Below are 125,049 nucleotides of genomic sequence, written 5' to 3'. Positions count from 1 at the left end.
TGATACCTGTCTTTGAAAAAGCAAGGGCTTTAATTGCTGTTCATTTGTATTAAATTGTATGTTTTGTTCTGCAAGTGTAGCTTGCAGAATGGCTCATTTTTCATATTTTTCTGCAGTTGTGTAGGCTGTTTGCTGGGCTTTGAGATTTTTAGCCTGATTTCCCAAGCAAATGAGGCTTATGTGAACATGCTCTCTTTGTCAAATGCTTCTACCTGTCAAAGCTGAAGGAAGCTTCAGCTTTGAAACAGTTGGTCAAGTTCATCAAGATCCCAGAAATAATTAAGTTCCTTCTAGTTTCATGGAAACTAACTTCTGCGTAGAGGAAAGAGAATGAAATTAGTGCCCCCATTGAAAAAAGGCCAGGAGAATGAATCAGTTAATTCATCATTTATACTTTTTGTTCAACAGCTTCTTGACTGTTCAAACAGCACGTGCAAAGCTCTGGAATAATTGCAACATGTACTGTTATCGCTGGGAATATAACAGAGGATGTGATGGGGGTGAGCTAGGGCTATCCCACTGAGGAGGGATGGAGATAAGTGGTGAAAAAATATGTCTGCAGGAAACCCGCTTCATTAGTTCAGCTGCTCATGGAAAAACTGGCATGTCCACATGAATTTTGGATTAATTTGGCACAGGATTTTTTGGCATAGTTTTAGTTTATGATTTCTGTGGTTTGTATGAGTACTTGTGCTCATTGATAGGCACGTTTCTTTGGAATTGCATTTAACAGTCCTAGCTGTATCTTCATGACACTTTTGTTTTGGAACAGTGCAAGGCAACACAGTGGAATAATGTTTACTTTAGTAACTTGAGCCAGTTAAGTTTTTTACAACTGTACCACTGAGAGTCATTATCTAATCTATCCAGCTCTGAAGTTTGCATGAGACTTGTGGCTAGCTGAACACCAGCTAGAATAATTAGGCACCATAAATCACGTTTTTATTTATTTTTTCAGTTTTTACTTCTGTAGCAGATGCATTGCCCATAGATTAACAATGTGAAACTGAACAAAAATCTTTGCTCTTTGCCTTAGCTCATGGGACCTTTTCCAACTGTATCCTAGTTAGAAATCTGACCTTGTGAAGTCCCAAATTTGGCAGAAGGAAGGTGCTGCTGGAAATATTCTTCTCCAGTTTCTCAATCATTTATTCATGAAGACAAAGTTACACACTGAGTAGTATTTGGCCAAATCATTTGCTTCAAGAGTCAGGTTTATGATCCTTTTCCAACAATTGCAGACTTGAGGGTATCTGGTAGATAGCTCTTACCAGATGTAGCTATGCAATTTCTGTCAGAGGGCCCAGGCTGTCTTTCCTAGCTTTCAAAAACTATGAGAAGCTAAGTAAGAGTCACAGATTATTTACTTAGTGCCAACAACTTGGTAATGCAAACCTTAATATTGAAAGGTCAGGTATTTAATTTCCTAATAAAGAACATTTTGTGTGAGAAACTAACCTGGATGGACGTTAAGTTGCAAATCTGATTGGCAGTGTTCACAAAATTGCTGCCAAAAATTCTTAGGGGAAGTTGTAAATTGATATCCCAAATCAATTAGAGCACAGCACCGTATTATAATTCTTACCCATCTTTTCTTCTGCTTGAGCAACAATATCTTTGGGAGATATCTCTTGATGACGTTTCAGAGGTCATGTTTTAACTGCAACATTAGGGGTTAGAGCTTTTGTGTTTGTCTGTTTGTCTCTTTGTTTCAACATTGCCGGACCAGATTTTTTTTTTGCATTCCTATAAATAATCTGCAAGGGTAGAATACCATAGAACTGTACATCATTCTGCTTCTTGCTGGAACTTTTGTAAGGCTCCTGATTAAAAAAACCCAGAATTTCAGGTTTGTGGGAGTTTTGATCTATTCTTTCAAAATCTGTTTTCATTCCAGATTGACATACAAGCAGAGAAAAGGCACACACGCACACAGGGAGGTGCAGGTGCATGTGCACACACACACTCTTGGAACACCCCATTAAGTGAAATTTCAACAAAGGGTTGAGTTTTCCAGCTGAAAGATTTTATATTGATAAAATCAAGATGGTTCATTTAAATGTCAATATTATGTTAAAATATAATATGAAGTAAAAGGCTTGAGATTAAAAGTTTTTTTCTGAAATGAAAGACCTTGCATATGCTCTTAATTTCACCCCCTTCCCCAGTGGCATTTCAATGAAATCATTATGCTTCTGCAAAGTACCTACATCTGAATGAAATGGCAACATTCCACTGGAAAATTTACATCCAGCTGTTTGAAGCTTTCTTCCACTGTTTGTTTAATTGTGAACACATTTTGTTCACATCATGACAATTAGAGATAGCTTATCTGTCTGGCATCTTAATTAGCAGATTACTAATCTAGGACTTCAATCTTTCTGGTTACTGATAGCCTTTGTTTTCTAATTCTTCAGTTCCTCTTTTCATTCATATATGCTATGGTTTTCATATATTCTATGTCTTCATTAAGCATAGGCTCTTTAATCATATCTGTTTTAATACTAAGGTTATGGCTAAGGTGGAAGAGAAAATCCAAATAGGTTTGGAGTGGATCATGCCTTAAATGTGCAAAGAATCAGTTTATAACAAGGATCAGATAATTTAGGATTAAGAGGTAATCTCACATAAAATATTTACTGGTTTTGAGAAAAATCATTGCAGAGTTCTACTCAGAAAAAGCAAATATTTTTATATCCTGAACACACACAAGGAATGTATATAAACAATGGCACTAAGATATGTTAAATAGACATGGTCTTAAAACAGAATTATTTCCCATGCTATATATAACTATACTATATCTCATATATATACTTACATAATATGCTGTTACTGTACTTGTTTTCCCAGTAACTGAGACCTTCATGATCTTTAATGTATTTACCTTTCTATGGCCCTCATGCCAAAGTTTCCAGCAGCTTTCAATTTTAATTGCCAAAGGGGTTTCACATCAGTGCAGTGGGAGAAGTTTCTCCTGTGTAGGTAGTTTGTTGAAAACTTTAGGGCTTACGGGATAAAATTTACCCTATACGTGTCAGTTAGTTATATTGCTGTCGGCAAATTTGTTGTCACAACAGGTGATAGTTCTTCCCTTTGATAGGAAACTCTTGATAACCTGTGAATTGTTTGTACATTACTGATTTATCACCATTACTTAAGGTCTCATGTTGCGCTGTAGTCAGGTTCGTGTGCAGCTGTCCTTTTTTGCAAATGGCAGACTGATAGGATCACATGGAAATGCTTTCAGCAGAAAGAATTGCCCATTGGATTTAGTAGAAAGCCTCTGACACATCCAAACTGATCAGCTGTGCTCCTTTCATGCAGGGAATGGATGAAGCTATAGCTTATACTGTTGCAATTATACCACAGGAAAAAACAAAAATAGTTGAATTTTGGAAGTTTGTTCAAGATTTGTCGCTCCTGGTAACACTGAAACATGAGACTCTTAGGTGGTGGGCAGGAGTATCTGATGTTTGAATAAAGCTTAGAAATTTTAAACATGTGCTTGTGAAACTAAAGCACAAATAGAACTGATTTGATTCTAAATGATTTAGCTCTAAAAAGTCGTGTTTCGGTTCTTGACAGATGCTTTTCATACCATCTCTTTGTTGACATGGAACCATGTTTGTTCCTCATGTCCTGAAACTGTTTTTCCAAACTGAGTAAATCACTACTTTGGTAGAAGGTATGTGTTTCTTTTGTGTTTTGAAAACCAAAAGCCTGGACTAAGAGTTCCAGTTGTAATGTTACTACATCACAACCATGTATTCATTCCTCACCCTCAAAAAGAGTTTGTCCAATGATAGGAACTTCTGTATCCCACTATGTTAATTGCATACATGAATCACAGAAATGTGATGGCATTTGAGGCTCTCCAAAAATTTTAGATTACTTTTTAAACATCTCACAGCCTGAATCCTCGATTCTGTATGGGTAGATGTCTGTGCTCTGGGAAGTTTTGCTGACGTCAGTGACTGGTACTTCCTTTGCATGGGGATGCTGCCAAAAGCAGGGCGACAAATAAAATAATGTCAAGAAGAATAATAACTCTAACTATATACTTGATCCCACAGGAGTCTTCATTCCTGTGCTCAATACAGTAATATCGTCAGAAAGGTGGCTATCAAGATAAAGTGTACAGAAAACTTCAGGGCCGGAACACTTTCTAGGAATGAACAGAAAATCATCAGGGTATCTGAGGTAAATGTCAGTGCTGGTACAGAGAAATGTATTTGCCATTAAGCTCTGCTGACATTTTGTCTTTTAAGATCCTTTTTACAGTTGCTTCTTGTCTGGACAAATGTCTGTCATTTGGGACTCGTGTTTTCCAAGATGGCCATTTTGCTCAAGCTGACTTTGCTTTTAAACTCCTCACTTTGAAGTTGCTTTTTCTAACTGAGGTGAAGAATGAAATTGAGAAAACACATTGATTTTTCCATATGACAAAACATTTCTGAAGGCTGCTAGACTGAAGGAGATTAATGCTTCCAGGATTTGAACAGTGACTTACATTTGGCAGAAAGAGTATGTTGGTACCAAAGATATTCCTCCTGACGATCTTGTGCAAATCTTCCTATGTTCTGCCAGACCATGTCCGAAAAACCTGTTCACATGTACTGATGTGTTCTGTTTCCTTATAGCTCCAAATGTTAGCGGGACTTTCCTACAGAGCAACAAGAGTTTTACATATATCCCATTGTCTTTCACAATATAAAATCCACAATACAACCGATTTGCTTGGCTGTTTGTTAGTCACAGGAGCCATGCACGGCCTGGCTCAGATGTCGTTCTGGCTCTCAGGATCTCCGTGGTAAACGCTGTGGGGCCTCGCAAAACCCTGTCCTCTTTGCTTGCCATGCTGCTCCTTTTGCATGGAGCTTCTGGGAGGTGAGGAGGAGAGTGCAGAAGGACGTCCCGTGTGGGACAGCAACTCCAGACCCCTGGGGGAAGAGAGGCTGGTCCCAGTGTGAGGGAGCTGAGGGAAAGGCAAGGAAGGGAGAGGAAGGACCGGTGGCAGGCAGGACAGAGGAAAGGGTAACAACTGAAGCAGCACCTGAGGGGGGAAAGGAGGAGCACACAGAGGGTGTAGCCACAGGGTGTAGCCTGCCATAGCCAAGTTTCAAGAAGAAAACACCTCCACGCCAAAACCCCCCTGTGTAAACTACTGCAGATCCATTAACCCTTTCTCATTTCTTCAAATCCCTTTTAGCATCAAATTCACTTCCAGCATTTGTTGAAGGTTGCTGTAAATTTGAAGGTGTCAAGCCCTTCTGAAGATGCGTAGCGTGCTTGTGAATGTGGCTCCACGTGACAGAATGTTATTTCAGTTTTACACCCCCAAATCTATAGGAAATTGGATGCTGCGACTACAGAACGTTACGGTGAGAAACGGAAGCCATCAGACCTGAGATTTATGGTATCTGTTCACCACAGGATCCTGATTCACTCTTAAATGCCACCTGTCTTGTGTACCAAGTCAGTCAGAGGTACAATGGGAGGAAGGAAAAAAAGAAAGGTCTGTGATTGTGCAGTGGCACCCTGTCGTGATGTATTACTTGCGCTGCGGAGCAAGTGAAGGCTGCGTGGGTAATTTTAAAGCTGACATTTCCTGTCTTTCAGCTGCTTTACTTAGCTGAAGTACGACTTTTCCCAGGGCTGCATGGGCCCTCAGCGCGGCCGTACCTGTGTGAACACGGGGAAGCTGCGCCCACCTGACTGCAGGTGCTGGGCGTGCGAAGCTCCGGAGGTGTTAGGGAACCACAGCCTGACTGACGCTCGCGGTTTAACAGCTTTGTTTTCCGTTTCAGCCACGAGCTTTGGGAAGAAACCCCACGGAACAGAACCACGGAAAGTGAGGAGCTCTTCCCTTGACGAATATCAGCGCTCTCTCCCCAAACCCGGAGGGCGCCAGGACTGCCCGCACCGCCGGCCGCTGAGGTGAGGGGAGGGGCGGGGCGGGGCGGGGCGGAGCGTCTCCAGCCCGCTGCGGGCGGGGGCGGGCGCGCGCCCCAGCCGGCGAGCCCCGCCGCTTCGACCGCCGCCGCCGCCGCTCCGACGCGGGCGGGCGGGCGGGCGCGCGCGCAGGGCGGTGGCGGCGGGGGGAGGAGTCACGCGCCCCGGCACGCTCCGCTGGCCCGCCCCCCCCCTTCCCCGCCCCGCCCCGCCGCCCCCGCCCGGCCCCGCGCGGCGCTCCCGTCTCGCAGCCGCGGCGCCTGCCAGCGCCTCTCCTGCGTGCGCTCCACTTGGTACGGCCCACCCCGGGGATCATGGCGATTGATGGTAAGTAGGCCAATAACGGGCTCCTCTCGCCCCGAATCGCTCCCCTCCCCCAGCCCCCTCCTCTCCCTCTCCTCCCCCGGGCACGGGGAGGGGGGCGGCTCGGGGGATGGGGGGGGGGAGAGGGCTGCCACCGCGGCGTGAGGCGGGGGCGCGCCGAAGCCGAGCGGCACCCCCGCCCGGCGGTGCCCGGAGCCGGGCTGAGGAGGGCGGCGGGGGGACGCCTCTTCTTTCCTCCCTCCCCCCCAACCCGGGCCGGTCCCGCGGCGGGGGCTGCCGCGGAGGGGCTGTTCCGTGCGTGGGGGAGAGGTGAGTGTCGCTGCTGCCTCCTCCCGTCTCCGTGCCTGGGAGCCGGGCAGGGGTAAACAATCCCTGGCGCGGTGGCCGGCATCCTTCCTCCTCCTCCTCCTCCGCCGCCGCCGCCGCCGCCGCCTGCCCCAAGGCTGCCGGGTGTGCGCCTGTGGGCGCCGCGGAGGGGACCTGAGGAGGACGAAGGCATCCTCTCGGTGCCGTGAGCCGCCCTTGCTCTGGTGGGGAGGCGGGGGCGGGCGGGCTCCCCCCGGGGCCGGCTGAGGGGCCGGGGCTGTGCCGCCTCTGCCCGCCGCCGGGTCCGAGACCGCCGGAGCGAGGGGGTGTCTCGGAACAGCCCGCACCCTGGTTGTACATGTCAGCTGCTGAACGTGCGCAGCCTTATCCATCCTCCCCGGAGAGACTTTGCCAACTGCTTTACAAGTAATCGTCCCTCCCGGCCCTGAAGTCTCTGAAAACTGATTCCCCAGGCGAGGGAGGTTCCCTGCGCTCTGCCGGTGGCCCGGCTGCTGAGAGCTAACAGGCTGCACAGAAGCCTGCGTCCGCAGATCTTTCTAGTCATCACTTAACAACAACAACAACAACAGAGGAGTGAGATGTACTAGACACTTGTTGGGTTTGTTTGGAGATGATCATCTTAAAAGGCAGGGTTTCCGAGCTTTTTTTCGAGACCTTCCCTCGATTCTGAGAGTAACTTTACACCTCGTTAAAAATACTTTAAAAAAATAATAGATCCCAGAACTTTATTTCCAGCAAAAGAAGGTCCTAAGGTATGCTGCTTCCTCGATCCTGGTGTTTCTTTCTGAAAGCATCTGTTGCTATAACTTAAAGAATTAAGGAAAACAGTGAGGGGCAAACCCCAAACTGTTCTTGTTTGTTTTGCATGTGGGATGCTTCTGTGCTGTCGGTTTCCTCAAATTAGTAATTCAGGCCTCTGTAAGAAGTTGCACTGCGCAAGCAAAGCTGCGTGTTCACCCTGTCTTGGAAGCTGTGCACACCAGGAGTCTAAGCTGGCCAGCTTTAAGTTGGCTAGGTTTTTTTCTGCTGAAGAGCCCTCTTAATATTATCAAGAAGATAGCAAAAATTTCTGCTGGGTCTGGACTTTTTACGTAACTCAAGCTTGGGAAAAAAAAATACATCCGTCCTTCAAAATCTGTCTCTGTTTTCATTTTAGGCTGCATTATCCCAGAAATCTGTGAGAATTTGTTAGATCTGAAAATACTCACATAATGTGAAGTTCATGTTTAATATTTTCAGGGGATTTAGGGCATTACTTCTTAAAGCAAATACTCATGAATGAATTAAGCAGTCTAGCCTTTGAAAAGAATGCAACACTTCTCATTAGGGCCAGACTTTAGAAATAGCCCATCTTGTGGATACTTCTGTGAAATTGCCAAAATGGGACTGAAGCTCTTGAGAAAATTGGGTGCATAGTTTACAGTTAAATGTGAGGCAGCATAAAGGAAAAATCCAATCATGAAAGTGATCTGCTAGGTTTTGATTTAGTACTCTTCCCAAAGACAGAAAATGCAGTCTATTTTTCTGCTGTAATCTGTAGCCGGTGTGCAGCATCCTCTTTGTTTTCAACTGAATAGCTGAATGCTGTAGATTTGTTAGTAGGTGTTACAATTTTTATTCCTCATCTTGGTGTTCTCTCCCTCCTGTTTATGCAACAGTACCTTGCCTTGACTGTTTAGCAGTACTATTTCCTGGCCAGCAGTGTTTAAAAATATGAGTTTGATTTGGGCGAATACTAATTCTTGAAGTCAGGATCAAACCACAGGGCTTCCTGTCTAAAGTGTCAAAATACAGAATTTACATTGTGTCCATGTAAATTTGTAAATGTATTTAAGTAAACAGAGAAAATACTTTGCTCTGTTTTAAAGACACTGCAGTTGTCCAGGTTTTTTTTGGTAAAGGCATGGGAAATAAGCAAGATTGAAAATTTCTGATTGAAGAATAAATATAAAATAGCTCAAAACTCCTTCAAAGCAGGACATATACAGTTATATGTGAAGAGTGCACAAAATTAAAAGAGCTCAAATTAAAATAGGATTTGTTAGCTGCAAGAAATTAAGTGCTTTTGGTTGTTCTTAAAAAATCTGTAAGTATGCTGACAAAGAAACACTGGAAGCAGTACCAGTTTATGTTGATTCTAACACTAAAACCCCCAATTTTTTTTAAAGTGGGGCTTTTGTATCAAGTGTTATAGAGAACCAGGGAGCCATTGGCCATGGTGAATGACCATTGTCATTTTGTTCAGTGACAATGCTTTGTTACTTTTTGCATTATGATCACTGACGGACTTTTAGAAGACAAGTATCCTTCATGTGACCAGGTTCAAAGCCGTAATTTAGTGATTGCAGGAACAGTTACATCTTTTTCTTTATAAAGTTAATGTCATGGTAAAACATGTTCTTTTTTATATCTTTATAAAGACATCAGATATATAGTTAGCATAGGTCGGGCAATCTTGGATTTGCTAGGAAACAGCAGAGGGCAACCCAATTGGAAAACTTTTGGCTCAAATGAGTTGAGAGACTTGTATTTACAGTTATTTCAGTATATTTCTCTTCCAAAACAAAATCAGTCCTAGTATTAAGTAGGAGCTCTATTTTATGATGCAAGGTTTTTTTATTGCTTAATATTTCCACTTTTTCATAGGGAAAGGTTAAATTAATCTAATGCAGAGAGTATCAGAATGGGGAGGATTGCAAATATGGTAGAGAGTAAGGCCAAACCGAAAGCAGTAGTAAGCCCAGACTGGCAGGCAGTCTGAGATTTAAGATTCTCTCACCTGCAGGTGCCCAGGCCTCGGGTCTTGTGATGGTTTGCTGGGATTGGGAAGAGAGAGTGTTGAGGACTCACTTCTGAGCATCCTTCAGCATTGCCATGGTAATGTTTCTCATGGCAGCATTAATTTGATTTCTTTAAGCTGCTTTTCCTTTTTTGAGCAATAGCAAAACTTTGGCACCTGCCTTAAGAGTTCTGTTGAGTTGAGGTCTGGGTGAGGAGCTAGCAGCAGAAATCACATTGTGTTGCATGAAGGAGGGAAAAAAAATGTAAAGGTTGCAGTGGGATGCTTTGTAACCTAAGGCAGAATTGCACATCTTGCATATCCTTATGAATTTACTTTTACCAGGTTCTTGGGCTGCACTTGAACGTGCTTTAACATGGTATAGGCTATACAAAAGTGTACATCTCTCAAGGAGGGGAATACATTTAGAGATGAACCTTTTCAGATGGAGTTAATTCTTTTTGAATTTAAACTCTTTCCTATGGTTTTCATTGTGAGGAGTTTGATGTTAAGAACTGAGAAGTAGTATTAAAGACAATAATGAGCCGTACAGATAAAAGGAATCTACTAGAGAAGAAAGAATTACAGGGTGGTGCTGTCATCTAATAAGTTATTGCTAGAGTAATGAGACTAATGAACATGGCTTCCCATATTTTTCCCCTGTGATTCTACTAGTGTAACACTTGCTGTTCCGGATGTAGTATGCCAAGGTCCTCATCGTGTATGTAGGCTTGTGAATACCTCCTGAGTGTCTCTGAAGTGTCCTGAGCTCTCTGATGTTTCTGACAAGATTGTCCTCCCTCTCTTTCCTCATCTGCCAGCTGTTTGGTTGGGAGCAGGCAGCTGCAGCTGTGTGTGCTGTGCGTGGATTTCTCAGCTGTTTGGCTGTCCCTGTGTTTGGTGGGGTCTGTGTTTATGTCGTATTTGACTGCTGATTTTTTATGAAACATAGAATCCTAAAAGTATTAAGTTCTTAAAACTTTCTGTCAATTTTGGCTTAAATTAGCCAGTGAATTTGTAAGCAATAGAAGGATGGGGCAGGAAACAAACTGTTTCATTATATAACCCTCATTTCCTTGGGAAACAAAGACAAAAATTATGAAATGAACCTACTTTTTTTCTATGGATATAAGAAGAGAGAGGATTTAGAACACTGCTTCATATACGTTACATGAAAACTATGCCTAGTTGCAAATTGCCACAAACCAGAACAGAAAACAAAAGAGCAATGAGCTGCTTACAGTGCTTAGGTAGGAGTATCATACACATGGCTCATAGGTTGAATCTGGCCCAGGGAACAGTTTTATCTTAACTTCCAAGTTACCTGGGATATTCAGGTGTCGCTGCAGTGTGTACTAGAAGGGTGTAAGATGACACAGAGATCCTTAAGTTAGCACTGATCTGAATTGGCCATAGTGCTTGTGAATCCAAGCTGGTGCAGCCAGGGCAGGGGTTGAGCAGCAGCAGAAGTGTTAAATAAAGCCTAAACATAAGAAGCCGTATTTTGTACTTAGGCCCACTTTTAAACACTTTTATTAAATGTGGGGTGGATCAAATGTCAGGTTATCAGATTTGATCAGCCACACAGAATCTGTTTAATGCTGTCTTATGCTCATTCACTGTCTGTAGTGGAAACTATTCAGCAAATGTTACCCAGTATTAATTTTTTTATTGTCATTGTGAGGATGATTCCCTGCATTATTTGCTGATGGCAGTAAAACCTTATGCTGTATGCAAAATTACCAATTTCCGGGTTGGATTTGTGTTACACCATCATCACTGTGGTGTTATGGATCTATTGAAATAGACAGCTGTTAGGTCTCTCTTGCCTTTTAGGTAAGAGTGGGCTACCTTTTTAAAAAAAAAAAAAAAAAATCTAACCTCTAATGCTCTACAGACTTCTTTTTGACAAGCTCGCCATGGGCCAAGATGAAACTATCATGCTGCATATAAGAACAGTTGATGCATTCAGAGTGAAATTCTTCTTGAATTCTGTTCATTTTTAGTGCTTAGCACTTTTGCAAACTGGAACTCTTGGCGTTCAAGATGGGCATGCAGGAAAGCAAACACACAGTCGCTACCTGATTAAAAATGTTGGCTTATATTACTGCCTATCAAAATACAGGGGATCTGTAAGAGAGGAGAGTCTTGCTGTCTTCTAGAGAACTTTCAACTGTTTTAACCATTAGGTCATATTTTCTCTTCACCTTATTCCCAGCCTGATTCAATTACACTTCCTGCAGCTTTTGTAGTGAATGGTGCGAGGGATCCACAGCTGATACTTTCAGGCTTTTCCTGAATATTGTCAGGCTTTGAACTGCATAAGGCAAAGGTCCTATGTTGTATATAAAAGTAAATGTGCACCTGGAGATTGAAGTGGATTTCAAGTCAGCATTTAATCCTTGCACTTCCTAATTTTTGAGTATTTAACTTTTGAAGGTGGGAGATGTTTTCTGATTTCTGTGTAAACCTGTCTCTAGAGTGAGATGGAGAAACTTCGGGATGGTTTTGAAAGTTAATTGTAAGACAGCAAATGAGTGTTGAGTTTGTGAACTAATAGGTTACATTCTGCAGAGGAGCATATTCTTTGATGTGAAAAGTGGTAGGTTCCGTATGATTGACACACATCTTACAGGTATTTTTGTTTTGTAGTCTGAAATAAGCAGGTTTTTTAAGTGGTGCTAGCAGAGAAGACAGTGTGTACATAGGAGTTTGTATTATAAAATCAGAACATTGATTTCTAACTTTTACTCCTGAAAACTTCTGATCTTGAACACATCTGCTGCTAGTTTAATCTGATACTTATTTCTTTTATTAGTGGGTTAGACAGTAAATAATTGTTCTTTATTCACCTGCTTACGTCCACCATCTGCTGTGTCTTTTTTCCAGGTCCAAGAGTCTTAGTCTATTAAATCACTCCTCAAATGGAAACTGTTTGTGTTTTAACCATTTTATTGACTTTTTTTTGCCTTTCTCTGTGACTTCTGTGGTTCTGTTTTATTCTTTGAGTTGGTGGGACAGAGAGGAGACCAAAGCTGCAGAAAATATACAAGATATGGGTGCATAATAAGGATATAAAATAGCAAATTTGAGGTTTTTTTTTTAACTTGCTGTCTCTGTCCTAATAAATTCAATATTGTTTGCTTTTTAGTTTGCTTTTTCACTACTTCCAAGCATTCAACTTTAAACATTTCATTTTTTACATATGCAATATTGTTTGTAGACTAAAATGGTAAAAAGGGTACTAAAGGAATGCAGAGGTGATTTTACACCATGGGTGAGGATGGACTAATGGGTGTACGTAACCTGTTTAGGAAAAACATCATACTGATGCCAGCTGTAGAGTTGCTGTTCTGTGAAAGTCTTTTCAGCTTTGTTTATTTTCCTTTGCAGTTAGCTGTGTGTTCCTCTAAAACCAGATTCTTCCTTAAATTCAGTTCATGGTATGAGGCAATTTTTCAAGGACTGGATTTGTTGGTATATGTGAGCCAGAACACTTTCATTATAGTTGCCTTTTAGAATAAATTTGTAGTATGTTATATGAAACAGATTAGCTTAAGAATGGGTTTCCTAACTATCTTGTATTTGAAGCAAAAGCATTAGTATTTCCACATGCTTCAGACATGTTAACATTAACAGTGTGTTAGGCTTTATCACTTGTATCCCATTTTACGTTTCTGCACTGTGACACCACTATTTTATGCATTTGCTGCACAGCACTGTTGTTTCCTTCTCGTTTGACAATCCTGCATGCTCGAGGCAGCTGGCCAGCCTTACCTGTGATCTGTAGATTGACAATGACTATCTGACCTGGGGTTACGGAGCAGGAGTGAAGGAGCTCTGCTGAAATGCACGTCCCTTGCCATTGCTGTGCGTGAGCAGCAGCTACTCCTCTGTAATTTGGCAAGGTGGGCTCTCAAGGGCTGTAATGGATGCTGTGCCCCTCACCCTGTTCCTGCTACTCAGCCTGCATGGTATTGTCATTCTGCACTGGAATTCCATGGACTTGTTGAGGGAAAAAATAGTTGTCTAATGTTGAATAAAATATTAAGTGAATGTTTGTTGAATGTAGTCCAAACTTAGCAAAATGCTAATTAAAATACAATCCTCAGCAGGAAAGTAGTTTATCATATAAAGAGTATGTCCCAAAACTTACACCCAATGACAAAGACTTCGTGATACGATGTAATGTTCTGCTGCAGCTACTAACGTGGATTTGTTGCTGAATTGAAGAATAACGTATCTTATACAGCCTAAGTTGCACCATGGTATTGATACTGGAACTGAGACTGTGTGACATGTTTGTTGAAGGGATGGAATGGATGGACCCTTGCCGAGTTTGTGGGTGATGCCAGATAAGGGAGCAGTTAATAAGCTGGAGGGCAGGGCTGCTACCTGGCAGGTGCTCAGCAAGCTGAAAGAATGGGCTGAAGGGAACTGCATGAACTTCAACAAGGACAAATGAAAAGTCCAAGTCCATGCAGCACTACAAGCTGCGGACAGACTGGCCAGGAGCAACTCTGTGTGAAAGAACCTGAGGGTCCTGGTGAACAGCCTGTTGAACATGGACCAGCCATGTGCCTCTGACCCGTATCCAGCTGTGTTAACCCAGTATGAGAGAGACTGACAAACTGGAGAGACTCCAGCAGAGTGCCGCTGAGGTGGTGGGGGACTGGAGTGCATGGCACGTGAGGAGAGGCTTGGGAGATATGTTCGTGTAGTCTGGCGAAGCCTGAAGGGGGGCCTCTTACTGCAGCCTTTCATTGTGTAAGGGGCTCTAAGAAATGGAGATGGGTTCTTCAGGTGCACAGAGAAAGCCCATGAGGCAATGGGTGTGAGCTACATCAAGGGAGATCCTGACAGGCTATAAGAAAGAAGTGCTCACTGTGAAAGGGGTGACACCTTCCCTGCCTTCCCCTTTGAACCAGTAGTGCCTGGAGAGGTGTCGTGGTTTAACCCCAGCCAGCGACTAAGCACCATGCAGCCGCTCACTCACTTCCCCCCACCCAGTGGGATGGGGGAGAAAATCGGGAAAAGAAGTAAAACTCCTGGGTTGAGATAAGAACGGTTTAATAGAACAGAAAAGAAGAAACTAATAATGATAACACTAATAAAATGACAACAGTAGTAATAAAAGGATTGAAATGTACAAATGATGCGCTGGGCAATTGCTCACCACCAGCCGACCGACACCCAGCCAGTCCCCGAGCGGCGATTCACTGCCCCCCTCTTCCCAGTTCCTAAACTAGATGGGACGTCACATGGTATGGAATACACTGTTGGCCAGTTTGGGTCAGGTGCCCTGGCTGGGCATGAGAAGCTGAAAAATCCTTGACTATAGTCTAAACGCTACTGAGCAACAACTGAAAACATCAGTGTTATCAACATTCTTCACATACTGAACTCAAAACATAGCACCGTACCAGGTACTAGGAAGACAGTTAACTCTATCCCAGCTGAAACCAGGACAAGAGGTCATGGAATCTCCATCCTTGCAGAATGTAATTGGTTGAGGCCCAGAGGAACCTCCTGTAAAGGTGATCCTGTTCTGAAGTCTCTCAGAGCACCAGAGGTTGTTCCCAACCTAAATCACTCTATGATAATTGCTATGTTAAATTTCCTAGACAATTATTTTCAGCACCTAGTAGTGGAGTTTCAGCTAAAGTCCAAACATAGTAGAACTTTGAGTTTTGAATTGTACTAGTTTTAGAAAGACATAAAATTTAATCAATACAGAGTTCAGGTAGTGCTTTATCTTCTTTGATGTACAACATTTCATCTTTTTGGTGTGATAGTCATCTTGGTAAATAGAGACTTGGTATACAAAATCTCTATCCTAAATTGAGAAAATTAAACTTCATCAGGTGTTTCAGCTGCCTCTAAAACATATGGGCATTCTGTTTGTGCTAAATGTTTGAATGATTTAGATTTTAGGGCCACGAGGTGGTGGTCCTTGCAGAAGAAAATTTAAATGTTTTGTTGAATGTGCAGTTCTAAAATTACTTCATCTTTCATTATTTCTCATTTTACTTCCATTGTCTGAAATTATGGAAAGCTTTATGTCCCCAGATGGGTTTTTTGTATTCTCAGATTTCATTTTGCACGAAGTATTATGTAGTTTTATATGCAAACTCACTTTAAACTGTTAAATAGGAGATCATGTTCATAGTCAAGATGAAATAGAATTAATATTAATTTATATCTAAATCAAACTTAAATTATATTTAACTGTAAGAGTATGGTGACCTACCACTATATTAAAATCAATTACTTTAACATCCAAAGACTGTAAAATTTAAGCAGGTCATACCACCGAACCTTTGGGATTTGTGGGTTAACCAACACAAAACTAGTCTTTCAGACTGAAGTGCTAAATTAGCAATTGACATCTTGCCATCATGCAGAATGTTTTCATATTTTCAGTTTAATTTCTTCCAATGACTAGGTTATTCAAAGCTGAGAGACTTCTTGGGAGTTGGAAAGACAGAAAACTTGTGTTCCTTTGTTGATCTGTGAGTAAAAGCAAGGTGTCAATAGTGTATTAGTTCCACAGTTTTGAAGAGCACTAGAGAAAAGAAGAATCTGCCCAGGTGACTTGAGGATAATTTTTCATGTGTTTAATAAATTGGTTAATTTAAAATATGAAAGATGCTTGCTTCAACTTTATTTTCAAAACACGTAGGTAATTTGATGTATTTTTATTTAAGTTGATTTCCATCCAAAAGCAGTTTGGAAGAAGAGTAGTAGATTAATCACCTATTAAGTAAGAAATATAATTCAGCATTTTCTAACAAAATAAAAAGGAAAAAATAATCATCCTGAATGAATGCACGTTAAATTGTATAAATTTACTATGTAGCCTTGTGGTCAATAAAAAGTAACATGAGGATTAATGTAAAGGCATTATTTAGTGGAGCACCATCGTATTTTAGCTTCTACATGATTGAAAAAAGATAGCTTTCTTTAGAAAACAGTAGGTAGCAATGCAAAATCCAAACTTAAAACTAGTATTTTATGATGAGATTTCAAGCTGGTTGATTTAACTGAGGACAGTATATAATTAAAATCTAATGCTGCTCACTGTTCTTCTCTCGGTCATTTCTAGGTGGATCTTTATTTTTAACTAACTGTCTAGCATCTGTGTAATGAAAAATTCTTTTATTTTTTTCAGTAATTTTTATTCTTCTTCACTGCTGAATTTAAGTCTATTGGGGGAAGAAAATCTAAGGAGAAGAGTTTCAGTCACTCTTTTGTAGCCTGAAGATGATTGCAGTGACTTTAAAGAAGATGGTAATCTTCTCCCAAAGTTTGTTATTTTAAAAAGCCTTGTTGTCATAAAACCAGATTATTTTTTTTTACATAACATTTTGTTATGTTTTCCTTCCAAAATGTTTTCTGAATGAAAACGATATTGGCCAGCTTCTAGAATGCACTGAAAAGAAGTAGTTATTTTATTGCTATTATAGCTGGGTTTTGTAATGGTGATAACTATACAAAACTCATGGAATCATCAGACTCATTGATACTTGATTTCCCATTCAAGAGTATCTTTGAGGCTTGTATTTCATATTACTGAATATGAAAAAAAAGTATGTTGACATAAAATGAAGATTCTTTTTAACTTCATACCTCACAGACATTTAATTTTATTTTAGAAGAGTTATGTTTTACTCCATTTTTTGATTCCTTTTATCCTTTTTTTCCTCTTAATATATGCATTTCCTACAGTTATTTCTTTTAAATGTAAATTTAACTACAAATACAGGTATCTTCTTAAAGCTTTTACACCATCTGTTAGTGTTATCAATTATGAGTTTTAAATATCAGTTTATATTATATCATAATATCCTTTATTATATGGCTTAATTCCTTTATTATGGAATGAAGGAGAGTAGTAAGTGCTATATAATGTATTTCCACATTCTTGAGATGGAAAGAATTTTGTTATCAGAGTCTAGTGAAGTCTTTGGAGGATGGTAGTGATTAATGCTTATGGAATAGATGTTTTGTGAATTTTTGGAGCTGTCTGTTTTGTATTTTCATGAGGTTGCAGGGAACTAGGTATGAAGACCTAGGCAGTTCCCTTCAGTTCTGTATTCATATACATGCAGTCTTTTGTTGTCAGTGGAAAAAGGCCTAGTGGGCGTTAGGGTATGGTTAAGATAGGCCATGACTTGGTGTAGCTTGGAATGTTAAGTTTTGACCACAGGACCTGTCATTCCAAACTACATTAATTTAAAAGTGAAGAGGATCATGAATGCTGTAAATGCATTCAGTATAAAGTAATCATAATAAAAAAATCAACTCTTCCAATAATTTCTAGATACCATTAAAAGAATCTCTTCAACAGTTTGTACCTGCTTGTTCCTCCTTCTGCAAGGCTTAACAGTAGCTTGTTTCATGTCCTGTCCCTGTATCACACCTTCCTCTTTCAACATGGTTGACTGAATGTATTCTCCTTCCTTTGTGGATTCCTTCATTGTCCTCACTAGGTATATTATGTGTTGATGTTTTGTTTACTCCTGTAATTCTAACACTAAAATGTTTTTTATTAAAAATACCAGGTAAACCCAGCCTTTAGTAACAGGCTTTCTCTCTCTTTTTTTTTTACCATGGAAGATAATAACAACATTATTTTGGAATTCTATTATGTTACAAATATTTTTGATATTTTGAGAATTCTTCTGTAGATGCTAGTTCCCTCAGAACAGGAAATAATGTTTTATACTTGGGAAATATTAGTGTGGCTTCAGTTAGTTTGCTTGTGTTTGCGTAAGAATTCTATGTAAGACTTTTCAAACTGCACCATCATTAGTAGTATTAAGCCAAAGGTACATTTATTGTTTCTTCCAAAGAATATCATACATAAATTGAAAAATTGTTGAATCAAGCTTTTGCATTTTTATTAAATGACATGGTTTTACAGCTTTTTCTTTTACACTGTTTATAAGCCTTTTTAAGAAGCCAAATACATTTTATTTGTTAATATTTTCTAATGATTTATTTCCACATAGGTGGAGAACGAACTTGCGGTGTACATGAGCTAATCTGCATTAGAAAAGGTAAGCAATGTTTTGTGACAGTGAACTTCTGAGCTTGTGAATAGTACTGGTGAGAAATCTGCTACCTAATGTTACAATCTTGGGTTTTCTGGATCTTAGCATTGCATCTTTGTGTTGCAAAATCTTTTGATGCTGATGCTGTCAATGAAAAAAAGAAATAAAATGTGAAGTTCCAAAATAAAATTTGAATTTTCTCAAGAAGGAAAAATGTGCTCTTCCGATATTCACTGAGTTACATGGAAGTTGTTAATGTTGTTCAGCTGTGATAGGAAGCCACAAAAACTTTGATCTTTGCCTTGTTCAGATATTTGTAAGATGATTTTATTTTTAGTAGTAATAGAAAGTTGTGAGGGTATTTGAAACAACTGATGTAATGGACTGGCAATCTCTGCCTATGTTTTCAGTTGAGACCCTAATGACTCAAACTTCTTTGAAAACAACTGTATTAGTAATGAAACCAGTAATTAATAGAGCCTGAAACAGAGCTGTGCGCAAGAGAGGACTTTTATAGGTTTAAAGCTGAGTTACAATGACAGAAGTTGAAGTTTGACAGTACAGCTCAGCTGATACAATGACTAGATATAGTTCTGTTTTCTTGTCCCTTTTGCCAGCCCTATGCTTCTTTCTGTGGCATTGCTATTGAACCTCTGTGTTCTGATGTGAAAGCTAATCTTAACCTAAAAAACCTGAAAAGTTTCTTCAAGGATTAGTTCCTTGCATTGACTCACCGTTAGGTCAGAAGAGTCTCAGTGCTTTCAAACGGAAAGGAGTAAGAAAGTGTGGTGGGAGAGGAGGAGGGCTGCAAGACTCTTGACAACTAAGTGTTAGACTGGCTCAATAGTATTGCCAAACCATGTCGTGCTTGGTGGCAAGAAATTTTGTTTGGCTTCTGAATAGAGCTTAGTTTCTATTGCATTCACTTAAAGGTTTTAGTAAAATGAGGGTTTTTTTAAACATTTACTTACTATCTCCTAACCTCAGAATTAAGTCTACCAGTTAAGGTGAAAAATAGCTTTATCATCACAAGTCATCTTTTCCAAATATCTATTAAAAGAATAATTGGGTGTTGTATGTGGTTTGACAGTACTGTAATTAAAAACAATTTTCTGCTTTTTTAAACTGTAAATTGTTTCATTCTTGCTTTTTTAATTACTTCGTTTTCACTTGGGGATGTACTTTTTCCTTTTTATGTTTTGGGGAGGGGGTTTTGTTTTCTTGGTTTTTTTTAAAACTTCTTTATTGCTATCTCTGTTTTTCTGTTGGTGTATAAGTTGGTACACACAGTGTTCTGTATTCCTTCTGTAATATGCTCTGTTTTTCTTTCTGAATTATGAAACTCATTGGAAGTTCAGGAAGCCTACTGATAGAGTTTCAAAATCTATTAATCTTGCTAATCTCTATTTATTTCAGGGTACTGTAGTAATTTTAAGAAAAACATTTTTTCTACGTTCTTGGAGGCAGTGCTGTATGTTTTTTAATGTTATTGCTGGGAAGCTAAATTGAAAAGACGTGCATTGTTTTTTAAGGTTCTATGTTATGTTTGAACACTAGATTCTAGGCTCCATTTGCCATTGATATGATATTATAAACATTTATTTTTTTTTAGAAACAGTTGCATGGAACCTGTGTTTTAGCATTGGTGGTTATAAATTAGCTTAGGGATAAGCATGATTAAAAGAGAAGTATCCTCTTAGTGCCGTTTATACCTGCCACATGTTGGGTTCCTTTTCTCTTCATATGAGTTTCTATGTGTATTCTAACCTTGTGTGCCCCTACGCCCAGCCATGTCACTGACAAATTTCTCCTTATAGTGTGTGGAGCCGGGTGCATTCTTGTCTGTCCTCTCTCCCTGTTTGAGGTGTACATATAAAGCAGAAGATGCTTGCCATCATACTTCAAGTCTTCCAGTCGTGTAGTGTTTTGATTACTTTATCTAAGACTTTACATCATCTGATACGCATTCAAGATGTTTTTATTGTCTGACCAATGGCCGGGCTCCAAAGGATTACTTTATTTGCCAGTTGTCCAGGCCTGCTTGTTTGCCAGGATCAGAGTGCATGCTCAAGATCTGTATTGACCTCCTCAGAATAGGAAGGCCTTTCTAAGCAGAGAATTCCTGGCTACCAGCAGTCTGGAGCTAGTCAAATCAGACCTTCCAGCTCTGTCTTTAGTGCCACTGGGTACTCATTTCAAGCTTATATAGGATCAAGTTGAAAAGTTTCATGGCATAGAGGTCTTCCTCTTCACCATCTCTTGGCTGCGCTGTGAAAAGCCAAGCATTTTTTGGTCTGTGAGCTCACGGTGGAAGTTTGATAGACAAATTAAGTATTCACATTGACACGTGGATAATTCCCTGTAGTCCTGCCTGGTGCTAGGCAAGATTGCACTGTCCCCCTCTCCTTTTTCACTGGTGTCTGTGCGACTGTGGCACCAGGAGAGTACACCCCGGCACTCCCATAATTCATTCATTTTTACCAGATGCTATCTATGAGGCTTTGAGAGTTGGTGCAGTGTTTGACAAAATGGTTCTGCATTTGCTGTTTGCCTGAAAGCTTCCCATGCTTTCTGCCAGGCGATGGTAGGTAACTCTGCCAGGTGACTGTAGTTAGAGTGCCTGTGTGGAACCTCTGAAAGAAAGATTAGTAGTAAATAGCCAGCATAAGTAACTAGAATTCTTAGAGATGTCCAGTGCACATTTGTGCTTTGCTTCTCTGTCCATCTTTCTCATAGTCTCTCCAAGTACGTTGTTGTTGAGAAGCAACTAATATGATAAACAGTGATGTTCCATCTTATTTGTCCTCTACTGAATACGGAAAAGGGAAAAGCAAGCAAGCAAGCTTGTGTCTTCTATGAATAATGCACAGGAAAACTTTCCGGTTTCAAGTGATGGAGTGTAGTTAGAATTTATATGGGGATTATATGACTTGAAGAACACCTGTTGCTGGTGATTAATTTTTCTTTCTGGTTAGCAAAATAACACATTCCTAAATTGTCTTGTTCTTGCCTGCCCATTCATTTTTTCTAGGAAAATAGGAACCTTGGTGTATCAGATGATGAAATGTGGAAATGGACCAGAAAGGTCTGCAAGGCTATGTGTGACCACACCATTTAGCTTGAATTATTTAATGAAAACTTCTTATCTATGTATGAAGGCATAACTGTAAAAAAAAAAAACGACAACAAAAAACCAAACCAAAGCTTAAAAAGGAAATATCTGCTCTGAGCATATTCAGTTGTTAAAATGAAAATAATCTGAAACCTCACTTTTCATTTTTTGTGAGGTTTTGCATTTCTCAAATTAGCCAAAACAATGGAAGGGTGTTTTTACATTCATTATCTTCAATTTTTTTATGTACTCTAGGCTGCCGTACTGGGACTGCAAAGAGTTGCATTTTCATTTAAAAGCATCATTAAAACTTCTTTGATGTTAACAATGCTTCCACTGAAATAAATACAACTAATTTGGTTTGTAGATTTATTTTTAGCTTTCTAAGACTCAAAGATTTGCAAGTACCAGTTGTAATGCTTATTGAATATCTGAGATTATCTGAATTCTAGTGTAAATATGATACCAATACAGTATCAATACAGAACTCAGATTTGCTAACCAAAGGTGTAGCAATTGTCTAGCACAGGGCCTGCCCCCACGTCACATAATGTTGTTACAGCTTCATAGTTGCCCAAGATAGAATGTGGTGGGTCCACTTCTAGTCTGCACAAGAAGGATTAAAGTACTTTTATAGTGTTTTGCTTGTTCAGTTTCCTTTTAGCAGATTCATACATTTTTGAGAAGAATCTGCAAAGAGCTGGTCAGGAGTAAGAAGACTGATAGGCTTTTCTGGAAAGCCTTAGGAACTAATTTGTATGTATTTTTAAATAGAGGCTTTTTCTATATGCGTACTTATAGGGGGTGTGTGTCCTGAAAACGTGCATATTTTTGTGGCCATTATGTAACATCTAATAGCTGCAAAATAGAGACCAAGTCACTTTCCAGCTATAGAAAAGAACTTTAAAATATGATTAGTTATTACAGAAGTTCAGTAATACAGGACTGAAATTTGTGTCTCCTGTGTTTAACATAGCTAAGTGATTGAACTGTTTGTGTGATTTTGTATTTACACTTTGTCAAATTCTGGAAATTGGAAAAAGGAAGAAGGTATTTTTGCTTTTGGTATAAATTAACTTCTTGTTTACTTCTGTTATTTAATGCAAGTTTATTTTATGTACACACACATATTCAAATTCATCTTGTCTGACAATACAAATTGAAGGCTTGGCTAAGGAAAGAAGAGTCATGCATAGTTTAGTTAGTAGTGACTAAATCATTTCATTCAGTCACTTAGGGGTTTTGACAACAGAAGAAGGTGACAGGATTTTTCTGAAATTACTCAGTTAAAGGTTTCCCTTTTTGCTGGCTACTTTCCTAACATGTTTTTGAGAGAGTTGTGAGAGTTACATTAAATTGTTCCTTTGGTTATTTGCTATGGACATAAAAGAATCTAGGGAACCTGACATCAGACTTCAGAAAAATATTTCTTTTTTTGGCTGTGTAATGCACTGTAGCTAGGCTGCTAGTCTAACTGGGAATTGACTGTTGTTAGATGTACTAATGTTTTAATTAAGGCTGTTTTGAGGTTCTGTTTATACAGCCGAGACAGACTTGTGATGAGTGTTCATGATATTGAGCTGTAACTGAAGAAAAACCCTCTTTAATATATTCTGATATGTGTAATATTCACTGTGCGACATGGAGGTGACATTAAAGCAGAAAATGTATGGCCATATTATTTTTAGGTCTCTTTCACCTTTCATTGTTCATTTGTGTATTTTTGAAGTAATGCAAAGTGATAGTTCTAACTCAGCAATGTATTTTGTATTTAATTCATGGAAATGTAGACTGAGTATCTGAGTAAGGTCTGAGTTGTACAGATTTTTAAAAATTATTTTTTAAGCCTTTTTTTCTTTTCCAAATGTTCTTTTCTTTCTATTGTTGTGGCAGTCTTGCAAACAAAGGAAATTATTCAGCAAACTGCCTTTGTGACTAATAATGGAAAAGAAGTGCTCTTTAATATGCAAAAGAAAGAAGTTGCAAAAAGAGCAACGTCTTTGGCTGACAATGAAAAATGTCACTTGTAATAATAATTTTGAAAAGATAAGAAGGTATGAATTTTTGTTTTGTCAGAAGTATATTTTAACTAGAACTATGTCCTCTTTAATGTTCTGGTCAACTATCCTTATCCATTTGCATGTATCTGAATGTTAAGTTGCCAACTGCATTTAATTCAAATGGAAAAAAATCATATTTATTCATGAATTTCATTTTACAAGTAGAAACATTATTTTACTGAAAGTCAACTGTGTCTGATATTCAAGTTATATTACAGTTTTTATGGTAATCTACACTAAGTGCCTCTGAAAAAGAAACAAAATATTTTTTCCCCTTTCTGCTGTCATCCAGTTGGTAGAACTTCTTATTCTTCAAGAGAAAGGTGATACCACAGATGGTAGCAAATTTCTTTAAATTAGGTAACCCCACTTTAATGTAAAACATTATAAATATAAATTGTTTCTACTCATTTAAGAGTTCACATGTGGACAGTACAAAGTGCAGTGAATTTCCTCTTTTTACAGAGATAGAAATAAAACCTCTTCATTAAAAAGTATTCACAATTAAAGCTACTTTTGTAATATACACAGAAAATAGGAATTAATCTGTTCATAACTGTGCACTAGTTAATTTTTAATAGACAAATATGTATTTTTTTCCAGGCTAGAAGAAATTTTGTGTCCTTTATCCCATGAATGCTAAATTTAATAGATCTGGGAGATATTATAAAAGTATGACTACATATTAAAAAAAATGAAAGTAATAATTTTAGAATTAACAACACTGGGATATATACTAAATTTTGCACTCTGTTGGAAAGCTAATCTGTATTCATACATTTTGGACTAGAGAAAATTTAATACGAAGTAAGTATTTTTCTTTGAGATTGTTCATGTCTGTACAGGAAGCAAAGTTATGTTTCTGTGTGTTCTCCTGTGTTTGGAGTCTTCTGGGAAGCAGCAGCTACTGGGATCACTTACTTGCAACTATCAGAGTACCTTTTCTTCTGTAGCAAGTTTTGTATGTAAGAACTTTGCTATATCCAAACCCTGGCATTTCTTCACTTAAAATGTTCATATAATCATTTTTTACTGCACAGTACTTTGCTATGTATCCTAGTTAATCACTGTGCTGTTCAGAAATCTGCATCCTGGCTTGTTTCACACTTTATTATTAATTGTAGCGGCTGATAGGAAAAATGTGGTTTTAAGAGATTTTTATTACATAGATTTTTTTTCCCCAGTAGTGGAGAGCTACTTTGTAGTAGCTAGGAACTTTCAAACCACAAGTCTCTAGACCCCTGCAGGTCTTTAATACTTTTGCACTGGGAGGATTATTTGAGAGTGCCATTAAAAATCTATAATCACAGCTGTTTTCTTACCCACTGTGTTGAGAATACAGTCTTGTAATATGCTATGTAATTGCAGCAGATTATTGGGATTTGGAGGTAATGAAAATGATTCCATGATCTATGTCTATTCCAAGTAGCAATGAGATGCTTCCTTTGCTGTTTCTTTTCAGAGATTTCTGTTGTGAGATACTACTTAATAGGAGATGAATTCCATGTTAGAGAGAAAAGGCATTGAGGGACTGGTAAATCAGCAGGGGTGGCAGGCTGACAACTTCCTCAGCCCATAAGGGTTTAGGAATTAAAAGATTTCTGTCAAAAGTTTAAATCTCCATCTCAGACTATGGCTTCTGTTATTCCTAAATTCTTTCTTCCATCAGTGATATTTTGGAGCCCAGGGTCCTCTTTTTCCTATAATTAAATTTATCTCCAAAAGACAGTTTCAGTATGGTATTTTAAAAGAAAGGGAAAGGAATCCTGTAAATGACTATCTGCAGAGGCAGTACTAGTGTTGCTAGAAGTATTTTTGTGCAGTTATGTATGTGATTAGTTAACTTGCTGAACCAAGCCCTTTTTAACACAAACTATAATTTATGAAATATGTTGAACTCTTATTTGATGTAAATATTTAGTCAAATAATTTAATTGCTCATAATAAAATTAAATAAATTATTTTTTTAAATTAAAATACATTATAGACTTTTAATTAAAATACTTTCCTGTGTGAAGGAAGTCCTGGAATCTAGATGTTAAAATGTATTTTTTCTTATTAGTCCCTGTAATTAGATATTAAGAAAACGAGGGGGAAAAGAAGTTCTGGTTTATCTCTGTAGCAGTGCAGATTATCCTTCAGCCAGTATGAAGTGACATAAACCAAATGGTGAAAAAAGTTGATATCATTCCTGATAACTTTCCACTGCAATAAAAGTGGTGGTGGAGTTAGACCAGTGTAGCCGTTGTGATACGGTAATTGCAGTAAATTTTTTTTATGTAAACAAGGACATATATTTTTTACTTAATGTTAGGTGTATGTCATTTTTTAATAAATTAACCTTTAAATGGCATTGTGTATCACTTCAGATAATGTAAGTTTTCTGTTTTCACCAGTATTACTTTGAAAGGTTTATAAATAGAATTTTTAAAGGGCATTGTTGTTCCAAATAGAAAGTTAAGTAAGCACTTCCATCCCAATTTCATTCTGTCAGTCTTTCAAAACTTCTGAAAGGTTCATGTTATTCAAAATTGTTAATAATTTTCTTATTTAGGAAATGCAATGCTCTCTTCAGTTCTGCATTGAAATTCAATTGTCATTCAAGGTTTATGTTCATTTAAAATTACATGTCACTCAGGGTAATATATTCAATATAGAAATTTGAAGTGTTGAAATACAGGTAGCTCGTTGCACATGCTTGTAATTTGTACTGGAGAACATGTAAACTTGCTGTATAACAAAGTGCAAGATGCAGGAGAAAAACATGTAGGAAGGAACATCATAAGACTAGCAGTATAACGTGTATTTAACATAATACACTGACAAACATGGCCGTTAACAGTGGGCTAAGTTAAGAAGTCTGTGCTGGAGAAGAAAGGCAGAATACAAGTTTTAATTGAAGGGGACAGCATCTTTATACAGGAAAGTTTCAGTTTTAATGTTACCTAAATGTAGCTAAAAATTTAAAAACATTAATAGATGAGAATTAATTGCATGTATTAAGTTGAGCTAAAACACTTCTGATGCTTGTTTTGGCAAAATATAAAAGATATGGGTAAATTTGTAGAAAGGAATTACATAGTTCTGGTGTTTTATATGAGAGAAAGAAGAAAGATGAATACAGAATAAAACAGGAAGCATAGGAAATACATTTGGAATTTTGTTTTTTGCACATTTAATAAAATGTTTAGAGGGAATTCTGAGTTCATTGTCTGTCATTGATTTTTAGCAGAAACATCAGCTAGTCAATTTTTATGGCAAAGTTGCTTCTGTTTTTTCTATGGAAAAGCATTCTAATAGTAATGTCAGCTGCCACATAGAGTTTATCTTGTTTGTAAAATAGTGTAGCTAGTCAAGAATTCAATTTTTTAAGTCTTCTAACACAACACTGGATAAAATATTGCCCCCTGTAGGTGTAGCATTTTGTCTAGGTAAACTAGGTTCTATTCACTTGTGATTGCTTCTTCAACTACTCCAGCAAACAGGAAGACAATAATTCTGCTAAATTATTGTGGAACTTTGTGTATTGAGTTTACCTTGTCAAAGAAAAACTGTTTAGAAAGAGCACAAAATCATAGGTAGCCTTCAAATTCAGTTACTTTTAGAGAAGAGACTATCCTATATAATTAGTCATAAAAGAAAAAAATATTTACATGTAAACTGACACATACAAAAGTACAGTTCTTATTCCTGTTGAGTAATCAGTCAGACCAAAGTATTTTACTTCTGAGCTGACTCTGAGGTATGGAGGGTTTTATTTGTTTTTTTCCATTATGACATGAGTTGTCTGTGAGAAATAAATATGTGCTTTTTGGAGATAAATAATTTAAGCATGGAGAAAAGGCAATCAAGGCATGAATCTTATTTTTTGGTTCAGTAACCTGTTTAGCTTTCTGAAAATATGTTAATTTCTTGTGCAAGTCAGAAAGTTGGTATGAAGTGACAAGCACCAGTGAATAGCATTTGGATAAAATACTTTTGAGCTGGACAGCACAGGTTATTTTCATGTAATGTCAAGATGTAATGGTGTAAAAATTAGTAACAATAAATAACTCGTCTTCAGGACTAAATACAAAACAACAGTCCTCTTTATTTAAAAGAATTTTAAAGGCTAAAATATTTTAGATCAAGTTGTAAAAAAAATAAAACAGGTTATAAATAAAAACAAGCTTACATTTTTCATTTCAAATGTTTTTGTGCTAGGATCTTAAAGTTAATTGAGGTTCTTTGGATCATACCCCTAGTTAATTTGTGCACAGAACAGATAGTATTGCTTTGTAAATGAATAATTAAAACATCACTAAGGTAACTATGTGGCTTTTTACATTACTAGCTAAGTGAGCAGTATGATGTGGAGTGTGAGAGCTCCAAAAATAATTGACTGGATATTAAATATAATTGGGGGTTTAGATACATATTAAAAACATTAAATGCTTTTTAATATGTCTGAGGATTTTTGTTGTTTTGGTGATACTTATTTAAAGATGCCATTATTTTCTGAAGAGTTTGAAACATCTTTTGGAAAAGAAAAATTGTTTAATAATAAGGAAGTTATTTGAGAAAGAGATCCTAATTTGATATTTAAGATGAAGAGATGGTAAGTTTATGTGTTCTAATAATTCTAATTCTAGTGATAATAATAATAAAAGTGAATTAGTGATGTTAATGTAATACTTCTGTAATAAGTATAACTTTCTATGCCGTTTCCATAGCCAGCAATTCAATTAGTCATAACTTTGTAGCAAGACATTTGTTCTTTTAGTATTTCTAAAAGTGTGTTGTATTAGTATGAATTTCAAACATTCATTGTTGTTTTTCTTAAGAACTGAGGATAATTATGAAGTTTATAAAAGTAGGATGTTTGAATTTGAAATATGACTATGAGAAAATATTGCCTTTCTACTGGTTTGTGATTGTAGAAGAAACCACTGGGAACCTCTGAGAGTTTTTAAACTGCTTTTAATGGTACAATTAATGTCCAAACCAATAAGAATTTATGACAGTGTGTTTTGAATCAAAATAATTCTGGTGCTGAATGTGACACAGATGTATTTTACATGCAAAAAAGAACTTTTTTTTTTTTTTCTGTCTACGAAATATAACTGCTTGGCATTTCAGCTGTGAGAAACTAATTGAAGGATTAATGTGATGTATAAAACCTTTATTCATAGATGGGAATCTGTACACATTTACATGTGGAAAATTGAAGTACAATTTTATTTGGTTTTTTTCTGGCTTTACAATGGTAATACATTAAAGGATTTTAACTTGATAAGATACTTAATCTGTGAACAAGCATTCTAAGATTCTTTACATGGATGCAAATTGATACGGGAATATAATTTTCAAGCCCTATGTTCACACTTAATTACATAAATAAATAAGCAGTCTTGCTGCAGCTAAAGTTTCATTCTTTTTGTAAGGTATCAGCCAATGTTTTTTTTCACTCCAGAAAGATGTCATCAGATACTGTGTTTCCATAGAGAACTATACAGTTTGCATACAGTGCCTTTTTTAACTAATTAGTATCCAGGAAGTACTTGAGAAAAAACCAAAAGCATTGTGTTTTCAAGTTACTTTTAGGTTGTGGTTAACTTCTTAAGCACATATTTTGATGGATCAAAGCAGCTTTGACTACTGAACAATATAAGCATAAGTAAAAAAACCCAAAACAACGGTTTCAGAAGATCAAATGGGAAATACTTGCCCTTGGCCAGCACTACTTTTCTCTGAAGATGTTGTACAGTTAATCTATCCTATTAAAAGAAAACATTCACTGTCCTTTATTGTGAATCATAGAATGATTGGAATTCAGTTCAGTCTCCGGCTCAAAGCAGTGTTACACTGAATTCAGGCAAAGTTGCTTAGGACAGCCTGCTCCAATAGCAAAGCAATTATCCTCATAGATAAATTTCTGTGGTCCCATTATCTTTACCTGTCTAGTCTTCCTAATCTGTCTTATTTTTCTGCCTTCTCTTAAGTTCCCAACTTGTTCTGTGCACTCTATCCCAATGTTGCACCTTCTTCATAACTCGTACTTCCCGTTTCATCATTATCTTGTGCCTAACTGCCATCTTCCATTTCACTCTCACTTCTGTTGGTCCCTGTGTGTGGTGAATTGCATTTCTTCTTCCTGCCTTTTCTGCCACTGCCTCTGTGTTTGATAGGTGTTAGAACTGGAAGTTATTGAAAAATGAAGATTTTCTGCTCTTGGCCGGTCTCTAGTCTCATTTGGGTCAGGATCAATAATTCAAAGAAAACTTGATGTTGTTCCAATAGCCCCAGACATTCTCAGTTATCCATATGCAGTCTTGGGAGGGAGCATGCTTACTGCCAGCAGAACCTTAGGAAATTTCATCTGTTAAACTTTGAGGTCAAAAATGAATATACAGAAACTGAGGGTTTTGTCAAATCTCAGACCTTTCCCATGTTTAGGAAGATTGCATGAAAATGGTAAATGGATGCCTGACAAATGATAAATGAACACTTGACATGCCAAATTTTCCTTGCTCTTAATCAGGGAACACTAGGGCTTTTAAAAAAAAAAATAAAATAAGTCACCACTATAGCAGTAATTTTTTTTCCTTCACCTCATTCTTGGTCATGGCTTCACTATTTTGGGGGGAACTTAAACAAAAACCCTTCAGTGTGAGGCAGAGTTGCCATATACTTCAGCTGTAACAAGTGATTTTAATGAAATGATGAGCAACTCCAAGCAGACTTTTGAAGGGAATATCAGGTAATCTTAGTAGGATGTGCAACCAAGGTCTTTCGTGAACAAAGGGATTTTTTTTTTTTCCCTATTTGTTCATGATAATGAAAATATTTTTTTAAAAGTTTTAGCTTCCTTTCCTCTCTGGCCCAGAACAGAATTCCACTTTTATCACGTTGTTGCTCTGCTTGATGCAGCAGGACATCTCATCCTAAAGAACTGATGAGGAACTCTGTAACTCTACGGGTCTTTGCATTTCTGTTGTACTATCTGAAATTGAAAATACCACATGCCTGCTCCTCCCTGTTGCCCTGTTTGTTTTATTTTGGCCCTATTGAGCAGTTATACTGTGTTCTTGTATTTCTTGTTCTTTCTTGGACTTTAGTGGGTTGGAAGGTGGAGGTTAGATTTTGAAGGTTTCCAAGTATTTCTAGCTTTGCCTTCAGTTCTTCAGAAGACAGTGTTCCCAACTTAACTCAGTTGACAGTTGCTCAATTTTTTCCTAGCTTTTCTGGTATGATCTAATAAAACAAGAAAAAATTTTACTCAAGTTTGATATTGACTAAATAGAGGTTCTAGTGTAATGGGGGTTTCTGTTTTATCGTTTTGGGAGTTCTTTGGTTGCCATTCCGGTATTTTTTTAGTAGTATTGTCAGGATGGGTGGTTCAAAGTTGTTGGCAGGTTCCTTTTCATGTGAAAATTTTCAGGGTTCTAGGCACAATGTTACATGATCTCTTCTAGTCAGAGGTAAAAAGTGAAGCAAAAATAATTTTCACAGTTTCAGATAGGTCTGGATGTCCAGCTCAAAGTAGACGTGCAAATCTGATCAATTCCTTTTAGATGGTGTAAGGTGCATTGTTTTTGATCTTTTTTTTCCAGTTTTTAAAACACACCTGTATAATTATTTAAGAACAGGACCACAAATGTTCCTTGTCATCCTGCAAAACAAACTGAGGAGGTTGTGGAGCTGTGTGTGTTTCTCAGTCAGCACTTTTACATAGATGTATGAGCCCAGATTTACAAAGGACATATGTAGACTCAAAGAGTAATTTAATTTGGAAGGCTCCTGGGAAAGTAATTCCCAGTTCAGCCCCCTGTTCAAAGCAGGGCTAACAATAAAGTTGGATTTTATAACTGATCTAGGCAGTCTGTTCCAGTGAAAAACCCCTCTTATTCTGTAATTTTTTTCCCCTCATCTCCAACTGGATTTTTTGTTGTTGCTACTGTGAACTGTTGACTCTTGTCCTTTTGTATTGCATATCTTGAGAATGCAACATCTGTTGCCAACTTTTCTTTAATCCCACTCCTTTTACATAGTGAAAGATCTTGCCACACAGCATTATACTCCTAAAGTGAAGTGCCAAGATCTTGGCAAATGGAATTCATAAATCTGATAAATCTTCATAAATCTTTTATAAATAGAAAAAAATCAACCCCCAAGAGTGGTATTTATGGTAGTGAGTAGAGGGACACTTAGAATCTAGCAAAAGCAGCTGAAAGAAAGGGATATGTGAAATCCTAGCTTTCATACAGATGAATGCAGCCGTGTTCAATCCTGAAAGATGCATGTCTGTGTGTTTAGGCCACAAAAACCACTTGGAGTGTTAAGGTGTCTGTTACCTCAAGGTCCTACTCTCCCTCTTTAGAATGCAGGTTTGAGACATAACTGATATAAGAGGCTATAATGTTTATTGGTTGATCAGCACACTACTAATAAACCAATTAACAGATTATTTAACTAATAAACATACGACTATGAATCACTTAGTAGTTCTATAATACTTTACACCATTGTTAATTGCATGCAGTTATTGAGTTCTATCACTTTTTTCTTATAAATTGCACCTAAATATTATTGAATTATAGTTCTTTAACCTCCCACACTACTTAGCAACAAATTTGCAATTCTGTTGCCCTTTAACGTATCACATCAAGTCTTTTGGATGTGTAGACCCAATGGAGAGTCCAGTGGGTTGCCCAAGGGTCTTCCCTCTGACATCCTGGCAACCTTGATTAATGAAGCATGTGAGCTTCATTATAGTCTGTGGGCATCTGCACTCCTCCTGTCAAAAGATCTGCCCTCTCTTGTTCTTGAACTGCTTTTATAACTTGTTCATTATTTCTTATGTTTCTAGGCCCTCTTTTTTGCTGCCTTTCTGTATCCCTTTCTCTGCCCAGGCTCCTCTCAGATAAACAAGCTGCCTCTTAATTACTCTTTCCCCATTGGTCCAATTTGCTACATCTATTCCCAGATTTCATATTTCTAAAACCGTTTCCACTCTTGGCCTTAAATGGTATTACTGATGTTGTTACTTGGGTAGTGATGGACTTGCAAGATTCTACCTCTGCAAAAGATGCCCAGTACTCCCTTTCAGTTATCTGCTTAATAGCAATTACATATTCTTTATTTTATGCACTTTCTAAGACATATCAGTCTACTTCAGCCTTTTTCCTCTACCTGGTTTTGATTAAGTATGCTTTATCTCTATTTCACTTAGCTCTTTCTTGGTTAATATGCAAGTAGCACATGTACCAGGGCAAGGAACATACCATTATTTGCTTTTTCTCATTCTGTTTTTTCGCTCACACAGCATACTACTTGTCAGAGAGCAGCAAGGGCCAGCTGGTCCCTAAGGAAAAAGGAGCCGGGAGCTGAGCAGAACATGGCTGGCAGAGGCAATGGCATCACCAGCAAGGGCTCAGTCCCTCCCCAGCAGCACTGTCTTAGACTTGGCCCTGGGTCCAGGTAGCCAAACATCCAGCCCCTTCCAGGAGAGGGGAATGCTCTTAGCTCCCTTCCAGTGCTCCAGCGCTGTCTCAGATGTTCCATCAAAAATCATCGGCCTTGGCATCTGCTGATAATCTCCCCATTTTCTTTGGAGACCCTGTCTTGTTTTGGGGTCCAGTACTCCAGCAGAACCTCTTGCTCAAAACGTCAGTCATCCCTTAGATTAGGACCAGATACTTTTCTATTCTTTGAAAAGATGATTAAACATTAACTCAAATTTAAATGGTGGTTTTTTGGTTATATTTGCATATATATTTGGAAATTTAGTAGTATTTATTAATGATGAATTCTGATAAATATTATAACTTTTAGGAGTTAAACTTTTACAAGACTTTTTAAAACGTGTTTCTCTCTGTTTCTTTTAGTATCTCCTGAAGCAATTGGATTCCTGTCTGCTGTCGGGGTGTTCATTATTCTCATGTTGCTACTTTTCCTATATATTAATAAGAAGATGTGTTTCGAAAATGTTAGTGGTTTCCCAGATCTCGATTCAGGATACACTACAAGAAAGAATTCACAAGATAAACTTTGTAAGTATCTGAAATACAGTGTACTAAACTTAATTATAAGAATGCACATTTTTACAACGATGTGTAGAAATACACAAATAATTGCTTGACTCAAGTGATGAAAACTCACAATGTTGACTTTTACCGTGACTGTGCAGTATGTGGAAAGGGAGAAACCTTTGTATTCACAAGCCACAGAAATTCAACAGCTATGTATAACGGAAGAGTTGACATTTGCTTATGGGAAGATATTTCTCTTGCACTATGAGAATATTCTTTAATATACCTTAAACGTTCCATAATTGTGTATAATTAAATCTTCTCAAGTAAATTTATGAATGGGATTATTGGATTTTCACTCAGCCTGTTAAAATCCTTCACTGACCTGTTGGAGAAGGTCTTGCATGTACTCACCTGGAAAATAATTTTAAAGAAGTAAAACATTAGAAACTAAAGACATCTTATCTCTGACTAACAAATTATTTCTATACTTTTTTAATAGAAGAAGATATGTGAAAGGATAATGTGAAATTAAAAAAATAGACCTTGAAAAAGATATTGAGGGTTGCTAAAATAACCCCTTTCTACTTTTGGGCTGTGGAAATTGAATGGGCTTTGTTAGTTAGCTGACTTGAGAGGAAGAGGCAGGCACCAGAGAACAGAATGGGAAATTTGGGAGATTTTCTTCCCTTCTACCTCTTTGAAAGGTGCAGCTAAATTTTTATTTTCAATTTCTTTGGAGACAGAAAAAGTTCTCCTCGCTGGAAATTAAGTCTGTCATCTTAACTTTCTTTTGCCACAAAAGAAGTCTTAATGTTTCAAAATATCTTACCTTATGTAAAAGACAACAAATATTTTGGGCTGAAGAAGTCTCCATGATGCGTGGTTTTGTGCAGCTATTATGTTAAAAGCTTGTTTTAGTGTGACATTGATGAAAGGACATAATTTAAATGTCTCACAACTTCTTCTTTGCAGGTTAGAATAAAAAAACATATTTCCACCTCACACAGTTGTCTTATTTTTGAAAAGAATGAATTTTATTATGGCTAGTTGATGCTGCAGTTGATGAAAGACTATGGTTTTGCTGGTTGATTGTGGCTTCATTTCAAGATATTTACTTAGCTGCTTTCTTACTATTTTCAATGCATATTGAATGGAAAGAGCAAAGCTGCAACTTCCCCTGGTAAATGTATTGAGTTTGAGGTAGCAAAAGCAAATAGCTCTCAAATTGAACTTGGAGAAATGGAGTTGATCTGTTTGTGAAGCAGAGGACCTTTTGGTATTAAAAGCTGTTGCTGCATAGGTTGGACAAATGGCGTTTTTCAGAAACCTCCACCAGAATCTGAGCCTTCCCTCTGTGTCTTCACTGGTTGACACGCTTAGTAGTGCTGTGGATGATCTGACCAGTGCTGTTGGAGAGGTTGGCTACAGTGTAGCTGATTCAGTGACAGAACAAGTAACAAGCATGATAAATGGCCTTCGTGCAGAAGATGAAAGCTGCAAAATACAGAATGATAAACCCCTGGAAGGGAGAGAGGAACATACACCATCATTAACTCATTCTCAGGAAATTAATATGAAAGCAAAAAGAGGTATTGCAGAACAGAGAGAGACTCATTCTAATTTGTTAGATTTTGTAAAAAAAGATACAAGTCAAGATGGAGTATCCGACCGTGTTGTTGACAAAAACCAGTGCCGGTTAAAAGGCACAGATAGTAATAATTATTCAAGTGATACAGAAGTACCTCAGGATTTGAAGACTGTAGGAGGACCTTTTAAAAGGGAAGGAGTAGGAGGAAATGAGTGTTTTGTTAATGATAAGTTCTTTAAGGATAGTAACCTGAAAAGTAATAAATTTACAATGGAGCAGTCTATTGACGAACTGCACACAGGCAATTGTCTTGTATCAGCTAAATCTGGGAATCGCTTGCATAAAAAAATCAAACCACGGTCACCTGGAGGTGACTTTAAGGATTCTGAAGAAGTGCACGGTATGAACATTCCCCAAGATTTAGAAACAAAACTTGTTGAAGTACAGAAGCAAAAATTATCAGATTCCAGCTTGAAGAAGATGCACAATGACCACTCCAATTGCATTAATGAAATAAAAGAAAAGAAATCTGAAGCCTTTTTTGACAGAAAAGGAAAATTCATATCAAAGGATGAAGAATATGTGTCGACTACAATTGCAAAAATGGGTAAAAAGAAAAACTCAAAGAAATCAGAAAGAGAGCTATGTAATAGGAAGACAGCAGGAAAAGGTGAGGAGTGCATCAGCAAACTCCATTCTTCAACCTTTCCTGAAACTTGTGATACTTCCTACTTTTTTCACCTAATTTACATATTTAATAATAGCATTTCCTGTGGATGTCTGTGTTGTCAGTGCTTCATTCTCTAATTATGTTGATATTTCTTGGAAGTTAATTACTTTTTAAAGTATTACCTAAAGGAACAGATTAATAAATGCCTTTCCTATGTTCTAACTTTTCTTTTTTCTATATACAGTTTTTCTTACCTTGTCTGCAGTGCCTTGTGTGGTTTCTGTTAAAAATGATGAATTAATTAATACTGGAAATTAACACTTGTTCTGTAAAAGTGTTTTTTATTTTATGTATTTTAAAAGCATTGCATAAAATGTGATAAGATGATAAAGAAAAAAAATAACTTCGGCTACATTTACATTATAGTAGATCTTCAGAATGTATTTCTGGGATATGTAAGGTAATTCCAAGACACAAAACTCAATGAGAAGTGGCAATTAAGTGATTTTAAGTATAGAAAGAACTAAAGTTGTAGTCTTACAAAGAAAACCTATGTATTTTTTATATGGATGCTATGTGTGCTGTCCTTAGCATCCAGTCTTAAACAATGTGACAGTGAAATTGCAATAATAGTTTGTGAGTAAGAATTAAAACCTTGCATTTTTACACAACTGTTTTGCAGGCTGTGTAGCGAATTTTTAGAAAGCAACATGGGCTTTTCTGGAGATGCTGTTTCTGTAGAGAAATGAATGATTTCATAATAGAAATAGATTTGGTTTTTTTTCAGTGTGTGTGTTTTCCCGTGTCTGAAAATTTCAGGTTTTTTTTTTTGTTGGGTTTTGGTGTTTTTTTGTTTTGTTTCAGTTTGGTTTTTTTATTTTATTTAGGAAGTGGTTTCTGTGTTTGTATGGTAAACCGTGATCTTATCTGTTATTTCTTCATGTAATACAATATTTGTGAAGTATGTTCTCTATCAAAAATGGCATTTTAGGTCCCATAATAAGCAAATTAGTAGCTTTCAATAGTTAATAATTACATATGACCTGTGTTAGCCAAATAGAAGAAAGTTTTTAATAAGAACATGAATTCTCGTAGGCAAGTTTCCAACTAAGATATAAAAATCCAAAGAGAAGTGGCAAGTAGAGGCATAAAACCCTGAGGATTTTTTTTAATGTGCAGGAAGCTATTTTTCCCCAAGAAACTGAAACAGATTTGTATTGTTCATTTTAAAAATGTTTGCATGGGTAGCTTGTGTTTTAACTTTAATGAGGTTTTAAAGTCCTCTGAAGAGGTCTTGTTTCGTGACTTGTATTAATAGTATACATCCTCGTTCTTTTTCTTTTATGCTAGGAACTGGAGAAAAAATATCTGGTATTGCTGAGAACTTCTGGATGCTTACAAATGTCAGTGTATTATTAGAGGCATAACTTTCAGCACTTCTTTCAAACATGTTGCTACCATGTTTTATAGTATTCCATTCTTTATATAGACTGATTAATGAGCTTAGTTTCACATTTGTGAATACATTTCTTGTAATGATAAATGATGTATCTAATACTGATATCTGGCACTATATTTTAGTCCTGGTATGCCCTACTTTAATTATAGTTCTGGAAATCTGTAAAAGTTTCCTAGGCGGCAGGTTTCAACCTGTTGGGTGCCATATGAGATACAAAATTTTACTCTGTGTACCAGCAAAGGAGGCTTCTTTTTCTGGGCAGCCTCTTGCAGTGAATCTGCTGGCCAGAATATATCCTGCTTGGTATGATATTTTCAATAAGTGATCAGTGAAATAGTTGAACTTGCTTTGTAGCCATCCATACAATGGGAAGAACCATATCTGTTAGACTTGAATTAAATTTGATAGCCTAGATTTGAAAGATCTCGTTGCTCATTAGCACTCTTTTTAAGGCACCAGTTTTCCTATAAATACTAAACTAAGATTACGTACACATGACATGTAGAGCTGGCAGCACCATCTGCAGTTAAGGTTTCCTGACATTTTCCATTTCAAGACCTTATTTTCAGTTTCCTAAAACTGAGTGCCAGATTTGAAATACTTGGGATGAAATTTGGCATGCTTTCTATCTGAGATGGTTTGGGGTTGTTTTTTTGTTTGTTTGTTTGGTTTGGGTTTTTTTGTTGTTGTTTGGGGTTTTTTTTAAGCTATAGTTTTAAAATCTTTAGCTGTTTCCTGGAATAGAGTATGGGAAAAACATGCTGGTTATCTGTGCAAAAAATAGGTAGATTTCACATCTGCTTCACTAATATGCTTCAGCACCTTTGTATATTGGAGTATGTAGTGGAAATGTCGGAGAGCACTTTTCCCATGTCAGATATGCCCATGTTCTTCTATGAAAAAACATGTAAGTTTGACCAAGCTGTAAATCTTCAGAAACTCTGCCTTTTGAAAAGGCATGGTAAACACTTTTTATAATTTGCTAAATTCACTAACTATCCCATTTGCACTCATATGCTTCATTGTAGGGGTTTAAGAACAGAGCAGGTCTTCTCCTGCTTTTGATACTTACGGTTACTGAAGAACACTGGAAGTTTGAACAGAAGAATTGAGAATAAACGTGACTTATGTGAGGAATATGACACAATGCAAGTGGTAGACTGGGATTTGAAGTAGGATGAGTGACAGCTATGGAGAGAACTGATAACATTATATGAAGGTGGAGAAACTAAGGGTGAAAGACTGAGCTTACATCAGTAGTTGGTTAGGTGCAAGTAAAAAGAGTTTGGGATTGAATAGATAAAGAGAATGAAGAGGAAATCCCCATAAGAGACCACAAGTGGGTGCTTGGAGCAGGAACCTGGAATATGGGGCCAGGAGACAGGAACTTAGGATTTTCTACTCATATAAATGTAACTTTGCAAAAGATGTCTTATCTAAACTTGCGGCATAGGCTTTTTGTATGAGTACCAGGGAGAAATAGACCTCTATGGGAAGTGATTTTACTCATCTGCTCTAGAGGCTTACCTAAAAGAGGGAAGGAAGTAGGAAGAAGCAAACACTTGACTGTAAAAGAGGGCCTAGGTGGCTGGAATAGGTTGAGTTACTTTAATTTTAAATGGCTGAATTTTGGGTAAGCCAAAACCCTCCTTTAGTTGGAATACCTAGGCAGAGGAGTGAGACTGGTGCATGAAGACAGACTAATGGGAATGGAAATGCAGAACTAGAGCTAAGGACAGGGGACTAGGAGGAGGACATAAAAGCAGGGAGGGGAGAAGCGGTTGAATGTGGCTAGATAGCGTGTTAGACAATATTCCCTTGCAGAATCAAGAGCTGAAAAACAGCATTATGGGCATCTTGTAGCTCTGCTGGTAATGGAAATCCATTGGCAAATCATATACCATAGGCTTGCTCACAGAGTAGTGGTAATGCTGACCTTTACTGAGTTTACATGAATTCTTTTAATGCCTATTAGAGTTTGAAATCTGCAGAACCTCTGCATGGCATGTTAAATTTGGACAGAATCCATGTGAGTTTTGGAAAAGGGAGGAGGAAGCTTTCTTTTTACCGAAATAGAAATGCAGCTGAATCTTTGACTTGTGGGAGGAAGTCATACTTGAGATATAGTTGGAAAAAGTTGGCCACAGTATTGGACATTATAGAAGAACTGGTATAAAAGAATTAACTAGATAGATTCTTCTGCACAATTTTTGCTGTTGCCAGATGTCTGCAGTGAGAATCTGCATTAATTTCAGTTATTGAACAAGTGGCTGTTTATTGTAAGTTAAATAAAATTGTGCATGCAAACATCTTTCACTAGCTTTTTCCCCATTTGTTATTGTGAGTTTAAGCACTACTGGCATAAATATCTTAAGACGATTTTGTTGTAGGTTTCTCTTTGTAAATCAGTTTCATTTCTATGTTACACTGCATGTTCACAGCAAAAATCAGCTGGGAATGGAGGATCAGGAGCTGCCTTTTTGATATGTTACATATCCAAATGTAATATTGCAGCAGTGTTGGACTTACTTTACATAAATTATTTTAAGCATTTTCTTACTTAATGAAGGGTTTGAAGAACTTCAGTGTGTGCTGCCTTACATAAATTGATCCATTTTCTGTTGAATAAGTTTTAGAATGGTTTTGGGGGGCTTAATGATCTTCCAGTTTTTCTAGAAAATAAAATAGCTCTCACCAATTACAAAATCACATAATACTTATAATTACAAGGAGATGATATTTTTAAAATATTACAGAAGTTTTAATTGAAATAGGTTAAATATCTTCAGTGATAACCTCTTACGGTTATTTTGTTGTATTCTATTTTGAGCTGTAGTCGATTTGCTTTATTTTATTCAAACAGACAACTCTTATATGAGTAAAGACCAGCATGGTTCATCATCTGAGAGTGAAGATGAAGCACTGGGTAAATATCATGAGGCCTTGTCTAGAACCCAGAGTTCCAGGCTGCCAGTGGTGGATGGCAGACAGCAAAAAAACTATATATGGGAAACCAGACAAAAATATAGTCCCCTGTCTGCTGAATATGATGGATACAGTAGTGAAGCCTCAATAGATGAAGGTAAGAGTGATTTAAAAGCATTCCTTTTATTCCAAATTTCAGAATTATGTTCTGGATAAGTTAAGTCCTAGACAAAGACAGCTGGACTTGCAAATAGTCAATGTCTGCAAGAAATATCCAGATATCTTTTATATTTGTGCATGCTCAAAAAAAAATGGCACAGGCTTGTGACCATTCTTCCAGAAATACTGCAAATGATACAATATCTTATTATATTAAGTTTCATACAGTTTTATCATTAGTAATTTTATTTTGGGGGGAATTTAAACTGTTTTGATTTAGGAAAGAAACATGGCAACTCTTGATAAATACTGTGGTATTATAAATACAAAGAGCTGTTGTTCCTCTACTGATAAGCTGTCATAGCAGCAAAGTAAATGGAATTGGTTATTGGTTAATGGTGCATATGGTCATTGCAGTGTGCATTACTGGAATGTTCTGTACCTTTTCTTCTCTTGAAATCACAGAAAGAATACATTACAAAGTTTAGATTAATATAATTTTTCCATGGCATTAAAAGTTGGATGTAAACGATGGATATTCTCTTTTGTGGTATACATTTCTTGATTTTAAGTTAGGGTGACAACCTGACACAGAGGCTGAGAATTCTGCTGTCAATTTTGTCAATATGATTTTTGTGCTTGAAAATAGCTGTATGTGAGAACTGTGTCCATAGCCATTTTCTAGCACGAAAAATGAGCTTTTGTTGAAGTTACATAAAAGTCAGATTCTAATATAGATGCTGTGATATAGTAACATATTTATTGATCTCCCTCTAATATGTTAAAATGCAAAGGTTTTCTAGTGATTGATACTGTCTAAAAAAAGTGGATACATGTAATTAAAAGATATCTGTCCTTAAATGTTCTGTACAGTCAAGAATTGCTTGAAAAAAATGTAAATTTTCTACTATGTGATGTAATTCAAATATAGAAAAGTCTGTTTGCCACTGAAATTTGAAATTAGTGCATGCTGATTCATGATTCCAAGTTAAGACAAAAGGACATGAAAGCCATAATTGAAGTAAGTTGCAGAGTAAGAGGATTCTTTTCTGGTCATCAGAAATTTTTATTCTTTCCTTTGCTGTTAAATTCTAGGAAGGCTGGGAGTCTGAGTTGAGCAAATAGGGAAGGAGATGCAGAGGTCAGGTCAGGTGGTAAGAACCCACCTTTGGGCACTGTGATGGAGGACAACAAGGAAGAGGGATAGTGAAAGTATCATGTTTGATTTTTATATCTACTTAGATCTATCAACAGCGTTGGGGGGGGAGATATAAAAGATTAGATACAAATTTTTTTGTACGGCTTATGTGACTGTTGGGAAAGATTGGTGATGTATATTAACAGAAGATGGAAAACTCAACTGTATTTATTAGCAAATAATACCAGATACAAATTATGCAAGATGACAACTTTCAGATACCCAGAATAATGTATTTGTCTCTTTTCAAACTATTGAGGCTGGTTGTTGAAACAGTCATAGAATAACTCATGTTGGAACATGTGACATTCCTCTTTCTATTTCACAGTTGTTCAGGTTTTTTTATCCTACCTAGTTCATCTTCTCAGTGAAAAGTTCTCAGTTCATGTGAGCTTTTTACTTTGCCCCTATAAGACTTAAGCTCCAAAGGCATTGTGCTAGCCTGTATCCAGGTTTTTTGTTTTGGTTTTTTTAAATATTTGTCTTCCTTATCATCTTATCAGATCATCAAAATTCATAGTCACTGACTTTTATGCTCTTCTGGGGTATGAGAACTCCAGCCTGGAAATCTGTATTATGGTTAGAATCTAAGACAAAAGAACCCTGTTGGCAAGTCCAAGTACTGCATCAGGAAAGTTACAATTGTTTTCCCCCCTCCTCCTTTTCAGTTTTTTCTTCTGTTGCTAAAGATATCTGTCACCAGCTGCTATCCTTTCTCAATGCTCTTGCCATTCAGGAAGCTGACTGGATGTAAACCCCATTTTTATATATGCACACACATATTCACTCTAAAATTAGTATGCAAATTGAATTTATTATAATGAAAGAACATTCAGGGTTTGGAAAAAACCTTTTAAACCAAAAGCTATCAAAACATTCTAACTTAGAAAATTGTAAATTTTTAACAACATATTTCAACTTGCAAAAAAAGCTCTAATACTGTCAGTATTTTGCTTTTGTTGCTGCTTGTGAGAGCATTCTCTTCCTACATTTTAAAAGGAGAGGAGAATCAGCAATGTTATTTATTTGATAGCCTGCAGTCATTCTATCATTTTCGGCAAAATGCTTGCAAATTAGAGTGATGATTTTGTCTCATTTTTGCAATCCATTAGTCTCAACAAAATTATGTTCAATACTATTAAAAAGAGTTTTGTGATACTGGACATAGCAACAGATTAGCAACCTAGTATTTTTCACTTTTCAGTGACCTGAAGGTGGCACACTAGAATAATTAGTGTTACTTCTTTTTATGTTCTTCCTAAATTATTTCAAACATAAAAGAAAGAATCTTTGCATAATGATAAAAATGTGTTAGAATAGCATAAAAGGCAGAGTATGCCTCGTTATGTTATGATCATTACAGAGGCAAAGCTGCCCAACCTAGAACTTTGATGAAAAGAGAAGGTGGAAACCTCATGAAGAAAGCCTGCAGGCAGAAATAAACCAGAAACTGGCTGTCACTACCAAACAGTTCATGTGTGTTCAGAGAAATAGTTCATTGAACAGATGTGGTTAAAAATCTCTGATTCCAAGTGGAGAGCATCAACATTCTAGGTGTTTCAGTAAAGTTTTTAAAAATTCAAGTTCCTTAAACTTGCAAAATAAATCTGTAGAAGACTTGATGCCTTATGAACCCTGAAATTTTTCATTAAATACTTGGTTTTTATGACTTTTGAATTATTTTTATAAGAAGGGTAAAGGCAAATGATAGGACCATTTCTTGATTCTTTGTAGTGGATGGGGGAGCAAGCAATGTGTTCCTATGCACTTTATTTAATACGAAAACAAATTGTCAATATATCTGACTTTGTGTGCTTCTGTTTCCTCATATATACTTTATCATTTCTACTTTTAAGACTTAAACATTTCAGCTGTACTTCCAGCTTCAGGCACCAATCAGTCCGTATGTTGAGCAGGGCTTGATAGTGTTACAGTGAAGAGATGAGACGACAGAAGTCATTTTTGTCTCATCTCTGTTTCCCCCTTCTCATTGCTTGTAAATCAGTCTCTGATGATATCGTTAAAAATTCCATCAGAGGTAGCTTAATACAAACAAAGAAAATGATATTTCATTTTCGGAAAATTCTGTGTTAATTTCTCCTCAGCAGTTAATCTCTATCACATGTTGTATCTTGCAACACATCTTGCTGTGTGTTTTCAAAGGATTCAATAAACAGTTTTACTAATAACTCTTTACACTTCAGTCTTCACTTCTTATATTTGTTTGTTTAGATATGTGTGCATTCTTAAGTGCACACACAAAATTTAATGAGACAAAAATATAATCTCGTCTTTATTAATACACCGTGTAAGCTTTAGTTACATTGCTAAAAACATGTATAATATTAATGTTTACAATACTAAGACCATCAAAATGTCTGAGGGTATTTTAAGGTTCACTTATTATCAATTATGTAATTAGTTTATTACATCTATTTTCTGGCTGCATGCCTCTAAAAATGTTTTATTCTGAAGCCTGAAAATGTGTGTGGTATGTTTTCACATCATTCTTTTCTCCTCTAGATGGCCATATTAATCTTTCTTTTCAGCATATTTATATAGAACTGACATGGCATTTTGTATAATGTTTTTAATAGTTAAATGAAGAAAACAATATATTTTGTGAGTTTTGTTGGTGTATTCTAGTGATAGAATGTTCTACTAGTACTTTAGTTCATTCTATGAAATTTATGTTTTTAAATTTTAGTTCACAAATACCTGCTTATGACCAGTGTCTGATCCACTTTATATGTTTGTGTAGTGCATTTGATGCACTTCGATTTTGATGAGTTATAGTGTATATTTTAAATGAAAAAAAAAAAAAAACAAATTGTGCTTAGATGCAAGTATTTCTACAGACTCCAAGCTATTATAAATATATAACTTTTGCAGTGAGCTCCTCATGGACAGGCTTAATTCCAGAGTATCTCTAAAGGAAAACCTAATTAATTGGAAAATCAAGATGATGACAAATGTCATTATCAGAAGTAAAATGGTACGGAATGGCAAAGTAAGTGGTACAGATGGCAAAGTAAAATGGTACAGAAGATAGGTTTACACCTGAAATTTCCAATTCTTGCACAAATGACCCAAAACTCTTAATCACAGCAAAGACAAACCTGTATAACTACAGTATTTCTTGATATATATGTGTGGACTTAAGCCAGTCTCTGTGCTTAGGCCCAGAGTTCTAGGGTCAGCTCAAAGTTTGAAATTTTTGCCAGTAATATTCTTTGTGTTCTTTCTCATGTTATCCAGTAAAGTATGGATACTTCCTGAAGTGACCTTTTTTCCTTCTTGATACATATCCTGATAAAACTTCCTTTTCATTTTTTATAGTGTGCATCCTACTTCTTGTATTATTCCCTACCATTTCAAATGCTGTTACTACCCTGTTGAATATGTACTATTGCCTTTATGTGCTCCAATTATTTGTAATATTTTGGAAGAGGGGATTAATACAGGCTGTGATATTACACATCTGTTTCAGAAAATAAAGAACAAAAAATAAGGAAAAAACCCCCACAAAAATAACACTGTAAGATATTTCTGCTAATAAGGAGAGTATGAGTTGAACTAGTGGTCTAAACAAGGAAGTGTACAAACTTTAAATTTAAAATGGGCATTATTCTTTGTACTTTGGTAATTGGAAATATTTTTTAGTATCTATATTGTTGTGATCTTACATGGACCATACGTTCTTAGTAACTTCAATTTCAAAAAAATGTACAATATGATATTAAAGTAGCCTCTGTCTCCAATAGTGAGTACTTTCTGAACTTTAAAAACTCAAACATTATACAGGCAAGTTATGTCTTTGTTATCTCTATAAGCTTCACAGGCAAGTACAATATATTTTTTTTAAGGAAGCAGTCCCATAAATTCATAAAAATGGAAGTTTTTAAACTTAGAAATGTTAGGGTAAATATATTGAAATTACAGTTTTGCAGGCAGATGTCAAAAGCTGTAGGTTCTTCTTTGCTTTTGAAATCAAAATTCCCTGAATCCCTTGAGATGAGAAGGGTAGAAGAGGGGAAGAAAACAGTCTTTTTATAGTTAATTTGTGATGTTCTTAAAGCACGTGTTGCCCAAATCACCTCTTTAACAGCTGTGCAAAATCAGGAAGCAAGCAAGGGGGATTGATCCCAATTCTGAGGCAAAGTGGCATCATGATGGAAGAAAGTAGTAAGCTTGCTTGCTTACTTAGCATACTTAGATGTACTTTATTTAGCTATAGTTTACCAGATCAGTACAACCACAGGTTCCATCTCCAGCCTATTTTAAAGTCTTTTTCTAACTTCTCAATTGATAAAGCCCCACAGCTGAAGACATGTTTGTTCAGAGGCTCCGTTTCTGAGATTGGCCCAAGTGCCTTACATTTCACAAGGTTTTTTGGAAACATATGGAAGCACTAAAAGACTGCAGTGAGAAAACATAAGTTCTCTTAAATGAGAATCTGCTGCTCTAGCAGGCATATGCTACTGGATTTTATCCATCTTTTCCATATTGTGAAGGTAGAGTATGATGTTATTTTTGTAGTTTATCTTCTCCACTTTTATTCTTCTCTAGGCTTTCGGCACTTTATGTTGATGTGTCTGTTGGACATATGTTTGCCTTGCTCCTCAGTGTCAATCTTTGCACGTGAAGGCGACTGTTCTTCTGGAATCTCTTGGATCTGATTCTGTATGCAGCTTTTTGCCTTTTCTTTCTCTTTTGTTAGTTTTCATGTCTTGGGAAAAGCCTTTTCACTGGACTACTTGAAGTGTAAAGAGAGATTTTCTTTCAGCATCTTCCCAACATAAGCACCTTAAAACTGGTATACAGGTGAAGCTCCCCAGTTTGTTAAAGCAACTTGAGGGTAGTTTTCCTTGGTAAATACCTTCTGTAAAGCAGGATCTTACTTCTTCAGACTTGTCAAGCTAAGGTGAAAGCCAGTGGACAGGCTAAGAGAGGAACAATGGATCACTCAGTGAATCCCATGATAACCATATGTTTTCCAGTTTAGTTTCTATCATTATTCCTTTAATATAAGCAGATCTATTTTCAAGTCAAGTGTGAATGAAGACTTACTGTTTCAAGGGTATAGAGTGAGAGCCTCGGTATGGTTGTATTGCGTTCAGCAAAATAAAGCCACAAAGTTCTCTCAAAATCGATCTATCTATCTGTACATTTCAGATGCTAAGAATTACAGGCCAAGAAGATGGCTTATGTGGGATAAGAGCTATGAACTAGTGTTCAGGCTGGAAGACTGGAAGTTCAGTTGAATACTAGATCATAACTTAAAATAGTTATTTGTCTTCTTTTTCCTCTAATGTGCTTTAAAGAAATGAATTAGAAATACAATGGAAAGAGTATTTAGGAAGAAGGTGGCCACCCGTTTTTCTCTGATGTGTTTTTATCAGATCACGTGAGATTTCTCTGGCATAACACCTATTGGAAGAAAATACTCTTTTTGGCCAGCAGCTTTGGATAGACCTAGTGTTTCAAATAGTACATGCATCAAGATACTTTGAAAGGGTCTTCAGTAAAGACACTTAAGACAAGTCTTAAGTAATCTTCAGAGCAATATTTCCCAAATGTTTCAGAGTGTATTTTGAAGGCTGAGTCATGTTACAGCTATGAGATATTCCAGATATTTATACTCATGTATCTCAGCTGATAGTACCTGTGTACTATCAGTTGATATAATTCTTGATGCACTTAGAATTTTGGGGGGAGAGAAAAGGGGGAATTTTTAATTACAACATTTCTTTAGTTGATCCAGCTTCCTTATGCTTATGTTCTACTATGTGGGCATCTACTCTTGACACTTTAAGAGTAATTAAAAATCTTCATGTAGTACAGGAGAAAGTGCAATGATGCAATACTAATGATACAAAGTTCTGATCCCTGATTATATGTATCTGCCTCCTATTTATTGGTAAATTGGAGTGACTCTTCATTGGCTCCAAGCCCTTAAAAATTGGAGAAAGGAATTTTTTTGTGGTTTTAAAGCCTCTGGGGAGTGTGGCAGTGCATTCCATAGCAATATTAAGGGAATGTTTTAGGGATAGTTTTGTGTAATACAAAAGATACTTTTGTAATTCAAGGATCTGCAGAATAGTGTCCAGACCTAACTTGATTTTTGTTGCTTTCTACTTAATTTCTCTGATGCTGTGGGGTTTTTTTGTTTTGTTTTGTTGGTTTTTTTTTTTAAAGAGTTTAAAAGTAGCTTCCTAGGGCATTATGACAGTCCTCTATTGTTCTTCTATAATAGTGGAAGACAGTCAGTTTTGTTAAGTATTTGAAATTATGATGCATGTTTCCCAAAAATATAGTCAACTGAGCATTGCAGAGGCTAAGGTGATTTAAAGATTAACATTTGCTCTGTATTTTATTCAGTTTTACAGAATTCAGATCTTTTTTACTTCCCAAGAAGGTGTTATCCTTTGTATTCTGAAAAGTTCCCAATAGCAAGGAACTTTTTGTGTAAGTAATTAATGTATTAGGCTGTGATTGTGTTGTGGTTATGGTTCTTTACCTGCATGAATGGCAGACAAGCATAGTGTTTACGAAGTCTGGAGACCTGGAATGGACAGAATTCACAGATAGGGGTAGAAAATACATGTGTAATTCAATATTATGCTTGTAATTTTCTTGAGGACTATTACGGAAGTGGCAAGATGTAAACATGGGATTTAAATGCAAAGGAGATCTGTGTCTGAGTTTAAATGCAGTTTGGAACAGAATGGATTTACATTGAGAACTTTTGAGTTTAAAAGCCAGCCAGATGATATCAAAGTTGTGCACAATCTTGTCAACCAAAGGACACACATGAAAGTGCTTGATAGAACGAATTTGAATAATTCTGAAATCATGGATTTATCCCATGATTAGCAGCAGAGATGCTGGAAAAAGAGTTAAGGCATGCATGTCATCTGCTGCTGAGAGAAGAAAACTAGTAACAATACTCAAAGTCAGTGATAATGATAAGTTTTTCAACAGGAAAATCCCTTTTCCAGCTAGACCAACTCCAAAGAGAAGGAAAAACTGTTCTCCAATGGGAAAGGGCTTTTTTTCCTGATGCACTCAAGTGAGCAAAGCAATCTCACAAATTGGGTTTCTCCTGCCAGCATTTTGAAGTCTTTGAAGAAATACCCTTTGCATTGATGTGAAGGCTTTGAAGAAAGTCACCCTTAGCAATGTGATGTCTCTGAAGTGTTGTAAATCATACATTAATAATTACAGGAAAGTTTCCAATTTATTGTAAACTTACTGTTTGAATAAGTCTCTCTTCTGTTTGAATCTGGAATTTATGAAAGGATCAAGATCTGTCATTAACTGGGAAAAGTTCACATAGATACTTGTGGCTGAAATAGTTCCTTGTGGCATTGTATTTGATATAGATGTTCTACATTAATAAAATGTAGAACTGATTTGTTATATAAACACAAGAGGTAGTACTATATCAGCAGAAAAGATTGCTTCCTTGATGAACCTAGTGCTTTTGGTGATTCTGAGAGTTCACATTGAAGACTGGGTATTTCTTGTACTAATATGATCTAAAAGCTATTGGGTATGGGCATTCTTTTTTCTTGGTATTATGGTAATATCTAGTGATACAGGGGAGCAGTTTATTTGATCTTTATGCATGTATACCGTGAGACATGTCTTGTTCTGAAAGACTCCCACAGAATAGACAGAAGAAGGTACAGTTTTCATTAATCTTAGCCCTAATTGCAGAGATCCCATGGCTCTATCATGGAATGAGTGACTAAGAAACAGGATTGAACAGTAGACTGGAAATATCTGTGTAGACATTTATTGGGTGCATTGGAAAAAGGAATTTTACGCTGCGTAGACCCAGTACTCAACCTGCTGAGAATAGTCATGCTACTTGGTCAGCAGAATGGAGTGGTACTTGTTACATAAATACAAGAACTGAAAACCCTATTACAACTTTACATAAAATTATTACAAGAGAACAGTTTATTAGTTCTTGCTCCATAGCGCCTGTGGATAAATGGATCATTCTTCTTATGCTTAAAGGTTAAAAACAAAAGATTTTTATCTCTAGTCTGAGACTAATGCTTGCCTCCCGGTTGTGCTTTTTTCCCCTAGGTTAAAGACCGGTTGCCATTAGGACTGGTTTTTACAATCTGATCACATTATGTTTTAACCATCTCTTTGCTAAAAGAAGAACAACAGGTTATTTTTGTAACTGAACTCTTATTCTTTTGTTACCTAGTCAGTGTAGATTATTTTCCTTATCTATTTGTATCAATTTCATAGACATGCTATAGCTATATCATAGGTGTTCTCTTGGAATTATTTAATGAATATTTTGTCTTTGAACAAGATGAACAGTGTTACCATTTTTATCTAATAACAGGTATTTTATTGTTAGGATGACTATTCTCATAGCTATTTTAATCATGTATATTATTTATTGGGACTGTATTGTATCTGAATAAACAAGAAATTGTGTCTATAGCTTCTGTGGGGGCAAAGATCTGTATTATTTTTTTTCTTGTTAAAATAAGCTCTGACATACTACTTAGAACACTTTTGTGTTATAAAGTTATCCTAACTTTTAGGAATTATTGGAATATTTTCCTTGGGGAAAAGGGAAGGCATGATATACTATACAACTTGAAGTCCTTTGTTTTGTTTGTTTTGTGTTCTTTTGGTTTGGGGCAGGGGTTTTGGGGGGGCTGGGGGGGGGGCTTTGTTTGTAATTACCTTTCATCCACTGTATTTACAAGTAAGCTGGAAATAGATCTGTAGCTAGTGTAATTGCCACGCTTCTGGTCATTTCAGTATGGCTGAAGGTTATCTGCTGTGATGGCATCATGGTCTCATGAAGCACATAGGAAAACTCAAAGGGAAAATTATTTTATTATGGAAATTCTGATTCCGGTCCTTAGAGAGAAGCTAGCAGACATGCTTAACTGGGTATAAGATTTTCTGTGTGTAGTCACCTATGCCCAATTCAATTAAAGCTTGATCTTTAAATTTGTAAATAGGAAATCCTGCTACATTCACCTTCCACACCACTTAATATTCTGCCAGCATGTGGGTTTATGTATATATTTGTACATTTTGCTTAAAAAAAATAAATAAAAAATTACCCAGCTCCCTATTTGAAACCTTTGCTCTCAGTCTTGTTGAACCATTCTGAATTTTGTCCTTAAAAGTGTTTCTTAAAAGATTTTCAGTTATCATTATTTTCTATTTGTTTTAATTTTTAAAGAAGATTTATGACATTCCTTTGCAAATATATCAATTTGTCAGATAAAGGTTAAAAATTAGATACATTTTATTCATGTTAAAGTCACACCCAGCTTATTTAAAGGCAGCTTTGACTTAGAGTTGCAAGCCTGAGGATATTGATTTGAATTATGCATGACTGTCTGGTATGCAGTTCCATTAGCCTGCTGGATGGATAATGTAAACATGTTCAGAATTTTAAGTATCCTATATGAGCGGCAGGTTAAAAATAGAGCTGATAAGAGCATGTGTATCTGAAAAATCCAAATCTTGGAGAATGCAACTACAAAAGGTTCATCCCTTCAAGAGGCTGACTTCAGGTGTGATTTTCTTTTCTTTGAAAATGCTCAGCCCGAACAAATGCCGCTTATGTATATGACTTGAACAGGTGACACGATTGCTGTTGTTTACTGCAAAGAGTTGACATCTGTACCAGAAAACACAATTGTAACTGAAAGGTCAGGGCCAACTCTGCATCTTTTGGCAAAACAGAGGGGCAGCGTCTGTTCTTGTTTAAATTGGTCGAGATTAACACTAGTTATTAGACTAATTTCTTCATATCTTCAAGGAATCTTGTTTTGAATGTTATTTGATTTTCCTCGAACTTTCTGTGGCTTCCAGTATATCATAGTTTCTCTTTTTATTGTATCTGATCTGTTGTTTGGTTTTCCCTGTATTTTAGCAGTCTGTAGTTTGGTAGTCCATGTAATGACTTCTGGAACTTTTGTTTTTAAATCCTTAGCACTAAAAACACTGTGTTAGTAAGATTTAAAACAGATAGTATCTTTAGAATTTTGTCCAAGTTCCTGTGAATTTTAATAGAAAAAAAGACAACTCTGAAATGAAAAGTGCAATGCCATATATCTTACATTTTATTAAGATTTATTATACTTCAAAGTGTTTCTGTTGCATATGTAGCATTTGTGGCAATTTGATGAGTTGAGTGAAAATCAAAAAAACTATTGCCCTTATTTTCAAGATCTGATGGATACAAACCAAAAAACTAGTCTAATTTTGCATTAATTTATAACTACCTTCTCAAAATTGTTTTACTTGGAGTCCTTCATATTTGGCTATGTTAAATTCTGTACATAATGCCAGAATGGAACTATCTTTAGATTATGAGAATAACAAGAGAGAATAATGATGTATTTTCCTCGGACTTTACAGTGTTTATTTGCTTACGTCTTAGTATAGAAATAATCACATGAAAATTTGCAAGTAAATGTATGATTTAAAAGCTCTTCTTGAAGATGAAGCTGATGTACTACTATGTTACCTTTTTTTGTTTTCCTGTCAAATCTTGGATCATGAATTGTATGTCCGCACAAAATTTGGCCAATAGCTAACTCTTGAGTAGATCTGGTAAAATTTGAAAAGGTGTTTTGAGTTGATAGTCATTTTCCCTTGTAACCGAGGAATAATTAATCTTTTAAGAGACTAGCATCTAATGCTCTCCTTCAGAGAAATTCATCATCCTGTTTGATAATGGCTGTTATCTTTGACTGTTTTCAGAGCAAAATTCCTTTCACTGGCAATGTGAACCACTGCTCTGAATCATCTGCTTTCCTTGTGCCATTTCCTTCCTGTTAACAAGAAGGGGCTTTAAAAGAAGAAAATCTTTGGAAATAAAACCTGTAGTTGTTATTAGTGCTAAAGGCAATCTGTTGGCCTCAGAGGTGTAGGGAACAACAGTGAGAATTTCCAGACAACTGTGAGATTCTGCAAAGGAAAAACTTAACCCTTTTTACGAAGGTTGGTAACAATGGTAGTTATTTCTTAAAAAATACTAGTTTGCGCTTGAATTCTAGTCAGAGAGGAATGGGGGATCTCTTGTGTGCTTTTGTGCACAGTGCAGATAATCCAGGAGAATATTACACAGAGGAGAAACGATAGCATGTGTAACAGTGAATGTAATGGCAGGAGTACAGAGCCATTGTGTAAATATCTCCACTGCTCCAGATGCTTATTTTTTTGAGAGTGATTCCAACATTAAACTACAGAACTAGTAATATTTTGATAATACAGATGACTAACCATAAATACCACTATGTAGCAGTCAACTGAGAGTTCCTTTTCATTGTTCTCCAGCTTTCAGTTACTTTTAAAATAAATTTCCAGGAAAAAAAGAAAAAGTGAGGTTTAATTCCAGTAAAAACATTATATGGAAGTTTTTCATCCCCAAAAGAAAGTATCATAACCTGAGACAGTTCAAAGCTAAATTTCAAAGTTGAAAGAAATGCATCTTATGAAATCCATGCACATGTAAATCTAACCTACAGTGACACTGTTAGAAAAATGAAAATATTTAATGTCTTTAGTTCATATGTGCTTGGGCAAAACTTACCAGAATTATACAGTTATTTCATAATGTTAATACAAACAAGGGTAAGAGTTGGGGTTTTATGCTTCAGTGTCTGTAGCTCAGACATTATGCTTCAACATCTCTGTATTTTAAAGCAAGGCTGAGCTTGTGGACATGAGCAAGTCAGGTAAATTTTTTGTCAAGTGTTTTGCTGTAATATTTAGGGAATTTTAGATAATGGAGGAAAAGGGGCAAAAGCAGCATTTGCCTACCCATTCTTCTCTGGCTCTCTAGCTATTAGTTGCCTTTGTGGCACTCATTTATGTGACTGATGTCTTTCAAATGATTTAATGCTTGAAAGTTGGGAGACGGTTCTGAATGAGTCTATATTGAGTTCATATTACAATAATTTATTTTTTCTTCTGGTTATTCCCCTTTACTTCTCATACATTAATTCAGATTATGTTAGTATCAGCACTTGGTTTTTGAATCCTATGTAAATTTTGCTCTCTGAGTGGGAGAGAGTCTTTTATTTTTAAGAAGAGGTCAGAATACAGAAACATAATGGAAAAATCAGTTTCCTAACTGCCCTCTTCTTGACTGATTAGTACAAATTATTCCCAGCTTGTTGGAATGCAATTTGCATTTGAAAATGCCCATAATAAATTGGTATAAAGAGGCCTAACAATTTCTGTTTAAGGGAGTTTTATTTACGCTAGTTAATGCATAATCTTGGAGTTGCATACAATGTTTCTGCAACTCCTTTCTGAAATGCTTGCTGAAATCTGCTGCGTTTTACATCTCCAGTGGATATGTTCATCTAGAAACACTTAAACTCTGTCAACTCAAAATAAACGGCAGACTCAGAATGATTCTCTGTGCTCCAGTTTTCATTTTAATACTGTTTCAGGGCTGATCAGATTAAATTGTTTTATATCTGCACCTTTTTTCATTTTGTTTTCCTTGAGCAAAAGTACTAGATTTCAGGTAGAAAAGAACCTGCTTGTTGATTTCATTACAAATGTTAGTATATGGCATACCTCAGTTTTTTTGGGGGTTGTTGGGGGGTATTGGGAAGAGGAACACTTCCAAGGGGTTAGATATTCATCCTGTATAGATGGCTCAGATTCCGACTGTGTCAGTTTTTCTGGTGTTTGATAAGGCACACAAAGCAGTTGTGGGAGAAAGCATATCACTTGTATCCATGGTAACTCGAAAGATACTTTGGAACTCAAAAGGATAGAATAAGCCAGAGTAATAGGTCTCATTATAAGGGCAAAATACATAAAAGGTTCAGGCATATGCTTTTAATTAGCTGCCAAAAATAGCTAGAATCAGAGACGATGCAATGAAACAATAATTCTTAGTGTTAGAAATGAGCAACATTTGAAATCTAAAGATATGCTCAACTGAAAGGCTTTTATCTTACCATCTTATGGGTATTCAGTCTGTGAATACTAATAGATATGCTATGGTTTCTTAATCATGCTTAGGACATGAGAGCGCACACTGATAAAAGCTAGTGCAAGTCTCATGACTACAAGTTTCAGAAGTTCCATAGTGATGTTAATTCTCATAGCTGTGATGCAGCTTCTTATGAATAGCATGTGCAAAGCGTTTGCTTATGTTTTACAAGTGCACTGCTGGAAAAATAAATGTAATGAGTGCTTCTATGTAGGGATAATTAAAAAAATGATTGACAATGCAGATTAGTTTGAGATTGAAGATACAGTATTTTTCAGAATAAGTCACTTTAATTAATTTTAAAATAGGAAGGTAAGCAATGGGGGAAAATGTGAAAACGTAATACGAAACTTGAATGGATGGACTAGAATTGAATCCTGGAGAATGAAAATAGAACAATGTATGAAATACAAGGTATAGGATATTTGAATAACCATTTTAATAGAAATATTTTAATACAGTGAATAATTTTAAAGTTTTCTATTTGAACAGCAGTGTTTGTAAGGAATCCATCTTGTATTGCAGTGCAATTCTCCACATTATTTCCTCTGTTGCTATAGAAACTAATTCTAGTGCAGCTGTGATCGCTTATCAAAATTCTAATGTTTCAATACCCATTTCTTATTTTGAGTTATTTAAATAGCCTTGTCTTACTTTGAATCAAACTGCACATTTCATCACTGCTGAATTGTTGACTGGTCAAAATGTTAATGCAAAGTGATAGCAAATGCTGGTTTGTTTTTTTTTTTTTCTTTCTGCCATTTAAGCTATCATACTTATTGTTAAAGTTTGAATAACAAGCAAATTAAGGCTTTTTCACTTGATAAATTATAAAGGTCAATATTTGCTGTCTAAGATCAGCATTTTGTAATGGATATTACTTCCTCAATGCAATCTTAATTATATTTAATATTTCATAAACCTTAAATTGTTCCTGTTACTGATATGTGGCCATAGGGTGCCTATATGTATATATGTGTTTACATATATGTCTATGTATGTGTGTAAACAATTTTTAGGGTGTTTTTAACTTAAAAGTCTGTATCTTGGCATATTCATTTTATCAAAGTAAAAATTTCAGTGATACTACATTATCTAAAACTAGTCAGCCACAAGGTATACTGCTGTAGAATCTCACCAGTTAACAAAGTATTCTGAATCTCTTTTGCTCCTTGTATGATTTGTTTCTTTGAGGTTGGGTTTGGGGTGAGGGTTTTTTTGGTGGTGGTGGTGATTTGGGTTTTTTTGGTTGTTTTTTTCTTTGTTTTTAACAGTGAGAGTACTGTGCTGGTAGATATATGTATTTAATGCAGGATGCAGCAATGGAACTGGTACATGCAGAGGAGCTGTGCTTGCCTCTGAATTGTTGAACTGCTGCATTACAGAAGCAGCTTTATAGATACTTGAGATACCTGTATTCGAGATGATCCCCATCCTTGATTATTATATATTGAATTGAGTTTTTCAATATATTTTGTAGAATCAGTGAATAACAGGTTGAAAAGGACCTGTGGAGGTCATCTAGTCTGATCTCCTGATTGAAGGAGAGCTAACTTCAAAGTTAGACCAGGTTGCTCAGGGCCCTAGCCAGGACAGCTTTTAAAACCTTCAAGGCTGTCAATTATACAGACTCTGTGGGTAACCTCTTCCAGTCTATAGCCACCATAATTTCAAAGTTTTTTCCTTATATTTAATCAGAATTTCCTTTGTTGCAATGTGCACGTATATTAGTTATATATCTGTTTTATATATAGCTTAATAAAGTAGTTTATTAATAAAGTAGTTTAAACTCTTAGTGCTGAGATTTGAAGAAATTAGCATTCTGGTTACGACCCATGTTAAACATTCTGCTGAGTATGTTTTCAGTTATAATGTTAAGATCTAAAAACTTTGCTGACACCAAATTATGAGAAAGAGTAGATGGTTATAGGTCTGGAGATATATGTTGTAAACTTTCTAATGTTGTAGCAAAGCTGCTGAAATGTTCCAGTAGTACTTTTCAAGATAATCACTGACTTTCTAATGAGTGTACACTAATTTCATGTAGAGTGAAATAAATAATTTTCAATTTTGAAATTATCATACAAACATTTTGCAGCTGTAGCTGTCAGACTTTGATTACTAATTAACTGCTGTGCACCACCTTTAAGTCTCTTATTCAACAAGGAGCATCAAACAGTAATTTCAAATGAGATACATAAATTTTTGCTAGTATAAGAAAAGTCCATGAGAAACAAATTTTGATGGATATACATGTTTTACTCTGTCACAACGGCTAGTAAGTTTAATATTGTAGGTATAACACCATGTTCATGACAACACAATTTCCAGTAGTGTTTTGGGAAGTTAAATGGGTTGAGAATGGTATGCTGCACTCTGATCCTTGATTGTTCAGCGCTATTGTTTCTTTGGATGGATGATATGGAAGACCAGTTCCTCTCCTACTGTTTGTTGAGGGCTGAAGCATCATTCTGTAGACCTTATGAGCCCTCTGTAACCCATATATAGCTTGGCCACTGTTCTCATCCTCATAAGCTCTTGCATAGCTCTTAAAACTGGTGCTGTGGCTGAATGAAAATATCTTCACCAGCCAGACTCATGTTCATCTGGTCCTGTCAAAATGCAGAAAATTACCTGTTTTGTGAATTATACGACAGCCATGGACACATAGCAACAACTACATCATATATTACATATAAACCTTGTAAAGCATCTCGTCTGTGACAGTGGGTTGTCTCAGAAGTGCCACAAAGAAGTGCAAGAAATTTAGTTTTGAGTAATTGTGTTTCTTTATGCCTGGAGGAACTTGTCTGAGGCCTTGCTGGAGTGAGTGGAACAGACTGACATGCTCCCTGCTGCTTAATCTGTGCCTGTTCTGTGAATTCATAGTCCTCTTACTGGGTGTGTGAAGGAAAGATACCTTGGATTTTGAAGCATATCCATTTCCTGTGATTTCACACTGTCTATTTTGCCTTTCTTTTTCTGGACAGTTGGCCCCCACAGTGGTACTAGTTCCATTATTCCTAAGCATACTTTCTACAGGCATTAATATCTAAAATGTTTTGGAGTTCTTAAGCATATATAGACAATTTTCTTCTATTGTTGACCTATTAGGTACTCCTGCAAACTGAGATTGTCTTTGATTTTTTCTGGTTTCTAGCTGCTTTTTATTTGGTAAAGTCATGAGAGCTGTTTCAAAAGTTAAAAAAATCTGAATTTTCTAGAATCCTTTTTACAGGAATACTCTAATATACTGTAGGAAATACCGTCCATTTTACTAAAGCAAGTCACTGAACCAGTTTGTCAAGGAAAAAAGGAGAAAAAGTGCCCGAATAGATAAGAGAAATCAAGGTCCTTTGGAATCTTAGGATCTGAATAAATAATTACCATTGTCTCCCCACTCAAAAGGAAAAATAATAATAAATCTAAAATATAAATATAAATGCTTATTCTGGGAAGTGTCTTGCCTCTCCTGGAATGTAACTAGCTGCGTTCTCTAGGTTGTGCAGATTTTCACCTACAAATATGGTTATTTCCCACCTATCAGACATCACTGATTTCTCTTTTATCTCTCTGCTCTGTTGACATTGCTTTTTTCTCAGATCTGAACCACTTTTTTTGCATATCATGTGTTGTTTTATTTTCCCTATTCCTTCACCTTTCTTCCTCTGTCACTTTTGCTTTGTTATTTTAGCTGTTCGTAATTTTTCATTCCTGTCTGCATCTTGTCTGTTCTTTATTCCTCTCTTTGCTCTTTTCCTAGTTTTCTATACAGATGTACTAAACTTCTCTCCCTTTATTTCTTTCCTTTGTTCATTTACCAACAACCTATCACTTTTTTCTGAATCATTACACCTACTTTCTCCTTTTGCCCCCCCCTTTTTTTTTAACCTTCCCTTTACATTTTTCCCCCACCCTAATATTGTATTTTTTGTTTTCTCTTCCTTCTCTTCCACTACAGAGCTGATGATAATGGAAAATTCTGTGGGGGTATATCTCTTAAGAAGCTAGTGGCTTGGAGGTTTCCATGTTGGTGGTGGTACACACTGCAGGTGAATTTTAGATTAATAATAATAATTTACAAGGCTTGAAGTAAAACAAACAAAAAAACAAACTGAAGAAATGGCTAGGGTACTAGTCTTAAAAGATTTGGTTTCAGTTCCTCGCTTCATGGGAAGCTTTCTGTGATTATGAGCACTTCTGAGCTAGATTCACAGCAATCTTTATTGCCTCTTATTTAAACCTGTACTTTAGTTCTCCATCTGTAAAATGCCAAACATGTTAACTTATACTATTGTGGTAGTACTATTATTCACCATAATATATATTTCACTTATATATATTAACAGTTACAAGATACCCAAACTGGGATCATATAGGTATCTTAAGTAGATGGGCAGAAAATTTAAACTCATGCCCTACTGAAGTGGTTCATGCAGAACCATTGTAGTACTGCTCTGTGTTAGTGACTTGCTCCAACACAGTATCCTTTGCACTCAAAATTGCTGTGAAAATAAGGCAAAGGAATCAAAGCAAGCTTTTGTGTTCCTGTTCTGGAAGCAGTTCGTGATGGAAAATATCTTTCCTGGTTCATTTTCACCAGTTAAGGTAGTAATAAACAGAGAGCTAAAATACTAGGGAATTTTACACAGTTTTTTGAAAACAAATTACAAAATGCAGCTACCAAGGCGAAGCTGTTTTTAAGAAACCATGGACTTACTGCATTTTAAGTGCAGAAGGAGTTCTCACCAAAGGAAGTAGTTGTATCTTACTTAAAAGTATGGAAAAAGAATGATGGAATTCTGATCGTTAAGGAACACATTTAAGTGTAGTATATACTGCTGAATGGATCTTGATTATATCATCTAATGAATAATTATTGAGATCTTAAAGGGATGTTCTGTATCACTTAGAAAACTTTGTTGGTTTTTTTTTTTTTGTCAAATAAAAATGAACGTGCCTGAAATGAGCTGCAAAAATACTAAAATGTTCAAGAAAATGATACACGTAACACATTGATCTTGCTTTCTAATCACGCTTTCTTTCCTCATTTGAGACCAAATAGAATGAGAGCAGGAACATTACAGGAATATTAGCTGTGTGTTACAATACTTTACTGGGAATTGATTTTAGACCTCTGTGGGATCTTTTTCACCTTTTCAGCACTTTATTCTGCTACTCAATTTCTGTGCTTAATACTGTAGCTGTATTTGTACTATAATTTAAAGTGAAAATTATATTCAAATGAAGTATAGCAATGACAGGAAAATATTGTCTAAGCCCATATCCAGCTGCTACGGTCCAGAGGTATGAAGGGATGCTACTAAGCACAAACTGGGGAGAAATGGGGATTTTTAGGGGCCTGAGATGGTTTACAGGGTGGAGTTTTCAAAGCTTTTAGCTGTTAAGCATCTGTAAATGCTGGTGAGATAGCCAAATTTGGGTGAATTTTCACAGAGATGATAAAAGGCATTTCCTTGTCACCAAGACACTCTTTAAGATTTCAAAGCTAGTTGTCAATCACCTTCAGCAAGCAGGACTTGTAGTGTATTTTAAAAGAGGGGGGGTGGGGTGGGGAAGATTCTATGAATTCATTTAACTTACTATCATTTTGGAAGTGGTATTTTTGTAACAATTTTGATAACTTGGAAAAAATGAACAGTAAACAGAGGTACAAAGGAATACCTGTTCATTTATAAATGTAGCCAACATAGTGATCTGAAAAGTAGTGTAAAGGAAAGTTGGCTGCTTATAAAAACAGTAAAAGTGAAACCAGCATCTAAATGGAATAGAAAATAAGTTTTTCTACCTAAGAACTTGAATGAACATACTTAGTACAAATGCTTTACCTGAGGAAATATAATTATGGAGGGGAAGGCAAACAGTTTTAAAATTTCACTTCTTAAAGATCACTGCTTCCAAAAAGTTATAAAGCTGGGTGTAGTCTCGGAAAAGAAGTTTCTGGTCTCCTTTTAAAAGTAAAATAAATTAAAAAAAAAAATTCTGGAAAGCTTGATTTATTGATATTTGCATCAATAAGATATTAAAATATTGAACCAATAGGTTTAAGCAGTATTTAGATGTATTTTGGACAGCTGGAAAGTATAAATACAGAACTAGGTAGCAGAACTCCTTCCTATTCAAATTAATAGAAATACTGTATAAGGAATCAGAGAATGATACTTGAAAGAAAATTAATTCAAGAGATGCTAATGTATAATTTTCATTGAAAGGCGACCAAAATATTTGGGAAGGAAACAAAAGAATGTCTTTGACAGTTAGTTCACTATAATGCTTTAATAATGTATTTGTAGTTTAAATGTTCTAATTTGGGCTAATTTTGGAAAGAGAAAGCTTGGAATTTTTCACCAGTGCAGCGCTTTTCTGTATTGCTCTGTAAAACAGACCATAAATTCTTACAAATCAGAAGTGCTCTAATAAGCAGAGAAAAGAGCAAATTTCTTTTGTCAGCAAACAAAACCAAGCTGTAGTTCTGCAGGCTTATGATGTAAACAGACAAAAAAAAAAAAAAATTACTGTGTGAGTATCGGTAACTTCAGTTGGTCTTAGACCTTTCCTGAGGAAGAAAATTGAAGCTTTAAGGACTGGACATGAAAGATAATTCATTAATTTTGGATTAGTTCTATTAAACAAGAGAATCTTTTTATTACATGAATTACCAGTAGACTTAGCCTTGGAAGGTGAGGAAAATGCAGTGCTGAGAACTTCATGTGACATCAGATGTAAATGGCAGCAACACTGTTTTGATTTCCAGAAGTCTGGGATTAAGCTAATAGTGTATGGAATTTTCTAAATATTAGGAAAGAGAACTATTTTTTACTGAAAAAAAAAAACCCAGATACAATTACTTATTTTGTTTACTGGTGAATTGCATAATGTAGAAAATAGTTCAACTGTGAATAAAAGTCTAAAATGTGGCAAATGCAAAAAGAAAGCTGATAAAAGATATTTTTTTTCTGTTGTCCGTAATGACCCCATACCATTGCTATATTTCTCTTTTTTCATTAAGCAAGACTTGTGCCATAACTCTTTTGAAAAGACATAGAATAATGCCAAGATAATTTGTTTTATTGTGAAATAATATGGGTTTTTTCCTTACAAAGATGCATGTAAGCTTTTCATTTTAAAGGAAGGAGAGCCCTGAGGTTTCATTCAATATTTAATGTTTGTATTTTATACTCCTCGTAATGTGGGGTAATTCAGTCAACAGAATATTTTTGGATGGTAGAAAAGTTCAAACATGAAAATTCCATTTGGACTGTCTGTGCTGCATATGAGAAATCTCTAAGGGTTTTTAATCATTCAGAATAAGAAAGGTTTCTTTAATTTTTAAACATGTATTTCATTTTATGTTTTATTTAAATTGTCTTAACATTTACATAGAAACCCTTGAAGGCTTGAAAACTTGAAATTTACGTTAGATTAAAAAAATAAATAATTATGAAGCATAGTGTATGTGGAGATATATTAGAGGAATAAAAGGTACCATTTGAGTATGAAGATATTCTGATAATTACAAAATATGACTTGCAAAAATTATTAATTTATATAGTGATTATTTGTTTTAAAGGAACTGGAAACCAAATTCCCAAAGAAGTTTTGCGGTAATGCTGCCTCTCACAATAGAATGAATATTTAAAGAAGTAATATATATGAGAAACTACAAGTTGCAGAAGTGTAGTTAATTACTGCTTATGAGACAGGGGAATTAAAATCACAAGGATAGTTTCTTTTCCCTTGTGTTAAGAGATGGATGTTCTTGGAATTACTCAGGAAATATGGGCTAAAGAAAGCTAGGGTTGTGCTGCTGCTGACAACCTTTGGGAAAATTAATTAAGATAGCAAAGTCTAAACATTGTAAACATGGAAAGGAACATCACCAGCTTCGTGGTGAAATGTTGTACAGCCTAGCATAAGGGTCCACAAGGGACCAGGACAGAGAAGAGAAATGAGAAGCATTGGAAGTAGAAAGTTCACGTAGTAACTGAAAACCTAAAGAAAAAGCATTTCTTATAGTAAGCTCATGTATCTTTAAACTGTGATTCCACTCAGAAAAATGACTGAAGAAGTTTGTGTATTTTCTCATAGTTATCAATTGTATGTTCAGGAATGCTCATTTTGGCCTAAGTTGCTGTGTCAGGTTTTACTGACAGTCCCTTGAGGTTGATGGCAAGATATGTATCATCTCCCTTTGGCTTTCAGTCAGTCCCCTGTACGGGGATTTATGAAAACAAATTAACCTTCATTGTATAACAAACGGTACTAAGAAGAAGGTATTTATTTACTTCTGACTTAAAGGTGCTAATGACAGTTTACACGCTGTAATTTCCTGAGTGTACCAGCAAAATGCTAATCTGCTTGCGTTTGTCAGGTATTTCACTTACAATTCTGGTTTCTTCAACTGTTGAGCAAGGACTTTATTATTACCACTATGTGAGTGTTTTCCTAGCCCACTAGAGAAGGATGCAAATTTTAATTAAAGCAGTTAACCCTTAAAAGATTGATTATTCAAATCTGCCTATTGACAGCAATACACTGTATACTCAGTTTAGAGTTTACTAAATATTTGTTACTAAACAACTTAGTTTCACTCATGTTGTGAGAATACAAAGTTATTTCACATACTTTGGGTGGAAAACTGGATGTGGGATCTTTCTTTCTATTTGTCTTTCCTCCATTCTGGCATTTTCTGGCTGGAAGGAACCTCAAGCCAAACCCAATTTGGTTTCTCTGTGACTATTTATTTCTTCCAGGTCTGGGATATATGTTGGCTTGGTTTTTTACCCTGTCTAGTCCAAACTGGTATGGTAATTTAATATGATTAATTTCACTGGGGGAATTGGCAAAATTTATTTTCTATCTGGTTTGAGAGCAGAAAGTTTCTTGGGAAACTTGCCTAGAAACGATGCAACAATTAATTTTAGATTTTCACTGTAACCATTTGCTTGTTAAGAGTAACTATTTAGCAGAAGTTATAAGCCACATTCAGTGGTCTTTGGAATGTATTCTTTGGCTTTGTCACAATATACAAGTATGCACAAGTGTAACTGTGTCTAAGTTTACACCTTAAATGAAAGGTATGAGGTATGTTAGAGACAGTGGTTTTACATGTAAATGTGCAAACACTTCAGAACGTGCTTTCCTTTCAGCTCCAAACTTTTTTCTCCAATACGATCAGTGATAGGCCTGCATGCATTAGCAGTGTTTTTTTATTTTAAGCTTTGATACTTATGCAAAATTTTGTTGATGGATTGATTGTTGGAGATAGTTGTTACTTCTGTGTAATTTTTAAGGAAAATACCCAGTATCAGGTATTTAGTGTTGCTGTATTCACTTCTGTCTGTGATATCATTTGTCTTTGATATCATCAGTCATTAGAATGTCTTAATGTAATTCAAATTTGCAGTATTTTCAGAGACCTATAATATGAAATCATCATTTTATTGCATCATTTACTGTGGGGAGGGGGAAATTAATTTAAAATGAGACATTTTCACTTTAAAAATTAATTTGAAAACTTTGATATCTTTTTATGTAGAGAAACCTTCTGTTCAAAACCAGTTTATACCTGTTTAGACAGAGGTGTCCTTAGAGTTTTAAACTTGGATATTTGTTTTCAGAATTTACACACTTTTTCTCTTTGGTAAACTAAACTTTCAAAAATAGTTAAAACCTGCCTCAGTGTTTCAGTATTTTCTGAGATTTTTGAGTCACAGCTGGTTAATATGGATTTTCTTTTCTTCACTTCTTCCCCGCCTACATTAAAAGTACCTTTTCTGTCACACAGCCTGTGCAGTTTTCCCATAGGGACATCTAATGCAGTTCATCAAAGTGAAAAAAATGAGTCACACAGTCATTTATTTACTCATGTAAGACAATAACGGTGTTGGTAGTTACCTGGATAGACTTTCATTTTGTTAGATTGTGGAAAAGCTGGGAGTTAAAAAGTCTTTGCAGACTTGACTACAAGTGAAAAGAAAGAAATTAAGTCATAGCTACATGTTGGTTACCGTGTCATTTAATGCTGTTTGTTGCCTTTTAGCAACAATTAGCAAAAATGTTGTTGCTCTAAATTTGCTAGAATATTTATTTATATAAATTATGAAAAGGAAGTCCTGTTTTCATGGCATAGAGAGTCAAAGGATATTTATTATTTTATTATGATTAAAATATCAGGTTAGATTCTTAAATTATATCTATTTTCATGGGCACAAGTTATCTAATATTTAACAAAAAAAAAAGAAGTGCTTTCCCGTATCTCTCTGTGTTTTGCAAATAAAGCTTTCTTAATATTCCTGCATGGTGATTTCATGATTCTAACTGTTGCACTTAACTCTGTTTTGTATGTAAGGTTTTATGTGTATCTGCTAGACTGATGACTATGTTTCGAGTATAGGATTCCCTGCCTGCTCTGTTTTCCTTTCCAGTCCTGTGGGACTGGAGTTTCAAGAGTTAGTGGCACTGGGATAACTAACAGCAGAAGACCTTTTGCAGGAGTGCTGTCACAGTAATTTGGAATCACTGTGAATGGTAGGCTGGCTGTGATGGGTTTATCAGAGAAGAGAGGATTCCTGACGGTGGTATCATCTGGTCGGAGTGTTTTACTTACTCATTTCTCTTAGCTAAAGCTAAGAGGAGTTCCATTAGGAGCCCAGTGAAATAGAGAAGAGCCCTGCATTCCCCAGTTACCTTTGAGGCCTATATTTATTTGTGAAGTAGATATGCTCCATAATGAGCTGTCCTTCAGTTGCCCAGCTTTGGGGATCTGCAATGCATGTTGGCTCCCCTCTAGACAACGTGTCTGGGTTTGCCTCCCATGGACAGTGTGCACCAAAGCCACGGTACTTTGGGCTTATGTGAAGTCCCAGATGCTGTGAAATTATCCAGCATGCCACAGTCAGATACAGCCCAGACTTCCAAAGGAAAGGAGAACAAAAGGGAGCCTTTCGCTAAGACTATTTGTTTCCCAAGAGAGCCACATTACTGTGTTTTCAGCCTTGTTCCATAAGGGGTAACTCTTACGCATACTCTGTTTATGTGATACGTTGAACAACTGGTAATTGCCTCTGAAGCAGTTAAAAGGTTGATGTACTTGGTGAGAATTTAGGACACAGGCAGGGCAATCCTGTATACAAAAATTTGATGATGAAACTAAAATGTACCACCAAGATTGGGTTTTTTCTTAGATGAATCTGAAATCAAAGCTTATATTGTTCTAATGTTAATACTTTCCTTAACTTCCTTGTTTGGTGGTTTTTTCTATGAGTGAAAGTGGTATGTCTGACACCAGAAAACATAGTTGCTTTGAAATTTTTGTGTATAAGTTAATTCTATGTGTGAGGGGCATCGAAATCTTCATGAAAATCTCTACAGAAGATGTAAACAAAATGTGATACAAGTTTTTACCTATCCTTGGTATTCCTTTCATTTCAGCTACTGCACACCTTGCTGTCTTTTCCCAATTCTAGTCAGCTGTGTAATGCTGCGTAATAAATGTAAACTTTTTGAATTAACTTTCTATATCCATAAACTTGCATCAGGTTTATTTTCTGAGGAGATATATAACCACATTTCTATCTATCTGTCTAGTGTGAGAAGCAAAGATGGTCAGCATCAAGTATTCATCCCGAGCACAAGAGTTCTCATGATCCTTTTTCCACTGTCTTTAGTGACTGAATCTAGTGTCTAACTTTTAGCCACCGGATACGTACCCTTTAGCTGTCCTTAACAAGTAATTAGAATCTGAGACACTGCTTCACTTGCTAAATTCACTGGTGAGCAGAGTTCGCTTGTGTGAAAAGGCTTGTGTCTGCCTTTAATAGTACCTTATTTGTCTTCAGACTTTAATTAATATCTCGCTGGGTGAGCAACTGTATGGGAGGTAATCAGAGGTTTGATATCGTGGCTTTAGGGAGTGCATTTTGTTTCCTTAATTGGTCTACATTCCACCTGCACAGAATCTGATTTAAGGTATCCAAAGGTTTTTGCAAGGTAAGCATCCCTGAAATTCAAGCCTAGAATTTTTGTCATGTCATATTTGTGCTATATTCATTTATATATGGTTTACACAATCCATTGTGACTATATACTTAATACTTTGCTTTTATCTAAATCTCATCTGAGAGATCATTCATTTCCATTTTTAACAAGTATTTTTCAGTAGTATTTGTTATCTAATTTGAAATGTAATGTAAAAAAAAGACATTTACAGATTTTTTTAAATATTCTGTACAGATATTTAGACTTACCATTTTCCACAGAACTGTTTCAACAGTAAATAATCAGAAAATAAGTAAAGAATTTTCACTTATTCTCAGCAAACTGCATTCAGAGGATGAGAAGAACACCTCCACTAGATGAACTGCAGCCGCCTCCATACCAGGATGATAGTGGTTCTCCTCATCTTTCATGCACGCCTTCTGAAGTCGGAGACAGTAAATGTGAATTTTCCCAGTGTAGCAACAGTCCAAGATGTTCATATAAATGCCCAAGTGAGGGAAGCACGGGACATGAAATAGAAAGCTTTCATAACAAAGGATACGAAGAGGATGTACCAAGTGATAGCACAGCTGTCCTTAGTCCAGAGGTAAATGAAAACAGTTGAGTGTTCTGAAGTGTCATGCAGTGCAACCTTTTGAGACCTTTTTTTATCTTAAGACCAATGCACAGTTACATGTACACTAACATTGAAGCTCATTCATTTTTTGAAATATTAGTTCATCAGAAAGCATTACAATAGGATTTCAGATTTTTCTTTATAGTTATCTTTATGGCATCTAGACTTTCAAACAAGCTCCTAGTAAGAGTGAATTATTTTTTAAACCAGTCAGAGAACTTCATCACACAATAAAGACTGTAGTCAAAATTCTTTTTCTTCCACATAATTTTTCAAGCAACCCAAATAAAGAAAAAGAATCTGTTAACGCTTTTCAAACTGAACACCCCATAATGTAAAACATCCTTTAAGAAAAAAAATTACTACAAAGAATTTTTTAAAATTGTTGATGGTAGTATAGAGATTTCGTCCACTTAATTTCCCATTTTCTGCTATAAACTGTAATGATATCTGTTTATTTTTACTATGAAGAAATCATCTTTTCTGACATGTATTTCCTTGAAGTGTCTTTAACAACCGCTTACTGCACTGACATCTATGGGTAAGTCTGCATTAGTGATGTCATGTGCAGAAGAGGCTCCGTTTGGTACAACTTTGTCCTTTGTTTCTACCTGAAGTTTTGAAGTGCATATTAGGGCTCAGTCCTGATGTGCCAACAGCTGTTTCTGTCTTGGTAGACCTCTTGGTAATTTGATGTTACATAGCTGGGGTGTTGGTGCCACATCTGGAAGGCCCAGCTGCAAGGTCCTCTGGTAGCTAGCTGTCTACGTGTACCTGATGATCAGCTAGGACCACAATCTTTATGGACTTCACTGCTAGTAAAGACATAGTGTGTACATATGGTCCTCAAACCCTATCAGATTGCAGCAAATCTAATCCTAGTTCTTCCCCTTTTGTGTCACACCAGTCATTAAGGTAAGCATGCTCAATAAGAACTGAGAATACTGCCAGCTTTTTTTATAGCCACTCAACAACTTGAAGAATGAAGCTTTCAGAGGAATGAATTCCAATAGCTATGTAGCAACCAGTTTAAAATAAGAACATAACGTTTTTTAATGCAAAACTCTTTATTGTGGCATCTATTCATTTACATGAACAAACGTATCTTTGATAATATGAAAATACACAGGAAATACATTTGGTTTACATACTTGGAATAACTTACTATATGAACACTAGGTTGACCTGTACTTGTAAATACTTTGTGTTTCAGTATCACTATCAAACTAGCTGTTGTAGCAATATGGAGGATCAATATCTTGTTCAAAATTTGAAGTGATGATAAACAATCTTAAAATTAAGTTTAAAATACAGTTTAGGACTGGTGCTGTTTACAGAAAGTTCAGAAGGTGTGTTCAAAACAGATGCATCTTACACAGTTCTACTAAAATTACATTAATAAAGCCATGATAATTTTTGGCACATTCATGGAACCCTTGTGGACTGCAACAAGAGCTGCATGTGCAAGCAGGTGTTGTGATTCCTGTATTCTTTGCTGGCATCCACCGTGCTCTCAATCACTAGCCGGCTCTTAAAGCACTGTAATATGTTACCTTAAAAATGTGTGTATTTTCACACTGAAATAAGATAGTTCTATCTTGTAACAAATATATATACATTTTAACATGTGAGGCACAGAAGAAGAGGCCTAATTTAATCTGAGCTCTGTCTGATTGACTCCTGGCTTTTGGTGGTATTGGCTAGGTAAAGTCTTTTGATTTCTTCTTGGCTGCTAGTCAGCCATCTCCTCAGGCTTTCGGTGTTTAATTACCTTGTTTATGAAATGAACAAAAAAGATCATAGTCCCTTCATATTGCTTAGAGAAACTATATATTTCCACGCTAGATTTAATAATAGAGTACAATAAATAAATAAATAAATAAATAGCTTTTTTTCTTCTTCTTCAGGATATGTCAGCTCGAGGATCGTCTTCACAGCTTCCTAAACCTTTTGATCCTGAGCCAGTAGCTAAATATGGCACACTGGATGTGACTTTTGACTATGACTCACAGGAACAGAAGCTTTTGGTGACAGTGACAGCTGTCACAGACATTCCCACATACAGCAGGACAGGTGGAAGCTCGTGGCAAGTACACCTAGTTCTTCTCCCTATAAAGAAGCAAAGAGCAAAAACCAGCATCCAGCGGGGACCGTGCCCTGTCTTCACAGAGACATTCAAATTTAATCACGTTGAGTCTGAGATGATTGGGAATTATGCAGTTCGCTTTAGACTGTACAGCGTACGTCGCATGAAAAAAGAGAGGGTTGTGGGAGAAAAGATTTTTTACTTAACAAAATTGAATCTTCAAGGGAAGATGTCAGTGCCAGTGATACTGGAACCTTCTTACAGTCTGTCTGTGAGTATTAAATGAGGCAGAATAAGAATACGGTGATATACAGTGTCCTGAATTTTGTAAGAATAGTGTGTATATTTATAGAGTCATCATATCCACTCGACTTGTTTTCAACAGTCATAGCGCCGTATTAGCACAATGATAATTTCCTTAGAGCTTCTGTAAGTACGTTCACTTTCCACCTGCAAAAGCTGCCCATATTTTTCCTTCTAATGACTTAGAAATTTCCAGTCTATAAATAGGGATATAGTGGTGAATATATGTATATATGTATACATACAAATACATATATATGTATTTAATAGTATAATCTTTACTCTGCTACCCACAACATTTCAATTAAAAAAAGAAAAAGGAGGGGGGAAAAAAAAGCTATACTAGTGAGTGTCCTTCATCTGTTGCAATTAAATCTTGGTTGCAAAAGGTATTTTCCTTTCAAGAAAGAAAGATAGGAAAGAAGAATTTTGAGAGCACAAAGCCATTATTAGTAACTTTAGATTAGAACCTTGTAAATAGTTGATTTCTGGTTCAGTCTGAAGTGAAAAATAGCGTGAAAAGTAGTTCAAACTGAAAAGGATTTTTGTTTGCTGAAAAAAACTCCTACCTATCTGATGAACAGAATTTTTTGTCCCCCAAAATAATTTAACCTTAATATTTTTAATAAAGCAAAGCAACAGTAATTAAGGGTAAACTTAGGTATCACTATCAAAAAACACAAGAGATCACTATGTGGGCAGTGATCAGCATCTCCTTTTTCTTTTTCATAAGAATTTAAGTATGCTTTTGTCCAGAAAGAGAATGTTTGTGATGTTGTGGTCAAGGCTTCCTAGACTAGGAGTGCTTGAATGTTCATTGCTTAAGAGCTGCATATGTGCTAAATAATGGGCTTATGGGGGAAAGAGAAGGTGTTTTAGCAAGGGCATCCTTATTTGCACATTCTATGTATTCTGTGGGTTTTTTAGACTATCAATAAAAAAAAAAAGAGGAGGAGAAGGGAAAGAAAGGAAAAGGTTTTTTTCAGGTGAAACAATGCCGTTAATTTGTTCTACATTTTCAAAAAAAGTTTGGATCAATTGAATTGGCATTTCTGTTGAACATGAATATTACAAAAGACACTCAAAATGCCATTGTATTTAATGACTAAAAATATTAATTAGAATTCGTAAAAGCTGAGACTAAAACTTCAATCTGATGGAGGATCAACAGATAATAGAACAGCTTTTTTACAATTCCTTAAGAAGTACAGATCAGTCTATTCCAAGGATGAAGTGGTTTACCTACATAGTATGAACTTCCCTAACACAGAGTTTGCTAGTTTCACAGCTGGGAAAAAAAGCACCCCATGAAACAAAACACTGAATATTCTAAATGTTACTGGCTAAATTTGTGTGTGTTTTCGGTAGGTTCTTGTATAAAATTTACCAAAGTCAGTGAAATGTGCCAATGAATGGACCAGGCTTTTTATTAACTGGTATATCCCATATGTGCACTGGTTATTTTTCTGTCTTATTTTCTTGAGTTTTTGTGGCAGGGAGAGTAAAAACAAATTCCAGAAAGCATCAAAGATAAGAAGATTGTTATTTATTTTCTATGATGGTAAGGGATGCCATGTCTACATTTTTCTCTCCTCATTTTTTGGGAGAAGGAACAAGAATAAGGAATATTGGTAGGAAGTGAAAGGATCTTCCAGAGTTTGTTGCTGTAATGGGATTTAGGTAGATTTATCTTACCCCTACCTGTTGCTGGAAAGGAACCTTCATAGTCTTGATTGCTTGAATGAGGATCCATGGTTTTTTGGAACTATGCAAATCAGGGTTTAAACCTTTGGAAATTCATTGACATCTGAGTTTACAGATATTTTTCTATTGTTATTTATAGCCTATATGATTTCTTTTTTTCAGCGAGCAGATTTATTACAGGATTTAACATATAGTTATTTTGCAAGAGTATTAAATTTTACCGAGTTTTTAGGATGTATGACTGGAAGTGGGGGGCATCCTGGGTCACTTGAGTTGAAGCCCTTATTATTGCAGACAGCCAGGTCATCCTGATCACAAATTTGCAAATTTTCATCTGAAAATATCAGGTTGTTTCACTTCCAACCTGAATTTCTTCAAGGCCAATTTATTACCATTTGTTCTTATACCAGCATGGTCCTTGAACTTAATTAGTTCTTACACTTCTCAGGTGTTTGCCTCTGGGTCTATCTGTACACACTGGTTGTATTGCTTCTCAACTGTCCTTTTGCTAGAATAAGCCAACAACAATCTTTATGCCCAATTAATCATAAATGCCAGGCAGGAGTTATTTAACAGGAGAAGGTAAGCGTTGTTTCAATTTGGAGATATCCAGTTGTTCAGGGATATTTCTAATTATAAAATCCATGATGAGGTACATTGTAAATTCTGAGTTAAATTTGTCTTGTTCAGTTGCAGAGTGTTTTGTTGCTGACAAGTGTTTATATTTGACAGCTTTTTTATGAAAATATTTCTTGGACACATGACAGTTGTCCTATTTTTTCCACTGCTTCTCATTATATGGACTTTATATATTAAGTACACCTTCTGTCACTGAAACTTCATAATCCATTAAAACACCTTGCCAGTCTCTTCTGCAGAAACATATTTTATTTGTTTCTGTCTGAGACTGATATTACATGAATGTATTTCATTAGCTAGTCATCTGCTTTCTGATTGTGTAAGAACAGTTTGTGTCCTGTGAAGTTTAGTATATTTTCAGTTATACCTTAAAACTATCAGGGAATCTGGTTAAAGGTAGACCAGCAAGTTCAGTGCCTTTCAGACATGGTGGCACACTCACATGAGTGGGGCCTGCAACTCTCTGGTTATTGTTAAAATGTGGACAAGTGCATGTCATGGTGAGTACGTGATACTAGGATGTTCCTTAAATTAGGTTTCAAAGCTACACATGGCTTCAAAATTACAAATACATTCACAAACTATCTTTCTCACCCAAGATTTCACCCTGTTCCTCACCTTCCTACATTGCATACAATGTCTTACATTGGGAGCTATTATCCCCAGTCCTATTGGCATTTGTCTTTAACAGTCCTGCGTTGCTGCAGTTCTCCCACGTAACAGGGAATTCCTCCTCAGCCCCCTTATTTATCACACGCTTCCTTCCAAGTTCAGCATACTTTCAAGTGAGGAGGAAGCAACAGAACCAATATGGGCTAGCCAGAGTGCAGTTGTCACTGTCATCTGAGACTGTTCCCCTTTCAGATTTGATAGAAATTGGACATTGCATCAGAAGTTAATAAGCAGGGGTGTACATTGTGTTTTTGTCTGAGTATAGTTTGCTTAGAAAGACCTTTGTTGATGCTTTTAGAGAAATTTTCCTTTTAATAGAATTGTAGACAAATTTTTATTCACCCATCTTGAAGTTTAGAATCTATCGCGATGCTGTTTATTTTTCTTCAGGAAATCCCTGTGGACCTGTTTTTAGTTGCTCTTCGTTCTTCTCACCCAAAGAAATTTTCCTGACAGTGAACAACAGTCTCCAGTATGATGTGATTATAAAAACATATAAGCAGTTAATTGAGTGAAATCTGTTTGGAAAAGATAAAAAACCCAAGCGTAATCCTCTTCACCATCCCATAGGTTGCTTTTGGTGTAGAATAACAACAGTCAATCATGTTTTTATTTTTTGATTGATTTTGGAAATACAATTTGGATGACCAAAACATGCCTCTTCCTGCTAAGCCAATCTAGTAATCGTTCATTATGTATTGTCAATAACAAGGTGTTTACTGTGGAGAATTAAATTTTTCTTTATTTCTATAACACTTCTAACATATTGAACTCCCAGATGTGATCCCCATAAGAAAGAATGGATGGTGTGGGCAATCATACGTGCTTAAAGGATTATTTTGTATATCTTTACTATAAATATCCAGAGTGTCTGAGAATTATTTTAATTATAGGTTTTTTGAGTGAAGGCATTTGTGCATGCAGTGTATAAAAATGCTCGCTCTTGCACACACACGTGTGCACTCTCTCCAGTTTGACAATGGTTAATCATCGAGTCTATGTTGGTTTATGCATTGTGCTTAAGGCATTTGTTCCATGTTGCCCTTTATATGTGGTATATCTTCAGTATTCTTTATAATGGATATTTGTGTGTTTATAAACTTCTCAGAAAAAAAGCTTTCAGAGAGGCATTTCTTTCTTGGGAATTCTTGTCCATTTTGGAGTCGAGCTGTCAGGTTTTGTGAAAATTCTTACTTTAAACTTACTGGTGACTCTATTATTGTGTTCTTATGGCATGGTCTATTCAGGATTATATTTGGAAGGCTAAATACTTAAATACATACATATAAACAGATCTTTACTAAATACCAGTATGATACTTTAAAACGGTTAATGAAAAAATGACTAAGACTTGTCTAGGGGGAAAAAAAAAATACTCAAAAGATTTTGTTCATAGTATTTTATTTAACTAGAATTCTACCTAAAAGGATCAGTTCCTATGTGATGGTGCATAAATGCTTTCAGTTAGCTTGTAAAAATTATGTTCATCAAAGTAAGGGGCAATTATCTTTAAACACTGAGCACATTCTTATCTTGGGAATAGCTTGCTGAATTCATTTGAGTTAGTGGTGTAAAACATGGAAAATCAGAATTAATCCTTTGACACAATAAGAAAGATGACTCCTGCAATTTCTTTGAAGAAAATTATTAGGTGACTGGAAAATGGTGATCATGTTACTGAGGCTGCAGGAGAACTTGACAGTACTTGGCAAATGAAGCAGTCTCCCTGTGTTTGGCTGGTTGTGCAACATTTCGTGGCAGTATCGGCAAGTAACAGCCGTTATCTTTCCAGTGTCGTGGCTGCCTCACCTTGTGTGCCTTTGTGTGGTGGTGACTGAGCACTGCTCCTGGCAGCTGAGAAGATAAGTGCTAACCCATGTCTCTCTCTCTGCTTGGGTCTTCATCAGGATATGGGGGGAAAAACACAAAGACAGCTGTGGCTACTGGGCTTTAAAGCCAGTGGTGTGTCTGCACTCTTCTGACAGATGCAAGTTTCAAGAACTCAGAATCTGACCAGATGATAAGGACCTCCCGCTAGCTAAGTTCAGTCGTCACAATTAAAAATTAATTGGCTTTCCAAATCAGTGCTATTTTCTCTGGATTTTTTCTTATGTAAATATGTCTAATCATTCATGGCAATTTTTGTCATATATTAGTCTGTTCATCCAAGAAGCACTGGACTAGGCATTGAGACTGTGAGACTGTTTCAGTCCCACATAGAATAACTTTGATGCTTTGTAGAACACTTTTATGTAGTTTTCAAGATCTATTTTTTTTTTACAGTCACAACTTGTCTCAGGTAACTGCAGCCATTCTGTCATCTCAGGAGCAAAATGGTTGACCAGTTTCAACATATGCCACTTGTTTTTGATAATTGATTACTGTCGTGGAGGGTGATACGGTTATTTCTGTCATAAGTTGAACAAGCCTCTCGAGTGAGCTATCCTAGAATGTTTCCTAAAGCTCTACAGAAATTCATATCCAGTTATTTGAATGAATCCAGAGTAAGAGGCAATAGTCCCTGCAAACTGCTTTAAACTCTATAACTAAATTTAGTACTTCAGCCCTTTCATGGGTTATTGGCTACCTCCACTGTGATTACGAGAAGGATCTTTGTCATTAGGATGCTCTGCCTTATACCCTCGTAGGCATGGGCCATATTGCTGCTATTCGTCCATTGAAAATCAAGTCCAAGATCAGTTCAGGAACATTTTCACAAAGCAACAATTCAGGGTTTGTCATTCTGTCATGTCTAGGCTAGCTAGGGTTGTGATTCCTGTTCTATCAGCAATTCAAAGAGTCTAAAGCTTTTCCAAATGAAAAACCCTAATTGTCTGGAAACAAGCTTCTGACTACTTATGAGGTTCCGAGAGCCCTTAGTTGAATCTTGTACATCCACCACATTTCTCAATTAGTTTGCATTTCTAGCCTTTATTGCTGGACTTTTTTGTAAGATACAAGAATAATAATTTGATTCCAGTTACCCCTGACAGTCATGGATAATAGAGCTAATAAAAATGCTATCAAAATGGTTTTTCTATACTATTTTTGGGATGTGCTGGCCAATGTGGATGGTCAAAGTATTCTGAATGTGCATGCCACTGCCATGGCGGAGTTAACAAAGTCCACCTGGCCTTCCGGTTTTTAGAGGTTTTTAAAAAAATGCCAGCATAACACCAGGGCTTTCTTCAACACATTAGCAAAACCAGACCGTGAATTTAACATTAACTTTCAACTACCTTGCTGATACCCAGATGGGAGGCAAGTTCCTACTTTAGTAACTAGATCTGTTACCATGACCCTGAATGTAGAATACTGGGAGAATTCTTTGATGTCAGCAATGTAAAGAATTTCATCTATTTGTCAAAATCATCAGTTGGCCACGTAGCCAGAATAAAGATTGTTTGTTGTCTCTCCATGTTAGTATCCGTGTACTGAGTAAAATAAATAAATACTGGGATCTTTTGCCTTTAATCAATGAGTTGCTTGAAAAAAGTTATTTACTCAGTTTGATCCCCACAATCTTTGATATTTGGGTCCACAAATATGTTTTAGACATGGTATTACTATTTTGAGTGTATGATGATGCTTTTCAGTCTCTAAAATGCGCCCAGTCAAATGACAGGCTGTGAATGACTGTTCAATATTAAATCGAAGTAATCCTCTTGAGCAATGCTCTTGCTGCCCCAGAAAGCCAGTCCGTCAGTGACAAACACATTGTCTAGAATTGTATGTCTAGTTTTGATCATCTTTAACAAAAAAAAAATGAAAAAAGCTCATCAATACATAAAGCTAGAAAAATGAGAATTTCATCAGGTATCTGTGAGATTCTCAGACTATCACTCTCTGTGGTGTTAAGTATGATCTCCCAACCTGGATTGCAATTTCAAAGAGCAGTAAGGAAAATAATCATACTGTAAAAACAACTGTAAATTTCCCAGAAGTGTCTTTGTAGGAGTTACAAGTAAAGACTAACAAGGTTGTCACATTGCATGAAATTTCTACTTTTGAAGAGTACAAGCTGCTGCTCAAATCTTCCTCAAGCAACTCTTTCAGTGGAGATATATTCTTTAACTTATGAATCCAAGTGAAATTTCTGTTTCCCTTAGAGATACCAAGTTTCCCAACGATTCTATTTTCTTATAATTTGAATTCTTTCTTGTTTTCATGTATGTGTACACACAAATATCTTGTCACTTTTGTTACTGTCTTTCAAGGAAACAAGAAAAAGGGAAAACACAGTTCTGTTTGCAGGTTTGAGCACCCTTCAGCAAAAGCATGTGCAGTTTTCCTCCATCTCCACTGGGGGAAATCCTAATCAGAGACATTGCACAAACAGATGAAGTTGCCTAGTCTGCAAATTTATAACTTACATATTTGTGGAACTTTTAGTTTTAGTTTTTGGTTTATTTACTGGGCGATAATTCTTCTCCTGGGCTTTGCAGTGTAATGTAAGTGTACTTCGTTAGCATTCTTCATTTCAGACTTGAGGATATCCAGGTAATCACTTCTTTTGTATATTCAAGCATCCTGTATTTGGTGTCAGATAAGCATTTCTGTTCATAGGGTGCCTTTAGCAAAGGATCCTTCTAGTCTTAGTGTGTTAGCCTCTTGGCAGGCTTGGCCCTCATTGTCTGACCTTGAGCTGGATCTTCCGCAGCTCCTGTCTTTCTGTTGGGCTTAATCAGCTGTCAGCTGGCCCCAGGAGAATCCAGTTTATCTCCACCTCTTGCCCTTCTTTGTGGTGTGTATGATAGCTCTAAGAACTGAAGCAGATCCCTTATAACTGCAAACACCTGGTGATCTTCCGATCATGAGATTAAACATGACCTGAACAAATCAAAAGGGGTACCACTAGCAGATTAAATTGGAGCTGGGTGAACTGTTAATTGCAGATAATTTAACTGACAAATGCATTATAAATGTACTTTAAGGTTATGGATTTTTTCATTGTGAAAAATAATTGCATGAATGTTTATGCCATCAAATACTAGTCTATAGATTGACTACTCATAAATTATGCTTACTGTTTGATCACTGAATCTTTCTCTTTTCCAGTTTGAAAGAGTATACTCAAGAGAGAAAAGAGAAAAAATGAAATTATTTGCCATTGATCTCCCCAGTGAGCATAGAGAATAACTCCATCTGGACAGAGTATTGTCATTTAAAGAAGTCTGTGGTCTTGGAAGCTGTCCCACAGTAACATCTCCATGGTCTTACAAGTCTGACAGGGAGTAAAGAGAGGGGGAGGTGTGAGTGAGTCTGGGTAGGAGCTGTTAGCATAGCTTCATCAGGTGCAGGTAAAATGTCTGCACTTGGTGTCAGATGTTCTTAACTAAATTGCTAGCACAAACATCTAACAGCTTTTAGTGCTTGAGTGTTTCTTTATGCTACATGTCTTATCTCAGAAAACAGAATTCGATAATAAAAGGCCTCTTGCCTCTTTTCCTCCCCTTGCCCATGACCATATAAAAAGCCGGTAGACTTTTGTAAATGCTGTAAATTCCATTGTACATTCATCTCCAACTGCCTCCACCGCTGCTCGGGTTTGCTGTGCAAATTTCAAGCCCATTAAGGCTATGGAACAACTAGGTGACCTTTCATAATCTGGCAAGGAAGCCAAAGGTGTAATTTAAATGCAGATGAATAGAAGTTATAGAAAACTTAAAATGCTTCCCTTTCTGTAGAGAATTAATGTTTTGTTCTGCAGAGCTGATAATTTTTAAAACTTTTAGACACAAAGTAATAATAGCAAATTCTCATGAAATACTAACAGCAACACAGAAATCTCGCTGTGAACTTGTTCAAAATCTTTCAGAAAAGTGGAATGTTGTTTTGCCATTATTAAGAATATATACATTTTATTTTGTCACTTTCATTTTATGACTAAATTATGGTACCCTAAAGTTTGAAAACAAACCTTATTTTAATAATGCTGTATTCTTACTAGAAAACCCAAAAGGGTTTTAATTTTTTATTAAAATTAATTTTAAATTACTTCAAAATTGAAATTTGTGTAGTATCATCATGTATCTGTACATTATAGTATCTATCATAAATTAAAGCTGTGCATAGAATTTTTAAGATTTTAGTCCTTTGGCTGTAGTGAATGAAAGAATTATTATTTTTCATTTGAGCTCCATTTTCCAGTGTTTCATCTGTGAGAAAACAATGTGTTTTGTAAAATTCTGCATCTAGAAGTTTTTTTTCTCTTGAGGGTAAAAAAGAAGGTAGAACAGAAGCATTTGATGAGAAATGTGAATTTTACCACTTCAGATAATCTGATTTTCAACTACATTAATAGTAGCTTAATAATTAAAACAATTCCATATTTGATGTGAATACCGTCAATGTTGAATGTATTTATTTGCTAAAGGTTTTTTTAATTGGAATTTGTGAATAGGAAATCCTGGTAATTTTTAAAGCTTGCCATTCTACCCAAATTAATATGTTTTATTTCCTAAAATCAGGTTGAATAATGGATATATTATTAGAATATTTACTTTCATGTTTGTGATTTAAGTTGACTTAGATATGAATACTGTAAAGTGTTAAGTATATGAATAAAAATGCATATTATACTTAATTGGAACGTGCTTCAAGGAAGCTATTAAGCAAAAAAACCCCAAATAATTACCTGTCATAAATAATGATGCTTTCCTAAAGTTTGAATCATTGAGACGTGCCTAAAACTATATGTTTCAGCATTTGCAAGTTCAGGTAATTAGTTTAAAGCAAAATACTGATAACTCTATGATCTCTTAATCTTACTATACAGGACAGCCAGCTACAAGAGGAATTGGAATTTCCTCCCTAACGTGTTGTGAAGATAGGTAGCTTTGTACAATTTCAAAAGTGTTGGTTTTCTTTAAAAAACAAACCAACCAACAAAAAACCAAAACCAACCAAACAAAAAAGCTAGAATATCCAGATTGACACCATTTAAATTCAGGTATTTTTTAAAATCGCCAAAGCCTCAAAATGACAATGGTATACAGTACAGAAAGAAATGTGTAAAAAAAAAAAAACAACAAACAAACAAAACAAAAAAAAACCAAAACAAAAAAAACCCACCTACAAACTTTCTTGGCACTTGCTTCTTAATTCTTATTTTGCAACATCTTTGCAAACTTCTATTATTATTAATCTTATCAATAAGAATCTTATTATTTCAAATATTTAATATTGTTTTGAGCATCATGTAACACCTGAGTTCTACCTTTAGAAACAAAAAGTTGATACTTCCTGCAGCTGTTAGTTATACAGAAAGAGTATTGATTGTTTCGTTTAAGGAAGTGTTTTGTTATGAGTATTGTATTTTTGAGGACTTCCTTTTTTCAAGCATATCGATCGTCACAGTTTTTCATGAGTTAGAGGAAACAGAAGCAGAAGTGATGAGGAACTGAGGCAAACATCTCCGCAAAAGCATCCAAGTGTCCAGTATAGCACGTAAGTGGGATTTAGATGCCAGAATTCAAAATTATAAGGCTCCATTCTTTGACTTTCCTAATTATTTTACATCCCTGTGTTTTAAAGGGCTGAGTTCTTCAGGTGGTTTAAGTTCTCTTTCCCAGGAATGATCTTGATCTTTTTTCAAAAGTATTTTAGCTTTGAAACATGTTTTTATAAAGTACCTTGTGCTTAAGCCACTAATGAGGGATGTGGAGCCTCTAGGTTCAGTGTTCTCCTCCTCTCTGCCTCTCAGAGCTGAAGTAGGGGATGGGCTCCAGGCTAAGAGCTGGTCTGGAGCCTGTTTGGTGCCTGGGTGCTCTCATCACCCCAGCAAGCTTTTGCCTGAAAGTGGAACAGTAGCTTCAGGGTTCAGCACTGGGCTGGTGATGAAGAGAGATGAATACTTTTATCTAAAATGTTGGAGACCTGGATTCAGTTCCTTCTTTTGCCTACAACGATTCAAATTTCCTTCCCTAACCCCTCAGTTGTATTGATATAGCAGTAGAAGAAAGTAATGTGCAAAAAAGTTCTTTAAGACATTACTGGTATAACATTAACATTTAAAATTTGAGAGAGACATTTTGACAAGTAACATGCTGTGAATCAGATTTTTGTTGCTGAAGGATTGTCAGCAAGGTTTCATCTTTCCTGTGTATATTTTGAAAAGCCAAGAGAATCAGATGTTCTTGTTTTGTAAGCCTACAGAGGCATGATTTTAACCTGTGTGTGGAGGAAAATGAACTTTTAACTGCCCTCAGAGCATGGCTGCATTATTCCCTGTCATTAACTCCAGTTGGCTTAAGAGCAGAATTTATAAGCACAACTTCAGGGTGTAGAAAAATAACAGTAGGAGATGAATATGTAAGTAACAAATATCCTGTTTCCATGGAATTATGGTGAAGGAAGACAAATAAATACGTTTTACATATATTACCATGGTTGCAAATAGAGGATTCTCTATGTTGTAAGAGAGCAGAGAAAAAGATTAATGAAAATACTTCTTAGGGGTTCAGGTCTGACATCATGCATTGTATGCATTCACGTTCATTGGCATGAGGGAGGAAAGAGTGTTCTTTTTTTGATTGCCAACTGTTGTACAAATACAAATTTGTATTTTGTGAAATACAAATACCGCTTAATGGGAATGTTTTTGTTATATATTTATTAAAAAGTGATGTTTCTTCCCTAGATAATATATGCGTAGAAGTCATTAAGGACAATAGCTTGGAGAATTAGTAATTAAGTTTTTGTAGAATATAACACCCATTACTCTTATAATCTAGTGAAAGGCACTGATTCTTGTAAGTGTTGATCAAATAAAATCTGCCTAACTTTGTAGTAAAGTACTATCCTGTGGTGTCTATGGGAAGGTTTAGGTCCTTTGCACAAAGCTCTGTGTTATAAAATTGAAAAGCTGAAAATTTATAATTTACTGTAGTAAGACAGACCTTTGAACCAAATATTTGGAATAGACTTTACCTAATATTTTTTTGCTTGTGTTTATTGTTAATAATACATTCTTGTTATGGCTAAATTGACAAAAATAGGTTAGAGATTTAGCATTAATATCCTGGAGACAAACTCAAGAGACAGCTTCTTGCACTGTGGCCAGATCATCAATACCTTGACAATTCATCCAAGTTCTTAAAAATCTGCATTTAAGATTTTACAACAGTTCTTACTAGGCTATTCTGGTCCTTCACTGACCTTGAAAGGCTTTTGCTATTATGGAACCTTAGTCCTTTTTTTCCCTTATTAAAATACACACAGTGTTTATAGAGGAAGAGAGAGAAGAGTTACAAAAATAAACTTACGTAGACAGATTATTTCAAACAAATGGTAACTTTTGGTCTAAATATTACGTTTCCCACAGTGGAGCTACAGTATCAAAGTGGCCTACAGATAGATTGAATGCAGATCTGTATGGAATGAAAAGCATCTGGTAGGACTGTAATGTCATGAGATGAAAGCTTTGTTGTAACTAAGTTTATATTCGTGTTGTACCAATTAGCAATTTCAGTGTTAATATTTTACATTTTGGCATGTGATCATGAAGGTTACATTTTGAGCAGGTAAAAATGTAACTTCTTGTCTTGCTTTTTTCTTGATGAGTTTGTTAGCACTCTTCTTGAATTTTGACTATGTAAACAGAAAAAAACCTCTGTACAGAGACTTGGAAAACTGTTATTTTCAATTCTAGTGCAGCTTATGGACTTAACACAAAGTCAGGTTACTTACCAGCAGCTGTGATTATCATGGAATACCTTACTGAAAACAATGAATGGGTTTCCACAATGTGAACAATAAACTGTGTGGTGGAGAAAATACTTTTGAGAAGACATCTAATAATTCTCAGTATCCCTGATTTTAACTTTGTCCTGCAATGAAAAGTCTTTCTGCAGTTGTTGATCTGAGCCCTGTTGATCCCAGCTGTCTCTTTACCTTCCCTGATTCCTGTTTCTTCTTTTCTTCCTCATAGGATCTTTCTGTTTTCTTTCAAAAGAAAACTGACAAAATACAACCTCACCTTCCCCTTTTTCTCATCTCTTTTACCTACTTGCCCCCCAAATTCTCTGTTTTCTCCCTTATCATAGACACAGAAATTATACTTCCGTTTATGTTGTTAACCCAGTAACATCAGTCTGACTTCTAATCTGCTTCACTCCTCACTACTTCATTTTTCTTCTTAACCATCTCAATTTCTTTTATATTAGGATTTTCCAGTTCATAATTGAAAAGCAGAGTATTTTTTTAAAATATGTTTGGGTCAGCATGAAATAAAATGGATTGGAGTCTTTTTTTTTTTATGTGAAATGGAAAACAAAATATTGTTTAGATTGTTTCTTCAGTGAATTTGGTTGCTTTATTTTAATGTCTTTAAACTTCTGTCACCGCAGCATTTTGTAGGAAGGAGATTCATAAGTTTATTATACATGAGGGATTAAACACCATGCTTTTGTTTGTTTCAAACCTGCCACCTGTCTGAAAACAAAAGGCAAAATATTTTGTTTTAGAAAATATTGTAGCAATACATTTAAGTTAGACCCTCTCTCCAATTCTATCTGTGCAACAGTTCTAAGGTACAGCCACTTAGTTGCATTTCCATCCACTTACAGATCTGAAGCATCACCTGGGTCTTCTCATCCCATCATTCAGCTGATGAGATCTTTTTCTCTGGCCTTGACAAATGCAGTCTTGCCCTTCTCACATCCACTCAGGATTCTATTGTAAAGGAATGATATTTCTAGCCCATCCTTAGGTAACTTTGTAATATCACACTTGTGTCATTTTTCAGTTGTTTTCCCCCTTCTCTAATATATCACGCAGAAGCTACTTGTCTTCCTTTTCAAGGTACTTCAGGACTCATTCCCACTCAGTCATCACTCATTTACTATTTACTATTTCTAGCTTTCCAAATGTTATTCTGATACCCGTTGTAATCAGTTTAACTCTGTCATAAACTGAATTAGACTGAGTCCTTATAAGAACATTAGTAAACTGTACAAATAAGTCACAATTAGGAAAAAAGTGGTATCATCACCTTCTCTCAGTACAGATGTCGAAGCCCTTTGAGGGTTTGGGAGGGAGTGTTACCCAGCTGCTCACTTCGTGTTATCTCTTTTTTGGGGATTTGCAGCACGATCACAATCAAATTTGAGACCTAAGCTTTTACCAGTATCACATTGACTGTGGTTAAATTCCTGGCCCAACAAAATAGTAAGATGGATAAGCATGACAGGGATAATGTGTTACAATTTTAAAAGACCAGAAAACTTAAGTAATAGCTGCAGTTTTGACAGTCTGAGGCTTTCAAGTGAGCAGTGTATACTGACTGCTGAATCAACTCATCTTTCTTTTAAATTTTCCATTTTGTATTCTGCTGTTGAAGTTAGGAATCAAAAGTTCCCTGTTTTGTGAGTGCCAAGAATCGGAGAATGAATGTATACTTGTAGTTCAATTTCAGCAATTTACAATTTGCAACCCATTTGAAATTTATTCTTGGAATTGAATAGAGAACTACTGGAGAAATAACCAGTGACTTAAAATTCAGAATTTGCAGCTTGGGGGATGGAAGTCAGGGAATTTTGTTGAGGTCCTTCTTTAGTAGTAAAAATACATTTGCCAGCTACAGTGAATGTTTGTTAGTGAGGAACTAGTTTGCTACTTGAAAATTCTGCCACACTTCTTGGAAATGTTCTATAGAGAAGAACTAGTTAAAACATCAATATGGAGGATGTTATTGTAGGTTCATAATTTCTTCTTGTAGCTATCATGTCTTCTATAATTTGAGATTCTGTAATGCATTTGGGCTTTATATGTCAGATCAAGTTACCTGCTTTTAAAGTTAACTTTTATCTTGATGAAGATTTGTGCTATTTAGGTTTTAGGACTGATCTTGCGCCCATGTCAGCTGTTGCTGGAAATGATAGAGACATTTGGAATCTGGAAGAATCAGCTTCACAAAATCATCATGACTTCTTGAAAGAGTGCTGCCAGATTCCCAAATGAGTCAAGCCATATCTGAAAGATCTGTGGATCTAATTTACATTTTTTTTCCTGAGAGAATCATAAAGGGATATACTGGTAATTCAAAAGTCTCTTCTCGGCTACCAGGCAAATTGCCGTGCTGTTGGCTAGATTCCGTCCAGTTTCTTACTTTCAGTGGTACAACTCTATGTGCCAGTGCATGAAAGCAAGAAATGAAAGTAGGAACAACTATGGTATGATCAGCATGGCAGTATAAAGAAAGTATCATTTTTTTTTCTTTTTTTTAAGGCCAATAATGAGGGGTTAAAATGATAAAAATTAATATTGGAAGTTCCCATCAAAGATGCGATGTGGTGAGAATTGCATGACAGAGCTGAATTTTTTGGAAGCTTGCAGGGTGGAAATTAAAGCATCACTTGCTGAGCTTTAGGATGGCATTCTTCCTTTCCCACCCAAGACAAAGGGTCTATTGCAGTTCTGTATCCCTGGATCAATTAAATTCCTTGTAATCTAATTTATTCTAGACAGAGTGCATTTTTCTATTTGCATGTGTTCTGTTATTTTGCTACTCATAAATTCTCAGTCTAGAGAATAACCTTTACAAAGGATGAATAAGAATTTCCTGCATTTTATTATCTTCAAAGTTCCACTAGTGTTTTCCATTTTTGGAAAGTAAAAGATCCAAGGTTTAATGTTCTCCAGGATGCTGACAAATTACGTTACAGGTCTTATCTTAGCAATTGAAGTAAATAGGGACCATAAAGGCTGCTCTTCATCTTCTGCTATTATTTCTCCTGAATTATGAAGCAACAGAAACACAAAATTAAGAATTGTTTTAATTCCAGACTGCTTTAGTCTTTGTAACCTTTTAACATATTCAAACTAAGTATATATTAAGGATGTACATTTCTTATTGGGTGATTGAATGGAACTTCTGTTATTGTCAGTAAGTTGCTTTCCTAATTTTCTATGTGTTATTCTAAAAATTTACTTCCCAGTAACATTGTTCCATAAAATACATAGAACTTTTTATCTGTTTTATAGGGTTGTGACTCTCAAATGAGCATGTCAGAAGTGTCCTGCAGTGAAAGTACCTCCTCTTGTCAGTCTCTGGTACATGGCTCAGCTCCAGAAATCCTCATTGGCCTCCTTTATAATGCTACAACTGGAAGATTATCAGCAGAAGTGATAAAAGGCAGCCACTTCAAAAACTTGGCAGCAAACAGACCACCCAGTGAGTGAAAATCTTTTTTCATCCTAATGCTTCTGTACTGGTGGGGCTCTCAGTAGCAAGGACTTCAATCCTATCATTTAGTCTTACCCAATCAAAATGAAATAGAGCAATCATCAACTAATCTGTTTCATGTTTTATATTTCTAGTCAGTCGGGAAATAGCAAAAATCTAAAATTCAAAATATTAATTGTAAGTTGACAAGACTTTAATTTTTCATGATGACTGACTAATAAATTACCTTTATCATAATGATTAATTGCTAAATTACTGATGCCTCACATCACAGGCCAAGAATAAAAAGTTAGTGTTTAAAGAGAAAGTACATGCCAGCTAATATTAATATAAACACTCTGAACAGTTATTGCTGTTCCTAGAAGGGTTGATACTGCAGTCTTTAATTGCTTATATGCCTGTGTATATGTGGCAGTAATATATGTAACTTGGGAATGTCAGTAAAGACAACAGAGAAATGAATTGAGACCTTTGGCATGTTTACTGTGCAGAAGGAATGCTCATCGCAAAGGACTTGAACTGTGCGTTCAAGCATTTGTTCAAAAATATATTTGTCTGAAATATCTGTGAACTTTATGTACTTCTAAATTGGAGGCAGATGGAATGTCACACACAGAATGTTTTTACTGTCTCTAATTCTTTGATATAGCTTGAGAAAATTCAGTAATGAACTTTTAAAATTTTTTTTAAATTGTTTTTTAGATGATGAGTCTGATTTACGTAACTTGTAGACATACCTTACCTGTTTGTCTTGATTTTGTCTGGAGGCTCAGGTTTTAGCCCCTCTTTCTGTTTTTTAATCCCCAGATTTTATGGCACTAGCAGGTTAACTGGCACTACTAGATTATGTAGCAGGCTGCCAACATTTTATAAATGGTTTGCACATCTCACTTTGTCTTCAGAGTTTAGGAAGTAAGCCAAACAACTTGAGACTGATGCTCTCCTCTCTCTTTCTTGACCCATGTTTTATTCTATTCATTAATTACATTTGGCTGAGCCTTACTCTGCTTTGCTTTCTCTATACTTTTCGCACTGATGGAGCCAGACTGTTAACATGGCCAAAGAAGGAAGGCAGAAGAAGAATCTCTCATACTTTTATATAATTAGGTAGCTGCCCCAGAGTCACCTATTTGGAGACAAAGCATTGAAATAGATGGGGAAAGCCAAGAAGGCCCAAGGACACTGGGGTGGGGAAGGAATGAATGGGAGGGAAGACTTGGAGAGAAGGGGCCATGTGTTCCCTTGAAGCAAAAACAGTAGGTGGCTTATGCGTATCTTTCTGAAATCTCTAGAGAAAGCCAAGTTTTTCTTAATATTTAGAATATGCAAGTTAGGGTGGGTTCAGTACTTGTTTTGAAGACAGATATGTTCATTCTCTCGTATGTTAATTCCCAAAATGGGTTCTGGGGGCCCATGCTGTCTAGCTAACATGTGTGTGTGTGTCACTGGGGTCAAAAATCTGTTTCAGATTGCAAGAAAGCAGCATAGAACATGGCACATAGCCCTGTAATACCATGTTCTGTCTAACCTTTTTGGAGGGAAGATCTTGTGTGTTAGCTTTTGTCGTACCTTGTGAAGGATAGGGGGAAGTTTTGATATTCATAATAATAATAGTCCAGTTCTGTTTAGGCAAATGCAGGTTTGGAGTTCTGTTGTTTGTAGAAATCTGGAAACTAATGCACTTTTTGGGTCTAGTAAGACCATGCACAGAATGTTGTGGAATCCAAATTTCTTCTGTGGGCTGTTTTGTGCTGCGTGTCTCTCCCTGCCCCCCAGCAGTGGTAGCATCTTCTTGTAAACTCTTGGACCCAGGTACATACCACTACCATTTCCTAACTCCCTGTCAAGAACATCATGGACACATACCAGCCTCTTTCTATGCCATCATTTCCACAAAATGAAAACTAAGGCCCATAGGGATGATGATGAAATGCTCTGATCAGATTTGTTGTTTGTACTGTCAGTGGTCCAAAATCCTGAGAAGTGCTGCAAAGTACATGCACAGGTCAGTTTTCATTCAGGTCTTGAGAAACTATGATACAAATGGAAGCAATTATTCTTTCCCACATGCGATCCTTTCTGTAGTCTAGGGGTTGTGAACCTATGCAATTTTTGTGAAATGCTTCTGCAGCAAATATGGATTGAGTCCTACATTTCTGATTCTTGGCAGTATATACTCCTCTGCTGCATATTTATATGTTACATAGTAACTCATTTAGCAACCAAGTACAGGCAAATAGGCCAAATCCTGCAGGCAACAACAGTTGGTGTTAGAACGTGTCTTTGTTTCTCTGTGTGACAATTAATATTTTGTCTGAGAAAAAGGTGCTTCTTAGTATCTTTAAAATTTTGTTGAAACAGGGTACAAGCTTTTGCACATTAAATGCATGTGTGTGTATGCATGCACACACACACATTAAATCCATAAACACATGGATTTTAACAAGTGAGATCTTTGCATTTTAAATAGAGACCCATAGTTGAATTTCAGATGCAAGCATCCCTCAGCTACTTCTAGAGATCAGATCAGAGTCATTCTCATGCCCAAGTCCATCAGTACTCAAAAACTAAAGTATTACAATCAAATATCTATAACTATAAAAGCTAAGGGCAAAACCAGCTTAGTTTTCAGTTCAGTGATTTTTCATTTTATTGCTTTTAATATATGAAGTATAATTACTCTGTGCAGTTTTTCTTAATATGCTGGAGTTTGCATGAAAAAGCATAAGGTTTGATAAAAAGGACACAGTGATTTTTACCCAGTCTTCTATAATCTAATCATTTGCATGGTTCTTTCTATGTTGAGTGTGCTGTAGAACCCAGTAGCTATTAGTGCTAAGATAACTCATTATGCAAGTGGTGTAATTTTTGTTAAAGATTACGCAAAAACTGCACAAAATTTTCATTTCATTAAATTTTACCCAACAATCCTTTTGTTCAATCCTTTTTCTGATCTATGCTGCTAAGGTTTTGTGTTCTTCCACTCCAGTGAATAGTGTTTCCTCTTAAACTTTAACCTTTGATCCTCTCTCACCCAACTATTGACATCTGGTCATTATTTCTTTTACTGCTTTCCACCCCCTGTTGTCAGACGGACTGTTCTGTTGTCTAAAACACTTGATAGGTGGACAGGTTTATATAATCCGAGGTGAGTTCCTGCAGAAACTAATTGGATGTTGTCTTTTTCATGCAAAAGAAAACTTGCCAGCAGTAAAGCTATCCACGGCTGCCTACCATACTGGTTTATAAAACTATATGTTTAATATTTGTGGCACTCTTTAATGCAAAAGTTGCATTTATCTCTGATTATGGATGTTGGGATTTCAGTGTACCTGCAAAGTGAAAATATTCAATGTGTTTCTATTACATAAACTCCAATCTTTTAATAATATTATTCATTAACATGAATATTACAGTAATAAAGAGTGAAACACCAGATTGTTTTATACAGTTTAATATTTCTTAAAATCAGTTAACTTCATGAAATGTACATCCTTCTGCAGGAGAATGGCTTGCTGCTTCTAGTCAAACTAAAACAGAGCTTTAAAAATAAGGGTTTCTACCCAAATACTAACACCCAGTGTGTGCTAACCACATTTACTTGAATCAGCTTCTTAAACGTACTTCCTAAGAGCACTGTACAAACTGTACTTTAAACAACCATCCTGAATTATGCAAAAACATAATTCTCTTTAAAGGTGTATTAAATTTATTCCTTCATGAATCTAGGAATTAAGAGGGTTTTTGTATTCTGTAAACTTCCACCTTTGAATGCAATTTGCTACATTTTGGTCTTTAAAATAAATAAAATTGAAATGCCCAAAGCAAGAACCACATCCATGCAGAGATTATTCTTAAACATTTCATTCTGGCTGTTTTGATATCATCACTGTGTATCAGCGTTATTTTTTTTCTCTTCATTAGTTGCCTTCATTCCACTTTGTTTATTCTTATTCTCTGAAAATTCAGTGGTATGCTTTACAGTGTTGTGGCTAGTTGGAGCTTGCTAAGTGTTAATGAAATTTAAGTTTGTTTAGAACAAATAAGGGGGGTCGAGGGGAAGAGGATTATAAGGTATAGCTTTAACTTAATCCATTTACATAGTACTGAAGCTAGTTAATTTGTTAGTGTGTTTGTTATAATTTTGCTTACTTGTCATCTTTCCATGTGTCTAAACTAAGCTGTGTTCAGTCAGCCTGGTGTACTCCATATCCTTCTATCTTGTAAATATCTCATTCTCAGAAACTTTTGTTCTAAGATATCTGACATTCCAAAATATGATTTATTTTGTAGATACCTATGTTAAGTTAACACTGTTGAACTCGATGGGGCAAGAGATGTCCAAATGCAAAACTTCAATCCGCCGAGGGCAGCCAAATCCAGTATATAAAGAAACCTTCGTTTTCCAAGTGGCACTGTTTCAGCTTTCAGATGTGACGCTCATACTGTCTGTATATAATAAGCGCAGCATGAAACGAAAAGAGATGATAGGGTGGATTTCCTTAGGTCTCAACAGCTCAGGAGAAGATGAACTCAATCACTGGACTGAAATGAAAGAATCTAAAGGACAGCAAGTATGTAGATGGCATACTTTACTAGAATCCTAATGGACAGTACAAAGTGCAGTCATGGTTTTAAGGGAGTTTGGTCTCTCAAGAAGATGATCATCCCCAGTCACAATCAACAGATTTGTTGTGGAAGTAAAAAACGAAAATTGAGGTCAACATTCCATCGTAAAGAACGCACAACATGCAAAATGGCAGGATTTAATATTTAATCTTCACTTAGTGTCAGACACTTCCTTAGTGTCAGAGAAGCCTTGCTGTACACAGATATGTTAGCGGTCTCTCCCCCATCTACCTGATGCTGTATTTGTTTGGGTTTGTTTTGTGGTTTTCAATTTAGAAACATTTTATGTAAGGTTCTCCAAATTAATGTAAGCTCCTCCTTGTGTACTTTTTGTATTGCTCTAATACTGTAGCTTCTGACCTGCCTGCATTCAGATTAAAGGTCAATAATTTGCACTTTGAGAAAAAGTTAATGATCTGTAGAGCAAAAGAAAAAAAAAAACCACCGGTGGAGAACACTTATTAATATAGCTAATATGTATATACTGTTGTTTTACACTGAGTTTCTTTCCAGGAGCCTAGTACAAGTAAGTTTTCATTTTTTGATATGCAGTTGGTTTGAAAAATACTAGCATTTGGGCATCGGGTGAACCTTGACATCAAACTAATGTTTCTTCAATCTGTGACAGGAACGAGCTCTATATATGGCATAAATTGGGTTTTTCCCTCTTGCCTGTACTTCTGCCTAATCCAAAGAGACCAGATCATTAGTTTGGTCCCTTCCAAATCTCCTTAGACAGGTTGTACTGTAGAACTATGTAACTTTCTGTTGAAAGCACTTCCTGTATTCATGTATTCCAATGTAGGAAGCTCATAGAGCACGACTTTACTAAAATATATTTTCATTAAACAAATTGATACGAATTTCTTTAAAACATCAGCAGTTGGAAGTTAGGTTGAAAAACTGTGAACGAAGTGGAAGCAGTTGAACTACTCTGAATGAATGTGAAATACTGTGGCTTTGGTTGAAAAAGGTATCTTGAAAAAGGTCTCTTCTGAGCTGTTTTAGGGATTACCATATGCTGTTGTTTGGAAGTAGAGAGCAGACCAGGAGTTTTTACCTTTCTTCTTGCAGAAGAGAACATCAGTAAGTTATTTTTCTAGTGATTTGCCAGCAATTGAATGAATGTTCACACCCAAAATAGAACTTTGCTTTGCTTACATTCAAGTTGGGAAACACAGCTTTCTAACGACACAATTGAGAAGCCACAGTATCACAAGAAAGCTTGCCATCAGATAAACATTCATGGCTTCCACCGAAATTAAGGAAATATCTGTGCTTCTGAGATTCCTATTTGTCCCAAATACTTTAACTGGAATCGCGCTAGTTTACTGACTGCTGAATCTAATTCATATTACTGAAATTGTGGATTATTAAGTAAACATATTTTTGAAAAGCTTCCCAATTCAAATATTCTTTTTGCCTCTAATTATAAGTTTCATTTACTTTTAATTGTTGCTGTATGGAAGCAAGCAGTTTTTTTCTTACAAATGATTGTGATGTCTTACTAATGTAGGACTTCACTGACTGTTGTATCACTTGGTGGGTAGAATAGTGACGTTTTGGGTTTTGTTGAGAGAATTAGTGGTAGTCTAGAGTGTTCTCATTAGGACAAATGTTTTTCTCTTGAATTTATTTATAATACCTGTGAACAATCCTGGCTTTAGGGTATACAGACAGTCAAGTACAGTGAGATTGGAGACAGTGAGTATGCTGTAATAAAGATATTTCACATGGTTCTCAAATTCTCACACTATTTAACAATATCATTAAGTCCTTTTTAAATGATATTGTAATTCCACTTCTTGGTTTATTTGGTGTCATTTGAGAAGTTTATTTGCAGAGCCAGGCTTTCAGTTTTTATTGATTTAAAGATTTAAAATGTTATTACAGGCCTTTTTTTTTTTTCTGGTATTGCGCTGCTGCTTCCCTTACAGAAGCTTTATTTACTAAATACAAATTATACAAAAACTTTCTTTAAACAGGAATGGTCTTGCAGTAATACAATACAGGTTGTCTCTTTCAGTCCTTTTTGTTGTGAAATGTAATGTTGAGTGTAGAATTTAATAAAAAATCAACATTAATTTTATATGCATAAGGAAAATGCCCAGATTTTCCCAATCCTTTCAGCTTTCCATATAATAGAAACACTGACTTAGAAGCTGTTCAAAAGCAATTTTTCAATGGATGTGGAAGTGTTTTTACTCATTCTGTTTGTGGATATTTGGATGCTCTTTCCTAAAGCTGAAAGTTTTCTCTTGATGGTTGTCTCTTTGTACAGGTTTTGCTTTATAAAATAAGGTACAGTATTTAACAGCAAGAACCGAGCAAATTCATTCCAGTGGAGAATATACTTAACATCACCATCGAACAGATGAAGAAGTCAGTTTGGAAGGTGCAGCAAATAACCTCTTACAGAACCAAACTAAACTAAATTGTGTCATGACTTGGGTTTCTGTTTGTAGGTTCCATTGTTTCAGCTTTACATCAAATCATTCAGATTTCTAAGACACTGAAATCTTAATTTGGACGCAGCAGAGTTTTGTAGTAGTCTGTGTTGGGCACATTTGGGAAGAGGAATCTCTTTCTAGATCATGTGACTTTTCCCAAGACGTGCAGGTCCAGCCTGTGCTTCACAGAAGCAGGTTTGGCTTACTTGGTTTTGTACTGTAAAAAGGGTGGGAACTGAATGTATAAAGAATGGAAATGAATGTGTAATTTTGAGGCAGCAGAATATGGATTTGCCATGCAAAACCAGTTACACCAATAATTGGATTCACCCTGGGATTTTTATGAAATAGTTGTAGTATCAATAGCTGTCATGTTGTTTTTTCTTCCTAGATCCCATTCTTAGGATTTGTTTGTAATTTTGTTTTTTCTTATTGCTTTATGCAAACCTTTACTTTTGTATTTGAAATCTGCCTTTAGATACTGGGGTTTTTTAAACCCTGCATAAGGGCTTATACATACAGTGTGGTTTTGTGCATTCAGTTAGGTCTTAAGCATGGAACAGAATTTCTAAAGAACAAAGTACTGGAAACAAATTAGAGGCATTTGTATTTTCCTCAGAGTTGTCTGTGGGTTTTTTTATAGCTTTTTGTGTTTACCTTTGTTCAAAAGTACAGTAAGTACTTGGAAGAGTTTATCAAATTACTTTTTTGTGTGCCAATATACTATGTAGAGATTACAGTTCTTGAACTGAATCTGTTTCCTGTCAGTGTAGCCTTAAATAATTATAGAACAGTGATGTTCTTACAGATTCTATTCTTGAAAATATTGCATCCTTTCTGCATATGATCTGTTTGTTTTAATATTTAGAACATTCCACATAGGTCTTCTTGAAGTATTATAAATACAAAAAAGTTGGTTAGTTCCTTTCTGTGGCAAGGGCAAGATGGTGAAGGGCAGTACAGACAAGCATGAAATCACTGCGCATAAGGATGAGAGGTGGTACAGCACCTGCAGGACATCGCTGCCTCCCACATGCATGGAGGCAAGGAGTCAACACAGCCATGCTTCTGTTCCCCATTCAGCCAGGTGGCACAAGGAAGGAGGATAATACTGGTAAGATGCAAAGCTTGGTCCCCGTGGTGCTGCCTCATGCTCAGGACTTAAGACATACATGTCATAACCACACTGCGAGGTCTGGCTGCAAAGGCAGAAGTTAGGCAAGACGTAAGATCTGCTCCTGGAGAAATATGACGTAATTTCTAAATCTGATTGAGATCCTCTAACCTCATTAGTAATTAGATTTCGAAATACGGTGAGCCCTTGGGATGAATATATATGGTCTTACGGGAGCTGAACATTGTTTATCAATTAAGAGAATACTTGAGCTGAAAACAGATTTTATGGCATTTACTGTAGGAGATATTTTCACCTGTAAATTTTTGCAACCATTCCTGAAGGCACATGCAGTGCTAGCATCAGTACCTTCCCATTTTTCATACCTTTGGAGCAATTTTTTTTGTTGTCTAATATTTGTGTTTGTGTTACTGATTTATTCTCTCTTCTCTCTAACTTGCTCCTGCAAACTCCCCAGCACCCTGAGAAGCTGTCTGTGGCAGTCTCTGGACCTTAGAAGTCACGGGCACTCTGCACCTGTTACAGTAAGGTACTGGTGCAAAATTTCTGGGACCTGTCCAACTCCCTAAGAGTTCTGAAATGCAAACCATAAGTTTTAATGTGGTGCAGCAGAAGAAGAAAACTTTTTTCTTTGAAGGAGACTTTTTCATGTAGGAATTGAACACAGATCGCTATTACACATACAAGTTCTAACAAAAAGTCTGCGGTAAAATCAAAGAAAGAGGTTTGAGGGGAAGCCTTTTGGCCTGAGCTGTTCCAACTTGAAACTTAACAGCAGAATGCCATTTCATTTAACTGAGAGTTGTATTGAGCCCTTTACTTACTCATCACACTTTTCTGGAGGGAAAAAAAGCTGTCCTGTTTAAAGCAGACTTTAAAATTATGGCTTGTCACTTGTAGGGCAGACTGACTTCCTCCTGAAGCTGAATTCTCAGTAACAGCTAAACATCCACTTCATTCTCCCACTGATGTGCATGTCTGCTTGCCATTAACATTAATGAGAGGAGCCCATGGGCATCGACAGGAGAGTAGGCCTGATCCTGAAAGTATGAAGTGCAATAGGATCAGTAGGTTGGAGCAGTGGTACAGCATGGCACCCGAAACACAATCAAATGTGATTCCAATTATGAATGGAGGTAAAAAGCCAAATATCTGGATATTGTCACAAACTTGTTATTTAATCATCTCTTATTTCCATTTCTTCTTTTCCTCAGCTTCTGAAATATTTTTAAAACTTAATATTAAAAATGTTAAAGCAATCCCCAAACATCTTGATCATTTTAACTGGAACATTCAGCAAAGTTTATTGTTAGAATGAGCCATCAAGAATGTTCTGTATTTTTGGTCTGTTTAACTCAACTGCCAGATTTGTAGTGCATCACAGCTGGATTTCAGACTACTTTGTTCTGATGGTAGTTTTTGAGGGGAAAGTCACAGGAGCGTTTGCTTGTCAGTGAATCAACGCCTGATGAAGAGATGTCATCTGAGAGTGAGAGCATTAAAACAAGAGACGGCTTCATGCAGTAGCAGCGACAGTGACTCAGATTCCACTCTTGGAGCCTTGCGGCCCTCAGAGGGCCCTACTCAGAGAAACACTGACATCTGAATTGTGGGAGTTTATACGTTCAAAGCAGCACCGGTCTGTGTGGGCATTCTGTGGCTTCTAACCTAGTGTATTTTACAGATGTAAGCAGGGCAGATGGTGTTTATTTGCCGAGTGCGAGTAGGGCGAGTACCAACTGCCCCACAGTGACACAGATTAGTTTAGCCTTAAGAACTTATCACTGCCCCTCCTTAAGTTCAAACAGGATTTCTTCCTTTCTGCAGACTATGCAGAAATCTTCCGCGTCCAACGTATCTGCTTATATTATGCCTACCTGAATACGGCACAATTATGTTAATGCTAGCAAGCTTAATTAATTCAAATGTAACATGATGTGACTGAATTAATAAATTGGTCTGATACACACTGGATCAGGTTTTGCTGTGCAGGCTTATGCTGGTATAATATAGAAAACACATCCTTTTGCAGAGGAATGTGCCAGGAGTCAGGAAATTGGGTAGTATTGCTCCTGTAGGAATGAAGACCAGGAAACAGCTATGCCCAGAAAATAGGCAGGGCTAGCCTAATAGCAAGAAGAATTCACTCACTTCCTTGGAAGCATCTACTGGTTGAGCTGGCATAAAGCCTCCAAAAGCTGCCTGTCTCTGAGGACCCTACTCAGGAGAGCAGAAGCAGTAATACCATACCACTGAAGGAATACCTCATGGACATTCAGAGATGTAGTTGATGTCATCCTTTTTCTCTTATATCTGAGGACAAGAGTTTTGCCCATTCTATCAAGTTAATTTTTTTCCTGTGTTTTGCAAATCCTGTGGATGTTCACTGCATGCCAAGGGTCTAAAGTGGATTGCTTCATAACTTTTGGTTCATTTCCAAAGCATGAGTTTGAATGAATTTACAGAATTAACCAGAAGCATTGTAGCTTTGAGATGTAATCTCTAGGCCATAGTGCAAGCAAGGGGCAGGGCTTTGAACAAGTTTTGATAGTAAATTTTGCAAATGGCTTATTATGACATTTTAAGAAAATTTCTAAGCAGTTGAATGTATTAAGGAATATTTACAAAAAAGGATATAGAGCAATGATCTTTTTTTTACTCTACAGCTAGTTTGCTGTCGTTTCCAGCAAACCACAAGGTTGATTAGTGCTCAGTACTGTTTCATTTACGGTAACTGTTTTTAATGTGATTTTCATGACAAAGCGTAACTAGTGAAACCTTTTATTCAATTTTTCCCTTTCTTTGCTTTTTTTAAGGAGAGATTTCTCCTTCTATAGTATATATACTTTCTTACAGAGCTTTCTTACCTATTTTTATATAAGATTATTTAACAATGTAAAATTAAATGCTCTATGAGCAAGCTATATCACTGTTACACAATCTAAAGTGCTAATACAATGACTAAGGGCCTGAACCTACTGCCTTTTACCCAGGTCCTGGTTTAACCACACATCTTTCATGTTGTGTAGTACCTTTCCCTATAAGCAATTCCATCTATTTCTCCAGGATGACTCAGAGATAGGCACTATTAACATGAATATAACAGTGGTAAAACTGAGCCTCCTCTCCATCCTTAGCAGGACATCCGTCATGAGTAAAGGCTGCTAGCTCTGTCCCAAAAGTATAGTTATAGATTATAGTTCCCTTGATCTTCAGTAATTCTGAACTTATTTTCTGGTGACTATAAGCTAATAACTGATCTTAGTGAATACAACTATTGAATTGTGCTGTTATCAGCAAGATTATTAAAATGTGTTTCACATTTTAATTCATTCTTTCATTGGGATATAAGAAACTGGATTTGTGAAGCATTATAGTGCATAGAGATAGCACACATTCACCACATTTTTTAAAAGTATGAAATACACAGTATGTAGCATTTTCTTGCATACTTTTATACTGCCTGTATGCCACCGATGCAGTCGGTGCCTTCTTTCTTTTGTATAAAACTAACATAGAGAAACTAAAGTTATGGTGTGTAAGCAATGTCACTGCAACTGGAGAGATGTCTTAACCTGATTATTCCTAGTACAGGAGGTTTCAAATGGCAGTTCACTTTAACACAATGCATTTCTTTGAATTTGAAGTTTTCCCCTTTCCTTCCTCGCCCCCTTTCCAAGAAACCTCCTCATACGACTGTTTATTCTTAATTGATTCCTGTGTTTGATGTAAGTCACATGGTCTTAACCAAAGAACCAAGTCTGTTTCTAATTCTTTGGACAAATAATGTTTGGACTTGCTATTACTTAAAGACAGAAATGATGTGCTGGATCTCTTTGAATAAATACAAAATAGGCTTCTGTAAATGTGACTCACAGCCGAGAACTCAAGATACCTCTTTTCTGACTGATTGTGCATTGTTGTTATCAGTAGCAAAGTGTTTGAGTTGTATTTCTTTGTGCATTTTAATCAAAATCCCATCACAAGCAAAAATATGGCAGTGTTGTCCAGTTAGCTTGTTTTACCCATTTTATACCTATATCTGAAGTGTGCAACTTTGGGAACAGATTTGGCTTTTCTGTGTCTGAAGTTCTGATATTATATAATAACTGTCTAGTGTATGCTGGTCTTACAGAAACCGACTCATGCTGCATTGTATGTACATCTCCTACCAGTATCCCTTCATTGTGTAATTTATGTAATATAACACAGTTTTCAACTACTGTTCCAACTTGAAATTCCTTAAATTTCGGTGCATGTATAGCCTTAAACATTTAAGACACCAAGCACAGTTTTAATGGGAATAGGTTATATTTGCAAGTCCTGTTTGGCGCAGAACTCAGAGAATTATTTTTATATATCAATCAAAGATTGTAGAAAATGGCTATATTGCAGTCATGTTATCAACCATGCTTCTAATTATATGCATTTTAAAAAAAGCATTTTTACTAAAGTTTTTAGAGGTGAAATATCAGTGCTCGTTTCCTTTCTTGAATTTGCTTATTTTGTTTTCATACTTTCATTTCTGTACAGAACCTTGGAGCCCCTAACTCATGTCCGTGACTGAATTTACCCCTATTTTCAGAATTCCTTGAGCTGCTTTTCTTTTCTCTACGTTTTTAAGTTGAATAAGCAGTAATTAAAATTCTCTAAATTTTTTTTTTTACATTTTGACAGTAACATAATTAGAGCAAATGACTGTTTGCAACTGTTTATGCAGCTTATTAAAGTCTTAGGACTTTGAAACTGTCATTATAATCCAGATGAAGACATATGTTTCATGGCATTTCAGTCCACAGCAGGTGAAGACGGGAGTTCTGGCGATGAATGTGCAGATCTGCATATTGGGTGTCAGATTGTAAATCCCCAGAGGGGTTTATAATTAAGTGTCACATTGTATCTACAGTATCTCCAGTTGTGTGTTGTCAGATACTTATTTTGTTTTCTTTATTATTACCTAGCAAAAACCTACTTTTATCATTTTGTGCTACTGTATATTAATCTTGAGGGTTTCCAGTATGCAAGGTTAGTTTAATGTTGTCAGTTCTCTTTTTGTAAAAAAAGCTGGACTTCCAACATACGCATCCCATTACACACCCCCTGATTTTGGGGAGAGGTAGAATGCCACCAGCTGTTTTTAGTTATATTTACCTGTACAGCACAGGTAACTATAATCCCATGTTAGTTTGCTTAAAACATGCTATAGTATGTTTTCAAATCATGGATCTGTCACAACATTAAAATCGTCATTTTGCATATCTGAAGCTTTGCAGCTGTGGATTTGTATTTTGTTTGCTCTATTTGTATTGATTACTCTGTGAAGTGTATTTTTGTCAGTTTGAGGACTGGAATGGGTATCCTTTGGTTATTTCAAAGTATTTTCTGTACATGGGATCAGCTTTTTGCATGTGAACTTAATTGCTGGAAAGTACTCGGAAAAAAAAAGGAAAAATCACTTTTAAAACTGGTTGTCACTTTACTTTGGAATTCAATAGATCGTAAACAAATGTAATAGACTTCACTGTTTAGAAGATAGTAACACTTGGTCAACCATTTGAACTGCTGTCTGTGTTAAAAAGAAAAACTTTTTTATCTTGGCAAGCTAACTAATCCTAGCCCTTGCACACTTTTTGGCTCCGTTTTGAAATTTCCTAAGTTTCCCCAGTTCTCTTTCTGTTCCTCACAGTCTTTGTTGATGTCATGAATCTTCTACTTAGAGAATTTTAAATTAACCAGTGTGATAATGTTCTGACAAATATGATGTGTATACAGGCAAATAAAGACACACTCAGGTGATCATTCTGATTGACTTTATACAGTTTTCTTCTGGGGTCATCTGTGATTCCCTCTGCTTCTTTGTCGCACATATATTTCTCAGAAGAGGTCTCATCTAACGTATTTATGCTTCACTTCCACTTTCTAAGGAATAAGTAGGCTGAATAATTGAGGTTTGATTTAAACATGAAAGAACACTTTCTGTAAGTAACAGTTATAATTTTTACTATGACCCAGCTTAGATCTTCTATATTATACTCTAATGATTTTTGTGCTACATATTAGAAAAAAGCTTTTTGGGCTCTCAGGGCAGCTCTGCTTTAAGATGTACATTTTAATACATATTAGCATACATGAAAAAAAGAATTGTTACAACAATTAAGGGATTTTTTCCCTATCCTAAAGGTAGGAAGACTTAGTATAAAAAACTTGTCTCATTTCTTCCCATTTCTGCAGATGAAAGGAGCATAGCCCAGTGACTTTCACCAGATGAAAGTGGAGAGAGGGGTACATTTCTTTGCTATACAATCCTGATCATCTGGACCCATCCTCATCATCTGTGCAAATCCTAGGACTTCTACAAATAAGATAACGTGGTACTTGCTACTGTTAAGGATGGCATTTTCAAAAGGCTATACACTTAAAAATAACTTGTCGTTCCATATAGAGACTGATATATATTTGGTACTTGAGAAATTTCGAGAGGAGCACTTAAGTTGTGTCCACCAAATTCTTTAGAAGATGTCGCAAGAAATTTCATACCGTTTTGTCTATCAGAAAAAAAAACCAAAAAAACAAACCACAAATGTTTTTCTCCAGATTACATGAGATCTATTAAAAAGTGATAATATGAACTATTAGATATTTGTTTAAAAATTGAGGATTTATGAAGCTGTGAAAACATGGCAGAATAAGTGAAATAGGTACATTATCTGTAGGGCGATAGTTGTTCACCACGTATGAACAGCCATTTTCTACTCAGACCACAGAAAAGAGTTAATATACATGGGAATCAAATTCAGGTTTCAACTGCATGTGTGGCACCTTTCAGTCACCCATGTTTCATGCATGTAGCTGAGCAGTGTTACATGTAATGCTCATAGTTGTTAAATAGTTTGTTGTGCAACAGTAATTGCTTCAGACAGGTAGAGCCCAGTTACATCACTTCTATGCAGATACATCTTTACCTGTCAAAGGTTTTCTCTGAATAGTTGTCTTCATGTGGCAAATTCCACATTAGGTAGTATTTAAAATCAATTTGAAGTCACTAGTTAATTGTTTCCAAAAACTCCTCTGGGTAAGGGCTATTTAGCATTTTTCCTGCTGAAATTTGTAGCATGCATTTTCTTCCTCTAATATTTTTGTTTTTACAGTCCAGCAGAGCAGTTCTAATTTAGTGTTTGATTCATATTAGACATTTCATTTTACTCGTAAATTACTCTATTTCCCCCAAATTAATGAGACCATTACTAAGGCATTTTGCTACCTGCTAATCATTTTGAGTAGCTATATTTCAGCATAGGGATTCAAAAAAAGAAATTTGCTCTCGTATCACCATTAAGAATAGTAAGGACAGAAGGAAGCAAAAAATGCAGAAATGAAATAAAGTCTTATCAAGTGAGATCATGCAACAAATCAGCTGCGCTTTAGATAAATGATTTATTATTAAATTCAAAACCTAATAGGTTTGTGTGTTCTAAGTGTAGTTTACACTGATTTGTTTTCTACTTAATTAGAAGCCTTACATTTCATCTTATTAATAATGAAAATCCTCTTGTCAAATTGTAAGAGCATGTTGAACTAATATGTATATTTTAGAGGTAGAATAAAATCTCTCTTCATAGCCTTTTGTATTATTTCATTGCATTATGCAAAAATGACTTTCTGCTTTTAATTTTGCTAGTGGAAAATAAGAAAACTTCAAATCATCTTTCATTCTTGGTTGAGAAAGTCCTGGTTTCAAGAACTGCGATGAAGGTAGTTCCATTTCTTCTTCATGGTAGTTCCATGTTTACAATTAAAGGTTAACTGTAAAGAGAAATTCAGAATATCAGGCCAACCCAGCTTTATAAATGTAATGAATAAAAGTATATAAAAGATAATGGTCAGTAATCAAAGCTTAAGTTACATCCTGTCATATCAGTTCTTGTTGCAGTAGTTCAACAGTTCAGAAAGGGAGCAGGCTTAAACACACCAAAGTAGAGCAGGTTTGTACCCCACTTGTTTATTAGTGTTAAGTACACATTTTCCATGACATCACAGCATTTTCATCTGCCTATGCAGAGAGCTAAAGTACCAATAGACTGAAATGTCAGTCACACAAACCTTTGCTAATTAATGCCTTCACCAGAAAATGTCTGGCACTCTTAGGAAACCAGGGAGATACAGAACGTAGAGATCATTCGTATTTATATATTAAAAAAAAAAAAAAAAAGGCAGGAAAAAGAAAAAGCTATCTAATCAGCTATTTTTAAAAGCTCCAAATCAATCAGCTAGGCTAAAGGTCATGAAAACATAGCTAGATCTAAGTAAGACTCAGTGGTAAATCATCGCACAAGCTTGTTGCAGTTTCCTGAGACAGTATAAAACACTCTGGAGCACACGGGCCAGGCCAATAGGCTAAGTAATAGCATTAACCATTCAGCCTTCACCATCTGTTATGCATACAGCCAAGCCGACAGTTGGGACGAAGCCGTTCTGTATGTTTCGTTATTTCCAAGCACATGGAAAGTTCTTAACTGAACTTCTCCACAGAAGGCTTGCCAGCGAATACAAACTACTGTCATTGACGGCACCGGTGTATAGTGTACAGTAGTAGCATTGATTGGGAGATGGCAATCGGGCTGTTTCCAGACTCTTGAGCATACCTGTTAATAAAGCAAGGCAAGGGTGTGGTGGTATTTATTGGTCTAAGCATGGGACTGGGAATCAGGAATACCCTCTAATTCCATGTTTGATGCAGGCTGGCTTTGTAGCCTTAACTGATTTACTTGGCCCGTATTGGCAAAATACCCATTTTCTTCCCTGTCATTGGTATATCCAGGCAGTAAATGACATGTCATACTATTAAATTAATCAGTAAAACTGATGCACATCTTTCCTTCTGTTGAAAGGCAGTATGAAATATTCTCTCTAAAGCATTACTGTGTAGGAATTGCTGCATGTGGTATTATATTCAGACGAATGCTTTTCTGCTTATGCTTAAACATGCCAAATATGTATGTATGCTGAATACCTTAGTTAGGCAGTCTTCTTGTGATTCTTGCTATCAACATGAGTCACTGAAGGATCAGGATAAAGCCTAAGAAGATTTTTTAAAAGTTTTCAGTGGGATCAGTTCCCCAGCGTGACTGAATTAGAGCCTAAATGAGTGCCACTGCCAGCGCAAGGAGGGGAGTGGAAGCGCACAGCTGGAGCTCTGCTGTCCTTTCCCTGGCAATCCACATTTAGCTCAGCTAAATCTGATGCTGAAACCACTACCTGAGAAAATTGTTATGAATATGGGGGCATTTTACATTGCTGACTCTTGCCTGTGAGGAATCTATCCAACCACTTCTCATCTTATTTTGAAAAAATCTTGTAAAAATTGTAGCAAGTGAAATCCATAGGGGCAGGCAGTAACGAATCTAAATGCTTTCGAAACACCATAGAGAGTCATTTTGATGGGACAGAAATTGCTGCTTGATTCTGGTATAATGCATCCTTTCAAAAAAATCAATTAGAATACGTATAGCAATGTCATCATTTAAAATTCTGTACATTTAATACAGTTGATGTTCTTTTGGGAGTTCTCCTAAACCACCACCACCACCAATCCCTCTTTTTTTTTTTTTTCCCCTCCTTCCACCCCTACAACCCTTGTCGCACAGCAGGACCTATGGGACCTCAAGGACATAGGTTGCCCTTGTTATCTGACACAAGAGCTGCTGTAGAAGGATTGTCACTGTTGGTGCTTGGACCCCAGGGAGCCCTTTGAGAGGAAGGGTGCTGGTGCGTGACTGATGTGGGAGCACCAGCACCACTAGGAAGCTGAGAGTGAGAATTTCTGAAGGTAAAAGCAGGTGTTTCCAGACAATCTGTAAAGATCCAAGGATGCTGGTACCCAAGCCGCTGCACATCTCGCATGCAGATTTGCTCCTCCACTTCCTTCTTGGCTTTTCCATGGAACAGGGTGATCCACCCTTAGGCAAACATTTCACTGCCAGAAATATTTCAAGGAATTGTTCTTCTCTGAGTGCATATCCCACCCTCTCTAATTAGGCATAATATTTCACTGAAAGCTTTCTCAAAAGGTAGACATGCGGCGTAAGCTCTATTACGTCAACAGCCTGAAATACAGAATACAATTAAGCTGTTCATTGTCATTCTGGGCAATCCAAATTAAGCATCCCCAGTACATGCTGCAATCAAAAGAACAAAAGCTATAAAATGATTCAATGAATTTATAGTCCGTGTAACCACTGGATGACAAACATTTCTGCCTTGTACAAAAAGTAGAAATGTTGTCGTTTATGTGAGGGGTGGATCTGAAAAAACACGAACACATCGTGGTGGCCTGCAGTTAGATCTTCAGCCTTTGCTTGTATCCACTAACTCTATTTGTCAGTGGATTTCTCAGTGAGTCATTGCACAGGATCTTACCTGGTTTCTTTTCTGGATACAATGTGGAGCTATGCGTTTCACTTTAATATTTCCTCTTGTAAGTGGATATTGAAACATTTAACAAATACTAATTGCAGTATATAGTCCTGTGTCAAGGAGTGATGTTCTTAACCTACCCCTGAAATAAGCCAGTTTGAAGATGATGCCTAGAAAGCTCTTGGCAGTTCAAGCCACCACTGCTCGCCAGTTAAAGGGAGGAGTCAAATACATCGATCCTAATTTAATGGGAGAATTTTCAGGTAGACAGTAATTGAGTTGGAATTTGGCCAAAGCCTGGAGGTTAAAGAACCTACTCTCATGAAATGTATTAGAGGATCTTTAATGAATGCAAAGAATTGAGATCACTGTTTCACCTCTTCTGCAAGGGATAGCAGAAAATGCTTGTTTCCCTCCAGAAATACTATGCTGCCTGTAATCAGGCTGGGGCATTGAAAAAATATGCCACCTTCTGAAACACCAGAACCAACCGTTTTCTCATCAACAGAGATTTCAATGTGTTGACCTGTAGGAGGAGTAGCTGGCTCATGTATTTTAGTAATAACCTTCACATCAATACTGAGAAGTAGCCACTAAGCAAGTAAAGAAATCCTTAACTAAACTGAATCGACTTACATTGAATTCAACTAAGCTGGGTTTTTTCCCCTTTTTTTTGTGACAAAAATCCTGCTGATTTGCAGAACAATTTCAAACAAGTTTATTAAGCTCTTCAGATAGACTGGACAAGAGGAAGGTCTCCCAACTTGCTGCTTTCCATAGATAGGTTTTCCCATATCCATCAGTTCTTTTGGATTTCTTATACTTATTTATTTCTAAATATAGCTAATGGTTGGAAAAAGAAGCATGCCTGGCAGAGTCCTTGGTAGCATAAAAATGAAGGAAAACTGATGCTTTATAGATACTAGAATTGTTTGCATTTGAAGCTCTCTGGGTGAAAGGAAGCATCAGCCTCCTGAAGCCCAAAATGTTAAGTTACTGTATACACAGAGAGGATTACATTTTGTTATTTTAAACCACCTTTAGTGCGTGATACTTTATTAGCTGAAATAGAAATCCCTTTAAAAGAAATAGCCTCTAAAATGCATAGGAAGATATTTACTTCAGAGATTAAAAAAAATATATGTCAAACCTTATATAAGTGCTTAAATCCTTCAATACGGAATTTGAAATGTGTATGCGTTATACTGCCTTCCACCAGGACGGCCCCAGACCAGCAGTGATAGGTAACTAGCTTGGTTGCTTTCATTGATGAGAATGAGTAAGGAGCAAATCCATTCATTTAGGTTTTGTAACGCTATTTGTTAAAGCTAAATTCTTGCTAAACTAGCAGAGCTAATGGTTTGCTTGTCTGTTCTTTAACTATGCGTTTACTTTGGGGTTTAACCTCATAGTGGGTGTGTAGTTCCTAGCACACAGACACAGAAGGACCTGACATACCAAGTATCATTACATACTCAGGAATTATTAAAAGTCTTAACATTTACACCTGTGTGTGGAGTTGCTAAAGTGGTACCAAGTGAATCAGACTTAGGCTAACCAGTACCCTGCTGCAGAGTGTAGTGGCCCTGAGAGTGAACCCCAATTCTAAAATCTGCATTCAAACTTATATATTTAACTTTGGGCTTTTATTAAAGTGATTACTTCCTTTATACAAGTATACTTGGAAACATAATATGTGTTCCTTATGACCTGGATCAGATTTTGGAAGACAAAATTAACTATATTTGAAAACACACAGAGTATGTAAATTGAATAAGACAATTTTAGTGCCCTGCCTGAGATTCCCTGCATTCCCCTAATGCTTTCCTCTCCAGCCTCCATACTTAGAAACAAATAGAGAGCAAAACCTGGGTGAGTGGTTAATTCCTTCAAGATGACATGGACTTGGAATCCAACTAAATAATATTCTTGCTTTTATATTTGATTTTGGTTTGGATTATTTAAGGATATTTATCCTTCTCTCTTGGAATAATTTTGCTTTTGGAATAATTTCAGACAACAAACAGTCTACTTTTAACTTACTATGACCCACTCTGGCTCCCAGAATAATTTCTCTTACCAATTTATTTCTCAATCATTGGCTATGCTTTGCTGTTTTTTAACTCCTTTTGTGCCCCTCAGATTAGGAATTGCTGCCGAGATATTTTTCTTGAGGACCTTTTATTTCTGATTTACTGTGTTTCTCTGAGTAAAGAAATTGCTCTCATTGCTGTAAAGTAGTGGGAAGCTGCTAATGCTTTTTGAGAGCAGAACCACACGCAGGAGGCTCATATAATTTACTTTGTAATTGAATGGTACATTTCTCAGCATCCAGATTTTTAGCTGTTGGGATTTCTTTTTTAAGATGATATATCCTTCACAGGTTGCGATGTACTCCCATTAAAGACAACTGGGGTGTATTTCCCTAGCTCATAATAATAAATTGCTTGAGCAGACTCGCCAGCAAATCGCCCTTCCAGCTCTGCGTAATCCTCCGGGAACCTTGTGCAAACTTCTCCCAGGCTGTAACAGAAACTTGGCACCTTGCATCTGGCTGTCCTCAAGTTGGGCTGGTGCCTCTCGGAGCTGCACCCCCCGACGTTGCTGCGAGTTTGTTTTTGTCTTTGGACTGATTGGATCTTTCTTCCTGGGGCCAGGTTCTGCCAGCTTTATTCAGGCTGAGTAGTCCCACTGCGCTCAGTGAAACTATTCATGGAGTGAGGTGAGTTTGAGGAACTGTTCAATGGGAGCTGGGCTGGCACCGTCTAGTCCTTGGAAGCAGGGAGAGGAAAGTCTTTTCCTCCTTTTGTGAAAAGCAGAAAGCATGTGTAACTGGGAGGGATGGCGAACAGGAATGTGTCAAGCAGAAGTAGACATGGGAAGGAAGTGAATCTTTAATTCATTATCATGGAAGAGCAGCTAGCTGGAGCTAAAAAATACTTCAGAGATTTAACATGAGATCTAGATTTTATTTTAGAGTTCATATTGCAATTTCATTGCAATGACAAAAATGAATCAACTGAATAATTGAACTGAAGTTGATAGTTATTCATTTTTTCTTGGTGGTTTGATGGATGAACTGATAGTGAAGTTTAAAAATCTCTCTCCTTTTAGCAAAACAATAAAAGGTCACTGTTCAGCTCCAGAGTGCATGCTTCAGAAGGACTGGATAAACAGTGTCTTAACTATTGCTGCTGGAGATGAAGGTGAAAGTGGATTTTGGCACTGGAGTGAGCATCAATATACTGTACACAACGTGAGACTATAAAGGAATACACAAGTGCTTCCCCATATCTTCCTCCTCCTGTTTTTTGAAATTTGGGGAACAGTGTATTCCATTGAAATAATGAGTATTGCTGCACAGGTTTGTTTAAACTAAAGCAATTGCCTGTCCCCAGCCATTACTCATACCAGTTAGAAAATTTCATAGGACTTAGCTTGGGCATCTCCCCAGTCCCTGGAGCTTAGACGTAGTCCAAGACACACCATATGGATAAACAAGAGGGTTGACACAGCTGTGCAGTAGCTACATGGAGGTTTTGGAGCAGGCAAGCGGGAATGGCTTTGGGTAATTGCCATTGCACCAGATCCTGCTCTTAAAATGCTGTCCCTCCCACACTTCAACGCTGTCTTCCCTTCTGGACTTTAGAGACTACCCAGGTCCATGACAGAGGAAAGTAAATCCTCTTCATCCGTGCTGGGTCCAGCCTTTGGTTATCTACCCTCCTTTTGCCTGAAGCTGCCTCTGTGTCGAGGAGGGGGTGATTTCCTGCAGAGAGCTGGGGGGCTCCAACTTGAACATACCAATGTTTTCCCCTTTCCCACACCCTTATCTGCTGCTTCTGCCAGGAGCACCCACAGGAGACTCTGCCAGGACACATGGTCCTTCCTGGTCCCTGGGAACGTCATCCACATTGGACTGCACTCTCCTTATAAATAGTCCCTATTCATGGCAGTAAAAGTACTCCTGAAAAATGAAGTGCTAATAAGACCAACGTCCAGTGCTAGAGGAAGAACCACTTGTGTGGATCAGAGAGCTACGAGTCCCAGCCTTGATGAGGACATAGGCCTCAAAACAGTTCTCTGAATGAAAATTAATTCTCAGAATAACTTCAAGGTTTTTATGCTACTCTTCAAGTAAAAAGAATAATAACTTTCTGTAGTACGAGCTAAATAATGCAATGCAGATCCTAGCAGAATATTATCATCCAAGGACAGCGGAAATCATAGAATCATAGAATCTACATCTCCGCTTTTGCAATGACAAATTGTGCAGAGGAATTATTTTCTTATGAATGTCTGTGATCTACTTATATTAACTCTCTCATTACCTCAGCTGCTTTTGTCACCTCAATTTTATCTGTACAAGATTTCTTTTTTCCCCTCACTTTCCTTAGTTGCATAATTTTTTTTATGATGTAAGTATTTTATGTCACTTTTCCCTGGTTCTAAGAGATGACTTTTTCCTTAGCTATTAAATCAATAGGTTGGACTTAAAATGAAAACTGAACTTAAAATGTTTTATTTTTTAAAAACTTAGTCTTTTTGAGTCTGCATTGTTAACCAAAACATGAATAAAGCCTTTTAAATTTTGATAAAATTGATCTTTTTTTGTTTGCTTGCTTTTCTAGATTACAAAAGTTGAAGTCTGAAAACAGGGACACAGACAAGGAGACTGAGAAATGAATGGACAAAGCCATGTTAGTAAGAGTCAATCTGCATGCCATAAGTCTCAAAAAAGAAAAGACTTGAGTCAAATATGAAGTTCTGCATCAAAATATAACATTTCATTTTAGCACTGTAATTTGTGATGCTACCCCAGAAAGCCTGATTTTGGGAAGATGTCCCCAGTGCTCAGAGGTGAATGACTAATCCATTCCTGCTAAAAGTATCTCTTACCAATTACAGGTCATTTGTGCTGCCCAGTTGCCTCGTGAGCTATGTCATGCATAAAAAAATGGATACTCAACACTGGTGTCATAATTTTATAATCTTTTCATTATTTAGACATTTCTCTTTTCTGAATTCATTTTATGCAATTCATTTATTGCAAACATTTATTATGGAAAGAAAGCACTTTAAATTAAGTTTTTAAATCAACCCCTTATATCTCATACAACAGTGGGGTCTCTCCCATCTCTTCCCCTCCCAGCTCCTCACCGCAGACACGCCATGCTGTTGCGGCTGGGAGACCTTTATCCTGTAACTAAACTTACTCTTCCTAACCTTTACAAAACATGCGCGAGTGATTCCCAGTATCTCTCCCTGGGAAGGTGCTTCCTGCGGGCGCCTGCACCCAGATGGCAGGTCGGTGCTATTTCCCCTCGTTCGGTCTTTGCAGAACGGCGAGGGGGAGAGGTGGCAGTGCCCGGGTGGGATCAGATCCTGGCTGGCCTTGTGCGGCTCCGGCTGCTTGGGGGGGAGCTTCTGGAAAGTGGGAAAAGCTGAGCACCGGCAAGAGGCCGAGCAGGGGTGTAGCCAATGCGATTCCAGTGATTTTTGACTAGTGGATAACTGAATGTTTTCCATCATGTGCTAGCATAATGAATTTATTCCTAGCGATAGGTCATTTCGTCTTCTTTAAGAGGTCCATAGATTAGAGGATGAAAAGCCCGGGGAGTAACAAGACTCTGCTGCCTTTTGCCTTTCTTCCCTCTTTCCACCCTTGCTCCTGTTTCTCCCCCTCCTTGGCTTGCTGTTGGTCCCTCTGCCTCTCCTTCCCCACAGCAGCCGTCACTTCCCAGCTGACCGCTTCATCGTGTCACCAAAATGACCAGCCATGCAATTGTGGATGTTAAAATTCACCCATTAACACTGCAGCGAGGTGGGGTCCAAGGAGCTCCTACCCCCCAGCTTGCTGTGCCACGCTGCCAGCAGATTCAGGAAGGCGACACCACGCTGGTTTATCCTGGTCTTCTTCCCAGCCCTGACAGCTGGTTATAACTGGTTGAGCAATGGCTGGAGTTCAGCACAATTCAGATGTCTCAGACAGTCTATATAAACATTGTTCCTCCTTAGAGGTCCTATTGGAAGAGGTGTCTGTTGGGCACTTAGTGAATTACAGGCTTTAGAAACTACCTGGCAATGCTGGAGACCTTGAACCAGACGCAAAACTTCCACTAATGCAACCTTTAGCGTCTCAAGTAGGTACTTGGCTGCCAATTGGTTTTAGGCACGCTGTAAAGGGCCTTTCTAAAAAAAAAAAATAATCTGACTTTCGCCCAGCATCCTCGTTTGTTTCATCTCGATTTGGAGTGGTTAAATAGGATTTTACAAAGGAAATGAGTAAGGGGACCTGCTGCTTTCATTTAAAAGGCTCCTCTAAGTAGCACCAAGCAACAAAGGAATTCAGTGTAAGGTTTGCAATTTTTGTCGCTCTTGTCTAACCAGATTTACATCGTCAAAAACAAAACAAACAAACAAACCCCCCAAACCAACATGAGAGAGCATGAGCGTTTTAGAACGTGTGCATTACAAATGATACAGAATATGCATTTATGATTCAAAATTTTAAACAGCTGAGAAATAAATATGCAAAGTAGATTGTTCTGTTTGCAGATGGTAATCCTGCCACACTGATTTTGCTCAGCTGTCTGATTTTTCAATGTCTGCATTCCTGGTTCCTGGGGTTCCTGATTAAGAAATAAAATATGAGTCACGGTGCATGGTTACCTTCTGCACATCTGAAAGGGTAACTCGGTGACTGAAAACAGATTATTAGAGGCTGATCTTGCCCTCCCGAATTCAATGCAACGTCAGGGGATTAAAAAAAAAAAAAAAAAAATCCCTTCCCCACTCTGCCCCTCATTTTTACAGCTGTAGCATGAAGGTTCTTGCCAGTTCTTGTAGATCGGCTTGTAGTAAAACGGCTGCCCAGCCCAGCTCTGCCGGGGGTCTCTGCGGGCAGGGACAGCCGGCGGGCAGCACACTGCTCGGCAAGGTGAGGCGCATCCCTTTCCCTCCCTCTCCCGAGGATGACTCAGTCGGTTATTAAAGATTTCCAGCTTCCAGCTAAAAATGGCATCAGAAGCGGTGCCCCGGAGGGAAGAGGGGGAGACGTGAGAAATGGGTTCTGTTCCTGTCTCCGCTTCCTAACACACACACACATGCGCACACACGCGCGCAGAGCTGATGTGCAGCTCGTCTGGGAAAAGTTTATTTTGCAGTAAGAGGGGTTAGTATTCTGCTAAAGGCTTTTGCAAAGACTGGATCCAATTTTCGGAGCCTGTTGCCAATATTTGTGAGTCATTTCCTTGGAATCCTACCTTTGGTGTTTATTTCCCTTAGAAGGAAACTTGTAAAAGAATAATAATAGCTCTCATTCTTCGTGGAAAGTAGCGCACAGCAAAGTGGGAGACAACTCACTCTTTGTTCCAAAACACTTTTTTGTTTGTTTTGTTTACTTTCTTCAGCAGGCAAAAAGTGAAGAAGGCAATATAATTAACCCCATAAACCATCTAATTTACGGTGCCCGTGATATGCATGCACTGCTGCACCGGAGTGAAAGTTAAATGGGGAAGCTGTTTTAATTGGCACCTCTTTTAAAGAACGAGTGACGAGAACTGCCTTGTGATTTGGGAAGTCTCCTTCTGTAACAGAAGGGCTTTGCTTTTTCTTAGCCCTGCCTGACTGCTGGGACGCCTTTTTCTCTCTGACTTCAGTCCCAATAACAACATCTAGCACCTATTCAGTGTCAAAACCCGTTACAAAGGTTAACTAATCAGAAATACTGTCAGTTATAGTTTGCAGCAGCAGGAGCACCTTTTACCCTCAGGATACTGAAGTGTTTTGCAAACTGAATTCCCACTGAGCTGAGTGGTCCTGGACCAAGCTTTATATGTCTAGCAGGGCCACGCAGCCACCAGTGGGGTGGAGGCAGAGAACACATGAGACATTTTGGCTAAGAACACTGGAAAAAATATTTATGCTTACTGAAATAAATATCATGGGGCTTTATTGTTCTCCCAGAGCAGGCAGGCAAAGCAGCCTTTGGGAGATGGCTGCAGTAAACTTGATGTCACCTTTTCTCATATCTGCCAGAGCCCTGTGGTTCTGCAAGAAGATTGCAGATTTGCTTGTATTTTCATATATTTGCGTAAATTCTGGGGTAAACTCCGTTAGAACCACCATTTAAACATTCATTGCATATAGGCTACCGTGAGTACTGATAGGTGACATCTATTTACAAAGAAGTAAGAGGAAACCTTTCAGTAGGGAAACCTCCTCTAGTTCTGCTTCATAGAAACTAGAAGCAGGAGATAGCACAACTGTTAAGAATTCAAAAGAACGTTTTCTTTTTTAATGGGTATTTTTTCTCTGAAAAAATGCTTGCTAAGAAAAGCAGGGGACCCTGACAGAGTAACTCCAAAAAGTCTGTCTGGGAAATTCAACTGAAAAGTATGACAGGAAAAAAAATTAGCATCTGGGAATTAGGAAAGTTAGAGAAATATTTGCTCGGAATTCTGTCTTGAGAAAGAGACACTCAAGCATCTGGAGTTGTATAATCTAAATTAGGACAGAAGTTAAGTGAAGATACCTTTGAAACACTTTCACAGAAGGGCTGTATCTTGACACAGAAATCAATTTCTCATTTCAAGTTAATTCCTTTTCCACCAAACAGTAAGTAGAGCTGTAGAAAAAGAAGGGAAAAAAAGAAAAAAACAGTGGATTCCTTGAAATTCCCTGAAATGAGGGCCAAGAAATACAGGGGAAAACACTAGACTTGGCAGGTCTATAGTTTCTCTATACCTCTGAAGGATGAAGAGCTGAATTGACCCCGTTGGCACACAGACCTGTTGTTCTACCAGTCTAGTTATTTCAGCCAGCCTTAACCATTTCATTTTGCCCTTGTATCATGCTTGTGTTAGATGGTGTTACACACATTTCTGATACAAAGTGCAGCTGAAGGAACAGAAAATCATCATTGCCCGGGGCCCACACTGCCTTGCTGTCACCTGTCCCCATTCCCCTCTTCCCTCGCCTCCTCCCTGCAGACTCCGGCTTGTGGCTCAGCATCTCCCTCACCGCAGACCAGGGACCACTCCGCACTGGTGTGATGAGATACTGCAGTTCTTCTCAGCTATTTTCTATCAACAAGAGAAGGAAGAGATCTCCCTGTCTGCTCCCAACCCATGGCCTGCCTCTTGGAAGTCCACTTTTTCAGCTTAAACCCAGCATGGCCAATTCTAGATGCTTTTCCACTTCTTGCAGCCTTGCTGCTCGCCTTATCTCTAGAGCCCTGCGTGCAGGGATCATCTTTGACTCCGCTTTCATTTACTGTGACTGGGCTGCCCCAGTGTGCTGCGATTCAGTGTCCCCAGTGTTTCTGCTGCTTCATTCATAATGTTACTACAACTCCACGCACAGCTATCCGGGCAATAAACATTTTAATCAAGGCCCTTGTTATCTCCCATCTCTGTTTGTAACTTCCTCCTCCTTGAACTTGTGACATATCAGCCAGTTTGATCTATTTAAACACAAGCTTCCAACATCCTCTTCCCTGTCCACTGCTGCGGTCAGAGCCAATCCACCTCCTGCCTTTCCTCCTTATTTGCCTGCCTCTAGTCTTTTCACGTGCTAGGTTGTCACAGCTCCGCCTCGGCTGTCACCGCTCCACCATTGTCTCTACTGGGTGGCTCTGCTCTCTTCGCCAGTGATGCTGGCGTCCTCGTGCATTGATCTGCTGCTCCCTGGGGAGCCTTTATGCCCTCTTCCATGATGCTCTTGCCCACAGGATGCCCTGCCTCCCTCAGCCAAGTTGGTGATACCACACTTTGTTGCAGCAACCATAAAGAGCAGATAGTTTACGAGGTTAGCCTGGAATTGTTTACATGTGATATAGTTGGGTTTCGTTGGTTTTAATGTATGTGTACACCAGTCTGGGTATGTGATTGTGCCTCTCCCCTTCCCCTCTCCGGCTGTCACTTGCTTTCTTAGACTGTGGGTCTGCACAGCCTGCGAGCAGTGCTCGTGCAGTGGGATTTCTGACTGCTTCTGCAGCGTAAATTTTCTATAATGCCAGAAAGGTAACAGCTACCAAAATGATGGCAATTGTATTTTCTAAGCACTGCAATCCAGATGTTAACAACGGTATAGTACAGTTAAGAAACGCTATTCTCTCCTCAAGTCATGTTGTTATGCAATGGAAACACTCCAGAATATACAATAAAGACTGAAACCGCTGCAGTACTTGGGTACAAACCCAGGAGTTAGGAAAGGAATAGCCATCTTAAGTCTATTCTCTTGTCTTTATGGATCTGAGACCTGCAGCATTATTGTCACAGGCATTTTATATTTAAGTTTGGGTTTTTAGAGGCATTCTGGAACTGTATAAAGAGCCCTTTTCACTGACATCGCATCAGGCTTGTTATAATGTGAATGGCATCATTACAGTTCTCTCATTAACATTATAATGGCTCTGGAGGAATAGTGAGTGAAAACCCCAGCAAATGGAGTAGCGTAGCAATGTATAGTAGTCTTACTGCGTAAAACTGCACATGGAAAAACTTTGACATTTTAACCTTCAGGCTGCTGTAGATGCCTCGGGGTGTCCTCACACTGCATGCAGTTGGCTGACAAAATGGAAAAATTGTGGTAGCCTAAGGATGGAGGGCTGGGTTCAATAAAAAAACTGTGCCTGGCTTCCATGCCACCGAAGCCCACACAAGGCTCCCAAATGGATTGTTCAAAATTGAATCCAGCCCTAAGTGTCAACCTTTTGCTGTAATTTTGTATAGTAAATGTAATGTATGCTCAAATGTACATCTTTCATCCTTTATTTCCAGTGGTGTTAATGGAAATGTAACAATGCGTGTGCGGTTCTGCAAAGTCTCATTGAAACGAACAGGATTTTGGATTAAATCCCTCCATTGCACACAATAATGTAATATAAATGGGTTGGGCTTACAGCTGAAGGACGATGAGATCTGGTTCTATTTCTGGCTCTGACACTGCTTTGCTGCATGACTTCTGGCAAGATACTCAGGAGTGGATTTTGCCATCCTTAATGGGGAAAAACAGTAGGCTGGCTCTTCAGGAGCAACGCCAGAGGTCCTGTTTATGGAGCTAGGTCCGGTAGCGCTTTTTCAGTAAATACCACCTCGTACTTCAGGCTTTCAGTTTTGCCGTGTCCAACTTCACCTTCGAGGAGGCTGACTTTTCCCATGTGCTGAGTACTCACAGCTCCCTTCCCACTCATTTGCAGCAGCTGGAAATCAGCGCGTCTGAAAATTAAATGGGAACAAATAGCGTGCCCAGAGTCACAAGCCCTGTTTAGAAGCCTGGTTCTCAGCTTCTGTGTGCTGAAGCAATTACTTCGCTACAAAATGGGGATCATTTTGTAGCTGAGTGCCACCTATACAGCTTTGTAAGGCATGCTGAGACCTACAAGCTTGGTTTGGGGCTTTGGTTTGCTGGTTGGTTTTGTTGGTTTTTTTTTTCCCTAGGGAAGCTCTATTATTTATGCCTTGTTTTTATACAGTTTGGAAACATGGTTGAATGTGCATGGACAGTAGCTGTTTATAGAAATTAACTGGCCTGCCTCTATTAATTTTGTGTATTGTAAATACCAGCAGCAGTTCATTTACTTTACCAGCTGCCCAGAGAACTCAGTTTTTCAAGATAAATCAGCAGCACGGTGCAGAAGGCATCTCAACTCCTTCCTTCCTTCCTTTCTCTGCTTAAGCATTGAAAGACCTATTTGTGATGAAATACGGTAAAAAAAAAAAAAAAGCACAGTCAAAATCTCTGATTCTCATAAAAAAATTCCACAAAGAGATGCTGAATTCATTACGAGCAAAGAAATCCTGACTTTCCCAAAGCAGCAGCAAGTTTCTTCCAACCGTATTCTCTAAGGACAAACACTGAGTGTTGACATCATGCCAACGTGAAAAGATTGATGTCTCCCTGTGAGTGATTCCTCAGTGCAGATTAACGAGAAGAGTCCACGGGTGCTTTCTAGTGATGGCGTAATCTTTTCAGCCACAAAATAGATGACTTTTTAGCGGGTTCTTGGGCTGCTTTTTGGCCCTGCTCTTAGGTCAGCAGATTGACCCACTTGTTGTTTGGACCAGTCTTTCCATGCGTCGGTACTCAGCTGGTAACAAAAGGTGCAGGGAATAAATAATATATAGTCTGTGTCAGGGATAACTTCCAATGGGCCAGTCTAGTGGCTTGCCGTTCCCCACGTCGTTGTTCCTTTGCCCACGAAAAGCAAGATGGCATTAATGGGCTCCTGCCAGAAAATGACTGAGGGCCATATGCAGTGCGTGATCACTGAACGGATTCTGAGGAAGGGGTTTAGGCACCCTTCAGTCCGATGGCGGCGAGGTCTGGTGGCCTCACTGGGCCAAACTGCTCGGGGATTTCCCCTTCACCTCCCCTTTTCTGCCCCGGTGAGCAGCGTAGGGCAGACGCCTGCGTGCGTGCCTCTAACGAACAGGGAGCGCATGCTGGAAGCCCGTTTCTTCTTAATCAAGTGGCAGCCTTGTGCAGTCTTCCAGGATTTAAGAAAACAACTGGCAGATGTGAATGATTTATTTTTCCTCCCTCTTCTGCTGCGGTTTATTTTTTCCTCTTGTTAGCGAGCGCTCAGCCGCTAACACAAACAATTGCTGAAATTCCACCTGCCCACCTGCGGCCCCTCCTTCCCGCCGCTCGCTCGGGCCCTCGTCTTCCTCCGGGAGGGCTGCGCCGAGGGGAAACGACATCCCGCTTTCTTGGAGAGAGGAGGAGGAGGAGGAGGAAGGAGAGGGAGGGGCCGGGCCGGGCCTGGGCGCATTGTTCGGCGCTCCTCTGCCAAGAAGTAGGTGACTATGAACTCATCCCTTGCCCCTCGCAGAAAGTTTGCTCCCTCCCCTCCCCTCCCCTGCCGCCTGCTGTCGCGGCAGGAGGCAGCTCGCAGCCTGGCGCTGGCCCTGGAGTCCCCGCTCCTGCTTAATATTCCGCCCGCTCCGCCGATGTTGTGCTTGGCTCCGGTGGGACTGCAACTCACGGCTTGAAACCGGAGCCAATTTTCTGTCTTAGTCTCGCAGTGTTTTGACTGGAGGCAGATCCAGTTCAGTCCGATCGGGGCTAGTGGAAACAACTACCTAAGTCTCCGCTGTCTGCTTCGTTGGGAGGGAAGAGAGAAGAAAGGAACGCGATCCCGAACTGCTGGGCGCGCGCTCTCTCACACGCACACCCCGCTGCACACACACACCCCACACACACGCACACGCACACACACACACACGCACCGCAGGCACACGCGCGCACACACACACGCACACCGACTCGCACGCCCGTCGGTGCCGAGCGCGCCGTGCCAGCACCGCCGGCAGAGAATGGGAAGCGAGTGAGCGGATCCGTGCCGGTGTGTGAGCGCCGGCGGGGCCGGGGCCGGGGCCGGGGCCGGGGCCGGGGCCGGGGCCGGGGCCGGGGCGGCGGGAGCGGGGCCGGGGGGCGGCGGGGGGGAGAGCGCGACTAACTCCCGCGGCCGGGGACCCCGCGCCCTTTGTGGGAGAGGGCTCCGGTCTTTTTCCTGCCGTAAGAAGGGGAAAAAAAAAAAAAAAAAGTGCGTCTATGTGAGACATACGTGCGTGTGGTTTTTATATACGTGCATACAGAGGCATGACTGCCAAGGGGGCGCGGAACACCGCGGGGCCGGGGGGGTGTCAGGTGAAGGGGGTGCCGGGCGCTCACCGCGCTGCTTCGCTTCCAGGTGCCGGCGCCCGCGATGACCCTGGTGCTGCCCATGCAGCGGCTGGGCCGCCCCATCGCCGCCGACGGAGCCGCCGACCTCGCCGCCTACCGCGCCCTCTGGGAGCCGCCCTGCTGCGGCCGCCCCGGCCCCGGCCCCGGCCCCGCCGCCGCCGCCGCCCCCCCGCCGCCGCCGCCGGCCCCCGGGCCCCCCGCCGCAGGTAGGCACGGCGCCGATCCGCCGCGGCGGCGGGCGGGGGGACGGAGGTGTAGTCCGCGGGGGGGGGGGGGCGCGGCGGCGGGCCCGGGCGCGGCGGGCGGGGGCTCTGCCCCGGGGCGAGCGCGGCGCGGCGGCGGGGCCGCAGGTGCGCGGGGCTCGGCGGGAGCCGGCGGCCCCGGGTTGCGCCGGGTGGGTGCCGCGCTGGGGAAGGCGGCTGCCCGCCCGGCGGCCGGGGCGAAAGTTTTCCCGAAGGCGAGCGGCCAGAGGACGGCAGCGGCTTGCCGCGCTGCCGGTCCCGTCGGCCCTCGGCCGGGAGCGTCCGGCGAGTGAACGCGCTAGGCAGGTGAGGGTTTCTTTCTGATGGCTGCAAACATACGTGAAAATACGCGGTGGAGTTCTCCCGTAGCGCGAAGGGAAGTGAAAAGTATTTTGTTTGGAGAACCTCCGGCAAACCGCATGTCATTTGTCATATCTGATTTATTACCCACAGGATCACATTACAGGGGAATTTCAAATCCTGTAACAACATCCAAGATCACATACTTTAAAAGGAAATATGTGGAAGAGGAGGATTTTCATCCACCGCTCAGCAGCTGTACACATAAAGTATGTTTTCTAATAGTCATTATTTTTACTCCGAGTTTCAGATGCTTAGTAATATTCGATTGACCTGTTTCCACGAGGCTGAAATACTCTGCTGAATTAAGAGAGTGATCCAGCTGTTTGCTCAGAAACAAATAGTTGTCACTTGTTCACATTTATTGTTTTATTGTCATCAAATTGCTTAAGAAGCAAAGGCGTTTCTTCATTTATAACAACTGTAAATGGAAACGCTGAGAATAACTTTTTTTCAGATTGTTTTGTTCTTAGCTAGTTTATGTCATGCCTACAGAAACAGCTCCATAGCAGCATTTGAACAGCAGAAAGGAAGAACATAAATAAAAAGGGCCCATGATTCCCCCACTCATTCAAAACTTTTTCCAGGGGAGAAGACAGTAATAAGTTCCATGTACCCGAAATGGGTTACAGATCTGCTAGAAAAACACAATGACTTGGAAAATGAGTACAAGCTCCTTCAGCATTTAATCCTGTTTATTAAAAAGCTCATAACTCCAAAAGAACAGGTTAGTAAATGAAAGATTTTTATTTTTTTTTCTTATGAAAGCTGTCAGGGGAGGGATTAGAGCAAACATTTCCCAGGCCAGTGAATACATAAATTGAAATCTAACTTTTTTTTTTTTTAATGAGAGATTTTAGGGTCTTGTTCATTAAGAACTCAGTCCTGTAAGGAACTGAACACCTGGAGTGATGTACTTAAGGATAGCTCATGCCTTGAGACACCATCCTTACCTTGCTGGGATCATACCTGACCCATGGTAGTCCAGTGCTACCCATGTACTGTTGGCAGCAGAGAGGACACAATATAATCTGATTAAAGCACAGCTTATGGGAGACAATAGTACCACAAGAGCCCCAGAGACAGAAAGCTAAAGCAGATCAAGATGCAGAGCAAGTTTGTATGTTATCTTTACCTGCATCGCAGAGGCAGGCTTCTGAGACGCGAGGGGAACTGAGTGCCTCATCCCTACAAGGGACACTGGGCAGGGAGGTCTGCCCAGTGGGCTTCTGTTTCCCTGGATGGATTTCCACAGAGGAGAAGCGAGCAGTAACGCCGAGCTCGCTTCCCAAGGACCTTAGAGTAGCTGAAGGAATTTTCGGCTACAAATAGTGTTGGCTGGAAATAAGTACCTGACTGGGAAGGTGAAAAACTGCCCCACCGTTAATTCCAGAAGGCGTCCAGTCTGCTGCCAGAGCAATGAATAAATAGCACCGAGGGTGTTGAAAAATGTGCTCTAGTTAGTGAGCGTGTCTCCCACATGTTGCATTGGTCTCTGATTTCAGCCAGGTTTTTTCTTGGCTAGTTTGTTGGATTTTTGTATCAGTGATTATTTTCCTTGCAAAGAGGAGGAATAGTTACTCATCCTTTTTGAACAGCATAAAAAACAGTTGTAGAGGTATTGGTATGAGACCTGTCCCAGGCACTGTTTTGTGCTGTTGTAGAGGTGTATCATGTCAGAAACCCTGGGTCACCGTTTTCTTCTGTTCAGCACGAATGTGTTTTCCACTTTGCAGCACTGAGCTCTGGGGGAGGGAGGATGCCCACCAGGTTTCTTCTAATATCTTACACGTTTTTATACCTTTGCTGCCCAGTAAAGACAGAGTTATGTTCTGAGATTACTTGTCCTGTAGAGGGTATGACGGTAGGGCCCAGAGCCTCTCTCCAGGGGGCTGTTGGCAAACATTTGTAGTAGAAAGCCTTTGACAACTTGTTACTACTGGTGGCCCTCCAGGACGTATCTCCAGGAGGATCACAGTTCAAGGCTTACTGGTTTGCTCCAGGCTTTTACGGCTTCACTGACTATTGCTACAGCAGGTATAAAGGATGCAAATTAACCTATAGGCTTAATACGATTTAAAATGAGTCATTTATTATAGAAAATTACTCTCTCTAACAAAGAAGACCTTCAGCTGTGAACTCACATGAAAACACAGCCAATTTTTCTTTTTACGAGGCACTGTGCTGCTTCTAAGCCCTGCAGACAGGACCAGGCTGTGGAAAGAGCTAGAGGGCTGAGGAGAGCTGAATGGATGTGAAAAGCAGCTGTGCTTTAAGCTCTTTCAGTCTTCATAGCTACGACTTCCACTCTGCAAAAATGCTGTAACCATGTGGGAAAGGGAAGAATGATCAAGCCACAGATGGGGGGGATTTAGAGCAGTCTCCCTTTGTGCTGTGCTGCTCTCCTCCTACGCAAACCAAATTCTTACTAAAAATGAAAATTAGTTAATAGTGCTTACAGTAGCATGCATTGCCCCCTCTCTTATTTTGATTCCCAGGGTAGTGATTACAGCGCAGAATCCGGGGCCTCCCGGGGGCAGTAACCTGCTCATGCTGCCAGTGCTGAGAAAGGGAGTCCTGGAAGGACCATGGAAGGGAGAACAAATCTGTGGGCGTCGAGCCAGGATTTCTGCAAATCCCTATCCTCTCTTCGTTTCCTGACCTTGTCCCTGCCTATCTGCGTTCCCACCGGTCCTGTAGAGCGCAGGGTGTAGTATGCAGGCCAACAGCTGCTCTCCAGATGCTGTGATGCTTTGAGATGGGTTTCTCCCTGCCTCCCTCCCTGCATGCGCTTTTGTACACAACAGCAGTATAAGGGAGCTTGGCAAATGGAGCCCTCCTTGCTGGAGGGCCTCTTCCACTGGCAGTGGATGAAATGCTCCGACACTTGCTGCGTGAGGCGATGGCTGCTGGCTGCGTCTTGCAAACCTTGAGGCTGCAGGAGGGGACCTTCGCTTGGCTTCAGAGCTTTGTAGAAGCCCCACAGGGGGTGGTGGAATTGGGTCCATTCACATCAAAAAGCCCCCAGCCATCACTGGAGCAAAACTGCACAACAATTTTATGTTCTAACCCCAAATTCAAATAAAGAGCCAGATGCGCGCATCTGGATTTTACTCTCCCATCCTGGATTTGTGCCCTGCGATTGCCTCTGTGGTGTAATGCTCAGCTACTTGCCTCCTAAACCTGGGTGAATGCTGTGGCCAAGAAAAAGCCCAGCTACATGGGTGTGCAAAACGAAAAAACAGTTTTAGGCACCTCAGAAAGAGAATGAGAAAAGTAGTGGCACGGGGGGAATACTTTGCTTCATTTTCTTTCTCCTTGCCTGGAACAAAACCAGTTGCCTTCAGTTCCGTATCTTCTGTCTTTTGCATTTTCAGACAATCTCTGTGTTTGAGGAGCGGGCCCATATTCTTTACATGTCTTTGGAAAAGCTGAAATTCATTGATGATCCTGAAGTCTACCTGCGGAGATCTGTCCTCATCAACAATCTAATGAAGAGAATCCATGGAGAAATCATCATGCAGAACAACTGGTGCTTCTCCGCCTGCTCCTTCAGCGGCACCTCACCACAAGAATGGTTTGTGCCTCAGGACTGTCCATATAGAAAACGCCTTCGGATGGCAAAGGAGGAGTACGAGAAGCTCCACACGTGCTGCTTCTATCAAGAGTGTGGCAGTCACTATTTAAATCTACCCTACTCTGTTACTGCTAGTACAGAAAATACTTCCTCCTCCTCCTCCCCCATTTCTTTGCCAAGCTGTTCCCAGCAGGGAGATTATGACATTGGCAGTGCCCCGTCTTACAGGAGTGATGACCAGATACCTGCTAATGAAATATTCATCACTAATGCCAGGTCTCACAGTAATCAGGAAAAGGCAAAATTTAATGACGAGAAAGGAGGTAATGAACCTGAGCGAGAGAGCATCGCCCTAAACTGTGAACCTGTAAGAGGCACCCATGCTCTTGAATGTAAAGGCAAGTTTTATGACTATTTTGAGACTGGATGTAATGACAAGAGCAACGTAAGTGAAACTTGGAAAAAATCCTTAAGGAAGAAGGAATCTTTACCAAGTAATAAAATGTGCTGCAGCAAAGGAAGTAAAATATGAGGCATCTTTCTTGCTCTGTTGAAGCATGCGCAGCATGTTTGTTTGTCTATCAAATTTTTATTTTGAATGGATTTTTTATAGTTTTCTACAAATGATACAATCATGCCACAAACATTACGTGTAATTTTAAGTGACTGGAGTGCAGATTGCGTAAAGCGTCTCTATGATCTGCATCAGCGGGCTATTTATAAATATGGAGACTTCATAAAGAACGCAGTTGCGTTACTGCTTAGCACTATAGTCTCTACAGCTATGGTGTGGCTTTCGTTACTGAAAATACCAATCAGCCAGATGGGGAAAACATATCGTTTTATATATCCCCACCCCCAAGAAGTCTGCCATTAATTAAGAAGAACCTCCATTATGTTTACCAAGGAATTAGAAGTCTGGTAAACAAATTTTTGCTACCAGCAAGGGTGATGTGCTCCTTGTAACTCAGTATTTGTTCTGACAAAGGACTGCCTTCATGGACTGGGAATAAACCATCCTTACATTTCGTACTGATACTCTTGAATTCCTGGATTCAGCATCTTGTTCAACTGACAAAATAGGACATAGCATAAAGAAATAACCTGTTTATGGGATCTTAATCAGAAACACAACATGCAGCTCAAGTACTTGCATGTTTTCACCTCGGCTGTAATAACTAATGAGGCTTGTTGTTATACAGGGCAGGTTTTTTTTTGGTGCCTTACTTTTTGTCTTAATTTTTGCCAGCGTGAAAATTAAGTATAAATCAGTGATACAGCAGGGATTTAACCTAAACAGATAAAAAAAAAAACCCCACCCACAGGGTGGATCAAATTATTAGAAACCTTTAACCTTTGAAGTACTGAGTTCAACTTCCTATTCAAACATCTCTGTTCTTCCTTTTTGATGCTCAATTGCTTTTTGATTTGCCATCCTTAGGAAGGGATTTAAGAAACAATAGAGAGATGTCTCTTGTAAACAAGCATTCGATGCTTGAGTGTTTCTATGGCAACTGTCTGTTGCTGGGGCTCTTTTTTTTCCTTCTTCGTATAATGAAGTTCATGAACCAGTGGCATGTTTTATACTTTATTCTGTTTCGCATAATTTTTCTCTTTTAGATTGCAAAAGCATGCGGGAGTTTTCTATGACTTTTGCTGTTGATTTAAAAAAGACAAGAAAAGAAAGCAAAAAGCACAATGTTAATCAATAATGTGGTGATAAACATGATTTTATCTGAATGAATGTAAGGGGTTTAATTTTAAAAAAGAACATTTTGGAGAAATGAGCTGAGATTTCAGTGGCTAAGGACAACATTTAGTCATCCCTAGGTAGACTGTTTGCAAAAGTGTTCTGTTTAAAATGCCGAGAAGACATTAGTCAGGGTTGGCCTAAGAGTATTGTGAGTCTTAGATCCACCAAATTAATTAGTTCCCACAGTCCCTGTAACAACTGGCAGGGTGTGCTCGGCAAAATAGCCACCTCCAAGCCATGGCTGACTCATAATAGCTGCCTGTTCCCACAGCATCAAGCGCTCAAGCGACATCTTCTCCGCTTGGTTCTTGTCCAAAGGGTGAAATTCACCCCTGTGCTGAGGGAGCGGCCAGCTCGGCGCAGGGCACGAGGGTCCCCGGCGGCACACTGCCCCGGGCTGCCCCCAATTTGGTGCTGGAGTCAGCCGGGTCTCTGGGTCAAAGAACTCCTGCTCTGGGTTTCATGGGTTCAGCCTGACTCCTCCCGGGCCACGGTTATTTTGGGTAGTGTGCGCACCCCACAGTCATGTTTGCAAACTGGACGGTTTTCGTGACTAAGCCGAGTGGTCACGGGAGAAAGCTCCCCCCCAGCCAAAAGAGAATAGGATGTAAATCAATGATAACCTTTATGCAATCAGGTGGGTTGGAACTGATGAGTTTGTAAGGGTTATCATTGTGAAGAACAACAAATAAAGAAAGTATAAGTCCCACCTGATTTCTCCAAGACAGAAGCTTTTTTTATTAATAATAATAATAATATTAAATATAGATCTCATTCATACAGTGTATGAGTAGGATCATCATTTAGACATTTGTCCACAAGGACCAATTTTTTTAAAACCCTGATTTTTCTTGTGTTATACCCAGATAGTCTAGTAATGTCTGCTCTTTTCCAATATTTGATAAACACTTGATGTTTTAAGCTTAAA

The 125,049-nt window shown here is 37.8% G+C and overlaps 2 protein-coding genes across 10 annotated transcripts in view; both read left to right on the top strand.

Annotated features, from left to right (window-relative positions):
- Positions 1 to 6,163: 6,163 nt before the first annotated feature.
- On the top strand, positions 6,164 to 99,883 carry SYT14 (synaptotagmin 14). Of its 8 annotated transcripts, none has more exons than XM_075042755.1 (8): positions 6,164 to 6,282; positions 18,400 to 18,447; positions 33,480 to 33,644; positions 40,207 to 40,425; positions 66,982 to 67,250; positions 69,188 to 69,637; positions 85,669 to 85,858; positions 90,164 to 99,883. In XM_075042755.1, exons 1-8 carry the CDS (start codon positions 6,270 to 6,272, stop codon positions 90,475 to 90,477), a joined length of 1,668 nt encoding a protein of 555 aa, XP_074898856.1. In that variant the 5' UTR covers positions 6,164 to 6,269; the 3' UTR covers positions 90,478 to 99,883. The 8 variants fall into 8 exon arrangements, with proteins under 8 accessions (XP_074898856.1, XP_074898859.1, XP_074898863.1 ...); XM_075042762.1 differs by lacking the exon at positions 6,164 to 6,282 and adding an exon at positions 6,517 to 6,588; XM_075042757.1 differs by lacking the exon at positions 6,164 to 6,282 and adding an exon at positions 16,618 to 16,675.
- A 17,242-nt stretch (positions 99,884 to 117,125) lies between these two features.
- Positions 117,126 to 125,049, top strand: part of SERTAD4 (SERTA domain containing 4) — a 9,158-nt gene continuing 1,234 nt past the window's right edge. Inside the window, exons 1-4 of one of the 2 annotated variants that reach the window (XM_075042763.1) lie at positions 117,126 to 117,848; positions 118,197 to 118,395; positions 118,885 to 119,000; positions 122,169 to 125,049. The exon at positions 122,169 to 125,049 is cut by the window's right edge and continues 1,234 nt beyond it. In XM_075042763.1, coding sequence (XP_074898864.1) covers positions 118,212 to 118,395; positions 118,885 to 119,000; positions 122,169 to 122,900 — 1,032 coding nt within the window. In that variant the 5' untranslated portion in view covers positions 117,126 to 117,848; positions 118,197 to 118,211 and the 3' untranslated portion in view covers positions 122,901 to 125,049. Of the gene's footprint in view, positions 117,849 to 118,196; positions 118,396 to 118,884; positions 119,001 to 119,299; positions 119,519 to 122,168 lie in introns of those variants that run through there. The other variant, XM_075042764.1, reaches the window with a different exon arrangement.

Source organism: Buteo buteo, chromosome 12 (assembly GCF_964188355.1).
Source record: "Buteo buteo chromosome 12, bButBut1.hap1.1, whole genome shotgun sequence".
Classification (NCBI taxonomy): Eukaryota; Metazoa; Chordata; class Aves; order Accipitriformes; family Accipitridae; genus Buteo; species Buteo buteo.
Note: the sequence above shows the minus strand (reverse complement) of the source record. Positions and strands in the feature narration are given on the sequence as shown.

Bases quoted from the DNA above. Each gene is read 5' to 3' on its own strand.
- SYT14 (XM_075042754.1), top strand. From the start codon at position 34,936: ATGGCGTTTTTCAGAAACCTCCACCAGAATCTGAGCCTTCCCTCTGTG. The intron at 35,885-40,206 runs GTGAGGAGTGCA...TTATTCAAACAG, and splicing joins TAGGAAGACAGCAGGAAAAG to ACAACTCTTATATGAGTAAA. The intron at 40,426-66,981 runs GTAAGAGTGATT...ACTTATTCTCAG, and splicing joins TGAAGCCTCAATAGATGAAG to CAAACTGCATTCAGAGGATG.